Source organism: Nothobranchius furzeri, chromosome 10, assembly GCF_043380555.1.
Source record: "Nothobranchius furzeri strain GRZ-AD chromosome 10, NfurGRZ-RIMD1, whole genome shotgun sequence".
Taxonomy (NCBI): domain Eukaryota; kingdom Metazoa; phylum Chordata; class Actinopteri; order Cyprinodontiformes; family Nothobranchiidae; genus Nothobranchius; species Nothobranchius furzeri.
Genome location: NC_091750.1, coordinates 74,384,589 through 74,528,767, shown reverse-complemented (window position 1 = coordinate 74,528,767; position 144,179 = coordinate 74,384,589). Strand labels below are relative to the sequence as shown.

The following is a 144,179-nucleotide window of genomic DNA, read 5'->3' as shown; positions in this document are numbered from 1 at the left end:
TGCTTCGTGCAACATAATTCTGGGTGCCATTTAAAAACCATAAGTGATAATGACTCCATTCCTTTTTGTGGTTGTAGGGGCTGTTGATTGGAGTACACTAAAACAAACCTGATCTCTCTAGGACATTCAGAAGCCAAGTTATAAGCCCACAAATGTGTAACTGGACTACTTCTTTAAATTGACATCAGATCCGGTGACCTTTGGGACATGGTTTGACCCCCTTAGGAAAGTGCTATCATCATGAAACTTTCAGATCACTTACAACTCAATAGATTCTATCTTTCTGTAACGTTTCAGCCTGATTGGACATTGTTTTCACACAAATGAACCCAGAATGATGTGAAATTGTGCTTCGTGCAACATAATTTTGGGTGCCATTTACAAACCATAAGTGATAATGACTCCATTCCTTTTTGTGGTTGTAGGGGCTGTTGATTGTAGTACACTAAAACAAACCTGATCCCTCTAGGACATTCAGAAGCCAAGTTATAAGCCCACAAATGTGTAACTGGACTACTTCTTTAAATTGACACCAGATCCGGTGACCTTTGGGACATGGTTTGACCCCCTTAGGAAAGTGCTATCATCATGAAACTTTCAGATCACTTACAACTCAATAGATTCTATCTTCCTGTAACGTTTCAGCCTGATTGGACATTGTTTTCACACAAATGAACCCAGAATGATGTGAAATTGTGCTTCGTGCAACATAATTCTGGGTGCCATTTAAAAAACATAAGTGCTAATGACTCCATTCCTTTTTGGGGTAATGGGGGCTGTTAACTGGAGTACTCTAAAACAAACCTGACCTCTCTAGGATATTCAAAAGCCAAGTTATAAGCCCACAAAGGTGCAACTGGACTACTTTTTTAAAGTGACACCAGGCCCGGTGACCTTTGGGACATGGTTTGACCCCCTATAGGAATGTGCGGTCATCATGAAACGTTCAGATCACTTACAACTCAATAGATTCTACCTTCTTGTAACGTTTCAGCCTGATTGGACCTTGTTTTCACATAAATGGACCCAGAATGATGTGAAATTGTGCTTCGTGCAACATAATTCTGGGTGCCATTTACAAACCATAAGTGCTAATGACTCCATTCCTATTTGTGGTTTTAGGGGCTGTTCATTGGAGTACACTAAAACAAACCTGACCTCTCTGGGACATTCAGAAGCCAAGTTATAAGCCCACAAAGGTGTAACTGGACTACTTCTTTAAAGTGACACCAGGCCCGGTGACCTTTGGGACATAGTTTGACCCCCTATAGGAATGTGCGATCATCATGAAACGTTCAGATCACTTACAACTCAATAGATTCTACCTTCCTGTAACGTTTCAGCCATATTGGACCTTGTTTTCACACAAATGAACCCAGAATGATGTGAAATTGTGCTTCGTGCAACATAATTCTGGGTGCCATTTAAAAACCATAAGTGCTAATGACTCCATTCCTTTTTGGGGTAATGGGGTCTGTTAATTGGAGTACTCTAAAACTAACCTGACCTCTCTAGGATATTCAGAAGCCAAGTTATAAGCCCACAAAGGTGTAATTGGACTACTTCTTTAAAGTGACACCAGGTTCAGTGACCTTTGGGACATGGTTTGACCCCCTATAGGAATGTGCGATCATCATGAAACGTTCAGATCACTTACAACTCAATAGATTCTGCCTTCTTGTAACCTTTCAGCCTGATTGGACCTTGTTTTCACACAAATGGACCCAGAATGATGTGAAATTGTGCTTCGTGCAACATAATTCTGGGTGCCATTTAAAAACCATAAGTGCTAATGACTCCATTCCTTTTTGTGGTTGTAGGGGCTGTTGATTGGAGTAAACTAAAACAAACCTGACCTCTCTAGGAAATTCAGAAGCCAAGTTATAAGCCCACAAAGGTGTAACTGGACTACTTCTTTAAAGTGACAACAGGCCCGGTAACCTTTGGGACATGGTTTGACCCCCTATGGGAATTTGCGATCATCATGAAACGTTCATATCACTTACAACTCAATAGATTCTACCTTCTTGTAACGTTTCAGCCTGATTGGACCTTGTTTTCACACAAATGGACCCAGAATGATGTGACATTGTGCTTCGTGCAACATAATTTTGGGTGCCATTTACAAACCATAAGTGATAATGACTCCATTCCTTTTTGTGGAAGTAGGGGCTGTTGAATGGAGTACACTAAAACAAACCTGATCTCTCTAGGACATTCAGAAGCCAAGTTATAAGCCCACAAATGTGTAACTGGACTACTTCTTTAAATTGACACCAGATCCGGTGACCTTTGGGACATGGTTTGACCCCCTTAGGAAAGTGCTATCATCATGAAACATTGAGATCACTTACAACTCAATAGATTCTACCTTCCTGTAATGTTTCAGCCTGATTGGACCTTGTTTTCACACAAATGAACCCAGAATGATGTGAAATTGTGCTTCGTGCAACATAATTCTGGGTGCCATTTACAAACCATAAGTGCTAATGACTCCATTCCTTTTTGTGGTTGTAGGGGCTGTTGATTGGAGTACACTAAAACAAACCTGATCTCTCTAGGACATTCAGAAGCCAAGTTATAAGCCCACAAATGTGTAACTGGACTACTTCTTTAAATTGACACCAGATCCGGTGACCTTTGGGACATGGTTTGACCCCCTTAGGAAAGTGCGATCATCATGAAACGTTCAGATCACTTACAACTCAATAGATTCTACCTTCCTGTAACGTTTCAGCCTGATCGGACCTTGTTTTCACACAAATGAACCCAGAATGATGTGAAATTGTGCTTCGTGCAACATAATTCTGGGTGCCATTTAAAAACCATAAGTGCTAATGACTCCATTCCTTTTTGTGGTTGTAGGGGCTGTTGATTGGAGTACACTAAAACAAACCTGACCTCTCTAGGATATTCAAAAGCCAAGTTATAAGCCCACAAATGTGTAACTTGACTACTTCTTTAAAGTGACACCAGGCCCGGTGACCTTTGGGACATGGTTTGACCCCCTATAGGAATGTGCGATCATCATGAAACGTTCAGATCACTTACAACTCAATAGATTCTACCTTCTTGTAACGTTTCAGCTCATTGGACCTTGTTTTCACACAAATTAACCCAGAATGATGTGAAATTGTGCTTCGTGCAACATAATTCTGGGTGCCATTTAAAAACCATAAGTGCTAATGACTCCATTGCTTTTTGGGGTAATAGGGGCTGTTAATTGGAGTACTCTAAAACAAACCTGACCTCTCTAGGATATTCAGAAGCCAAGTTATAAGCCCACAAATGTGTAACTGGACTACTTCTTTAAAGTGACACCAGGCCCGGTGACCTTTGGGACATGGTTTGACCCCCTATAGGAATGTGCGATCATCATGAAACGTTCAGATCACTTACAACTCAATAGATTCTACCTTCCTGTAACGTTTCTGCCTGATTGGACCTTGTTTTCACACAAATGAACCCAGAATGATGTGAAATTGTGCTTCGTGCAACATAATTCTGGGTGCCATTTAAAAACCATAAGTGCTAATGACTCCATTCCTTTTTGGGGTAATGGTGGCTGTTAATTGGAGTACTCTAAAACTAACCTGACCTCTCTAGGATATTCAGAAGCCAAGTTATAAGCCCACAAAGGTGTAATTGGACTACTTCTTTAAAGTGACACCAGGTTCAGTGACCTTTGGGACATAATTTGACCCACTATAGGAATGTGCAATCATCTTTAAAGGTTCAGATCACTTACAACTCAATAGATTCTGCCTTCTAGTAACCTTTCAGCCTGATTGGACCTTGTTTTCACACAAATGGACCCAGAATGATGTGAAATTGTGCTTCGTGCAACATAATTCTGGGTGCCATTTAAAAACCATAAGTGCTAATGACTCCATTCCTTTTTGTGGTTGTAGGGGCTGTTGATTGGAGTAAACTAAAACAAACCTGACCTCTCTAGGAAATTCAGAAGCCAAGTTATAAGCCCACAAAGGTGGAACTGGACTACTTCTTTAAAGTGACACCAGGCCCGGTAACCTTTGGGACATGGTTTGACCCCCTATAGGAATGTGCGATCATCATGAAACGTTCAGATCACTTACAACTCAATAGATTCTACCTTCCTGTAACGTTTCTGCCTGATTGGACCTTGTTTTCACACAAATGAACCCAGAATGATGTGAAATTGTGCTTCGTGCAACATAATTCTGGGTGCCATTTAAAAACCATAAGTGCTAATGACTCCATTCCTTTTTGGGGTAATGGGGGCTGTTCATTGGAGTACTCTAAAACTAACCTGACCTCTCTAGGATATTCAGAAGCCAAGTTATAAGCCCACAAAGGTGTAATTGGACTACTTCTTTAAAGTGACACCAGGTTCAGTGACCTTTGGGACATGGTTTGACCCCCTATAGGAATGTGCGATCATCATGAAACGTTCAGATCACTTACAACTCAAAAGATTCTACCTTCTTGTAACTTTTCAGCCTGACTGGACCTTGTCTTCACACAAATTGACCCAGAATGAAGTGAAACTGTGCTTCGTGCAACATAATTCTGGGTGCCATTTACAAACCATAAGTGCTAATGACTCCATTCCTATTTGTGGTTGTAGGGGCTGTTGATTGGAGTACACTAAAACAAACCTGATCGCTCTAGGACATTCAGAAGCCAAGTTATAAGCCCACAAATGTGTAACTGGACTACTTCTTTAAATTGACACCAGATCCGGTGACCTTTGGGACATGGTTTGACCCCCTTAGGAAAGTGCTATCATCATGAAACTTTCAGATCACTTACAACTCAATAGATTCTATCTTCCTGTAACGTTTCAGCCTGATTGGACATTGTTTTCACACAAATGAACCCAGAATGATGTGAAATTGTGCTTCGTGCAACATAATTCTGGGTGCCATTTACAAACCATAAGTGCTAATGACTCCATTCCTTTTTGTGGTTGTAGGGGCTGTTGATTGGAGTACACTAAAACAAACCTGATCTCTCTAGGACATTCAGAAGCCAAGTTATAAGCCCACAAATGTGTAACTGGACTACTTTAAATTGACATCAGATCCGGTGACCTTTGGGACATGGTTTGACCGCCTTAGGACAGTGCTATCATCATGAAACTTTCAGATCACTTACAACTCAATAGATTCTATCTTCTTGTAACATTTCAGCCTGATTGGACATTGTTTTCACACAAATGAACCCAGAATGATGTGAAATTGTGCTTCGTGCAACATAATTCTGGGTGCCATTTAAAAACCATAAGTGCTAATGACTCCATTCTTTTTCGTGGTTGTAGGGGCTATTGATTGGAGTACACTAAAACAAACCTGACCTCTGTAGGTTATTCAAAAGCCAAGTTATAAGCCCACAAAGGTGTAACTTGACTACTTCTTTAAAGTGACACCAGGCCCGGTGACCTTTGGGACATGTTTTGACCCCCTATAGGAATGTGCGATCATCATGAAACGTTCAGATCACTTACAACTTAATAGATTCTACCTTCTTGTAACTTTTCAGCCTGATTGGACCTTGTTTTCACACAAATGGACCCAGAATGATGTGAAATTGTGCTTCGTGCAACATAATTCTGGGTGCCATTTAAAAACCATAAGTGATAATGACTCCATTCCTTTTTGTGGTTGTAGGGGCTGTTGATTGGAGTACACTAAAACAAACCTGATCTCTCTAGGACATTCAGAAGCCAAGTTATAAGCCCACAAATGTGTAACTGGACTACTTCTTTAAATTGACATCAGATCCGGTGACCTTTGGGACATGGTTTGACCCCCTTAGGAAAGTGCTATCATCATGAAACTTTCAGATCACTTACAACTCAATAGATTCTATCTTTCTGTAACGTTTCAGCCTGATTGGACATTGTTTTCACACAAATGAACCCAGAATGATGTGAAATTGTGCTTCGTGCAACATAATTTTGGGTGCCATTTACAAACCATAAGTGATAATGACTCCAATCCTTTTTGTGGTTGTAGGGGCTGTTGATTGTAGTACACTAAAACAAACCTGATCTCTCTAGGACATTCAGAAGCCAAGTTATAAGCCCACAAATGTGTAACTGGACTACTTCTTTAAATTGACATCAGATCCGGTGACCTTTGGGACATGTTTGACCCCCTTAGGAAAGTGCTATCATCATGAAACTTTCAGATCACTTACAACTCAATAGATTCTATCTTTCTGTAACGTTTCAGCCTGATTGGACATTGTTTTCACACAAATGAACCCAGAATGATGTGAAATTGTGCTTCGTGCAACATAATTCTGGGTGCCATTTAAAAACCATAAGTGCTAATGACTCCATTCCTTTTTGTGGTTGTAGGGGCTGTTGATTGGAGTACACTAAAACAAACCTGACCTCTCTAGGATATTCAAAAGCCAAGTTATAAGCCCACAAAGGTGTAACTTGACTACTTCATTAAAGTGACACCAGGCCCGGTGACCTTTGGGACATGGTTTGACCCCCTATAGGAATGTGCGATCATCATGAAACGTTCAGATCACTTACAACTCAATAGATTCTATCTTTCTGTAACGTTTCAGCCTGATTGGACATTGTTTTCACACAAATGAACCCAGAATGATGTGAAATTGTGCTTCGTGCAACATAATTCTGGGTGCCATTTAAAAACCATAAGTTCTAATGACTCCATTCCTTTTTGGGGTAATGGGGGCTGTTAATTGGAGTACTTTAAAACAAACCTGACCTCTCTAGGATATTCAAAAGCCAAGTTATAAGCCCACAAAGGTGCAACTGGACTACTTCTTTAAAGTGACACCAGGCCCGGTGACCTTTGGGACATGGTTTGACCCCCTATAGGAATGTGCGATCATCATGAAATATTCAAATCACTTACAATTCAATAGATTCTACCTTCTTGTAACGTTTCAGCCTGATTGGACATTGTTTTCACACAAAAGAACCCAGAATGATGTGAAATTGTGTTTCGTGCAACATAATTCTGGGTGCCATTTAAAAACCATAAGTGCTAATGACTCCATTCCTTTTTGGGGTAATGGGGGCTGTTAATTGGAGTACTCTAAAACAAACCTGACCTCTCTAGGATATTCAAAAGCCAAGTTATAAGCCCACAAAGGTGCAACTGGAATACTTCTTTAAAGTGACACCAGGCCCGGTGACCTTTGGGACATGGTTTGACCCCCTATAGGAATGTGCGATCATCATGAAACGTTCAGATCACTTACAACTCAAAAGATTCTACCTTCTTGTAACGTTTCAGCCTGATTGGACATTGTTTTCACACAAAAGAACCCAGAATGATGTGAAATTGTGTTTCGTGCAACATAATTCTGGGTGCCATTTACAAACCATAAGTGCTAATGACTCCATTCCTATTTGTGGTTGTAGGGGCTGTTGATTGGAGTACACTAAAACAAACCTGATCACTCTAGGACATTCAGAAGCCAAGTTATAAGCCCACAAATGTGTAACTGGACTACTTCTTTAAATTGACACCAGATCCGGTGACCTTTGGGACATGGTTTGACCCCCTTAGGAAAGTGCTATCATCATGAAACTTTCAGATCACTTACAACTCAATAGCTTCTATCTTCCTGTAACGTTTCAGCCTGATTGGACATTGTTTTCACACAAATGAACCCAGAATGATGTGAAATTGTGCTTCGTGCAACATAATTCTGGGTGCCATTTAAAAAACATAAGTGCTAATGACTCCATTCCTTTTTGGGGTAATGGGGGCTGTTAACTGGAGTACTCTAAAACAAACCTGACCTCTCTAGGATATTCAAAAGCCAAGTTATAAGCCCACAAAGGTGCAACTGGACTACTTCTTTAAAGTGACACCAGGCCCGGTGACCTTTGGGACATGGTTTGACCCCCTATAGGAATGTGCGGTCATCATGAAACGTTCAGATCACTTACAACTCAATAGATTCTACCTTCTTGTAACGTTTCAGCCTGATTGGACCTTGTTTTCACATAAATGGACCCAGAATGATGTGAAATTGTGCTTCGTGCAACATAATTCTGGGTGCCATTTACAAACCATGAGTGCTAATGACTCCATTCCTATTTGTGGTTTTAGGGGCTGTTCATTGGAGTACACTAAAACAAACCTGACCTCTCTGGGACATTCAGAAGCCAAGTTATAAGCCCACAAAGGTGTAACTGGACTACTTCTTTAAAGTGACACCAGGCCCGGTGACCTTTGGGACATAGTTTGACCCCCTATAGGAATGTGCGATCATCATGAAACGTTCAGATCACTTACAACTCAATAGATTCTACCTTCCTGTAACGTTTCAGCCATATTGGACCTTGTTTTCACACAAATGAACCCAGAATGATGTGAAATTGTGCTTCGTGCAACATAATTCTGGGTGCCATTTAAAAACCATAAGTGCTAATGACTCCATTCCTTTTTGGGGTAATGGGGTCTGTTAATTGGAGTACTCTAAAACTAACCTGACCTCTCTAGGATATTCAGAAGCCAAGTTATAAGCCCACAAAGGTGTAATTGGACTACTTCTTTAAAGTGACACCAGGTTCAGTGACCTTTGGGACATGGTTTGACCCCCTATAGGAATGTGCGATCATCATGAAACGTTCAGATCACTTACAACTCAATAGATTCTGCCTTCTTGTAACCTTTCAGCCTGATTGGACCTTGTTTTCACACAAATGGACCCAGAATGATGTGAAATTGTGCTTCGTGCAACATAATTCTGGGTGCCATTTAAAAACCATAAGTGCTAATGACTCCATTCCTTTTTGTGGTTGTAGGGGCTGTTGATTGGAGTAAACTAAAACAAACCTGACCTCTCTAGGAAATTCAGAAGCCAAGTTATAAGCCCACAAAGGTGTAACTGGACTACTTCTTTAAAGTGACAACAGGCCCGGTAACCTTTGGGACATGGTTTGACCCCCTATGGGAATTTGCGATCATCATGAAACGTTCATATCACTTACAACTCAATAGATTCTACCTTCTTGTAACGTTTCAGCCTGATTGGACCTTGTTTTCACACAAATGGACCCAGAATGATGTGACATTGTGCTTCGTGCAACATAATTTTGGGTGCCATTTACAAACCATAAGTGATAATGACTCCATTCCTTTTTGTGGAAGTAGGGGCTGTAAAATGGAGTACACTAAAACAAACCTGATCTCTCTAGGACATTCAGAAGCCAAGTTATAAGCCCACAAATGTGTAACTGGACTACTTCTTTAAATTGACACCAGATCCGGTGACCTTTGGGACATGGTTTGACCCCCTTAGGAAAGTGCTATCATCATGAAACATTGAGATCACTTACAACTCAATAGATTCTACCTTCCTGTAATGTTTCAGCCTGATTGGACCTTGTTTTCACACAAATGAACCCAGAATGATGTGAAATTGTGCTTCGTGCAACATAATTCTGGGTGCCATTTACAAACCATAAGTGCTAATGACTCCATTCCTTTTTGTGGTTGTAGGGGCTGTTGATTGGAGTACACTAAAACAAACCTGATCTCTCTAGGACATTCAGAAGCCAAGTTATAAGCCCACAAATGTGTAACTGGACTACTTCTTTAAATTGACACCAGATCCGGTGACTTTTGGGACATGGTTTGACCCCCTTAGGAAAGTGCGATCATCATGAAACGTTCAGATCACTTACAACTCAATAGATTCTACCTTCCTGTAACGTTTCAGCCTGATCGGACCTTGTTTTCACACAAATGAACCCAGAATGATGTGAAATTGTGCTTCGTGCAACATAATTCTGGGTGCCATTTAAAAACCATAAGTGCTAATGACTCCATTCCGTTTTGTGGTTGTAGGGGCTGTTGATTGGAGTACACTAAAACAAACCTGACCTCTCTAGGATATTCAAAAGCCAAGTTATAAGCCCACAAATGTGTAACTTGACTACTTCTTTAAAGTGACACCAGGCCCGGTGACCTTTGGGACATGGTTTGACCCCCTATAGGAATGTGCGATCATCATGAAACGTTCAGATCACTTACAACTCAATAGATTCTACCTTCTTGTAACGTTTCAGCTCATTGGACCTTGTTTTCACACAAATTAACCCAGAATGATGTGAAATTGTGCTTCGTGCAACATAATTCTGGGTGCCATTTAAAAACCATAAGTGCTAATGACTCCATTGCTTTTTGGGGTAATAGGGGCTGTTAATTGGAGTACTCTAAAACAAACCTGACCTCTCTAGGATATTCAGAAGCCAAGTTATAAGCCCACAAATGTGTAACTGGACTACTTCTTTAAAGTGACACCAGGCCCGGTGACCTTTGGGACATGGTTTGACCCCCTATAGGAATGTGCGATCATCATGAAACGTTCAGATCACTTACAACTCAATAGATTCTACCTTCCTGTAACGTTTCTGCCTGATTGGACCTTGTTTTCACACAAATGAACCCAGAATGATGTGAAATTGTGCTTCGTGCAACATAATTCTGGGTGCCATTTAAAAACCATAAGTGCTAATGACTCCATTCCTTTTTGGGGTAATGGGGGCTGTTAATTGGAGTACTCTAAAACTAACCTGACCTCTCTAGGATATTCAGAAGCCAAGTTATAAGCCCACAAAGGTGTAATTGGACTACTTCTTTAAAGTGACACCAGGTTCAGTGACCTTTGGGACATGGTTTGACCCCCTATAGGAATGTGCGATCATCATGAAACGTTCAGATCACTTACAACTCAAAAGATTCTACCTTCTTGTAACTTTTCAGCCTGACTGGACCTTGTCTTCACACAAATTGACCCAGAATGAAGTGAAACTGTGCTTCGTGCAACATAATTCTGGGTGCCATTTACAAACCATAAGTGCTAATGACTCCATTCCTATTTGTGGTTGTAGGGGCTGTTGATTGGAGTACACTAAAACAAACCTGATCGCTCTAGGACATTCAGAAGCCAAGTTATAAGCCCACAAATGTGTAACTGGACTACTTCTTTAAATTGACACCAGATCCGGTGACCTTTGGGACATGGTTTGACCCCCTTAGGAAAGTGCTATCATCATGAAACTTTCAGATCACTTACAACTCAATAGATTCTATCTTCCTGTAACGTTTCAGCCTGATTGGACATTGTTTTCACACAAATGAACCCAGAATGATGTGAAATTGTGCTTCGTGCAACATAATTCTGGGTGCCATTTAAAAAACATAAGTGCTAATGACTCCATTCCTTTTTGGGGTAATGGGGGCTGTTAACTGGAGTACTCTAAAACAAACCTGACCTCTCTAGGATATTCAAAAGCCAAGTTATAAGCCCACAAAGGTGCAACTGGACTACTTCTTTAAAGTGACACCAGGCCCGGTGACCTTTGGGACATGGTTTGACCCCCTATAGGAATGTGCGGTCATCATGAAACGTTCAGATCACTTACAACTCAATAGATTCTACCTTCTTGTAACGTTTCAGCCTGATTGGACCTTGTTTTCACATAAATGGACCCAGAATGATGTGAAATTGTGCTTCGTGCAACATAATTCTGGGTGCCATTTACAAACCATAAGTGCTAATGACTCCATTCCTATTTGTGGTTTTAGGGGCTGTTCATTGGAGTACACTAAAACAAACCTGACCTCTCTGGGACATTCAGAAGCCAAGTTATAAGCCCACAAAGGTGTAACTGGACTACTTCTTTAAAGTGACACCAGGCCCGGTGACCTTTGGGACATAGTTTGACCCCCTATAGGAATGTGCGATCATCATGAAACGTTCAGATCACTTACAACTCAATAGATTCTACCTTCCTGTAACTTTTCAGCCATATTGGACCTTGTTTTCACACAAATGAACCCAGAATGATGTGAAATTGTGCTTCGTGCAACATAATTCTGGGTGCCATTTACAAACCATAAGTGCTAATGACTCCATTCCTTTTTGTGGTTGTAGGGGCTGTTGATTGGAGTACACTAAAACAAACCTGATCTCTCTAGGACATTCAGAAGCCAAGTTATAAGCCCACAAATGTGTAACTGGACTACTTCTTTAAATTGACACCAGATCCGGTGACCTTTGGGACATGGTTTGACCCCCTTAGGAAAGTGCGATCATCATGAAACGTTCAGATCACTTACAACTCAATAGATTCTACCTTCCTGTAACGTTTCAGCCTGATCGGACCTTGTTTTCACACAAATGAACCCAGAATGATGTGAAATTGTGCTTCGTGCAACATAATTCTGGGTGCCATTTAAAAACCATAAGTGCTAATGACTCCATTCCTTTTTGTGGTTGTAGGGGCTGTTGATTGGAGTACACTAAAACAAACCTGACCTCTCTAGGATATTCAAAAGCCAAGTTATAAGCCCACAAATGTGTAACTTGACTACTTCTTTAAAGTGACACCAGGCCCGGTGACCTTTGGGACATGGTTTGACCCCCTATAGGAATGTGCGATCATCATGAAACGTTCAGATCACTTACAACTCAATAGATTCTACCTTCTTGTAACGTTTCAGCTCATTGGACCTTGTTTTCACACAAATTAACCCAGAATGATGTGAAATTGTGCTTCGTGCAACATAATTCTGGGTGCCATTTAAAAACCATAAGTGCTAATGACTCCATTGCTTTTTGGGGTAATAGGGGCTGTTAATTGGAGTACTCTAAAACAAACCTGACCTCTCTAGGATATTCAGAAGCCAAGTTATAAGCCCACAAATGTGTAACTGGACTACTTCTTTAAAGTGACACCAGGCCCGGTGACCTTTGGGACATGGTTTGACCCCCTATAGGAATGTGCGATCATCATGAAACGTTCAGATCACTTACAACTCAATAGATTCTACCTTCCTGTAACGTTTCTGCCTGATTGGACCTTGTTTTCACACAAATGAACCCAGAATGATGTGAAATTGTGCTTCGTGCAACATAATTCTGGGTGCCATTTAAAAACCATAAGTGCTAATGACTCCATTCCTTTTTGGGGTAATGGGGGCTGTTAATTGGAGTACTCTAAAACTAACCTGACCTCTCTAGGATATTCAGAAGCCAAGTTATAAGCCCACAAAGGTGTAATTGGACTACTTCTTTAAAGTGACACCAGGTTCAGTGACCTTTGGGACATGGTTTGACCTACTATAGGAATGTGCAATCATCTTTAAAGGTTCAGATCACTTACAACTCAATAGATTCTGCCTTCTTGTAACCTTTCAGCCTGATTGGACCTTGTTTTCACACAAATGGACCCAGAATGATGTGAAATTGTGCTTCGTGCAACATAATTCTGGGTGCCATTTAAAAACCATAAGTGCTAATGACTCCATTCCTTTTTGTGGTTGTAGGGGCTGTTGATTGGAGTAAACTAAAACAAACCTGACCTCTCTAGGAAATTCAGAAGCCAAGTTATAAGCCCACAAAGGTGTAACTGGACTACTTCTTTAAAGTGACACCAGGCCCGGTAACCTTTGGGACATGGTTTGACCCCCTATGGGAATTTGCGATCATCATGAAACGTTCATATCACTTACAACTCAATAGATTCTACCTTCTTGTAACGTTTCAGCCTGATTGGACCTTGTTTTCACACAAATGGACCCAGAATGATGTGACATTGTGCTTCGTGCAACATAATTTTGGGTGCCATTTACAAACCATAAGTGATAATGACTCCATTCCTTTTTGTGGATGTAGGGGCTGTTGAATGGAGTACATTAAAACAAACCTGATCTATCTAGGACATTCAGAAGCCAAGTTATAAGCCCACAAATGTGTAACTGGACTACTTCTTTAAATTGACACCAGATCCGGTGACCTTTGGGACATGGTTTGACCCCCTTAGGAAAGTGCTATCATCATGAAACATTGAGATCACTTACAACTCAATAGATTCCACCTTCCTGTAACGTTTCAGCCTGATTGGACCTTGTTTTCACACAAATGAACCCAGAATGATGTGAAATTGTGCTTCGTGCAACATAATTCTGGTTGCCATTTACAAACCATAAGTGCTAATGACTCCATTCCTTTTTGTGGTTGTAGGGGCTGTTGATTGGAGTACACTAAAACAAACCTGATCTCTCTAGGACATTCAGAAGCCAAGTTATAAGCCCACAAATGTGTAACTGGACTTCTTCTTTAAATTGACACCAGATCCGGTGACCTTTGGGACATGGTTTGACCCCCTTAGGAAAGTGCCATCATCATGAAACGTTCAGATCACTTACAACTCAATAGATTCTACCTTCCTGTAATGTTTCAGCCTGATCGGACCTTGTTTTCACACAAATGAACCCAGAATGATGTGAAATTGTGCTTCGTGCAACATAATTCTGGGTGCCATTTAAAAACCATAAGTGCTAATGACTCCATTCCTTTTTGTGGTTGTAGGGGCTGTTGATTGGAGTACACTAAAACAAACCTGACCTCTCTAGGATATTCAAAAGCCAAGTTATAAGCCCACAAAGGTGTAACTTGACTACTTCTTTAAAGTGACACCAGGCCCGGTGACCTTTGGGACATGGTTTGACCCCCTATAGGAATGTGCGATCATCATGAAACGTTCAGATCACTTACAACTCAATAGATTCTACCTTCTTGTAACGTTTCAGCTCATTGGACCTTGTTTTCACACAAATGAACCCAGAATGATGTGAAATTGTGCTTCGTGCAACATAATTCTGGGTGCCATTTACAAATCATAAGTGCTAATGACTCCATTCTTTTTTGTGGTTGTAGGGGCTGTTGATTGGAGTACACTAAAACAAACCTGACCTCTCTAGGACATTCAGAAGCCAAGTTATAAGCCTACAAAGGTGTAACTGGCCTACTTCTTTAAAGTGACACCAGGCCCGGTGACCTTTGGGGCATGGTTTGACCCCCTATAGGAATGTGCGATCATCATGAAACGTTCAGATCACTTACAACTCAATAGATTCTACCTTCCTGTAACATTTCAGCCTGATTGGACCTTGTTTTCACACAAATGAAACCAGAATGATGTGAAATTGTGCTTCGTGCAACATAATTCTGGGTGCCATTTAAAAACCATAAGTGCTAATGACTCCATTCCTTTTTGTGGTTGTAGGGGCTATTGATTGGAGTACACTAAAACAAACCTGACCTCTCTAGGTTATTCAAAAGCCAAGTTTTAAGCCCACAAAGGTGTAACTTGACTACTTCTTTAAAGTGACACCAGGCCCGGTGACCTTTGGGACATGGTTTGACCCCCTATAGGAATGTGCGATCATCATGAAACGTTCAGATCACTTACAACTCAATAGATTCTACCTTCCTGTAACGTTTCAGCCTGATTGGACCTTGTTTTCACACAAATGAAACCAGAATGATGTGAAATTGTGCTTCGTGCAACATAATTCTGGGTGCCATTTAAAAACCATAAGTGATAATGACTCCATTCCTTTTTGTGGTTGTAGGGGCTATTGATTGGAGTACACTAAAACAAACCTGACCTCTCTAGGTTATTCAAAAGCCAAGTTATAAGCCCACAAAGGTGTAACTTGACTACTTCTTTAAAGTGACACCAGGCCCGGTGACCTTTGGGACATGTTTTTACCCCCTATCGGAATGTGCGATCATCATGAAACGTTCAGATCACTTACAACTCAATAGATTCTACCTTCTTGTAACTTTTCAGCCTGATTGGACCTTGTTTTCACACAAATGGACCCAGAATGATGTGAAATTGTGCTTCGTGCAACATAATTCTGGGTGCCATTTAAAAACCATAAGTGCTAATGACTCCATTCCTTTTTGTGGTTGTAGGGGCTGTTGATTGGAGTACACTAAAACAAACCTGATCTCTCTAGGACATTCAGAAGCCAAGTTATAAGCCCACAAATGTGTAACTGGACTACTTTAAATTGACATCAGATCCGGTGACCTTTGGGACATGGTTTGACCGCCTTAGGACAGTGCTATCATCATGAAACTTTCAGATCACTTACAACTCAATAGATTCTATCTTCTTGTAACATTTCAGCCTGATTGGACATTGTTTTCACACAAATGAACCCAGAATGATGTGAAATTGTGCTTCGTGCAACATAATTCTGGGTGCCATTTAAAAACCATAAGTGCTAATGACTCCATTCTTTTTTGTGGTTGTAGGGGCTATTGATTGGAGTACACTAAAACAAACCTGACCTCTGTAGGTTATTCAAAAGCCAAGTTATAAGCCCACAAAGGTGTAACTTGACTACTTCTTTAAAGTGACACCAGGCCCGGTGACCTTTGGGACATGTTTTGACCCCCTATAGGAATGTGCGATCATCATGAAACGTTCAGATCACTTACAACTTAATAGATTCTACCTTCTTGTAACTTTTCAGCCTGATTGGACCTTGTTTTCACACAAATGGACCCAGAATGATGTGAAATTGTGCATCGTGCAACATAATTCTGGGTGCCATTTAAAAACCATAAGTGATAATGACTCCATTCCTTTTTGTGGTTGTAGGGGCTGTTGATTGGAGTACACTAAAACAAACCTGATCTCTCTAGGACATTCAGAAGCCAAGTTATAAGCCCACAAATGTGTAACTGGACTACTTCTTTAAATTGACATCAGATCCGGTGACCTTTGGGACATGGTTTGACCCCCTTAGGAAAGTGCTATCATCATGAAACTTTCAGATCACTTACAACTCAATAGATTCTATCTTTCTGTAACGTTTCAGCCTGATTGGACATTGTTTTCACACAAATGAACCCAGAATGATGTGAAATTGTGCTTCGTGCAACATAATTTTGGGTGCCATTTACAAACCATAAGTGATAATGACTCCATTCCTTTTTGTGGTTGTAGGGGCTGTTGATTGGAGTACACTAAAACAAACCTGATCTCTCTAGGACATTCAGAAGCCAAGTTATAAGCCCACAAATGTGTAACTGGACTACTTCTTTAAATTGACATCAGATCCGGTGACCTTTGGGACATGGTTTGACCCCCTTAGGAAAGTGCTATCATCATGAAACTTTCAGATCACTTACAACTCAATAGATTCTATCTTTCTGTAACGTTTCAGCCTGATTGGACATTGTTTTCACACAAATGAACCCAGAATGATGTGAAATTGTGCTTCGTGCAACATAATTCTGGGTGCCATTTAAAAACCATAAGTGCTAATGACTCCATTCCTTTTTGTGGTTGTAGGGGCTGTTGATTGGAGTACACTAAAACAAACCTGACCTCTCTAGGATATTCAAAAGCCAAGTTATAAGCCCACAAAGGTGTAACTTGACTACTTCTTTAAAGTGACACCAGGCCCGGTGACCTTTGGGACATGGTTTGACCCCCTATAGTAATGTGCGATCATCATGAAACGTTCAGATCACTTACAACTCAATAGATTCTATCTTTCTGTAACGTTTCAGCCTGATTGGACATTGTTTTCACACAAATGAACCCAGAATGATGTGAAATTGTGCTTCGTGCAACATAATTCTGGGTGCCATTTAAAAACCATAAGTTCTAATGACTCCATTCCTTTTTGGGGTAATGGGGGCTGTTAATTGGAGTACTTTAAAACAAACCTGACCTCTCTAGGATATTCAAAAGCCAAGTTATAAGCCCACAAAGGTGCAACTGGACTACTTCTTTAAAGTGACACCAGGCCCGGTGACCTTTGGGACATGGTTTGACCCCCTATAGGAATGTGCGATCATCATGAAACGTTCAGATCACTTACAACTCAATATATTCTACCTTCTTGTAACGTTTCAGCCTGATTGGACCTTGTTTTCACACAAATGGACCCAGAATGATGTGAAATTGTGCTTCGTGCAACATAATTCTGGGTGCCATTTACAAACCATAAGTGCTAATGACTCCATTCCTATTTGTGGTTGTAGGGGCTGTTGATTGGAGTACACAAAAACAAACCTGATCGCTCTAGGACATTCAGAAGCCAAGTTATAAGCCCACAAATGTGTAACTGGACTACTTCTTTAAATTGACACCAGATCCGGTGACCTTTGGGACACTGTTTGACCCCCTTAGGAAAGTGCTATCATCATGAAACGTTCAGATCACTTACAACTCAATAGATTCTACCTTCTTGTAACGTTTCAGCCTGATTGGACATTGTTTTCACACAAATGAACCCAGAATGATGTGAAATTGTGCTTCGTGCAACATAATTCTGGGTGCCATTTAAAAACCATAAGTGCTAATGACTCCATTCCTTTTTGGGGTAATGGGGGCTGTTAATTGGAGTACTCTAAAACAAACCTGACCTCTCTAGGATATTCAAAAGCCAAGTTATAAGCCCACAAATGTGCAACTGGACTACTTCTTTAAAGTGACACCAGGCCCGGTGACCTTTGGGACATGGTTTGACCCCTTATAGGAATGTGCGATCATCATGAAACATTCAGATCACTTACAACTCAATAGATTCTACCTTCTTGTAACGTTTCAGCCTGATTGGACATTGTTTTCACACAAATGGACCCAGAATGATGTGAAATTGTGCTTCGTGCAACATAATTCTGGGTGCCATTTACAAACCATAAGTGCTAATGACTCAATTCCTATTTGTGGTTGTAGGGGCTGTTGATTGGAGTACACTAAAACAAACCTGACCTCTCTGGGACATTCAGAAGCCAAGTTATAAGCCCACAAATGTGTAACTGGACTACTTCTTTAAAGTGACACCAGGCCCAGTTACCTTTGGGACATGGTTTGACTCCCTATAGGAATGGGCGATCATCATGAAATGTTCAGATCATTTACAACTCAATAGATTCTACCTTCCTGTAACGTTTCAGCCTGATTGGACATTGTTTTCACACAAAAGAACCCAGAATGATGTGAAATTGTGCTTCGTGCAACATAATTCTGGGTGCCATTTAAAAACCATAAGTGCTAATGACTCCATTCCTTTTTGTGGTTGTAGGGGCTGTTGATTGGAGTACACTAAAACAAACCTGACCTCTGTAGGTTATTCAAAAGCCAAGTTATAAGCCCACAAAGGTGTAACTTGACTACTTCTTTAAAGTGACACCAGGCCCGGTGACCTTTGGGACATATTTTGACCCCCTATAGGAATGTGCGATCATCATGAAACGTTCAGATCACTTACAACTTAATAGATTCTACCTTCTTGTAACTTTTCAGCCTGATTGGACCTTGTTTTCACACAAATGGACCCAGAATGATGTGAAATTGTGCTTCATGCAACATAATTCTGGGTGCCATTTAAAAACCTTAAGTGATAATGACTCCATTCCTTTTTGTGGTTGTAGGGGCTGTTGATTGGAGTACACTAAAACAAACCTGATCTCTCTAGGACATTCAGAAGCCAAGTTATAAGCCCACAAATGTGTAACTGGACTACTTCTTTAAATTGACATCAGATCCGGTGACCTTTGGGACATGGTTTGACCCCCTTAGGAAAGTGCTATCATCATGAAACTTTCAGATCACTTACAACTCAATAGATTCTATCTTCCTGTACCGTTTCAGCCTGACTGGACATTGTTTTCACACAAATGAACCCAGAATGATGTGAAATTGTGCTTCGTGCAACATAATTCTGGGTGCCATTTAAAAACCATAAGTGCTGATGACTCCATTCCTTTTTGGGGTAATGGCGGCTGTTAATTGGAGTACTCTAAAACAAACCTGACCTCTCTAGGATATTCAAAAGCCAAGTTAAAGCCCACAAAGGTGCAACTGGACTACTTCTTTAAAGTGACACCAGGCCCGGTGACCTTTGGGACATGGTTTGACCCCCTATAGGAATGTGCGATCATCATGAAACGTTCAGATCACTTACAACTCAATAGATTCTACCTTCCTGTAACGTTTCAGCCTGATTGGACCTTGTTTTCACACAAATGAACCCAGAATGATGTCAAATTGTGCTTCGTGCAACATAATTCTGGGTGCCATTTAAAAACCATAAGTGCTAATGACTCCATTCCTTTTTGTGGTTGTAGGGGCTGTTGATTGGAGTACACTAAAACAAACCTGATCTCTCTAGGACATTCAGAAGCCAAGTTATAAGCCCACAAATGTGTAACTGGACTATTTCTTTAAATTGACATCAAATCAGGTGACCTTTGGGACATGGTTTGACCCCCTTAGGAAAGTGCTATCATCATGAAACTTTCAGATCACTTACAACTCAATAGATTCTATCTTCCTGTATCGTTTCAGCCTGATTGGACCTTGTTTTCACACAAATGGACCCAGAATGATGTGAAATTGTGCTTCATGCAACATAATTCTGGGTGCCATTTAAAAACCTTAAGTGATAATGACTCCATTCCTTTTTGTGGTTGTAGGGGCTGTTGATTGGAGTACACTAAAACAAACCTGATCTCTCTAGGACATTCAGAAGCCAAGTTATAAGCCCACAAATGTGTAACTGGACTACTTCTTTAAATTGACATCAGATCCGGGTGACCTTTGGGACATGGTTTGACACCCTTAGGAAAGTGCTATCATCATGAAACTTTCAGATCACTTACAACTCAATAGATTCTATCTTCCTGTACCGTTTCAGCCTGACTGGACATTGTTTTCACACAAATGAACCCAGAATGATGTGAAATTGTGCTTCGTGCAACATAATTCTGGGTGCCATTTAAAAACCATAAGTGCTGATGACTCAATTCCTTTTTGGGGTAATGGGGGCTGTTAATTGGAGTACTCTAAAACAAACCTGACCTCTCTAGGATATTCAAAAGCCAAGTTAAAGCCCACAAAGGTGCAACTGGACTACTTCTTTAAAGTGACACCAGGCCCGGTGACCTTTGGGACATGGTTTGACCCCCTATAGGAATGTGCGATCATCATGAAACGTTCAGATCACTTACAACTCAATAGATTCTACCTTCCTGTAACGTTTCAGCCTGATTGGACCTTGTTTTCACACAAATGAACCCAGAATGATGTCAAATTGTGCTTCGTGCAACATAATTCTGGGTGCCATTTAAAAACCATAAGTGCTAATGACTCCATTCCTTTTTGTGGTTGTAGGGGCTGTTGATTGGAGTACACTAAAACAAACCTGATCTCTCTAGGACATTCAGAAGCCAAGTTATAAGCCCACAAATGTGTAACTGGACTATTTCTTTAAATTGACATCAAATCAGGTGACCTTTGGGACATGGTTTGACCCCCTTAGGAAAGTGCTATCATCATGAAACTTTCAGATCACTTACAACTCAATAGATTCTATCTTCCTGTAACGTTTCAGCCTGATTGGACATTGTTTTCACACAAATGAACCCAGAATGATGTGAAATTGTGCTTCGTGCAACATAATTCTGGGTGCCATTTAAAAACCATAATTGCTAATGACTCCATTCCTTTTGGGGCTAATGGGGGCTGTTAATTGGAGTACTCTAAAACAAACCTGACCTCTCTAGGATATTCAAAAGCCAAGTTATAAGCCCACACAGGTGCAACTGGACTACTTCTTTAAAGTGACACCAGGCCCGGTGACCTTTGGGACATGGTTTGACCCCTTATAGGAATGTGCGATCATCATGAAACGTTCAGATCACTTACAACTCAATAGATTCTACCTTCTTGTAACGTTTCAGCTTGATTGGACCTTGTTTTCACACAAATGGACCCAGAATGATGTGAAATTGTGCTTCGTGCAACATAATTCTGGGTGCCATTTACAAACCATAAGTGCTAATGACTCCATTCCTATTTGTGGTTGTAGGGGCTGTTGATTGGAGTACACTAAAATAAACCTGACCTCTCTGGGACATTCAGAAGCCAAGTTATAAGCCCACAAAGGTGTAACTGGACTACTTCTTTAAAGTGACACCAGGCCCGGTGACCTTTGGGACATGGTTTGACCCCCTATAGGAATGTGCGATCATCATGAAATATTCAAATCACTTACAATTCAATAGATTCTACCTTCTTGTAACGTTTCAGCCTGATTGGACATTGTTTTCACACAAAAGAACCCAGAATGATGTGAAATTGTGTTTCGTGCAACATAATTCTGGGTGCCATTTAAAAACCATAAGTGCTAATGACTCCATTCCTTTTTGGGGTAATGGGGGCTGTTAATTGGAGTACTCTAAAACAAACCTGACCTCTCTAGGATATTCAAAAGCCAAGTTATAAGCCCACAAAGGTGCAACTGGAATACTTCTTTAAAGTGACACCAGGCCCGGTGACCTTTGGGACATGGTTTGACCCCCTATAGGAATGTGCGATCATCATGAAACGTTCAGATCACTTACAACTCAAAAGATTCTACCTTCTTGTAACTTTTCAGCCTGACTGGACCTTGTCTTCACACAAATTGACCCAGAATGAAGTGAAACTGTGCTTCGTGCAACATAATTCTGGGTGCCATTTACAAACCATAAGTGCTAATGACTCCATTCCTATTTGTGGTTGTAGGGGCTGTTGATTGGAGTACACTAAAACAAACCTGATCGCTCTAGGACATTCAGAGGCCAAGTTATAAGCCCACAAATGTGTAACTGGACTACTTCTTTAAAATGACACCAGATCCGGTGACCTTTGGGACATGGTTTGACCCCCTTAGGAAAGTGCTATCATCATGAAACTTTCAGATCACTTACAACTCAATAGATTCTATCTTCCTGTAACGTTTCAGCCTGATTGGACATTGTTTTCACACAAATGAACCCAGAATGATGTGAAATTGTGCTTTGTGCAACATAATTCTGGCTGCCATTTAAAAAACATAAGTGCTAATGACTCCATTCCTTTTTGGGGTAATGGGGGCTGTTAACTGGAGTACTCTAAAACAAACCTGACCTCTCTAGGATATTCAAAAGCCAAGTTATAAGCCCACAAAGGTGCAACTGGACTACTTCTTTAAAGTGACACCAGGCCCGGTGACCTTTGGGACATGGTTTGACCCCCTATAGGAATGTGCGGTCATCATGAAACGTTCAGATCACTTACAACTCAATAGATTCTACCTTCTTGTAACGTTTCAGCCTGATTGGACCTTGTTTTCACATAAATGGACCCAGAATGATGTGAAATTGTGCTTCGTGCAACATAATTCTGGGTGCCATTTACAAACCATAAGTGCTAATGACTCCATTCCTATTTGTGGTTTTAGGGGCTGTTCATTGGAGTACACTAAAACAAACCTGACCTCTCTGGGACATTCAGAAGCCAAGTTATAAGCCCACAAAGGTGTAACTGGACTACTTCTTTAAAGTGACACCAGGCCCGATGACCTTTGGGACATAGTTTGACCCCCTATAGGAATGTGCGATCATCATGAAACGTTCAGATCACTTACAACTCAATAGATTCTACCTTCCTGTAACGTTTCAGCCATATTGGACCTTGTTTTCACACAAATGAACCCAGAATGATGTGAAATTGTGCTTCGTGCAACATAATTCTGGGTGCCATTTAAAAACCATAAGTGCTAATGACTCCATTCCTTTTTGTGGTTGTAGGGGTTGTTGATTGGAGTACACTAAAACAAACCTGATCTCTCTAGGACATTCAGAAGCCAAGTTATAAGCCCACAAATGTGTAAGTGGACTACTTCTTTAAATTGACACCAGATCCGGTGACCTTTGGAACATGGTTTGACCCCCTTAGGAAAGTGCTATCATCATGAAACGTTCAGATCACTTACAATTCAATAGATTCTACGTTCCTGTAACGTTTCAGCCTGATTGGACCTTGTTTTCACACAAATGAACCCAGAATGATGTGAAATTGTGCTTCGTGCAACATAATTCTGGGTGCCATTTAAAAACCATAAGTGCTAATGACTCCATTCCTTTTTGTGGTTGTAGGGGCTGTTGATTGGAGTACACTAAAACAAACCTCATCTCTCTAGGACATTCAGAAGCCAAGTTGTAAGCCCACAAATGTGTAACTGGACTACTTCTTTAAATTGACATCAGATCAGGTGACCTTTGGGACATGGTTTGACCCCCTTAGGAAACTGCTATCATCATGAAACTTTCAGATCACTTACAACTCAATAGATTCTATCTTCCTGTAACGTTTCAGCCTGATTGGACATTGTTTTCACACAAATGAACCCAGAATGATGTGAAATTGTGCTTCGTGCAACATAATTCTGGGTGCCATTTAAAAACCATAAGTGCTAATGACTCCATTCCTTTTTGGGGTAATGGGGGCTGTTAATTGGAGTACTCTAAAACAAACCTGACCTCTCTAGGATATTCAAAAGCCAAGTTATAAGCCCACAAAGGTGCAACTGGACTACTTCTTTAAAGTGACACCAGGCCCGGTGACCTTTGGGACATGGTTTGATCCCCTATAGGAATGTGCGATCATCATGAAACGTTCAGATCACTTACAACTGAATAGATTCTACCTTCTTGTAGCGTTTCAGCCTGAATGGACCTTGTTTTCACACAAATGGACCTAGAATGATGTGAAATTGTGCTTCGTGCAACATAATTCTGGGTGCCATTTACAAACCATAAGTGCTAATGACTCCATTCCTTTTTGTGGTTGTAGGGGCTGTTGATTGGAGTACATTAAAACAAACCTGATCTCTCTAGGACATTCAGAAGCCAAGTTATAAGCCCACAAATGTGTAACTGGACTACTCTTTTAAATTGACACCAGATCCGGTGACCTTTGGGACATGGTTTGACCCCCTTAGGAAAGTGCGATCATCATGAAACGTTCAGATCACTTACAACTCAATAGATTCTACCTTCCTGTAACGTTTCAGCCTGATTGGACCTTGTTTTCACACAAATGAACCCAGAATGATGTGAAATTGTGCTTCGTGCAACATAATTCTGGGTGCCATTTAAAAACCATAAGTGCTAATGACTCCATTCCTTTTTGGGGTAATGGGGGCTGTTAATTGGAGTACTCTAAAACAAACCTGACCTCTCTAGGATATTCAGAAGCCAAGTTATCAGCCCACAAAGGTGTAACTGGACTACTTCTTTAAAGTGACACCAGGCTCGGTGACCTTTGGGACATGGTTTGACCCCCTATAGGAATGTGCGATCATCATGAAACGTTCAGATCACTTACAACTCAATAGATTCTACCTTCTTGTAAACTTTCAGCCTGATTGGACCTTGTTTTCACACAAATGGACCCAGAATGATGCAAAATTGTGCTTCATGCAACATAATTCTGGTTGCCATTTAAAAACCATAAGTGAAAATGACTCCATTCCTTTTTGGGGTAATGGGGGCTGTTAATTGGAGTACTCTAAAACATACCTGACCTCTCTAGGATATTTAGAAGCCAAGTTATAAGCCCACAAAGGTGTAACTGGACTATTTCTTTAAAGTGACACCAGGCCCGGTGACCTTTGGGACATGGTTTGACCCCTTATAGGAATGTGCGATCATCATGAAACGTTCAGATCACTTACAACTCAATAGATTCTACCTTCTTGTAACGTTTCAGCCTGATTGGACCTTGTTTTCACACAAATGGACCCAGAATGATGTGAAATTGTGCTTCGTGCAACATAATTCTGGGTGCCATTTACAAACCATAAGTGTTAATGACTCCATTCCTTTTTGTGGTTGTAGGGTCTGTTGATTGGAGTACACTAAAACAAACCTGATCTCTCTAGGACATTCAGAAGCCAAGTTATAAGCCCACAAATGTGTAACTGGACTACTTCTTTAAATTGACACCAGATCCAGTGACCTTTGGGACATGGTTTGACCCCCTTAGGAAAGTGCTATCTTCATGAAACGTTCAGATCACTTACAACTCAATAGATTCTACCCTTCTGTAACGTTTCTGCCTGATTGGACCTTGTTTTCACACAAATGAACCCAGAATGATGTGAAATTGTGCTTCGTGCAACATAATTCTGGGTGCCATTTAAAAACCATAAGTGCTAATGACTCCATTCCTTTTTGGGGTAATAGGGGCTGTTAATTGGAGTACTCTAAAACAAACCTGACCTCTCTAGGATATTCAGAAGCCAAGTTATAAGCCCACAAAATGTGTAACTGGACTACTTCTTTAAAGTGACACCAGGCCCGGTGACCTTTGGGACATGGTTTGACCCCCTATAGGAATGTGCGATCATCATGAAACGTTCAGATCACTTACAACTCAATAGATTCTACCTTCTTGTAACGTTTCAGCCTGATTGGACCTTGTTTTCACACAAATGAACCCAGAATGATGTGAAATTGTGCTTCGTGCAACATAATTCTGGGTGCCATTTAAAAACCGTAAGTGCTAATGACTCCATTCCTTTTTGTGGTTGTAGGGGCTGTTGATTGGAGTACACTAAAACAAACCTGATCTCTCTAGGACATTCAGAAGCCAAGTTATAAGCCCACAAATGTGTAACTGGACTACTTCTTTAAATTGACACCAGATCCGGTGACCTTTGGGACATGGATTGACCCCCTTAGGAAAGTGCTTACAACTCAATAGATTCTGCCTTCCTGTAACGTTTCAGCCTGATTGGACCTTGTTTTCACACAAATGAACCCAGAATGATGTGAAATTGTGCTTCGTGCAACATAATTCTGGGTGCTATTTAAAAACCATAAGTGCTAATGACTCCATTCCTTTTTGTGGTTGTAGGGGCTGTTGATTGGAGTACACTAAAACAAACCTGACCTCTCTAGGATATTCAAAAGCCAAGTTATAAGCCCACTAGGGATGGGTACCTTTCACATTTGAATCGATCCGGTACCGATACCCGGTACTTACGAATCGATACCGGTACCTAACGATACCAATTTTCGATACTTTTTTGTGTTTAATAATTAAAAACTATTTTTCACTCAAATATTTATTTTCAATATATAACATTATGTTACAGAATTATAACAATATAGCATAAAACTCTACATTCTTACATATGTTTAACAAACTAGAATATTCCTCTCTGGACAACTTGTATAATAGAGGGGTATACAAATGGAAAAAACTGAAGTAAACATCTTTGCTTTGAACTACTTGAACATGACCTACTTAACAGTGTGTATATTCAGTCCTTTAGCCATTCTTTTTAAGGAAAACTAACATGTCCACTTTCTCAGGCAAGAGTCGAGCCCGCTCAACACTGACTGTATCCCCTGCTGTGGAGAAAACTCGCTCTGAAGGAGTGGAAGAGGCTTGAACACAAAGATATTTTTTGGCCAAGCTGGCCAACATAGGAATCTGGTCTCTCTTTTGCCACCACCACAAGAGGGGGTGCACAGAGCTGAGGACTGCTGGAAATCTCTGATACATGAGCACCTCGTTCCTGGCCTTTTCGGCTAATGAAGGTGCTTGGATGTCTATCTCTCTCTGGAGTAACACTTCCTGGTCCTCATCCTGAAATAGCTCCCCAAGGGCTGACAGCTTTTTCTTTCTTTTCTCAGGAGCTTCTGGCATTTCTTCTCCCTCAGATACTTCCTCCCCTTCCTGCTGCTCCTTTCCTCTTTTCCCCTCCTGCTGGGTCACCTCTCCAATCTTTAAATAAAGCATACACAGAACAAATAATTAAAAAATGTAATTATATGATCATACTGAAACAGAGTGCATATGCCCAGCTGTGGTCCACATTACAATTATGATTAACAAACCTTGTCTCCAGCGAACAGGGCTACAGCTTCATTTTCTAGGCGGGTCCAAACAGCCTCATCCTGAATCTTGCCTTTAAAACGAGGATCTAGAGCAGTAGCCTCCTCAAGGAACAGTCGTAGCTCTTTGTTTCCTCCTAGCAACATTGAACAAGAGCAGTTGGACAATACATTTTAAGTATTTCATTACACCATTTATTTAATTATTAATTTAAAGAATCAAATGAACTACATACTGTGTAACGAAGGGAGAGGTCTGCCCAGACCTTCTCCTTGATGGCTTTCTTGAAAGCAGAATCTTCATCATTCACCTCAAACTTGGCCCTGAGTTTGTCGAGGATGGGGAGGATCTGCCCCGCAGTGGCACTCCTATCAGCTGAAACTGCAAGTGTGGATGTGTAAAGGACCCTCATGGTGTCCACAAAGTCCTCACACTTGCTCATGTCAACATCTGACACTCTCAGCAATCTGGAAATAATATCTCAAAATTATTCAGAATGTTTTTTGTCAGCAAAAGAGAATTCACTCCATCAGAAGTTTTTGAAACTCAAGTTTTTATTACCTGTCTCTGTCCATAGCCTTCTTGATTCTTGGGTCCCTTGAAGCAGCCTGGATGGCGGGGTACTGTTCGATAAACCTCTCCACCATCAGAAAGAGGCTGTTCCATCTGGTTCTCACATCAAGGATGAGGGAATGCTCATCTAGGCCTTCAATAAAACAGAGAACAATTGTCTAAATTTAAAATTCTTAATATTAATGATGTAGAACGTGGCAGAAATGTTTAAAATCAGTAGCAGCTCTCAAATATACAAATAACATCCTGTGTATGTTTAATAACCTCTGACCTACCTAGAAGTTTCTGCTTCTCTTTCAGTACAGGCTTGGCAAGACTATTTCTTCTTAGCCATAACACAACAGGTCTTATCCTCCCTGACCAGTTGGCAATGCTTGTCAAACTGTACAGCTTTTGGGCTGCTATGTTGAGGGTATGAGCAAAGCAACCCATCTTCATGACCTTCATTTTTTGGATGGCTACATCCATGTTGGCAGCGTTATCAACTGCTACCACCTTAGACTTCACCTCAAATTCATCTAGGATGCTGTCAATTTCCTCTGCAACAGCAGATCCTGTTTGAGAGACATATACTGCTCTTGTATGTAGGACCTTTTCTCTCAGCTCTGCATCCACTACATAATGAACAGTAACTGTGATGTAGTGATCTTGAGCCACACTGCTCCAAGCATCAGCGGTGACTGCAACATGGTCCACTGCTTTCAGCTCCTGCTTCACATTAACTTTCTCAACATTATACCATGCTGGTATCAATGTGTTGCAAAGCTCCTGTCTGTTGGGGGGGGGGGTTGTACTTTGGATTGAGGGCCCTTGTCATCTCCCTATTACACACAACAACAACACACAAAGATAAATAATCTGTTTTATCTCCATCTCAGTCCATTACACTCACACTGTCACATAATATCAGCAATAATATACCTAAACCAGGACGAGCCCACAGTTGTAAAAGGCAAAATTCCTTTCACAACAAAAGCAGTTACAGCTCTGTGACACTCATCTGTTCTCTGGCGGGTAAAGGCTGTCTCCTTAGCTTTTGTGAAGGGAGTCACCATTGCAGCTTTAACTCTTACTGCTGGTCCTGCACATAAAAAACATTAATGTTACAGAAATACGGGGAAATTAGCTGACAGCAATGTTAATGGAAGCTAAAATGGCAAGCTAACGTTATAATTACACAGTTTATTTACCTGCTGCAGCTGATGAAGACGATGATGCCTCACTTGAATCGTTGTCGCTGTTGTCACCACCCGCTGCTGAAGCCGTTTCACCAGTGTCGCTCGCTGGGGAAGGTGCAGATGTGACGTCGATGTGTGCAGGCCTAGCTAAGCTATCAAATGTTGTGCATTCTTCGGCATTGAGGAAGATTTTGTGTTTCACAAGGTGCTTCTTCAAATTCGACGTGTTACCACCGGTTGCTTTGTAGTTCATATCACACAAGTTGCAGCGGGCATAATCTCCATTGTCGCCGCATTTATTGAAGTAAAGCCAGACTTTGGAGCGCTTTCTATCCGCCATGGTGTTCGCTCACTAGCTCGCCTCGCTCTGTCTGGAAGGCTCGCTCACACAGCGTCTGACGTCATTACGCACTCGCGCATGAAGCTCCTTCTGCCGTCTCAATCAGGAAAGGTACCGAAACAAGGCACCGTTTCATGTCACGTGAATCGGTCCTCGGTCGGTATGATGGAATTCGGTCGGTTCTGCAAAAAGTACCGAATACGGTACCCATCCCTAAAGCCCACAAAGGTGTAACTTGACTACTTCTTTAAAGTGACACCAGGCCCGGTGACCTTTGGGACATGGTTTGACCCCCTATAGGAATGTGCGATCATCATGAAACGTTCAGATCACTTACAACTCAATAGATTCTACCTTCTTGTAATGTTTCAGCCTGATTGGACCTTGTTTTCACACAAATGGACCTAGAATGATGTGAAATTGTGCTTTGTGCAACATAATTCTGGGTGCCATTTAAAAACCATAAGTGCTAATGACTCCATTCCTTTTTGTGGTTGTAGGGGCTGTTGATTGGAGTACACTAAAACAAACCTGACCTCTCTAGGATATTCAAAAGCCAAGTTATAAGCCCACAAAGGTGTAACTTGACTACTTCTTTAAAGTGACACCAGGCCCGGTGACCTTTGGGACATGGTTTGACCCCCTATAGGAATGTGCGATCATCATGAAACGTTCAGATCACTTACAACTCAATAGATTCTACCTTCCTGTAACGTTTCAGCCTGATTGGACCTTATTTTCACACAAATGAACCCAGAATGATGTGAAATTGTGCTTCGAGCAACATAATTCTGGGTGCCATTTAAAAACCATAAGTGCTAATGACTCCATTCCTTTTTGTGGTTGTAGGGGCTGTTGATTGGAGTACACTAAAACAAACCTGACCTCTCTAGGACATTCAGAAGCCAAGTTATAAGCCCACAAAGGTGTAACTGGACTACTTCTTTAAATTGACACCAGATCCGGTGACCTTTGGGACATGGTTTGACCCCCTTAGGAAAGTGCTATCATCATGAAACGTTCAGATCACTTACAACTCAATAGATTCTACCTTCCTGTAATGTTTCAGCCTGATTGGACCTTGTTTTCACACAAATGAACCCAGAATGATGTGAAATTGTGCTTCGTGCAACATAATTCTGGGTGCCATTTACAAACCATAAGTGCTAATGACTCCATTCTTTTTTGTGGTTGTAGGGGCTGTTGATTGGAGTACACTAAAACAAACCTGACCTCTCTAGGATATTCAAAAGCCAAGTTATAAGCCCACAAAGGTGTAACTGGACTACTTCTTTAAATTGACAGCAGATCCGGTGACCTTTGGGACATGGTTTGACCCCCTTAGGAAAGTGCTATCATCATGAAACGTTCAGATCACTTACAACTCAATAGATTCTACCTTCCTGTAACGTTTCAGCCTGATTGGACCTTATTTTCACACAAATGAACCCAGAATGATGTGAAATTGTGCTTCGTGCAACATAATTCTGGGTGACATTTAAAAACCATAAGTGCTAATGACTCCATTCCTTTTTGTGGTTGTAGGGGCTGTTGATTGGAGTACACTAAAACAAACCTGACCTCTCTAGGACATTCAGAAGCCAAGTTATAAGCCCACAAAGGAGTAACTGGACTACTTCTTTAAATTGACACCAGATCCGGTGACCTTTGGGACATGGTTTGACCCCCTTAGGAAAGTGCTATCATCATGAAACGTTCAGATCACTTACAACTCAATAGATTCTACCTTCCTGTAACGTTTCAGTCTGATTGGACCTTGTTTTCACACAAATGAACCCAGAATGATGTGAAATTGTGCTTCGTGCAACATAATTCTGGGTGCCATTTACAAACCATAAGTGCTAATGACTCCATTCTTTTTTGTGGTTGTAGGGGCTGTTGATTGGAGTACACTAAAACAAACCTGACCTCTCTAGGATATTCAAAAGCCAAGTTATAAGCCCACAAAGGTGTAACTTGACTACTTCTTTAAAGTGACACCAGGCCCGGTGACCTTTGGAACATGGTTTGACCCCTTATAGGAATGTGCGATCATCATGAAACGTTCAGATCACTTACAGCTCAATAGATTCTACCTTCTTGTAACGTTTCAGCCTGATTGGACCTTGTTTTCACACAAATGGACCCAGAATGATGTGAAATTGTGCGTCGTGCAACATAATTCTGGGTGCCATTTAAAAACCATAAGTGCTAATGACTCCATTCCTTTTTGTGGTTGTACGGGCTGTTGACTGGAGTACACTAAAACAAACCTGACCTCTCTAGGATATTCAAAAGCCAAGTTATAAGCCCACAAAGGTGTATTTTGACTACTTCTTTAAAGTGACACCAGGCCCGGTGACCTTTGGGACATGGTTTGACCCCCTATAGGAATGTGCGATCATCATGAAACGTTCAGATCACTTACAACTCAATAGATTCTACCTTCTTGTAACGTTTCAGCCTGATTGGACCTTGTTTTCACACAAATGGACCCAGAATGATGTGAAATTGTGCTTTGTGCAACATAATTCTGGGTGCCATTTAAAAACCATAAGTGCTCATGACTCCATTCCTTTTTGTGGTTGTAGGGGCTGTTGATTGGAGTACACTAAAACAAACCTGACCTCTCTAGGACATTCAGAAGCCAAGTTATAAGCCCACAAAGGTGTAACTGGACTACTTCTTTAAATTGACACCAGATCCGGTGACCTTTGGGACATGGTTTGACCCCCTTAGGAAAGTGCTATCATCATGAAACGTTCAGATCACTTACAACTCAATAGATTCTACCTTCCTTTAACGTTTCAGCCTGATTGGACCTTGTTTTCACACAAATGAACCCAGAATGATGTGAAATTGTGCTTCGTGCAACATAATTCTGGGTGCCTATTAAAAACCATAAGTGATAATGACTCCATTCCTTTTTGGGGTAATAGGGGCTGTTAATTGGAGTACTTTAAAAGTCTTTTAAAACCTAAAAACAAAAATTGAAGTAGAAACTAGAAGCTTATGTCATTGAAAGCTTTTATTTTTTCTGCCGTCAAAACCCGGAAATGTGAAAGGCTGTTTTCGGTTCTGGTTGCTGTGGCATCCACCAATATCATATACTAACTAGGGGTGTGTCCAAGCCATCGACATATATACTGGACAACTCATTTCCATGGGCTCCAATAACACGTTTTTGTACTATATTGGGAGGTGGTCACCACCGCCATTTTGACCGTGTCACAGGTTCCGTCAAGCCCAGACAATTCCACAAAAGGGAAGAGAGGTGGAGCTGAGGGTGTTGCTGTAAGGCTGGGATCAACTGAAGACACCCGGTCGAACTAGCTACAAGCTAACCTGAAGCTAACCCAAAGCTAACGCGGAGGTGGGAGCTAAGCTAACGAAGTTAGCAACCTAGCTAACACCAGAGCTTCTGAGTCAGAGATACGCCGGGCTGACCGCTGGGTAAAACCGGGTGGAACACAGAGGTTTCCCGAAAGCTGCTGAAAGCTGGCAGCCGCACAGCAGACAGAAGCCGCGGTCAGACAGAGATGCGCCGAGCTGCGGGGAGGGGAGAACGGGTGGAAAACATCGGTCTCCCGAGAGCTCCACAAGCCGATAGTCGGAACCCAGCTCCACCAACATGTTATATTTCAACCCATTTTCTAAAGTGCAGCATTATGTTAGATGCACTGGGTTTTACCCTATTACATTTAAATTTCATGGTTTAAACAGTACATGTTAAAATCTAAGCTCAGCTCAGCAGTGGCCTAAAATAAATAAATATTATTTTACTTACCGAAAAAAATGAAGTGGAGACTCCTTGGACGCTCTATTAGTGCAATTAAGGACACGGCAAGTCATTTTGTCCAACAATCGCACAAAAAATATCCAAAAAAGAATACACAAACACAGAGACTCAAAATCCCGGAGCAGTTTCCAGGCCAGACCGAGGCTCTACTGAGGCCTTTTCACGGAGCTAGCTCTGTGGTCACGTGGGTCTGATGCTCATTAATTATACAGAATTTTAGGCTTTTAATACACTTAAACAGAAGTGTGAGAAAAAAATTCACCCCTCCTCAGAGTTGTCATGAGTATAAACTAGATAATGTAAACAAAAAACATGTTTTGGTACCAGGCTGTAAACATGTTTTTTTCTGCTGTGAAATTGGTATTTTTAACATGGGAGTCAATGAGGATTTGCTCGCTTCTGACACCAGCCCCTAGTGGATGAGGGTGGAACTGCAATTTTTGGTACTTCCGGGTTGGCCTCAATTTTTGAGCAGCATTGTGGGGGCTTGGTCCAAGCCCCCACAATGCGGGTGAAAAATTGAAGCAAATGCAGAAATGAAATAAGAATATAGTATCTGTTTTTCTTGATTTGTGTGGGACTTATGAAATCACCCATTGTTTCCCCTATGGCCTCTCTTTGGGACATTTCAGGCTGTGGTGCTTATGCAACTGGTTGTTCCAGTACTGCCCTGGACATGGGGGGGTTGTGGCGTGTTGAGAAGCAGCACCCGACGAGCCGGCTTCTGCAGCTAGAGCCTTAGCACTGTTGCTCGGTTTAGAAACCAGAAACCTGCGCATGTCGACTTGGTTCACTTCAAAAACAAATGAAAGAAGAAAACGAGGCAAACTAAAACCTTGAGAAAGAGTCTCCAAATAATTCCAGTGACCGACAGAAGAAGAAAACTTCAACCAGTGGCTGAGCTCAGATAACGACGGTGCGTCTCTGTGAAGTGCTGCTGGCTGTCTGGGAGTGTGTGAAGTGAGTGAGACACAGTGTTGCCAGATCCAAAATCCCACAATATCGTACAGAGAGGCCTAAATTATCGTTTTTCAGTACAAATTATCGTACATTATAAATTTGATAATAACGTTCTATAAACGACTTCTCACTCCAATATAATATAACAAAGAAGGTGTTTTATATTGCCCTGTTTAATTAAACATCTGTAAGACCAGTAATATAATGCCTATAAACGTGCAGAGTGTGTCGGCACCACGCCGACCTCCACGCATTGACACAATATACACATTTGCACAGTCCTATTTATGTCATTTCTACATAGGTTAAACGCACGTGACAAAACATCACAGCAGTGGAAAAACTGACCCAATAAATGACAAAGAAGCCTACTCACCTAGTTGCTGATCTCGATTTCCTCATCTGATTCACTGTCTGTCGCAGCAGAACGCCTTTAATCACCTGTACTAAGTGGTCTGTGCTTCTCATTGCAATGTTGTGCTCGGCTAAAAAGCCACATAGCTTGATTTCAGCATTTTTCACATCATTTTCAAAGTTCTCTTTTTCATTAGTTTGCTGGAAACATATAAGTATAGATGTCTGGTTTGGCGCAATGCATTTTACCCTTTCTTTGTGTTTATCTCCCTTTGCATGATTCTAGAGAACGGTGATTTCTGATACCAACTGGATGTTGCAGCGACGACAGAAAACCTTGGTTTCCTTCTCCTTAACAGGTGCAAGCCATCCTTTGAAAATAGGGTCCAACTCCCACGCAGGACGATAAACTTGTGTCCGGTGTTGCTTTGCTTTACCTTCATACGTCCCTTCTCTGTTTTTTCTTTTAAGATTAGAAGCCATTGTCTCGTCGCTCTGTCCTCCTAGCTTAGACTTAATTCGGCGCGCTCGCGGGCAAACAGCAAAAACTGGCGGGCCACTGCCACATTATGTAACCTTACAGTTTCTCGTGAGAGTAGGCCCTATCGATGTGATTGGGCTATTTATTGTACAGATCCAGAGTCAGTTTTTGTAATACACACAATAGCATAAACCTGTAAGCACTGAGGTGAAATCTGACTTCAGAACAGTTTAAAATTATGTAAATGACTTGGGAATGCCACAGCAAAAGACGGTGTTACTAGGTGCAATGTGAAATTATGGTACATTTGAGGATTTTTGAAACTATTGATCGTACATCATACAGAGCCCAAAATTATGGTACAAATACAATAATTATCGTACATCTGGCGAGACAACAGATGACAGAGAACGAAGTGCAGTGGCTGGCCACACCCTCCATATGCATCTACCAATCAGCAGCTACTTTGAATGAGGGAGAAAGAGAGAGAGAGAGAGAGAGAGAGAGAGAGAGAGAGAGAGAGAGAGAGAGAGAGAGAGAGAGACAGAGAGAGAGAGAGAGAGAGAGAGAGAGAGAGAGAGAGAGAGAGAGCACTCTGACCCTTTTTCATCAGATCTTTTCAAATTTGGGATTTCTACTAGTGATGGGAATTTCGGCTCTTTTTAGAGAGCCGGTTCTTTTGGCTCCCAAGTGGCTCCTCAGATTTTCTGTTGTGTAGAGTACATTTATAACCATTGTAATGCTAAACTATATGTAAAATTATTTACTAATGTAAATAATGCAATATATCAAATATTTATCATTTCTATGGATTTAATAATTGAACACTTTAAGAAATCTCCACTTCCGACTGCTGTCGCTCATTTTCTCACCTTCTTCGTCGCACTCTCCTCCCTCTTGCTCGCCTTTTTTCTCCTCCTCATTCCCTCTCATCTACCTCCGCCCGCATGTGCTCTGCTGTGTCTGAGTCTGATATTTTTGAACTGAATTGAATTGATCCTCCCTCTTCCCCTCCCCTACTGCTCTGTGTGTGGACAGTCGGGACATGCAGTTACACATGTTGACCATTCGCCTGTAGCTTTCACCAAAGCAAGAGGGGAGGGGACAGCTCCCAATGACGAGCCGGCTCCCGTCGTTCACTTCAAAGAGCCGGTTTGTTCGCCATCGACACATCACTAATTTCTACATGTCATCGCATTTGGGGGGACAGTCACTATTTTTAGGGGGGGGGGGCATTGCCCCTCCTTGCCCATGCCTACATCCGGGCCTGCTGGGATCACCTTTCGTTCGTAAGATTTAACAATAACAAACATTCAACTGTGTTAGGCTGAGAAGTCTCTGTCATCTGCTTTGCTTTTGAACAATTATTCAGATAGTGTAAAAAAATGCTCAGTGGCGTCAGCTCTGAGGAAGATCGCAGACACGATCAAAACTGTCAGCAAGGTAAAAAACCTTCCCTGTGTTTCAAAAAGAACCTAAAAATGCAGTCAGAAGAAAAACACAAAAGATGTTTGTAGTCTTTAGAAAAACTGCTGGCTTATCAAATCCCCCTGATAAATAAATATAATGAATAAATTCTACACTTACTAATCATGATTACTTGTTTGCCTTTAGGTAGTCAAAGTATAGTTTGTATCTGATGATGTCTCACCTGACATCATGTTGTTCTATAGGCCTATGTACAGTATAAAGACAACCACACTGTCCAGTTACATTGGTAATTGTAATTTCAGGATTTGTTATGCGGCGAGCCATGACCAAGCTGTCCTGTGATGTCTGCCGTGCCAGCCTGGTGATGGATGCTGCATCTGCCTGTGATGACCAGAGCTACCATTTGCTGACTCTGAAGAACAACGAGGGTCTTGTGGTCCCATCTGAAGGTACTGTGAGGGTCATCAGAGCAGCAGAGTGGGCAATTCTCCAGGCATCAGTGGGCAGACGGTCACAGCCCATCAAACCACTGGAGGTCGTCTACATTGTGCGCAAGAGGATCGGGTCAGAGGACGTCTTTTTGCTTGGGGAGCACATCAGTGAGACACAGTGCGGAATTGAGTCTCACTCCCATACACTGTTGACATCTATTGTCTCCCTGTTCTTTAAGCTGAGGATGCACCACATTGCAAGATTAGCAACTCTTAGCTTTCAGTGTGACAGCGTGAGACAGAAGCTCACAAAAGCTGTCCTTTTCTCAGGTCCGTAGGAAATCACAATGTGCTTTAGCATCTGTCTGTAGATCTGTGATTTTCAACATAAAAACATGTATAATCTGTAATAAATATGTTTTTCATAACTGTCAGTCTGTCATTCATTTACTCTTTCATTTTTGAAGTATTTATTTAACCATTTAATTTAACTCACAATTATCCCAGTTTTCTCTTTTCAAACTTTCATTTTAAATGGGTTGCAGGCTGAAAGTGGAAATAAATATAAATTATTATAATAACTTGCCAAAGCAAGTATATATCATATTACTTGAAAATATTAAAGTCAAAGTAAATAAAATATATTCTATATATCTTCATTTGTCTTATTATAAAATATTTTCTCAGTCTTTGAGGTCCTAGAGTTCTTTTGTTTTTTGGACTGGGTGTTTTTACTTTAAATGTTTTTTTGCTGCTTCTGTGTATTTTTTGTTTGTTTTACTAGTTTCTGTAAATTAAATCAGGTATCTGAGTTTTTATTTATAAGTTGATACGGTAAGTTATAAGGTATCTTAAAACTTATATTTATAAGTTGACCTCAGTTTACAAACTACAGCTATCAGAAGCAGATTTTGTTGACATTAAAACGGTCTAATTGACAGGATAGGGGAAAACGGCTGGAAAGTGGAGTGAAATAAGGGGAGTTTCCTGCTAAAACTGATATATTTCATAGCCACGTCTCTAATTTTTCTAAAAAATCAAACCGTATGAAAATCGGTTGAAAACTGAGAAAGTGAGTTTAAATAGTGCATGCACCACTAAACACCAGTGTTAGAGGGCAGTTGTCTGAAGTAAGATGGCCGCCGCGTCCATTGACGAACAGCGCGGGCGAGGCATCTAGTAAATATATGACATCTATGGTGGCGTCGCCGCTATTCTGCCAGGAGGGCGCGGCCAAGAGAGGCGGGGCCAGGTGTGTACCTACTTCGGTGTTGTGTAGGGGAGTTCGGTTTGATTCCGCTAAGCGGACCGGGGGCAGAACCGAGCCAAACCGTCCTGGATCCGCTGGCTGTCCGCCTGGAGGGAAGCACAGACCCTGTTCTGTTCGGACCCCCTACCTGTATGGGACACGATGAGATGTTTCCACCTGAACAATGAGACCTGTGTCAACGGTAAGCGGAACCCTGAACACACCTGTTCCAGAACGCCTGAACCACGGCGCAGCATCGAGTCGTTTGTGAAAATTAAACAACAAATAAGTTAAAGTTGGTTTAACTTAAACTTTAGGGCCCGGAACTAGTCCGGTTCGGATGGGTTCCGGTCAGGTTTTAGAGAGTGGAGGTGAAGACAGGTTGTTTCTCTGCGCTGGTTCTGGTCGGGTTTGAACACCTTTTAAGCTTCATAAGGATTAAAGTTAATGAGATTTTAAGAATAAATGTATTATTGGTTTTGCTTTTACCTTTTATCTTTAGAAGGAGAAGTTTGAACTTCTGCTTTTAAATGTGACACACACACACACACACACACACACACACACACACACACACACACACACACACACACACACACACACACACACACACACACACACACACACACACACACACACACAGAGAGAGGTGTTTGCTGTGTAAATATTAGTTCATGTTGCTTTTCTGGTTAAACCAGAATTTTTGAGCTCACAACTGGATGAGGATCTCCAGAAACGCAAAAAGCAAACAGAAATGTTTGTTTACACGTGTCGATTATAAACCTCCAAATTCCCCATGGATAAAAGGGGTTTCTGTGAATAAAGATGAATTTTGGGGTATTCAGACTAATCAGTATTGAAATAAAATCGAATCTGTGATGCTCTGATTTACCTTTACTAATCCTTAATACAGTTGTAGCAACTTTGGTATTTTAAACTAACCATTAACTCATTCGCTGCCAGCGTTTCCTGATCGATAAAGCCCTTCGCTGCCAGCGTTTTTACAGTTTTTTTTAAGAGTGACAGAACGTTGCGCGCGCTAGGATGATGTCGACGCCAAAACAACCAAAACAAAGCGGAGACCCACCTCTTATATCGGGAAGAATCCGCACGCTTCGAGCGTTATCCATTCTTTCATAATCTGTTGTTGAATTGTGATCGGCAGAAGCTTTTCCGGTTCGTGCCTCACTTTTTTTTACAGCAGCGGCCCAAAACAATCTCCTAACACATGGATTTTATGCTTCCTGATCACGTGACGTGTGACGTATACGGATGAAGATCGGCTTTAGTGCTGAGATGTTTGTTCTCTCTGTGCGGGGGCTCGTTCCGACGCCCACACAGTAAATACATGCAAATGACGACTTTAGTCGTCATTGGCAGTAAATGAGTTGAGGGTTAACATGGTAATAGGACGCTCAAATTTTAATTATTAAACGTCCAAGTGAAACACACCGAAAGACGTAGAAATCATGGCCAGAAAAGACGTCTGTTCAGCTTTCATTTTGGAACAATTTCCAACCATGACGGGACGTCTCAGGCGGTGATCAAAAGCATAAACGTTAGCTGGGATCATTTCTCTACGGGGCAGTAATGCCGGTGCTTCATGCTGTTTGGAACCTAGCCTTGTTTCAGCGATGCATGATTTATGGAGTGTAATGAATTTTGCACGGGCAAGTTTAAGGCGGTTCTGGAGGTAAAGGTTCTACCTGGTACTAGCTAGGTGTACCCAATCAAGTGGCCAGTGAGTGTATATGATAAAACAATGAAAAGCAGAGGTTACCACAGTGCTACAGCACCCGGCACGCCCAGCACGATTTCTAGGTAACAAATAAAGGTCTATTTTTTTTACCCAGAATGAACAAACAGGTTTCCTGATGATGATCTCAGTGGTCCGGTTGTTAAAGTCCTCCACCTGCTCCGTCTGCCGCTCTGAGCTCCTCCCTCCCTCCACCTGCTGCATGGTGCTACATGTCCTCTCTGACCGGCTTGTTTGCTTGGTCCAACTCCCTAAACTAACTAGAAGACATCTGGCCCGGCCTGGAATCGACCCGTGTCCGCTGCATGGAAGTCAGGTGCCTGACTAGAGTGTCCTAGGCTCCTCCCACGACCCAGAGGCGGGTTTTTAAAGAGCTCCTGCCACAATGTAGAAACTACATCCTAGAAAACGGCACAGGTTTTGTGATTTTGGCTAAAAACGGCAGAATCATGGTTTAAAGACTACTGAGAACTAATCAAAATAGCAAAAAAATATTATTAGAGTGGGTCTTTAATGGAAAATAAAGGTATTCATGAGAATCTAGTCACTTATTGCAATTAATGCAATCATGAGAAATTTAATATAAAAATAGATGGGTGTGAAAATGAATCAAATGTTAATATTAAAATGTTAAGACTATTTTTTTTCCTATATTAGAAATGTTGCAGATGTTTATAAAAACCATTCATCTGATAATAATCTCAACAGTTTTCTGCTGGTTTAGTTTCTAATCCCGGGTTTAGAACCATTGACTGTTCTTAGGAGCAAACATCACCCATGGTTGTCTGAGGCTTCAGTTGCAGTCTCCGCCATCTTGGCCATGTCGCATGTCTTCACAATCCCAGACAACACTAAAATGGACAAAGAGGTGGAGCTGAAAGCAGATTTTTGAGGGTCTCTCCTGCCACAGCTCACCGCTGCAAGCTAACTGAAGCTAACAGATGTTTGCAGGTGCTTTTAGCTAGGGATGCACCGATGGATCGGCATTTGATCGTAATCGGCCGATAGCGCCCCTATCGGTTTTGATCGGAATTTTCAAAATAGATCAAAGCAAACCGATCAGGTAGGGTTGTCACTGTAACCAGTGTAGCGCTAAACCCCGGTAAAAAAAAAAAGTTGACAATAATAACCGTCTTGTTTTTAAAAAACTATATTATCTTGGTGGGTTTACCGTGGCTGCGGTGTAGGCGCGGTGACCCTTACCAGCCACCGTATCATCTGCAGAAGTTGCCGGCGGCACATTCACGCTTTGTTTACAACAAAACTTTCTTGAAGCTAAAGCTGAAATAATGGTCAAAGGAGGAGACGGCAGCGCTCAGGAGGACATTTATTATCCCTCAAAGAAGACAAAGTCGGAAGTACGGGCATATTTTAGATATTTGAAGAATGCCGAGGGAGTTTATAGAAGACGGGCGGCTATCCTGTTTGCAGCACGAGCAGAAAAAGTGTCTGTGAAAGGCAGCAACGCTTCTTATCTCATGACACATCTGTGTGACCATCACCCACAACTCTACAGTCAACGCAAGGCAAGTTAACGTTAGCGTTTTAGCTAAAATGCGTGATCCTAGGATTTGGGTTGAGGGAGAATGCAATGAGTCGCTATATAAAGCAGCCGCAGCGCCGCTACCTGCATATAAACCATGTCGCGGACACCCCCATGTTGAAATGACGCTATGCATTACGGGGCTCCCAGGGGCAAATAAGAGTTGGTCTCTCTCCGAGAATAATTATGAATTTAACAATGATTACTGCCTGATGACATTTCCCCACATCTGCAAAGCTCCCTGGAAGGACACAAACCGAGGACAATATTTTCCTGAAATACGGATTGCTCAAGTAAGGGTAAAAAAAAAGTATCTGATTAGAAGGCTACTTGAGTACTGAGTATCATCTGATCTAATATTTTTTAAATGATGACATCAAACAGACATAAAATACGAAGTTATGGGCAAATATTGGTATTTTAAAGACTAAAGGGGAAAAATGTAAACAAATAAACAACATAATTACAAAATAACACATTTTAGGCAAAATTTAGACACAAACTGAAGACAATATTTTCCTGATATACAGTGTTTATTTAATTGTGTGAAAATGTAGCACGTTTAAAAAAAATACCGCGATAATACCGAAAACCGTGGTAATTTTGGTCACAATAACCGTGAAGTTAAATTTTCACACTGTGACAACCCTAATACAGGCCATTTTAGATTAGGTTACATTTCCTTTATTCCCAGATTATGTAGTTTGTAGCACTCATTATAATGTTGTAGAAAATTTCTGGCCAATCCACGTGATCGGTATCGGTGATCGGTATCGGTGATCAGCATTCTTTGATATCGGTATCGGTGATCGGCAGCAAAAAACCTGATCGGTGCATCCCTACTTTTAGCCAGAAAAATGCAGTTGAGCTACCATCAGCGCACCGAGCTATGGAGTTTCTGTGGTCTCCCTCGGTGAGCTCTACAGGCGACAAACGCAGCACAGCCTCAGACCGCAGTGATGGAAGCCAGGCGCCTGAGCCACGTGAGCTCTGCTCTTCCACAGTAGCAGGGCCCGGCGGCGGCAAAGCTTCCGCGTCAGAGCCCAACCGCAGCGGCAACCCAGGGAGCTGGCATCCAGCCTAAAATGTTTTTTCATCCAGACTATAAACATGTTCATTTCTGCTGTGAACATGGCATTTTCATCATGAGTCAACAGGAACCTGCTCCTTTCTGGGGCCAACCCCTAGTGGGTGAGAGGGGAACTGCAACTTTTGTCACTTCCGGCTTGGCTTCAGAATTCAGGCTAGCCCTGGTTTCCAACTCTTCTGAAGACAGACAGCGACTCCTAAAACGTGAACTTGTACTGCTGCTGTGGAGTCGTGACTTTGAACCAACAGGAACATAAAAAGGGATTCTGCTATCAGGAAGCTTTACTGAAACCTTTCAGGTGTGTTTCTGATTCGTTGGGTTTTAACGTTCTTCAGGATCAATGGTGCGGTTGTGGTGCGGCTCTCAGACGGACGTCTGTTTGATCTCTACGGATCTGATCGACACACAACTGAATAACACTCTTCAGACACCAGGTACACACACACACACACACACACACACACACACACACACACACACACACACACACACACACACACACACACACACACACACACACACACACACACACACATATGCATGCTCTTTATGTTTCCCTATGTATCTCATGCTGTGAGATCGTTTGCTTCTGTCTGGCTGAACCAGAAACCTGATGCCCAGGCTGGCTGTGTTTAAAGCTGCTGGTTGATCAGGTGTCACCTGAGCTCTGATGCAGGACACGACCCTGAGAAGTCTGAGCACTGACGTGTGAATCTGATCAATGCGACCTCTGCTGGGTTTGAACAGCTGAGCTGAAAACGCAGCAGCTGATTTTGTTCCTCTAACACGGTCAAACGTTTAGGAGTTTGTCTTTTAAATAAAATCTGTAAACTTGTAACAACATACCCAGCTCATCTTTAGAGGATCCGATTAAATTAACCATAATAGGGGGCAGAGTTAGTGGGTAAACAGACCTATCAGACTCTGGGTCTGACTCTACACCTGGACAGGTCTCCATTCCATCACAAGGGCACACCCAGGTACAATTTAAGGTCTTCAGTTAACCTGACAAGCATGTTTTTGATCTGAGAGGAAATCGGAGAAAACCCACGCATTCATGAGGAGAACAGGCTAACTACATGCAGAAATGCTGCAGCTGGAATCCAAACCTGCAACCTTCTGGCTGCGAGGCATCCATGCTGCCAGCTGCTCCACCATTCAGCATTTTCCTCTGAGGGTTTCATTTAAGAGCCCTCGCTGTAGACATGTGGTCTTTATTTTGGTAATTCAGTGCATCTTATTTAAAACATAGAAGTTCTGCTTCAACCTATCATTATTACGCCCTCTTCAGGTTAAAACTCTTCACTACATTGGATTTGATCAGCCATTGCTAATGGCTAAGACGTACCCAGTGACGTTGCAGGTACCGTGTTACGCGGTATGTGTGCGCTTTTTTCTCCAATGGAGAAACTCCAAGTGGGGTTGGTGATGCTCTCAAAGCCGCTCGCTCAGTCTGCCAGTGGACACCTCCTTTTGGAGCACTTTTCAAACAAGAAGTGTAGGTGAACGGAGGCCCAACCCCAACACTCGCCCTGCTCCCTGCGGTTTTCGGCAAAGTGCACTTGGAGAAAGTGCGCTGTAAGACTCTGAGTGCGTGTCACACAAGTGTGCAAATAATTGCCGAGTTGAGACAGGGAGCATTGCGTCATCAACTGCAAAGCATGTCGGTCACTGTAATAATAATAATAAAAAACGTTATTAACAACTTTCAAACAAACAACCAAACAATCATTTGAAATAAATTTACATTCATCGCTGCTTCGTCTAAAAGTTTCAGAGCATCAACCATTCATCCTAAAATGAAATGAAAAGGCCTTTTCTCCTGCAGTGATGGCTTGTGGGTAATATCCTTCACCCAAGTCCACTTCGATGCTGACTTGGGTGAAGTGTGGGCGCAAAAGGGGCGTGATCAACTTCCACACCTGAGAATCGGGACACCCTACTCACTCGCACCCCTGGTCGGGATCGCACAATTGAAGGGTTAAACCATCAATCCTGCTCAATGGTCAACTTTCCTCACGGGGTCACCCGTGAAGACAGTGGGAGGGTTAATGTCGGTACGGCAGAAACTCGAGGGATTTCATAAACTCAAGAGTCGAGTGAGGAGCACAGTGGAGAAACTGCTTCGTGACTGAGACTCTTTCGGTGTGCCCTGGCGTACAGCAATTGTCGCAAGTAAATATTTCTTCTGCCATTGCGTGCTGCCGATGCTTGCAGTGTGCAGTAGGGGTAAGAATAGCCTTCCTTTAAAGGGGCCTGAGTCAAGCTATTATACAATGTCCAGAGCAACTATAGCCACAATATATGATACAGTATTACCATTGGCACCATTACAGTAAGAACGTGTAGTTTTTTACCATTAATCTCTGGAAATATCTATTGAAATGTTGTTGAAAATGATGAACACACCACTCAAATCAAGTGGTGAATTAGGGGTGGGGGTGTGAGCCCAGACAGTATTCATGGCAGCCTGGTGATCCTACCAAAACAGTGGTTTGACCCACGGTAACACGTCGGGTCCGGGCACAAGCTTGTAATGATTCTGCGCATCTTCACGTTTTTCCGAATGTCTCCCTCCAGCTGGTGAGACTACTGCTGATATGAATCATGTCTGCTACCAATTCAGCATTTACTGGACATTCATCCACATTCTCAACAAACTGCAACAACTTTATTTCAAGATGTCCTCTAATTATATCTTTGTCAACTATTTCGTAGTTCTGAAAGACGTTACTCTTGTGAGTCGACAGCTGCAACGCTGTTTAGGGAGGGTTATGGTGGCTTTTATCTTGTAAATCTGATTGGCTATGCTACACACACACACACACACACACACACACAAAGAAGTGTATCCGTTTGTTTATATTGGAGCCATGAATGGCTTTAAAGTGGGCAATTTTCAAATAAAAGATGTGTAAAATTAGACTACACGTGGAGAAAATATCAAGTATTTTTGTGGCATCGCCACATTACATCAGTGTTAAAATAAAAGAAAATATTTAATATTAGTTGCACAGAGGATATGAGAAAATGGTCTAAACAATTACCAGAGTATAACTGTTAAACTGTGTCACTGTGATTTTCTTTTCCACTGTACATAATTGGGTGAGTCTGGGTCGTTCATTTATTTATCAGCGTATTTGTGTTGTTTACCACACCCGAGCTATTAAGAGAGGGCTGCGTCAGGTGTGGAGAGAGAAAAAAAAAATCTGAGCACGGATGGGTGTGGTGCAGGTGTCAGCGTGGATCTGCTGCAGCCTGATTAGTTATCAAACTAAAGGTCTACCATGTAACTGAGTGGAGAACTCGGTAGGTCGATAGTTGAATGTTAAAAAATAATAACAATATATAAGATTAGGGTTTTAAGCCAGAAAGAAACTCCCGACGATCCCGCACTGGAGCGTGCCTGGATATCTGCGCTCTCCAGCTGAATGAGAGGAACCAACCCAGATCAACTGCCTCACCGCGGAGCCAGATCGGTGGATATACTGGGTCACTGACTGCTGAACCCGGTGAGAGACCTTTTTTTATTTTGTGGTATACCACTTATTTTCTATTTTTTGCTAGCGACCGCATTCCCCCCCCCCCCCCCCCCTTTTTTTTTCTTTGGACTGCTTCGGTTGCATTCGGGTTGGTGCGTTGCGCACCAATCACAGACTTTCTAAGGGCATTATGGTGGCGCTGTAGATGGACAATTAGGGGGTTAATTTCCAGGGAGATATACACCAAAGCCATGTATGAATGCCGTGTGATTCAAGTTGAATAACAATAGAACCATACGTGGGAGATCTCAAGTGGTTGGTGTTCCGTGTCTTATTTGGCAGGGAAGGTGGTATTGAAGCCCTTTGGTTGCCAAGAGAGGGTGATCCTATTTTTAAATATGTTGGGTTCAAAGGTTGTTCTTTCAGAGTACCCTCGTATGTGAATTAGCAGTTCCTCTCCTGGACTAAAGTTAGGGGGGTGATTGTTATATTTTGAATTTAATAAGTTAAAGTCAAGTCAATGTCCAAGTCACTGGTTTACAAGTCCAAATTCAAGTCAAAGTGTAAAGTCACCAGATTAATGACTGAAGTCAAAGTCATGTGACTAAAGTCCACACCCCTGTCTGAATCTGAAGATCTGCAAATTAGGTTTTACTCTGAAACCTTAAGCAAAAAGCCATTCTTACGCATCCTGAAGATAGTCTTGCCAGAAAGCCATTGTCTGACTCTGTTGTTGGAATGTGTTGCTCCCTTGTTCAGACCATTTAGTCTGAGTTTCTCCACATTAGTTGCCGTCACATCCTTTTCTGCCTTTGTGAAAAGCCTCTTCATTTGCACGGGGTATGTCTGGAGTGCATCAAGTACACCAAGAGCCTGTAAACCAAAACATCTAAATTGTAACAGTATTATACGGAACCTGGGACAGAAAATATAGTTTTTCATGTTCAGTTTAACTGAGGTTACACAATGATTTCCATACAACACCAGAGCTGTAATCATAAGACACAATGCTCTTTCAAGGAGTCATGATTTCTGTACAAAGTCTGAATATGATGCCCATAAATAGACCAACACAGACCTTTATATATTTCGCATACATGACTTATGATATGACCAACTTTTCTGCATACCTTACAAAAGTATTAATACAACTTTAACCTTTTACAATTTTGAAAAAATATAAACATTTACACATTTTGGGGTTATTAAGTAATTTATCAACACAAAGTTGTTCAAAATTATTTAAATAAAATTATACATCTTTTAAAGTTTTAGTTAGAAAAAACATAAACTTATGTGATGGATTTTCTTTAAGTAGTATTATTGTGGTTACACTTTTTATTGCAAGTACAGAGGAAAGTGTTTTGTGATGTATTTTCCATCTTTGCATTCATATAGGATGAATTTTTTGTATACAGTGATCCCTCGTTTATCGCGGTAGATGCGTTCCAGACCTGGCCGCGATAGGTGAAAATCCGCGAAGTAGGGACACCATATTTACAGTACAGTACTATATTGAATTATCGTATGATCACATTCTCTTTTTGTGGGTAAAACTCAAGAAAAAAATTTTTTTGTTGTTTTTTTTATAGTTTTATTACAAAAAGTGCATTTTATGATGAAATTGATGAAAAAAACAGGAATTTCTTGATATTTCACATAGAAAAATACCGCAAATCGGTGAACAATACAGCAAATCGGCGAATTTCCCTTGAATAAGGCTCCAAAGAAAAAATCCGCAAAGTCGTGAATCCGCGATAAACAAATCGCGAAGTAGGGATCACCTGTAGAACGGCTCAAGATCAGATCACAAAGTCCAAAAAACATGAGTCTTAGGTTAATTTGTTACTTTCATTTGCCTGTGAGAGTGAGTGTGTGGTAGGGATGCACGTTTTCAAAAATTTCTTTTACCTGTTGTTGAAGCCCTTGTTGAAGCCCTTAATGGTTAAAGTGAGTAAAGTACTGTCACAGCCTACACACACACACACACACACACACACACACACACACACACACACACACACACACACACACACACACACACACACACACACACACACACTGTGATAGAGTGGGAACTCTGGAAGTTATTTGCTGATCTGACAGTATCTTCAAGATAAGGGCTCCGGTCAGAGAGCAGGGCACGGAGAGACAGTTTTACGTATTTAATGACAGTTGAAGTATGGACATCTGTACATTTCTGTGGTTCCGTGTGGTCTGGAAAATAAATACAAAGAATGATGTAAAAGGACTGTACAAATGGTGAAATAAATATGCAAACATTAAAGACTATGCAAAAACAAATATATTCCCAAATGACGCACATTCAAGGGTTACACAGAGTAAATATTGTGACTTCCAGCCTCAGAGGCACTGACAAATTATATGGTCTCCAGGGACCTCTGGTGGTCAAACCAAGGTACTGCTGTTGCAAGTACCACACTACTAAACCATGCTGCCAATTAGCCTGGCATTATACCACACCTCAACTGAACTGACGTCATGGATGGATACACATGGAGTAAATGGAATAAAACTCAAATAAACCAGTATTTAGCACACATAACACAAATTAAGAGAAGTGAAATGAGGACTACAAGCGAGAATAGCAACTGATACCAATTAAACTGTAGGAACTCCCTCTAAATAATCCAAACAATATGTCCAGACAGACATAAAGGAAACTGAATGAACTTATAGGTTATTTATGTATCCATAGAGGTGCTACGGTTGGCCAAACTTACATATCAGTCATGAACGCACACGAGGCTGTCTGCCATCACCAACAGCTTGGACAAAATGGTAGAAACGGCTTTACAGGAAGTGACTATCTAGAGGAAGTGATGTCACAAACTGGACCACCAAAATAAGAGTGGGGTAACTTTACAAATGGATCTTGTAAAACTGCCATAACTATAACCCTTTCTGACATAGCCGCCCCCGAATTTAGGTATAAATTCGAAAACTAGAGGAAAGTCTTATCAGGTGTTCAGCCAGAGTCATCTTCATCTTCCCAAGCTGGCAGTCGCACCAGGCGCACAACTGGTCGAAGATAAGTCTGTCCCTTTATCCTCACTTCAGCTGCCCTGACTCGACCGTCTGAGCCTGGACATGTCTTGACAATCCTCCCGATCGGCCACTGGGCCCTGGGCAGTTGTGAATCGACCACCATCACAACCTGTCCAGCTGCAAGATTCTCTGTATTCTTGTGCCACTTGTGTCGCTTCTGTAGGTTAGGAAGATGGTAGCGAATAAAGTTGGACCAGAAGTGGTCTGCCAGGACCTGGCTGTGTCGCCATCGCCGTCTGCCCAGGAGTTCACTGGAAGCGTAAATGGCTTGTGGAAGCGATGCATCACGACGTCCCATGAGTAGTAAGTTCGGGGTGACTGGGTCCGGATCAGCAGCATCCGAGGAAATATATCCCAGTGGCTTCGCATTGAGAATTCCCTCCACCTCAATCAAAACCGTCTGCAGAACAGATTCTGTGACAGTTTGGTCCTGCAGTACCACTCGAAGGGCTGCCTTCACTGACTTGATCTCCCGTTCCCATGTCCCCCCAAAATGAGGGGAACCTGGCGGGTTGAATCGGAACTCTATTTTCTGTCCAGCCAGCTGCTTTTGGATAGGAGCTTCTAAAGTTTGGAAGCTGGTCTGTAGTTCAGCCGCTCCACCTCGGAAATTGGTCCCTCTGTCGGCCAGGATTTCAAAGGGTTTGCCACGTCGAGCGATGAAGCGACGTAATCCCATCAGAAAAGCATCAGTGTCAATGCTCTCCAGCAGGTCGAGGTGCACACAACTCGTTGTCATGCATTTAAAGATGATCCCCCATTGCTTCTCTGTGCGTCGACCCACCTTGATATTGTAAGGGCCGAAGCAGTCCACTCCGGTAGACCAGAAAGGTGGCTTGTATAGACGGAGTCTTGCTGGGGGAAGGTCTGCCATTTGTGGGACTACAGGACTAGCACGCCACTTTTGACATTCCACACAGCTGTACTGATGCCGTTTGATGGATTCTCTTCCGCGTAGGATCCAGTATCTTCTCCGAATTTCAGCGAACACACGCTCGGGACCCGGATGCAGGAGCTGGTTGTCATATTTCTTGATGAGGAGCCTGGTAACATGATGTTTTGGGTCAAGGATAATTGGATGCATGGAATCTAGATCCAGATCTTCTGCTCTTCGCAGCCTGCCTCCCACTCTTATCAGCCCGACAGCTATATCATACTCAGGAGCAAGCATGATTAGACGGCTTTGTTTGGAGATGGACTTCCCCACAGCAAGGAGTTTCACCTCTTCCTGGAAGGTCTCACTTTGGGATTGTCGTAGGAGATGTAGTTCAGCTTCTTGTACATCTGCAGCTGTCATGGTGGGGCTCACCAGGTCTTTGGCCGCCCCGTGAAGGCTCATATGAGTGGCTCTAACGAGGTCATCCCAGTTGTCGATGTTAGTAACATCCACTTCATGAGAAGGACAGGTAGCTGCTGCACAAAACACTGTCTTGCGTAGCTCATCCTCATCTTCTTCCTGAGCTACTTCCATTTGTAGCTCTGGCCAGGTGTCAATAGGCTGGTGAAGAAATTGTGGACCCTGACTCCACCGGTTGGGCTGACTGAGCTCATGGAGTGTCTTCCCGCGGGTAAGGTCATCTGCTGGATTATCAGAGGTGCTGACATACCGCCAAGTTGACCCTTCGGTAAGTTCTTGAATTTCAGCAACCCTCGTTCCAACAAAAACCTTGTATCGACTTGAGTCTGATTTCAGCCATGTCAACACTGTAGTTGAGTCGGTCCATAGTGTTATCTGCTGGGGAGAGAATGACAGCTCTGTCATTGTGACCTTAGCCAGCTGAGCCCCGGCTAGAGCTGCGCACAATTCAAGGCGTGGCATTGACAGCTGTTTCCGAGGGCAAACACGAGATCTAGCCATCATAAATGCAACGTGAACATTGCCCTGGTTATCGGGAGTTTGAATATACTCGACTGCTCCGTAGGCTCTTTCGGAGGCATCGCAGAAGATGTGCGCTTGTCTGTTAGGAACTTCAGGGGCCAAGGTTGCTGGAACATAGCATCTTGGGATTTCCACTTGTGGGAGGTAGACCAGCTCGCTCTCCCATTGTGTCCATATTTCCAGTAGAGCCTTGGGTCGAATCTGCTCATCCCAGTCGACTCCCACTTTCCACAGGTCCTGGATGAGGATCTTGGCTCGAGTGGTGAATGGGATAAGATACCCCAGTGGGTCATACTGCATGGCCATCACCTTGTAGATGTTTCTCAGGGTCGGCTGAGAATACTCTACCGGTCGGTGTCTGTAGCCGAGGTGATCAGAGAGGCAGTTCCAACGTAGGCCTAAAGCTGGTTCCTCTGGGTCTTGTCGGGATTGGGAAAGCCACAGCTCGGAACTAGCCGCTTTGGCTTCAGCAGGAAGGTGTTCCAAAACAGTTGGATCGTTGCTGGCCCACTGCCTTATATTGAACCCTCCAGCAGAGAGCAGACTGCGCAGTCGGTCAACTAGGGCTTTAGCTTTATCAGCAGTGGTGATGCTTGTTAGACAGTTGTCCACATAAAATGCGCTTTCAACTGTATGCAGGATGTCTTCATGTCCCTTACTGTTGTCCTTCACATGCCTCTGGAGGGCATATGTTGCACAGCAAGGACTGCACGTTGTTCCAAATGGCAGAACCTGCCACTCATATACAGTCGGTTCCTCCTCTCTCTTCATACCTCTCCACAAGAAACGGAGAAGCGGTTTGTCTTCTGGTAGTAAGCGAACTTGGTGGAACATTGCTTTGATGTCACCGCTGACAGCCACACTGTGTTCTCGGAACCGAAGAAGTACGCCGAGAAGTGAAGGACCTAGGGTCGGCCCGGGCAGGAGCTGGCTGTTTAGACAGTGTCCATTGTGTTGGTAGGAACAGTTGTAGACAATTCTTGCCTTTCCATTATGGTGGACAACATGGTGAGGCAGATACCATGACTCCTGGGAGCTGTCTACTGTAGCTGAAGGAAGGGGTTTGGCATAACCTAACTGTTCAAGTTTATGGATTTCTTGACAGTAGGTATCTGCCAGAGCTGGATCTTTAGCTAGACGACGTTCAGTACTACGTAGCTGTGGGAGCAAAGTGTTCTTTGATGCCCAGAGGAGGGGACTATCCTTGCGCCTGAGAAGTGGAGTAGCATATCTAGTCACTCCATCCATTTCCACTTTAGTGGTGCGTTGCTCTAACAGGTCCACAGCCTGTTGATCCTCTTTAGAACGCGTGGCAGTCTTTATGTTCACATAAGGCGAGATGTCAACTTCCCACAGACGTTCTACATGGCGCTGGAGCTCTGAGTTGGGAGACATGGTGAAGTAGCAGTGTGGGTGGTCAGCAGAAACAGGACTGAAGTTGGCTGGGCCTTGTAATGTCCAACCAAGAGGAGTGCACACTGCTAGGGGGCTCCCAGGTGGGCCAGCTATTACTGGTTGCTTAGGGATGAGTAGATGAGGGAAATCAGACCCCATAAGAAGTAAAGGCTGCACTCTGTCCACAAGTGGAAGTGGAAGTCCTCCCAGATGGGAGTACTTTCGCATGAGTGACTTTACAGGGTAGCTGTGTTCTGAGAGACTTAGTTCATCAGCAGTGAAGGCATGGTGAATGCTGTACTTTACTTTGGGAGTGTGAACTGGAGATATTTCAAATGAAACTGTTGCTCCCTGAAGGTGAATCACCTCATGGCGGACAGTGCGCAGGGGAAGGTTTTCAGGCTTTTTAGTCAGATGGAGGCATCGCACTGCTGATGGGAGGATAAGAGTCCTCTCGGACCCGTCATCGAGGATAGCAAAGCCTTCCAGGGAATACTCAGCGTTGTGTAGACATACTTTGACCAACTTGAGCATGACTTTATTTGGGCGATTTGGACGGTCAATGTACACTGTATTGGGAGCAGCGTTGACCATTAACACCTTTTTAGGTTCTTGAGGGCACACGTCATGGAGCACAGTAAGATGTTGTTGCTTACATAATTTACAGGGCTTCTTTAGAGTGCAAACCTCAGGTGCATGATTCCTGCCGCACCGCCAGCAGCTTCTGTGTTTGATCCATGTGGCAATTTCAGCTGCTGAAAGAGCTTTGAATTTAGGACACAGGCTCAGGTAATGTCCTCTGTCGTCACAATAAGGGCAGTAAGGTTTAGGACCTGATTTAGGCTTAGGTGATCTTATATGGCCAGCTGGATCTGGAGGTGTGGCTTTAGCCTGGCTCTCTGTGTTGTAGTACACATTGGATGAAGGACCCTGAGGTTTCTTCTGATTCCTCAGCTTTGGTTGATCTTGACACATGTACGCTGCTCTAGCGGCAATTCGCTTGGCTTGTGATTTCAACTGGAGCCATGTGGAGAAATCTGACAGGGTATAAGTCTTATCAGTCCCAGTTGTCAGAATGCCACGATTCAAGCTATACTCAACAAAGCTGTCTCTGTAGTTAGCGGGCAATTTGTTAAGTAGCCTATCAACATGAGAGCCACATTTGAGTTCGTAGCCATTTTCACCCTCTAGCGATCGGAGCATGCCTACTAAAGCTTGTACTGAAAGGGCAAAATTGTCAAATCCATCTGGATCACCAAACCTAACTGGGGGTAAGTTTAGGATGGCTCCTAGCTCACTTTGCACAAGCTGGCGGGATTGCCCGTATTTATCTTGAAGTGCCTGTAGGGCCGATGTGTATGGTTTCGGGTCATACATAAAGGCTTGTGCTAGCTTGTGAGCACTAGGCAGCTTCAAATGCTGCAACAACACTTGATATTTAAATGGTTCAGTGAGGTGAGCATGTGAGCTTAGCAGGTTATCTAGAGCCATCTTGAGCAGTGCAAAGTCTGCCTCTCTTCCAGATGTGAAGTAGGGTAAAGCAGGCTTAGGAAGTCCATATGAAGTAGCTATTAATAGCTCCATTAGGTCTGTACTAGGTGCAGCGATTGAGCCTGGAGGAGGAGCTGTCTCTTGTGGCAAAGGTGGTATGCTGGGAGGAGAGTGATGCTGCAGGGCTGCATCAGGTTGTACTGGCTGTTGTTGTGAATAAGACCAGGGTACATGCTGATGTGGAGCCTGGTTATAGACTGCTGGTAGCGTGTTTAGGGGAGCAGTGGACTGCACTGTTAAGGCTGGTGGTCCAGCACGAGGTAATATAGCACCAACTGATAGTGTCGTACCAGGCTGAGGGATGGTATGTGCTGTGGTGGGCGGAGCTATCGTGGAGTATGTGAATTGTGGCTGGGTCGGCAGGTTTACCATGGCAGGAGGTTGCGGTTGAAGGACAGGTGAAGCTCTAGTTGTTAATTGGCTTGTTGAGACAGGAGGATTAGGCACTGCTGCTGTAAAGGCTGGTGGAGGGCCAATAACTGTAGGAGCAGAGTGTGCAGGTCCATGTGCACCTTGTGAGGGTGGTGGTACTCCCATGACGTCAGCTGGGGACCCTTTGTTGGATTCATCTCCACTTTGCGGTCTTGAGGCAACAGAGCTGCTCGTTTCCTCCTTCAGGAGGGATGTAATGAGAGTTGCTTTCTCTAACTCTATTTCCTTTTCCTTTAGTTTACGTTGCAGCATTAGCCGTCTGGTAATAGCCTCCTTTGCCTTTAATGCTATTTCTGCCTCTTCATCAAGCTTACGCCTCTGTATTTCTTGTTCTCTTAGGAGTTCCTCTCTTCTTCTGAGGGCTTCCCGAGCTTGCTGGTCCAGATGCTGGTACTGTTCATCCATCAGACTTTCCTCCATTATCTGTCTTTGCACCTCTGCCAACTCCATGCGCTTTATTCTCTCCTCCAACATGGCTGTCTGTATGTCAGATAACCCATCGATGATTGACCTCCTTGTTGACGAACTGGCGCTGCCCTGGGTCTTAGCTTTACTGCGCTGAGAGACAGGTTGGCTTCGATCTGATGATGCTCTCCAACTAGGTAGGCTAGGTATGGCTTCAGTGATGGCAGCTGTCATCATTGCAGGTTGATCTGGAGGATGAGCTTCATGCCCAGCTGGAGCTTGGGCTGCTGGATGATGGAGAAGTTGAGGTTGGTATCCAACTTCATAGTCCTCCAAATATGTTGGTAGTCGTCTCTCCCGCTGGGATCTAGAACGCACTGCTGGGTCAGATGGTTGTCCTAGCTCCTCCATAATATCTCTAGATGACTGTGGATCCGGCTCGAAGGACCATGTGATAGAGTGGGAACTCTGGAAGTTATTTGCTGATCTGACAGTATCTTCAAGATAAGGGCTCCGGTCAGAGAGCAGGGCACGGAGAGACAGTTTTACGTATTTAATGACAGTTGAAGTATGGACATCTGTACATTTCTGTGGTTCCGTGTGGTCTGGAAAATAAATACAAAGAATGATGTAAAAGGACTGTACAAATGGTGAAATAAATATGCAAACATTAAAGACTATGCAAAAACAAATATATTCCCAAATGATGCACATTCAAGGGTTACACAGAGTAAATATTGTGACTTCCAGCCTCAGAGGCACTGACAAATTATATGGTCTCCAGGGACCTCTGGTGGTCAAACCAAGGTACTGCTGTTGCAAGTACCACACTACTAAACCATGCTGCCAATTAGCCTGGCATTATACCACACCTCAACTGAACTGACGTCATGGATGGATACACATGGAGTAAATGGAATAAAACTCAAATAAACCAGTATTTAGCACACATAACACAAATTAAGAGAAGTGAAATGAGGACTACAAGCGAGAATAGCAACTGATACCAATTAAACTGTAGGAACTCCCTCTAAATAATCCAAACAATATGTCCAGACAGACATAAAGGAAACTGAATGAACTTATAGGTTATTTATGTATCCATAGAGGTGCTACGGTTGGCCAAACTTACATATCAGTCATGAACGCACACGAGGCTGTCTGCCATCACCAACAGCTTGGACAAAATGGTAGAAACGGCTTTACAGGAAGTGACTATCTAGAGGAAGTGATGTCACAAACTGGACCACCAAAATAAGAGTGGGGTAACTTTACAAATGGATCTTGTAAAACTGCCATAACTATAACCCTTTCTGACACACACACACACACACACACACACACACACACACACACACACACACACACACCTTTGCTTCACATTGTAAATTAAACAAACTCTTTTTTTTTGCCTAATCTTTTTAATAAAAATCTGTTGCACAACCAAAGTCCCACACTCATTACAACATTCATAAACCAAACAAATGTTCGTGGGATGCGAGCTGGAATGTCTGACAGGACTTGTTTATAAGCGGGCAATCAGGCATCACATACACAGCGCCACTTATTAGCGCATTATGGAGGCCACACTTTTTAAAAAGATTTTTTGTTTCATTACATTGAACTGCATAATTACAATGATGTTTCTTTAAGTTACTAAACAAATGACTCTTAGCACACAGGTCTGAATGGCCCTTAACAGAAAGCCACCCACCCCATACTCCTGGAGCGTCCCCCACAGGGTGCCCCTGGGGACACGGTCATAAGCCTTCTCCAAATCCACAAAACACATGTGGATTGGTTGGGCAAACTCCCATGCCCCCTCCTTCACCCCTTGCAAGGGTATAGAGCTGGTCCACAGTTCCACGGCCAGGACGAAAACCACATTGCTCCTCCTCAATCTGAGATTCAGTTGGAGTAGACCTTTCCAGCGAGGCTGAGGAGTGTGATCCCCCTATAGTTGGAACACACCCTCAGGTCACCCTTCTTAAAGATGGGGACCACCACCCCGGTCTGCCACTCCGCAGGAACTGCCCCCGATGACCACGCAATGTTGCAGAGACGTGTCAACCATGACAGCCCTACAATATCCATAGCCTTGAGATACCCAGGATGAACCTCATCCACCCCCGGGGCTCCGCCGCTGTGTAGTTGTTTGACTACCTCAGCAACTTCTGCCCCCGAGATTGGACAGTCCATCCCCAGGTCTCCCGGCTCTGGTTCCTCCTCGGAATGCGCATAGGTGGGATTGAGGAGCTCCTCAAAGTATTCCTTCCACCGTCCGACTATAGCCCCAGTTGACATCAGCAGCTCCCCATCCCCACTGTAAACAGTGTGAGCGAGTTGCTGCCTTCCTCTCCTGATGCGCCAGACAGTTTGCCAGAACCTCTTTGGAGCCGATCGATAGTCTTTCTCCATGGCCTCACCAAACTCCTCCCAAGGCCGAGATTTTGCCTCGGCAACTGCCACTGCTGAGCCTCGCTCGGCTATCCGGTACCTGTCTGCTGCCTCCGGAGACCCACAGACCAGTCATGCCCTGTAGGCCTCCTTCTTCAGCCTGACAGCTCCCCAAACCTCTGGTGTCCACCAGCAGGTACGGGGGTAGCCACCACGACTGGCACTGGCCACCTTGCGACCACAGCTAGCAACATCCGCCTCAACAATCACAGAGTGGAACAAGGCCCACTCTGAGTCAATGTCCCCCACTGCTCTCGGGACATGGTCAAAGCTCTGCCGGAGGTGGGAGTTGAAGTCCGTCTTGACAGGTTCTTCTGCCAGGCATTCCCAGCAGACCCTCACTATGCGTTTGGGTCTGCCAGGTCTATGCGGCATCTTCCCCTGCCATCTGATCCAACTCACCACCAGGTGGTGATCACTTGACAGCTCCGCTTCTCTCTTCACTCGGGTGTCCAAAACATACGGCTGCAGGTCAGATGATACGACTACAAAGTCTATCATTGACCTGCGACCTAGGCTGCCCTGGTACCAAGTGTACCGATGGGCATCCTTATGTTCGAACATGGTCTTCGTTATGGCCAAACTGCGGCTTGCACAGAAGTCCAATAACGAAACACCACTTGAGTTCAGATCAGGCGGGCCGTTCCTCCCAATCACACCCCTCCCGGTCAAGCTGTCATTGCCCACGTGAGCATTGAAGTCCCCCAGCAGGACAATGGAGTCCCCTGATGGAGCACTATCTAGCACTCATCCCTGGGACTCCCAAAAATTGTTGGTACTCTGAACTGATATTTGGCCCATAAGCACAAACAACAGTCAGAATATAGCATTTCTTTTTATTTAAATAATAAAAAAATTTAGACTAAGGCGGGAAATGTGATCTGGCTATTCTTTTGGTTTTCTCCTTGTTTGGGACCTGCTTACTCCTCACACAGCAGGGGGCATGGCTGTCTACAGAGATCTGACAAGCACTGTGCTTGTCAGCTAGACATTCCTTGTTCACATCCCCCTTTGTACGTTAAAAACACTAAAATACAAATGAATTACTATGTATCTGGCACAGATACCATCTTCCTCCATGCTGTGTATGGTTAATGTGCTTGCACATGTTATAAGGTGTGTCGACCAAAAACACTACTGTAAAACGCCTTACGGTGGTGTAAACGATTATTTAAAAACGATTAACAGTTTACATCATACAGACATATTTTCTTCTATTACCCAGCCCTAGATGCAAGTGTAACCAGAATATGATTAATTTGGAAAAAAACTAGTGTTATTATACAATGGACCTTGTTCATAGCAGCCATATCAACATTTGACATGAAAACAGTGAGGCAGATTTTAATAAAGGTCCATTCATAACGTTAGTCATTATACCTGCAGAAGCATGTCCTTAATCTCCCTCATCTTCAGGCCTGCAGCTCCTCCTTTTGACTGGGTCAAGGCCATCAGTTTTGGGGTGCATTGGTCAAGCCTGGCCAGAAAGGTCGATTCAAGGCAAACTGTTGTTATTCTCTTGAATTCTTCACATATCTGCAGGGTACACCAGAATAAAGTACAAAAAGAGATACGTATAAATAAACAATGCAGAAATTAACATCCAAATGTGTATTTGTACACATTTAAAAGTTTTGGGTCAAAATATATGTATTTCAACATTTTTTATTTACCCGACTTCAATTTATGGATATGTATCCACAATTTAATCAATCCACAACACAAAAATATTGGTTTAATAAACATTTTATCTCACCTGTGCCTTGCTAAAAAGCGCAGGCCAGCGCTTCATGAAGTCGCTGATGGCAGGAGCCTCTTTCACTATTTCCTCCCGACGAAGGCTGAACGTCTTGGCCATTTTCTGAGCTACCACTCTGGAATTGTCCCTTTTCATCACTTCACTCAGTAGCTCAACTCTCTTTTTCCAAACTTTCACTACTTTCACCTTGAGCATGAGGGGGTAGGTAGTTCACTTCAGCCTTCTTTGGTTTCTTGACATTCTTTGCTGGGTATTGGTCAAGTGTCATTTTCCTCTTAAGAGAGTTTACTTCAACTTCAGGGCAGCCGAGACCTCTAAGCTTGCTTCTGAAATTGTTCATCTTATATTTTAGACATTGTGCCCATCCATAGGACCCTTTGAAGGACCCTGGTTCTTTCAGGCAGGGATGCTTTAGAGTCAGGGCCTCTGCAACCTCACTGATCTGCAGACTTGATGGATAAGCAGTATATTTATAAATAGCTTCTGCTAGTTTTCCAAGGATGTCAGGAAGCAGTGGAATGAAATCTTTTGTAGGGAGAAGAGTCCCATCTTTTTGGAAGCGCTCATTGGCTGACTGAATTTTGATCTCTGTGAGGTCAGAAAACCTGGGAATCGGAAACTGAACAGGCCAACGCTGGTAATGGTGCCCTGGACTATCTTCCGATGATGAAAGTATTGTGTCATTACTTGACACAGGTGAGGTGTCAACAAAGTGTTCCTCAGAAGGATGATCAGTCATGTTGGTCACATCAGTTAAGGTCAAGGTAACTGTAGCCTCCTGGTCCTGGAGAAACACAATCTTGATGGTGTCCTTGTCCTTAATGTCCGTGGTAGAAACAAGGGTGAAAAACTCATCACCAAAATCAGCATCTTTATAGTGAAGACGGAAGTCTCTTGCAATGGAAAAGGTATCACGAATGGCTGAATGAAGGTCATCCACTGTCTCAGGGATTCCAGATGGTAGTACAACTTTACGAACATCGTGATCTGCAAAGATCACTCGAAGTTGAGCCGGGTGGGACATTATGTAACCTGTAGACAAAACGTTTGACACGTTTTGGTAATTGTTAGTAACAGCTAAATTGTGAATAATAACATAATAAAGTTTTATCTCCCAAGTATGGAAACCAGGAGCCAATTAACCATATGCCATGGTTGAAAATAGCAAGAAGACTGTGAGATGCGGGTATGTATCATTTCATCTGGAAATCATTTATGGAACATAAATGCTGCGCTTAAGAGTCATAATGGTTGCTCCACCAAAAATGTAAGAAATCATAGGGACCGTGTCTAATAGCTCAGCTGGCTCTATGACTTTCACTGAACCAGTTTTCTCAAGCACATAGCTCCTCAGATGTTCAACTGACCAAGCAGTTAAACCTTTCACTATGAATTTGACGTTGCCTTTCAAAATCAAAATCTGTATCAATTCCCCCAAAACAGGAAGACCACCAGTGGAACCATTAGCCAAGATCATTCCACTGGTGTACTTGGTGCCCCTGTAACACACACTTTTGGCTATTTGGACACATGTCTCACCAGGAAACTTAGCCTGCAGTGCTTCTTGGATATCCACTCTCAGCACATTAACATCCACTGTAGACAGTGTTGTAGCCTGTAGTAACGGTCTGACAGCTCTGGAATCATGTTGGTTATAAGCAAGCAACAACTGATGCTTCATGGTGAGTGACAGCAGAATGTTTTTAAAACAACGAGTATGTCTGACAACACGCTTGAAAAAGCTGTGCTTTGCCTCAAACCGCATTGTCCACAGTGACACTAGAGGACCATAAGCCTTGATAAGTTCTGGATGATGTTCTAGGAAATTGTGTTTTGGAATGAGGCATTGCTCTGGGAAAACCATGAGAAACCTGTGTTTATGCTCCAATATCTTACTGTCCAGGAAGCAAATGGTCTCCTCTGTGTGGACTTGGTTAACAACAAGCACAAGCTCAACAATGTCTCGGAGCACAAGAAGCACTTCCCATGCTGTGTCACCCTCAGGGATTGCCATGAGTGGCAAGAGTCGCAGCAATGCCCAATTCTCGTGGGCATTGCCCCCTACACTTTTCCGTTGGGCAAAGTTCACAGGGACTGGCTGTGGTGCATCGGTTTTGTCTGACCATTTATAGGGGAACTCTTTGATGCATTTGTTCAGCTCTTCAAGAGTGAAGTATTTGTTGTGAATGAATACTCTTAGGCACAGTGCTATTTCTAGGGGCACTATACCTTCAAAGAGATCATGCAACACATCAGGTGGATATCCAGACAAAACATGAAAATATTTCATTTTAGCCGTCAGTGTCTCTTCACTCCATAAACATACATCAAACTGTCATTTTCCTGTAAAGCCTGCACATGCAGTGTGTGTTGTTCCTTCGTTCTGGGTGGGAATGCCTCATTTCTCACTTCACCATTTTGAAATTGTGACTTTTCACCTAGACAAAACCGACAGACGTATAAACTGGAAAAGCTCTCAACAAATCCCCCCATAGAATGGGCACCAAGATTGTCTGCAACAACACTAAACACTGTGCCTTTGACTCTTCTGCCCAGTGCTGGAACATATAGTCCTTCCTCCTCCAACACTACAAGATCTTTGATCAGTGGCTCCAACACAGCACTGTAACCAAATCTCTTTACATCTTCAGCCTTGCACAGCATTGCTAAGAAGATTGAGTTTAGCTCAGATCTGAGCAATGAGGGGACATCAGCTAACACCCAATACACAGATGTTATTTTGTGTTTTTTCCTCGATGTACCAAGAGGATTGCAAATCTCAAAGTCATCCACATAGTGCAATTGTAAGGTCACTTTTTGAGAACAGCTTGTTGGTTTTGTAAAAGGTGACATCATGAAATGACTTGTACACAGTTCTCTGTGCTTCTGCCTCACTCAAGAGCAGGTCTAGTATATCCTTCCTGCTAAGAACCTGAAGTAAAGACTTTAGAATGGGAACATACTGGAAGCTGCTCTGTCCACTAAGAATATACTCAATCGGCTCCACGACAGGAAAGTATTCATTAAAATACTTCTTCTGAAGGCAGAGGAAAGAGGACCACCATCACAAAGGGCAGTGCTAATAGGGTTAGCACTACAGATGTCATTCACCATTTCAGACACAATGGCTTTATCAACATCACAATTGTGTCTCTTCAAGCAGGACTGTAAAATGTCTTTCACGATGGGGGCGGAGGCTGAATGACAAATAAAATGCAACTCCTCTACAAGCTCATCAATGCATTGGTTGGGAACATGAAAATAACTATAATTTCAACATCAAATGAGCCAAGCTTCTTTCAATCAACTTTGGTAGTACTTTAACATCATCATAAACTCCTCAATGTCAGACTGTTCACACTCCTGATTAACTAAATCACTGCACTGATCTGTTTTTGAAGGCTTGTCATACCTCTTTAACACGTCATATTTAAAGTCATCTAATGAGTGGGGAGTATGCTCGCGATTTTTATGCGACACAAATGTCCCATAAATGTTAGTTTTGAAACTACAATTTTTGAAAACACAGGACACAGTTTCTTGCTTTTTTAAATGTTGACGAAGGTGTTCAAAATACTCTTTCAGTGGAGAATGTGCCCACATTACAGAACTGGCAACAGAAGCTGAGTATTTCAGAGGTTTTCACTGTTGTTGAGTGAGTAGAGTGTTTCCTTGATATGTGTGATTTTAGGCTACCCCATGATTTAAATGAACAAAAACAATCTAGGTAAGGGCATGGCAGAGGCAGCACACCAGGGATATGATGTAACCTATAATGTTTCAACAACTTGTCTTTAGTGGAGGTCGCAAATTTACAGATTTTGCAAGGCCAATCCATACTTGATGTTTCTGTCTTACTCCATGTTTGTTCACGCTTACTTCAGAAGGCTGACAACGTTTTAACTTGAACTCCTTGGCACGTGACACCAGGATACCAGGAGAAGATGAAGGTTTGAGTTTTTGTCCTTGCGAGGCACACAGCAAAGTAACTGAATATTTAGGTGAGATTCCCACGTTCTTTAGAAGGCTGACCACATCTCAACTGGAACCCCTAGATCCACAACACCAGGACACTGTAGAACACCAGAAAGTCACACCTGCACAAAAACACACAAGCTGGTATTGTCAATTTCACTTGTGAGTCTTCACTACAGTGAATAAGTTTCACCTGTGTCTTTGTCAATAATTGTTGATGGACTCAGAGAGCTTCTCACCTCAGGGGACAGAGGACGGGATGTCTAGCTTGTCCTGAGAGGCTGACCTATCTCAACTTGAACTCTTGGTCTACAACACCAGGATACCAGTGTTTTGTCCTTTCAAAGTCACTGAAGACCTGAGTAGGAAAATAAATGAAGTCAAATGATTTTAAACTTTAAAAGCCTGGTGGCCCATCAGTAGCCAATATGTGTTTTTATGATATTTAACTTACTGTAATGAGGCATTTGTTTACACTTTTGAAACAACTTTTCCAATTAGTATCTTTTGCACCATTTTTAAATAGTAATATATAACTGTTAGATACATTTAACATTAGTCTTTTAATATATTTTGCTTTTACAGCATTTAAATGAACTGTTACAACCAGGTGGGTGTGTGTGTGTGTGTGTGTGTGTGTGTGTGCGTGCGTGTGCGTGTGTGCATGTGCGTGTGTGTGATGCTAGTAACATTTCTGATTCATAAAATTATAAAGTTGGGGACCTTTTCGGGGACAGCGTGAGCTGGGACCAGTCATGCAAAACAATACCTGAATTTGTTGGGCGCTGGAAAGCCCAACAGCCGTAGAAATCATATATGCATAGATGCAACATGTGGCTTTCCATATAAATCAAATACACGTAGAGGTGACCTTGGACTGGGCCTGTCTGTTGGAGCTGGTGTACCCGCTTATATTGGATGGGTCTCCATTTGCCCCAGTGCATTTTTTTCTACCAGGAATGTGTTCACTAAACTAAAAGCCTTTATCATGTTTTTTTTTTTTAAATAAAATCAAACGTAAGATTCAGCCATTTTCTGACAGTAAGTACGGAAAAACTTTTTCATACACAAGCTAGAAAAGTCAATACTCCCACATGATCTGTTTTCAACAGTACGCTGGTTGGAAGAGTGCTGGACCCATCCAATATGATGGCAAAGCGTGTAGCTCTCCAACAACTGTTGTCTCTATGGGTGTGTCCGAATCCACGGGAAGGATGCTTATGAGTACGGGTCCTCGCCGGTATAGCAAGGCCAGGTCCTTGCTAGACCGCTAAGACCAGAACCCAGCGGCTCTGAATTCGGACAGTCTAGCCTTCACCTCTACGGTGGCCCGTAGGTCCCGTCACAGCCGCGGCGGCAGCTACACGCAAAGGAAAAATGCTAAAGCTAGCGAAAATCGAGCAGGAATATTAAGGAGCTACAGCAGCTTCACGTCCATCAGCAGCGTCTGTTCACAACCGTTTTCAGGTAAAGTAACTTTGTTTATTCTAGAAGCTTTCAGGACTTACATGTTAACTTTAGATGGTTTCATGTATGTTTTAAGCTACAGAATGAACTTGTTAAACGTACACAACACATTTCTACAGAGTATTATCATGTAGGTAATTAATATAAACCAAATGCATTATAAATGTTGAATGCGGCAGGATGTTTTCTAATTTTATTTGGACCATAGAATTTCTTATTTAGCATCAAATGAGGATAAAACGTTTTAAAAAACAGGCTTTTTAATAAAATAGCATTGAAGTGTTTTCAGTGTGCATTTGTTTATTCAACTTAAGCCTAATAATGATTAGATCTGTCTTAAAAATGTAAATTCTCTGTAGTTTTCCCTGCTGCTTTTCTTAAAACTGAACAGAACCAGTGTACTGCAGGTTGTTTTGTTTTACATTTTTCTATAAAAAACCTTTTTTAATCGATTACAGGTCAGCATGCACTGTGCTGCACATCTGCCTCTGTGCTGGTGAAGTTGTGGGTCTGGAGGATGAGCGTGAGGAAGATGTGTGTGGAGGAGGTCAGTGGTGCTCTCTCCTGGAGGAGGTACCAGCACACCACCACTACTGTTAACAGGCAAGTAATTTATGTAGGAACCTCTATTAAAAACAACACTGTGGTTTTATTTGCTGAAGAGTCACAATTGTTATACCAGTGGATCCATAAACCATCTCCTCTCATATTTCTGAATACATCTTATAGATGTAACAGCTGTCGTCTGAGCCAGCCCAGCAGTCCTTGTAGATGGACGATGGAGTGGACAGTGAGAGGAAGGGTCCCAAAGCTCTCTCTGCAGACCGTCCTGTATGATGTTCCTCTGGCCAGAAACGTCCAGCCACGGGTCTGCTCCAGCCCTCCATCCACGTCTGGATCCTCCTGCAGCAGATCCAGCTGCACTGTTAAAGACTTCCTGCTCACTCAGTTTAAATAAATGATCCAGGAAGAGTCACTCAGGTTAATCCTGCTTTAACCGTACATAACTGGTCCATACTGATTTTGATCTGTAAATAAGTGTAACCTATTATAAATAATCTTGTCTCCTTACCATCTTTTCATTTTCTGTTCATGTAACATGTTCAAAAACATCTGTAATAATAAAACTGGTGATAAAATGAATTTGTTTTAATAAATGTGTTCAAATATCAAACAAACAGCTAATTAACATTAACATGATGACAGTAGAAGGCCTTTCTCTCCCAGGATGACCCAACAGGTAAAGCCTCTCCTGACCCTGGACACCTGCTGTCCTACAGAGAAAATCAGAGACCACAGGTGACAAAAAGACAAACACATTTTTACATTTATCCACATGAGAAGATAAAAATTATATTCTTCACCCAAACTATTTTTACTTCATTAAAACATGTCAGCTGTGTAAATCCCTGAATGTAAAACTGTTTTTCACAGCAGAACTACTGTGGTTGTGTGTGTAAACAGCTTCACTCTTCACCTCTAAGCTTAATAAAAACGCTTCTTTGCTCCATTGTCCTTAAAACAAATGACAAGTTTAACTCGCCACATACTCACACATACACACACACACACACCAAAAGGAATAACTGGGACCCGTGAAACAAACTTGTTTTTGCTGATTTCTGCCTAAAATGTAATTTAAAAAAACAAATATACAAACGAAAAATGTCTATTAACAGAACCGCTTTCAGCTTAGTTTTCTACCGCCTGCTGGGATCAAGCTAGTTTACGGTGGGTTTTTCCTATTACACTTTCAAGCTAGTTTTCGGTGGGGCATGTTTTAGCCTTAAATTACATGAAAAAAACAATTTGCGGTATTAGATCTTATATAAAAAACAAACCAAAAATGCCCAAACAAGTATTTTATTTTTTTGACCGCTATTTTTTTTAAACATACATTTTAAGCTGTACTGCTCTTCCACTCCGTCCGCCATTGTTGTGAGTGTCGAGTCCAGCAACCGGCACGCAAAGCATGCTGTGAGGATCCATCAGACCCATCCTCGAAATGTGGGTGGAGCGAGGACGCATTTGAGGACGCGAGAATGAGCATTCTTGGAATTCGGACAGTACTCGTCGCTGCGCTGTGACGTCATGGACCTCAAAATGCGCTCTTACAAGCATCCTTCCTCTGGATTCGGACACACCCTATGAATATATGCTCTCTATGGTTGTAGCTTCACTGCCATATTGGTTGGGTTTGTCATTCTCCAAAACCCAATTGGAGTCAATGTTAAGTCAGAATCTATGGTCCTTTTTATGTAGCCAACTGTTGCAAAAACTGGCATTTTGCTATAAACAGTGGGGTTGTTGACTTTTTTTGCCTTTCTGTGTTTGGAAAAATGTTTTAACATTTTCATTATTTACCATCAAAATGTGACTCTGGTAGTCCTGTCATGCCACTCCTTATATCTCATTTTGTTAAAAAGAACAACAAAGTGTTTTAACTGGAGGAACACATTCCTTCGTAGAAAAAACCTGCACTAGGGGCGAATGGAGACCCATCCAAAATGGCGGTCCACTACCACGCAGCTCAATTTTTTTTCTTCAAACTTTGAGACATATCAATGGTACAAACGGTCCATGTCGCCTCTCCGTATTTCTCTTCAAAACACCGAAAGTCACCAAAAATCACCCTTACCCTACCATAATAATAATTACCCTACCATTGTGCGGCAATGTCCACTTAAGTCTGGCATCTTTCATGGCTCGGTACGAGGTTGAACTCCCGCCCTTAACATTAACAAGATGGTGGCGCTGTTGACGTAAGTGTAGAAGCGAAAAGCGGCATCTAGCGTTAGCATTTTTTAATGGTTATTAACATAAAATTCTTCTCTTTACAAAAAATAATTCCACATTTAGATAATAAAACGTTTCAGTTGCTGCTTAACAGCAAACACATCAGTGATAGCTACTTACCTTGGCTATCATCAACATTATAGCTCACATCCTACAGAAGCCAGCGTTAGCATAGCAGTTAGCACCGTGGCTAACAATATCTGTGATCTTTTAAACATTATAAGACAATTACAATGGTCTATATCAGAGTAACGTTAGTATTAAATGTTCCAAAAAGAGCCCAACGATTTCTACTATCGCGGAATTTGCGGCTCCGTGTATGTTACAGCCAAACTGCTGTGCACACAGATGTGGGTGAAAGCTAACCGGAGCGTCTCGCTTGCTACCGGGAGAGATGATATGTTACATTGTTGCGAGTCCTGGCCGACTTAGAAACAGTGGTCAGAGACAAGGGTCACAGAAGGGTCAAGAGGACAAGGGTTCAGGACTTGCTGGCGGGGACAGAACTAGGCAAAAGGTCAAAAGGCAGGCTGGCTTCTCTGGATCCACCCATGGCCCCTCCTCTGGCTCCTCCTCTGGCGGGAAAAGGAGGACTGGACTGGAGTGAGGACAGTCCATTTGGACCCAGAAGTCCTCAGGAATGCTGAAGGAAGATCTACAATTTGCTACCAACATGAAGATTTATGACCTGTGCTCCCATTCCAGGAGTGCAACATGTAACTTTTGTGCCCTCATGTGAATACTGCATGTAGTGAAAATGATAACAAATGTCTTATGTAGAGCTAAAAAAAGTGTATTTGGTAAATGACCCCTTGACCTAAACTGTCAGGAGAGAATGACTTGTGACTCTTACATTGTTTAGAGCAGTCTCAGGAATGATATAAAAGGATGCAGCTCAGATCGGGCAAAGACCTTTTGAAGGAGACTTGACGCGGAAGATTCTCAGAAGACAGGAGCTGGTGTAAACTGAGTCTTTTATTTAATCATTTTGAACTAATCCCTCCTTGGGGGATAGCGGTTGTTTTTTTTAATATTTACCCATTTTTGTATTCTTTGATTTTGTAATAAACTTTTTGAAAAAAGAAACATAATCCTGATTCTTTCAGGTTTTCTCTAAAGCTTCACGTTTGGAGCCCTGACCATTGTTGCACAGGAGGTAAGCATGTCAATCATAGGTCTCTGAATTGTCAGGACTTACTTTACAGTTTATAATAAAATAATATAAAGAAACCTTAAGATAAGGGGAGTTTCACTCCCCCCCACCTGCGAGTAACGAGTTGTCTTAAGGGCGATAAAACCAAAATATTAGAGGTTATTTTTGGCTCTGATTGCAGGTTGAAAAAGTCTCTACCAGCTGGAGGGTTGGATTAATTAAATAAATTGATAAATTTATGTTAGCCTGATCAACTAGCAAAAATCATTTTATAGTTACCAACCTCCCACATAAGCTGTTAGAGGCGCAATTAATCCGGATAATCCAAACAATTGCTGAGAGGAGTGGCTTGCCTCCAGACTTCTCTCTAGTATCTTAACCAAAAGATAACGAGTTTAAAAGAAGTGGACTACTCTGGTGATACTATTCGTGCAAGTCATTTCACCTTTAAAATAAAAGACACGATTCTAATTAGGAGGTCCAAACCCGGGTCTGATACAATAAAACTCGCCGACATCCCCTAGAACCCTGATAGATGCACTGTCTCATAAGTTCTAACGGAACCGGTAAATGGGACGTGCACGCGACAACATTGTTGTTTTAAATTAGGCTGTCACTAACAAAATCCTGGGTGACTGTGAAATATGTGTAATTCCACATAAATTTACTTACCGTTCGCCACCAACACAGTGCTTGATATCCTGAACATGTTGTTGGGGTTATTAGGAGCGAACAATTCGTAAGCTTTAACTTACTTTTGGATTCTTCAATAAATTCTGTAAATATGGAACTATTTACTGATTTATTAATTAATTAAGATATTCTTAGATATCTTCGGGGCACCACCCTAAAATTAGAAAGGGAAATGAATCCAAAACTCTTATCAGTCTTTCTTGAAGTTCGTAGAATCCTCGGAGCAGAGACTTCTCTTCGACACAACAAAGCTACTGGACACAAAAATCTGAATTTTATAACATTTAATTAACAATTTGTCAAATGAATAAACAGTGGAATAGATGAATAATAACCATGTGATATGATTGAAGATGGATGTGTTTGCATGTGATGGAGGATGTATGAATGGGGTCCTTTGTTCTCACAAAGGAGTAGTGTGTGTGTGTGTGTGTGTGTGTGTGTGTGTGTGTGTGTGTGTGTGTGTATGGATTCAAAATGGAGTCTTGAATACAAGATGGCTGACCCCTTTGTCTGGCTAAAGTGTGGGTGGCAACTTGCACTTTAACTTCCAAAGCACTTAGAATCAGTAGTAACTTAACCTTAAATCACTCAAAACATTTCAAAAGATCATGAAACAACACAAAAGATTAATCACGAATAATATCTTTTAGTTTAACCACGTGGCCAAGCAGAAAACATTTAAAGATACCAAACAATGATCAATAAGCAGTTTATTCTTTCAAAATGACCCGACTGACGTGTTTGGGACGAAAGAGGAAAGCACGAAGCTACTTTTTAAGCAATAGACGCGGTTTATTGCTTATTCGAGACTATAAAGGAAACGGGAGAAGGAAAGAATGAGAGAAAGAGATGAGTTTCTGATCACCAGAACAGTGAAGCATCCCTCACTGTTTTGATTTGACGGTTCTCCGTGTTTCTCCGCAGCTTTCGGCGTCGTCCGTCGGTTTGATGCTTTCTCCGTTGTTTGGCGTTCACGAGTGTTTCTCCACGGGCTGGACAGAGACAGCAAAGTTTCTTTCTGTGCTGAGTTATAACTTACAGCGTGCTTGATGGAGTTGTTGCTTTCCTCCGCAGTTCTGTGTCCTCAAACATCAGCTGGAGGGGAGCAGAAACGAGCAGATCTGATGGGCTTGCAGTTTAGTTTCCAGCAGTTCCGTGGGCTCCACTTGTGCACTTAGAGCTTCCGCGTGCTCAAGGGAGTCGGAGCGTTGACAAGCGTGTCCTTACCGCCAGGTATCCTGGGCAAAAGAACGAGGATTCTTTGTCTCTGCTGAAGATTTATGGTCTTAGTTCGCGGGAAAAGCTCCACGGCTTCCCGCACATGCGCAGAACGTGTTTCTGGTACTAGGCGGTGACGTCATCACAATGCTTCCGTGTGCAAAGCATCATGGGAAATGAAGTTTCTTGGCGCTGATGTGATTATTTGCTTTTCAGAGCAATTTAAGCACAGTCATTTTGGAGAAAATCACTGCATAGTAATTTCCTCATGAGGTCAGACCCTCAACATTCCCCCTTTTGGTTTCGGGGATCGCGCCCAAAGCTCGATCGTCGGAAGCACAGATGGGTTTGTTCCTCATGAACGTAGGTCGACTTGATTGTCGGAAGCACAGGTGGGTTTGTCCCTTAGGACGTTGGTCTCCTTGGACGCCTTTGTCTTTGGTCTTTGTCTTGGATCCTGGCGCCTTTGGTCTTTGTCTTTGTCAGGCACAAAGAGGATAGGAAACGGGATAGTCCCCAACGCGCATAACGAGAAGAAGCCACTCACGCAGGTGGTACGCAATGATGATGTCGTCCATGCGAGAGGTAGTAGTGTAGAAGGAGGAAGGTCGGTGGGCGGTTAACTCCACGAGTGGACACAAAGGCATCTCACCGCCGGCCATACAGTTCAGTTTATGGAGCACGCGGTGATGTACGAGGTCCATAGTTCGCAAACGCGCATTGACCTATGTGGTCCCAAGATTCCCCCCTTTTTGGTCCAAAGGGTGGATCAGGACAGTCTTTGGGCTAAAACAAGGACCATAAAACTAAGAGGTACTACAATGTGCTGGTGCGTCAGACAGAGTCATTGACAGACTGAGCTGGGCCGGCACATAACCACTAGTTAATATGTGACCAAGTAAGAAACAAAAATACAGAAAACCCAAAAAAAAAAACATGTAACATATAACATCCAAGAAAATTCATAGCAACCTTGAGGTCTCATAAAATACATTCTTAGGTCATACATTCAGTGTGTAGCTTATAAAGAATGTGACATACTGCAACACTCAGATAAATATGTGAGGTAGACTAAAATGAGAACTACTCTTAGGTTTACAGAATAACAAAGAAAATGTTGCTCACCCCCTTTAGACAGGTGTGGTACATTCACGCTTGGAGTCTCCCAGAACGCAGTTACGAGGCACACCGTAGGTGAGCAAGTGCATCTTATCTTGGAGTTTCTTAACACGCTTGTAGGCGGAATAAGCAATCACGGCCGTGATGAGCCATTCCATCCCCAGGGCGACCAATGTGCAGATTAAAGTCGTATAATCTGTGTCAATGTAGCGTCTTGGGCGTCAAAGTAAGTTCACGCGGGTTTTGTGTGAACTTAGCAAATTTGGTTCCTTCAATCAGTAATTGTTGGTCAATTTCTAAATCGAAGGCAAAGTTACAACCCTGGAAAGCGTCCATGATCTCAATCTCTGAGTCATGCTGTTCGAGGTTGAGATGATGGAGTGCCAGGTTTCTAGTTCAAAGTGGAAATGCCTACCGTCCTTTCAAATACCAAAGTTCAGCATCGACTTAAACCTATAGATGTGAGGTGTCACAATTATGGGAACATGTAACAGGAAACCGAGTTCTAATGTTCTGCATCAACGTGAATGGGAATTGCACTACCTAGGCTGTATGCTAGGTGGATTTGTGAAAGGTGCACAGTAGAGGGGTAGCAGCTGTCAAGCTAACTTTGAGCAGGTCCAGTGGTACCAAGTACGGGGAAATACGACTTTCAACCAAGCTGTCCAGTGTGGAACTTACTTCCCTGAGCAGGTCCTGCATCAAATCTCTCACCACTCGTGTGTACATAATATCCTGAGGTATGGTTTCAGACAAAGTCTTGATTGCACGTAGAGATTCATTAATCAGAGCAGAATGTAGGTTGACAGTAACATGTGTACCCTGTAAGGTTTTAGTGAGTACATCCTGTTAGAGGTCTAGGAGAAGTTTCTCTTGGTTAGTGAAAGGGACGGCGGGGGGGGGGCTTGTTCTTTGTCGGTTAGTACATGTTAGTGGGTTAAACGTGCACTTTCCCCCCTTTCCATTTCCATGCATAGAACTATGTAGAGACTACGTCTACCTCCTGCGGGGAGTCTGGTCTCTGTACCCGCGGGGACGGTTTGACGTAGGGTTTGATTTGGTTTGCATGCACCCATTTGTAGACAGGCTCCTGTCTTGCTTTGGTGATGCGTAACCTGTATGCAACTGGAGAGAGTTTTGCCACGATCTCAAATGGTCCTGACCAGCAGGGCAGGAACTTCTTAGCTTTGCGTGCCGGTTGGGCGAACCGAAAGTAGAATACTTTGTCACCCACCTCGTATTCGCGGCTGGTTGTCTTTTGGTCGTAGTAGGCTTTAGCGCCTTCTACGTTGGTCTCCAGTTTCTTCTGAGCGTGCGCGAACGTAGCTCTGAGGTGTGTTTCCAAGTCTGCCACATACTGATGAGCGGTATAGGCAGTGGCAACACTGACATCCTCTGGGTGATACAGGAGGTGCAGTGGTAGAGTCATCAGTCTGCCGGTCATCATCTCAAAGGGCGTAACCCCCGTGGATCGCTGTGGAGTGGACCGTATGGCCATCAGGACCAGAGGGAGCTTGACGTCCCAGTCCTTCCCAGTGGAGCAGACGTACTTTTTGAGCATGGAGACGACCGTGCGGTTCATCCGTTCGACCTGTCCGGATGACTGTGGGTGATAGGGGAGGTGGAATCTCACTTCCACTCCCAGAAGTTCAAACAGGGACGTCATTACACTGGATGTGAAATGAGTTCCTCGGTCAGAGTCAATGCAGAGTGGAAGTCCCCATCGACTGAAAACGTGGTTAATCAGCAGTACAGCGGTTGTGACGGCTGTATCGTTTGGCGCTGGAAGGCACTCAACCCACTTTGTGAAACTGCAAGTTACAGTTAGCATATATTTGTTTCCTCTTGCCGATTTGGGAACCGGTCCAACCCAGTCGATCTGCAGGTGGGACCAAGGGAAGGTTATTCCCCTGCGTTGCAGTGGTGCTCTAGCAAGCGGCTGGGAGGGTTGAAACTGGGCACAGATGAGGCAGCCTTGGACATAGCTGTGTACGTCCTTGGACATCGACGGCCAATATGCTACTTCTGTCAGTGACGCGAGGGTAGCTTTTGCTCCGCGGTGACCTCCAACCGGAGTGTCGTGGGCGTAGGCAAGCATCACTCCTCTGTGGTCGAGTGGAACAACCCAGCGCGGCGGGCTGTGATCGTCACGTATGTAAACTAACAAATCGTTTTGTAGTTTCAGATGCGCGAGTTGACGATGCAGGGTTACCAAATCTCGGCTTGCGCCAGTAGGTGGTGACGGTTGTTTAGACATCGGGCCCTTTTGGAGAAGCTCGCGGATGAGCTTCAGGTCAGGATCTTGTTCCTGCATGGTGACTAGGTCCGCGTCATGTGGTTGTCTGCCTAGAAACACGGGTACCCCAATGTTCTGAGGTTCGTCTGCCTGTTTAGCATGGCGACGAGTAATCGCACAGACCTCGTGAACGGCCTTGGGAGGAAGCCACTCGTCTTTGAATTCCCAGCAGGTTCCCTGGTCAGCACCGAGCTTAGCAAGGCGGTCAGCTTCGTCATTACCATCTTTCTCCGGACCTATGGTCCTGGAGTGACCTTTGACCTTTTTCCAGTAGACCATTATGCCTTTCTCAGTGGTGAGCAGATCACACGCTAGAAATAACTCCGAGTGTTTCACATCTCTGTTCCTGGCGTTTTTCATGTGGTTCTCCTTCCACATGGGGAAGTGAGAAATGAAGCTGTGTTTAGCGTAGTTTGAATCTGAGCAAAGGACGATTTGAGTGATGTCCAAGGCTGCCGCCTGCTGGAGGGTTATCAACACTGCAGCAATTTCGGCGTACTGACTAGACTTTTGGCCCAACCGGTAGTGATTTGGTTGCTTAGTGTCACAGTCCACCCAAACGACTCCAACCCCGGCACGGAGCTGGCCTTCGTGAAGGTAGGCGCATCCGTCAGTGTAAACTTTCGGAAGCCCTTGGCAAACATTCTCATCAAAGCAGCGATGATTGGATGCGGTCGGGTAGACTGCGGCAGGTGTGTCCAGGGGGCCCATGACGGAGTCAGAGTCACAGTGCTGGCAGCCTGCTAGCCCTTGTCCTAGCGCTAGCTTGGTGTTCTGACCATACTTGACCTCAATGTTATATCCTTGGAGCACCATCATCCACGTCGCAATGCGGCTGTTTGACACTCTTCCTTCGCGCAGACGCTGGCTGTTTAGGAAGGTAACAGGCTGATGACACGTTTCAATGATCACTTTCTGTCCACCGATGTAACTACGAAAGTGTTCGACGGCCCAGACTGTAGAGAGGAGAGCTCTCTCGCAGTCTGAGAACTGGAGTTCCACCTTGCTCAGAGGCTTGCTGGCGTATGCCACAACTCTCATGTCCTGATCGTGTTTCTGCTTCAAAGCAGCGCTCAGGCAGTGAGAGGAGAAAGTAGCCTCTATGTAGAACTCTTTATCCTTGTCTGGGTAAGCCAGACAGGGTGCGGACGCCAACTTCTGTTTTAGGAACTGGAAGGAGTGTTCTTGGGGTCTGTCCCACACGAAAGGTGTGTCGTTCTGAAGCAGCTCAGTGAGGGGCCTCGCTATTTCAGCGTACTCCTCAATGAACTGCCTGGAGTAGTTGCAGACTCCGAGGAAGCTCCTGAGTTCGGTCAGATTAGCTGGGGCTTTGATGTCCTGAATGGCTCTAATGCGTCCCGCTTGGGGCTCGACTCCATTAGGGCCAACCAGCAGTCCAACATACTCCACTTTGGTTCGACACCACTGTCCCTTGAGAATCGCCAATTTAGCTCCGGCGTCAGCGAGCTGTTGCAGCACGTGACGGAGTTCGGCCAGGTGCTCCTCGAAGGTTCGACTCCTCATCAAGATGTCATCGACATATATGAGGTTCCCTCTGGAAGCAGCATCTGACATGGCTTTGTGGAGGAAGATGTTGAACTCGGCAGGTGAGTTAGAGTAGCCAAAGGGGCAGCGGTTCCAAGTATATTGGCGATTTCCAAAGGAGAAAGCCAGTTTATACTGGTCCGCCGGCTCAACCTTCATGGTCCAGAAGCCGTTGGCTACGTCAACCGTAGAGAAGAAACGAGCATCTCTGACTCTGGCTAGCTCCTGATCTAAATGGATCATAGGCCACCTGGAGAGAGGTACTTGTTTGTTCAGTGCACGATAGTCTATGGTGAGACGCCATTTCCCAGTCGGTTTCAGAACCGGCCAGATGGGAGAGTTGTAAGTGGAGTTACACTCTCTGATGATGTTTTTCTCCTTCAGCTGATCGAGGATCTCCTGGATCGACTCATAAGCAGCGAGGGGAATCTTGTACTGACGTACAAAAATAGGAGGGGCATTCGGGTTCGTTGGAATGCGAACCGTATGCAGGTTTGTGAGTCCACAGTCCAGGGAGTCCCTGGATAAGACGGACTGAAACTCATAGAACAGGCTTCTAAGCTCTGCTCTCTGCTCCTCTGACTCCAGCGCATCCGCTTTGTCAAGCTGCTGGCTGACTTCGGCCTCGAAGCTGTCATAAGGTTCAGAGGAGGAGGGTCTCTGGTGTTCCGGGCTTTCAACCGGTGACTCAGAGGGTTGAGTATTTATTGCAAAAACCATTAGACACTGACCGCCGTCAGTATCTAAGGTTGCACTGCAAATGGGTTCCTCAGGAAGGGCTTCATGCCGCTTGATGGTAATCATTTGTGAAGGGAAAGTACTGAATGTGTCTACACCAACCTGTCTGTCGTTCAAGAACAACGGAAGTTGTCCGATCACGGGGACTGACAGTTCGAAGTCATGGAATGAGCTATCTATCAGCATGCCCAAGGGCTTTCCTGCCGGCATGTGGATAGGACTCCGGGTCGGATTTTCGACCAACAAGTAGGCAGAACGATTGTTCAGCTCCAAGAGTGGCGTGCCACAGACGGCTAAGTTGAGCTCCAAGAAGTGCGGTGATGGCTGGAAGAAGGCCTGTGTGCCTGGCAGCTTCTGATGCTTCATCAGAGTCAGACGAACAGGCACCCCTTTGACCAATGGGGGCAGAACCGTGCTGGCTTCAACCACTGCACGGCAGGCCTGTGGAATGGTCTGACCGGACAGCAAGTGTTCAGGGCCTTCTGAGCGGGGCTCAGAGGATGGTGTGGCCCGGGCCCAAAGGACTTGATTGCAAGTGTCCAGCTGGGCACCGAGTCGGACCAGCAGATCTGCTCCAATGAGTGCAGGTGGATCAAGCTGTGGTATGATGCTGAATGTATGTGTGAGCTGTCTTGCTCCAAGTTGGATAGTCAGAGAGCAGACCTCTGGCGCTTTCAGGAGCCTCTGCGGCCAAGTAGGTGACAAGAGCCGATGGCTACGTGTCACACTGACCAGAAGGGGGTCCTTCTGACGCAGGTGTTCAAACGTCTGCTGGCTGATGGCTGACTTTTCAGACCAAAGAGCAAGGCGAGCATCTGAGATGTGGGTGCAGTTGATGGTAAGACCACCAACTATGTGTGGTGCATATGGCTGCAGGCTGACGTTCTTCAGCGAGCAGAGAAAAGATGAATGTGTGCGGAACGGAGTTCCAGGAGCGGTTTCATGCCTTTGCAGGCGGTCATCGTCTGTGGGAGCCGTAGGGAGGGGCATGACCTTGGAACAAGGGTTTTGCTGCTCACTTATGCTGACTTCAAGAATGGAGGATGGTCGGCTGCTATCCGGGTTCCAGGGCTTAGGTGTGTCCACCTGGGCCCACAGTTGACCCTTCTGGCAGTCGATGAGGGGAGCTAGACGTTCAAGCAGGTCCTGACCAATGAGAAGTGGTTCAGTGTCTAGCTTGCAGACATAAAACGGGTGAACCAGAGTCATGTCTTGGAAGGTGATATCCAGCCACGCCCGGTGAGTGATACACTCCCGGGTCTGGGTGTAGCTGGTGATTTTCAGGTCACAAGGTTCAACCTGGACTGGTTTCCCGAGCGACCGCATGGTGTCAGACACGCGATGGAACAATGTGGAGCACATCAGGGTGATTTCTGAGCCGGTATCCAGCAGAGCATCAACCTGTATGCACCCACCTACGTTGGTGCTACAGTACAAACGGCGAGCATGATCATGGTTTGTTAAGTCACCAAGGAACTTCAGAAATTTAGTATCAGGTTTCTCTGGGGGGTAGATTTCAGGAGACTCCTGTGATCTACCAGTAGTGTTCCCCCAGCTGATCAGGTAGGTCCTGGCCACGCTGGGAGGTTGAGCCACGCCTAGTCATGCGGACGTTGGCTCTGGGTCTGGCTTCTTAGAAGAAGACTTTGGTGCAGGGGTCTCTCCTGCAGATCTCAGCTGTTCCTTCTGTTTAGCTAGGAACTGCTGAAACATCTCCTGGAGGTCGGCTTTGGTCAAGTACTCACCTGCGGACTTGTGTTCGGGACCTACCTGTGGGCGGCGCTCCTTAAACCTTCCACTGTTCCAACCTACCTGCCGTTGGTTTTGGTTGGGCCACTTCCTGTCTGATTGTCCAGACCTAGGCGGCCGATTAGCACCCCCCTTCCCCTGTTGAGGAGATTGGGACTGCTCTCGCGGTTTAACAGGTCTAGGTTTAGCAGATTTTGGCTTAGTGGGTGGAGCTTCTGTGCCTTCAAGCTCCAAACGCGGCTCGGCGTCGGGAGCTAGGTGCATGACGCGGTGATGTGCGTCAGGCTTTTGGGGCTTTCCGCCGGCTTCCCAAGCCTGTTGAGCGTATCTCCTAATCTCCTGAGTTGTCAGTTTTTTTATCCGACAATACATTGAGACTTCGGAGCGAACACACTCGTGCAGGTTGTGAATGAACAGGGATCTGAAGGCAGGGTCTTCCTCGAGCCCAGGGCCGTTTCGACCTTGGAAATAAGCACTTTTGAGTCGGCGTTAATACTCTCTGGGGGGTTCGTTCCTCCCGTGTTTGATGGAGAAGGCCCCCATTGTAGCTGACGCAGAGTCTGCATACGTGGCGTATTCATCTCTCAACGCTCGGCAGAGCGAGGAGTACCGATCTCGAATGTCAGATGGTAGAGTTTCCATGAAACCGTGCACCGTTCTAGATGTGGTTTTCCAAATTAGCTTGAGCTTTTCCCTTGAAGAGGGTGCTGGAAGATCAAGCAGACAACGTTCTATCTCCCTGAGATAATCGTCGACATTGGATTCATTGGTGTTAGGATCAAAGCGTTCTATGTCTTTAGCTAGCGATTCAATTTGACGTACACGGAGCCCTGACTCACGGTACGGCGCGTCATCCTCTGACTCTGACCCACGGTCTGTCTCAGAAGGCGCTGGATATCGCTGGTGTGCTCTGGGCTCCCAATGTTGACTCCTGGGGCCCAAATCGGGGTTCGGCATGTTGTGGCGGGCTGCTGGCACGTCACGTGGGTGTCTTGGGAGGTCCTCCTCCCGGGGCACGTCTGCGTAGTGCAGCCTGCGTCTTTCAACTGGGGCTTCTGCGTAATACGCTCTGTCCGGGTACGGACTGGCGTATGATGCTTGGTCATGCAGCTGGTTATCGGCATGCCGAATACCGGAGTAGCTAGGATGGGTGGATGGTTGAGGTGCAGCTTGGGGTGCATAACCCCAATCGGCACCTTGCACCCTTCGTGGACTGGGGGAGCGGTCTAAATAGAGGTGCCGCTCGGCTGGTCGGCTTCTCACTAATTGAGAAGGCCGTGAAGATGAGGGTGGTGGTCCAACCTGGGGTTCGAGGGCGAACTGCCCTCGGCCCCTAGATGGTCCTGAATGCCCTATAGTGTGTGTAGGGAACGGGGCCGAAGGTTGGAACAGATGAGCTTCATCTCTCCCCTGCGGCGTGCGTCCGTCCAGAGAGTCCTGGTGTTTCCCCCCTTCCCACTGTTTGTTGTCATCAGCAGAAGGGGGCGGGGTCTTCTCCCCATCTTCCCCAGAATCGGTGCGGGTGTCGTCTTCCTCGATCAGCCTTCCATTTCGCTGTTTTTCAGCTAGAATACTCTGGAGGTTCATGATCTCTCTATCATGTTGGAGTCCTCTCTGATAGAGGATCAGGGCTAACTTAGCTAAGTGAACCTGGATTGGTTTTGTACCATCCGGGTTTTCTATTTGATCGATTACAGCTTCTAGCTCGACGCTACGCTGTTCTTCAGTGAAATCCCTAGAAGGGTAGTCGGGTTCTCGAGCAACCGCGACCAGTTTGGACAATATTTGTCCAGAAAGTAGGCCAGGTTCATAGTCGTGGGCTGCAGCGCCACCTGGTTGCTGGGAGTTGGTCAGTTCACTACTCTGTCCCTCCATTTTAACAACCGAACCAAAAATAGCCTAGTAGAGCTTCTGCAGATAGCTCAAGCTGCACCTTTTGGGCAGCAACTGCTAGCTTTGTAGCAGAAAAACACTAAATTAACCTTTGTGCGCACAGGTTTTAGCGTTTTAAGATTGCACGGAATGCCGTGACTGACGCTTAAAATACTATTCCTTTCAGTATTTTAGCAAAAGCTGGTGCGTTGCCGTAGCAACGTCTTACAACACTTGGGTGTTAAATATGCTAGTTATTCCTTCAGAATATTAGCAAACAGGGTGTTATCAGTCTTTGAGTGAAGGTTTCAGTTAGTTATAATAGCCACTGTGAGTTAAAGTCGCTAAATTAGCAGTTAATTTTAGCCTAAAAGGGTTAGTCAGAATTACTTACACGCTGCACCTTTAATGAGGAACTGAATTTTAACCTAAAAGGTTAGCCAGAATTAATTACACGTTGCACCTTTAAGGAAAAACTGAATTTTAACCTAAAAGGTTAGCCAGAATTAATTACACGTTGCACCTTTAAGGAAAAGCTGAATTTTAACCTAAAAGGTTAACCAGAATTAATTTACACGTTGCACCTTTAAAGAAGCACTGAGTTACTGGTGAGAGTTCGATGCAGCTTCCTGCTCAGCGAAATCAGCACCACTCTGTTGCTGGTTCAAGGCTGAACAACGGATTATTTTTAATTCAAGCTCTTTGGATTTATTTGTTTGTTTGTGCCGGATAGAAATCTCTGTGTATCCAAGCCTCACGCGGCCGCACCAATAAAATGTTGGGGTTATTAGGAGCGAACAATTCGTAAGCTTTAACTTACTTTTGGATTCTTCAATAAATTCTGTAAATATGGAACTATTTACTGATTTATTAATTAATTAAGATATTCTTAGATATCTTCGGGGCACCACCCTTTAATTAGAAAGGGAAATGAATCCAAAACTCTTATCAGTAATCTTGAAGTTCGTAGAATCCTCGGAGCAGAGACTTCTCTTCGACACAACAAAGCTACTGGACACAAAAATCTGAATTTTATAACATTTAATTAACAATTTGTCAAATGAATAAACAGTGGAATAGATGAATAATAACCATGTGATATGATTGAAGATGGATGTGTTTGCATGTGATGGAGGATGTATGAATGGGGTCCTTTGTTCTCACAAAGGAGTAGTGTGTGTGTGTGTGTGTGTGTGTATGGATTCAAAATGGAGTCTTGAATACAAGATGGCTGACCCCTTTGTCTGGCTAAAGTGTGGGTGGCAACTTGCACTTTAACTTCCAAAGCACTTAGAATCAGTAGTAACTTAACCTTAAATCACTCAAAACATTTCAAAAGATCATGAAACAACACAAAAGATTAATCACGAATAATATCTTTTAGTTTAACCACGTGGCCAAGCAGAAAACATTTAAAGATACCAAACAATGATCAATAAGAAGTTTATTCTTTCAAAATGACCCGACTGACGTGTTTGGGACGAAAGAGGAAAGCACGAAGCTACTTTTTAAGCAATAGACGCGGTTTATTGCTTATTCGAGACTATAGAGGAAACGGGAGAAGGAAAGAATGAGAGAAAGAGATGAGTTTCTGATCACCAGAACAGTGAAGCGTCCCTCACTGTTTTGATTTGACGGTTTTCCGTGTTTCTCCGCAGCTTTCGGCGTCGTCCGTCGGTTTGATGCTTTCTCCGTTGTTTGGCGTTCACGAGTGTTTCTCCACGGGCTGGACAGAGACAGCAAAGTTTCTTTCTGTGCTGAGTTATAACTTACAGCGTGCTTGATGGAGTTGTTGCTTTCCTCCGCAGTTCTGTGTCCTCAAACATCAGCTGGAGGGGAGCAGAAACGAGCAGATCTGATGGGCTTGCAGTTTAGTTTCCAGCAGTTCCGTGGGCTCCACTTGTGCACTTAGAGCTTCCGCGTGCTCAAGGGAGTCGGAGCGTTGACAAGCGTGTCCTTACCGCCAGGTATCCTGGGCAAAAGAACGAGGATTCTTTGTCTCTGCTGAAGATTTATGGTCTTAGTTCGCGGGAAAAGCTCCACGGCTTCCCGCACATGCGCAGAACGTGTTTCTGGTACTAGGCGGTGACGTCATCACAATGCTTCCGTGTGCAAAGCATCATGGGAAATGAAGTTTCTTGGCGCTGATGTGATTTGTGGCTGTGTCTCAATTCAGGGTCTGCATCCTTCGAAGGACCCAGCCCACCCGGCCGACGTGGGCTGCGTCCTCCGTCGGCCGGGTAGACCGGATGTTAACGGCTGTGAATTTGGACAGGCCTAGCCTTCATGAACTCCCTCGGCGAACGTTCCGTCGCCTAGCAACCGTGGAACCGCTGGGCAGAAGGAACCTTAAATGATGGAGCTCGACGTTTTATTTAGCTTTTTAACCCCCAGAAACCCAAATTTAGAAAACAACTGCAAAATATTTTTTAACCTTTCACATGTTGTTCTAGGAGGCCAGATAAACGGGCCTATTTACACATTTTAACAGCCAATAGTGTTGCAGAACTGAATAGGACCTATTAGCAATGTAAATGTGGTTTTAAAAAGAAAAAAAAATGGGGAAGGTTTATTTTTGTAGACTTAAATCTGATGTTGTAATACTACAACATTGGGTCTCTGGGGGTTAATCATTTCCTTGACTGTTGGAGAGCTAATTCAGAGAAAATACTTTAGACTAGCTGAGCCTGAGCAAAGATGTGATAATAGTTTTTAATACTTTCTAAGGGTCTTACTTTGACCAAAACCGATTTATCACCTTTTAAGACTTTTCAAGACCCAGCGGATACCCTCTAGTAAACAATTCTCATTTGTAAACAAAAATAAAATTCAAGAGTTTAATGCAGAACTGATTTTATTTAGATATTTCTTTTACATGTACATGTTTAATCTTCATTAACCATTTTTTTCTAGCAAAGTAAAAAGCTGTCAAAGTTCTTCCTTCTCTCCTGTGCTCTCTGCTGCTCTGCAGCCTCATGTCCTCCCAGATCAGCTCCAGAAGCTCATCGCTGGCACCTTCCCCTGGATGCCCATTTTCTCCAGAATAGTCTTAACAAACATGTAAGAAAAGAAACAGGAAGAGAAAAGAGGACAACGGGTTATTCCTTTCATGTTTTCGCAGAAAAAAATATACTCAAACGAGTTTTTAAAATATGAGATGTTATTGTACCTCCATGCCACAGCCGCCGAATACTTTGCTCCGGTGATCATGTGGTCCATCTCCGCCCTAAGCTTAATAAATTCCCTGGTTTTCTCTTTTGGTCCTAAAATACAAACTTCTATTAAAATCAGGGGGAAACGTAGCGGGAGAAGTGCGACACCGAGCGCGGCCGAACATACGAGCCGAGACCGCAATACAAGCACTTTTACTGTAACATTTCTAACTAAAATAACGTTCATGTATCACAAAAAGTCCTTAAACTGACAGTTTTCAAGTTTATACTTACATTTATAAGCGCAATCCTCTCCGACAGCTCCCGCTTCACTGTCCGCCATTGTTTTTAAGTTTTTCTGCCGGCCGCCCGCAAGGCATCTTGGGAAATGCTACCTATTGAAGGATACACCCGACCCATCCTTCATTCAGGCGAAAAGAAGGCCGCATTCGTCGACCGCATTTGAAGGAGTCTTCGAATTGGGACAGGCCGAGTCGCGGCGCTGTGACGTAACCGGCCGACGAATCCGGCCGAGGTAGGATGCAGACCCTGAATTGAGACACAGCCATTTGCTTTTCAGAGCAATTTAAGCACAGTCATTTTGGAGAAAATCACTGCATAGTAATTTCCTCATGAGGTCAGACCCTCAACAATGTGCTGTTGAAAATGTCCGCTTGAGCAAAATTGAGGAACTGTGGGAGGTTTACACGTCATCAAGTTTTATTTTACATTGACACAACTTTAAATTATATTGTGTTTTGATTAACTGATCATTTTAAATTCAGACTAATCATAATTATATATTGAGTAAAAAGGCAAAATTTGTGTGTCACCTGAACTCAATATAATACAATTTTTAATTAAGAAGACTAACTGTTTATGAACTTGATTTTTCATTTCACAACAACATATATATTTACGTAATGACTAAAGGTCCCATTAATTACTTTTTAGGGTGTAAAATGGTGGATGAAATGTCACTGAAGGCTTTTACAGCGCAAATCCACCTCTTTTAGTTATGACTCCACTGTGCAAAACTTCTTATCCTCTTCTGTGCATGCAGGTAGCTTTTGGAGAAATTACGTGTTCACATTGGAAATTGTTTAATGTCACATTTCATGTCCAATGTGAACAGCCACACCAAGAAATCACATGTACTTGATAAATTGAAATTGTGCGTGCAGACCTGCAGTGTGAACCTAGTCACATAAAATGGAGTTTCTGCATTAACATTTTATTTTTACAGTTGCTTTTTGTATTCATGCTTTTAGTTTTACCAAAACGTCTCTTCTGGACTTGTTTATCTGCTATAATTATTAAAAATCAAGTACTTTAAGCTATAGCAAACAATCTTTTTCTTCAGAATGGATCACGTAAACCACTGATCCGCATAACTGTCAATCATTCTGGTGAACCATTCATGCAAGGCCATCGCCGTACATCGTTGTATGTTGCTGGGTAGTTTTCACTTCCAGCGCAAAGCGAAGGTTGGGCTCCCCACAAACGCCACCGCCGGTTTTCTGCCCGACAGGTAAACAAAAGTTCAGCAGGCTATTTGGAGAAATTCATTTTAGTTTACTGGTAGAAGAAGAAGTTAGCTGCAAGGCTGGCAGCTACTTCTAACTACGATAACTGGGCATTCTTTCTCATGCACCCTTTTTATTTTTCTAAACGAGGAGAGGTCCATTGCTCAGAAACATTCTTTGCTATACCTTTAACACCCAACACTTTGGAAAACCTTAACAATTTTATTTTTGTACTTATGACTCATATTAGCTTTCTTTAGGCCTGACACTGCAGTGGTTTAAAGTAAAACTAAATAGTTTTTTAAACTTTAATCTACAGCCTAAACATTAATCCCACTGATTGTTGGGTTATAAACTTGACCATTTTAATATTGGTGGACTTAACTTTTTCTGTTTGATCATCAATATAGAGCACAAGAAGAAGAAAAAGATGAAGGCTGCTTTTCTATTGGCATCATGGAAGTAAAAGTAAGAAAGTAATGTCATAGTAGGTGAAGCAAAGAATGAAAACCAGAGTCAACATCAGAACATGCTACATTTGTCTGAGTAAGCTGAAGGATGATATGAAATCAGGGCCAGATGGTGCCCCAGCTTTGTTGCTACTGGACTTGTAAGTTATAATATTGTTAGTAAAACACTGCAGATATTTTTGAATTGTGTTTTATTTAGTAAGCCTTGTCTCATGTTCGTGTTAGCTCGTTGGTAGCGCCAGCTGCTGCTGTATTTTTTTACAATACTTGTAATTCCACTTTCAACCAGTAGGGCAGAGAATCAGGAACATGCTCTTTGCTCCTTTACAAACTGTATTTCTTTCTTTTTAAATAAGGCTACACAGCTGTTACTTTTATTAGTTATATTTTTTTGGGTTAATGAGAAAATGCAACTTTTATGAATTATGCTATAAATAACTTAATCCAAATAAATCATACTCAAAGACATAACCTTTTATTTTGTATCTTCATAAGGAATGTCTTCTGGTTTGACCATTACATTATCTGGACCCATGCTGTCGTTATTTTTTTAAAACACAGAAACAGTTTCGTTACCTGTTTTGTCGCTACGTTTCGTCTGCTGCTGCAGACTTCCTCAGGCTGACGCTGATGGTGGCGTCACTTCCTTCTCGGTTTATCCGCGGGTAGCAGAGGACGTTGTCGCCCTCTGCTACCCGCTCTCCCCTCTCCGACTGCAGTCCCATGCGCGGTCCAACGTGTAAACTCCATCGTCCCTGTTCATGGTCCCACATCCACGTCTCCTTATCTCGATTGCTTCTTTTATCCATCTTTTGTATTTTAGTTGTTCGGTGTTTACGATCCTTGTGTTGTCCCAGTCCATAACATGGTTTTCTCTTATGCAGTGATCTGTTACGGCTGACTTCTTTATTGTACTTTCTGCTTCTTCTTTTGCTGCTCTTGTTTGTTTTCTACTTGCCTCTTTCTCACACTCCTTTCTATGTTCTATTGTTCGTGTGTTGAGTTGGCGTCCAGTTTCTCCTATGTATGTTTTATTGCAGAGTTTGCATGGGATTTCGTAAATGACTCCACATTTAAGTCCAGCTAGTATTTTGTCTTTTGGGTGCACTAGTCTGTTTCTAACTGTTGTGTATGGTTTTGTTGGTGTGTTTATGTTGTGTTTTTTCATTGTTGCTCTTATTTTTTCTGTTATGCCTCTGATGTATGGTAGGGTTATCACTGGTTTTGGTTCTTGTCTTTCTGGGTTTCTGGTTCTTTGCTTTGGTTGTCCTTTTCTTTCTGTTGTTGTTTGTTGTTTTCCTTTTTTTATTCCCCATGTTGGGTATCCGCAGGTCTTTAAACATGTTGTTTGTGTTTGTCCTCTTGTTTACAGTCTCTTTCTTCTGTTATTATGTTTGTTCGGTGATATAGTGTTCTGATTACTGACATTTTGTGTATGGTGGGGTGTTCTGATGTCCATAATAGATATTGGTCTGTGTGTGTTGGTTTCCTGTATGTGTTTATGTTTAGGGTCCCATCGGTCTGCCTGGTGATTTTCATATCCATAAAAGCTATACTGCCTTCTGTTTCTGACTCATATGTGGATTTTATGCTGCCTGTGTCGTCAATGTTATTCAAGTGTTGTGTTAGTGTTTCTGTTTGTCCTTTTGGTATGATATCCAGTATGTCGTCCACGTAGCGTTTCCGTAGTTTTATTTTACAGTTTGGGGGGGCAGTGGCTATGGCTTTTTGTTCCAGGTCTTCCATGAAAAACTCTCACAGGGTGGCTGATAACGGGTTACCCATGGCGAAGCCTTCCAGTTGTTTGTAAATTGTGTTGTCATATGTGAAGTAAGTGGAGTTAGCTACCAGTCCTATCAGTTGTGCTATGTCATCTGCTGTGAGGTTTGTTCTTTTGTGTAAAGTCTTGTCCTGTCTGATTCTGTTAACTACTATGGCTATGATTTTTTTGGGTTGGTGTTTTTGTGAACAGGTATGTGACGTCATGTGAGATGAGTATGTCATTGTCTTCTATTGTAATCTCCTTTAGTTCTTTTGCCAGTTCTATGCTGTTTTTCAGTGTTGATCTCTGTTTCCTAATAACGGGCTGATGATTCTGCTTATATCTCTTGCCATGTTGTATGTTGGTGTACCTATGTTGTCAACTATTGGTCTAAGTGGGGTGTTTTGTTTGTGTATTTTTGGCGTTCCATATATTCTTGGTGTTATGTTTGCCATAGCAATCAGTGTTTGTACATTTTTTCTGTTATTTTGCCTTTTTCTTGTAGTGGCTTCAGTAATTTTTTCATGTTTTTTTAAATGTTTTCTGTTGGGTCTTTTTAAGTGTTTTGTATGTATTTTTGTCCTCTAGCATCTGTTTCATCTGTTGTTTATATTTTTCTCTGTCCATAACTACTGTGGTTCTTCCTTTGTCTGCCAGTAGAATAATTATCTGTTCACTTTTGGATAAAGCTGTCATGGCTGATTGTTCTTCTTTTGTAATAGTGCTGTGTTGAATTTGGCAGTTTTTTAAAATATCCCAACTACATTAATTCTGCGTTCTGCTTTCTTTCCCTCATCTGTGATCTGTTGACATGCTAGTTCTGTTCAGATATTGTCTCATTGCATGTTGACACGACGATTAAAAAGTAAAATTAATTGGTCAAAGTTACGAGATACTGTAGCCTATTTTGAATGTAAACAGCTAGCGAGGGTCTGTCCGTGGCAGGAGAGGCAGTTAGCTACAATGCGAACACAAAAAGTTCCTTTGCTAAATTTAGAAAGTCTACATACTTCTGCTTTGAGCCCGTTTTCTTTTTCTTCCACCTTCCTCTCAGTTAGTAGACGCCATATTGGCAGGTAAAAGAAGCTAAACAAACACGGATCTTAACCATGAACGTGAACGGGATCGGCTTGGATTTTACTTCGTCGGAGTTTACTTCACACTTTAAAACCGAAGAAATCGTTTTATATAGTCAGAAATTAAATAGACTAAACATCTCTGACCCTTACCGTGCCCCTGGGATCGTCTCGTCTCGTCTTCCTCCGCTTATCCGGGTCCGGGTCGCGGGGGCAGCATCCCAACTAGGGAGCTCCAGGCCGTCCTCTCCCCGGCCTTGTCCACCAGCTCCTCCGGCAGGACCCCAAGGCGTTCCCGGACCAGATTGGAGATGTAACCTCTCCAACGTGTCCTGGGTCGACCCGGGGGCCTTCTGCCGGCAGGACATGCCCGAAACACCTCCCCGGGGAGGCGTCCAGGAGGCATCCTGACCAGATGCCCAAACCACCTCAACCGGCTCCTTTCGATCCGGAGGAGCAGCGGTTCTACTCCGAGTCCCTCCCGAATGTCTGAGCTCCTCACCCTATCTCTAAGGCTGAGCCCGGCCACCCTACGGAGGAAACTCATTTCGTCCGCTTGTATCCGCGATCTCGTTCTTTCGGTCATTACCCAAAGCTCATGACCATAGGTGAGGATTGGGACGTAGATCGACCGGTAAATCGAGAGCCTGGCTTTCTGGCTCAGCTCCCTCTTCCCCACGACAGATCGGCTCAGCGTCCGCATCACTGCAGACGCCGAACCAATCCGCCTGTCGATCTCCCGATCCCTCCTACCCTCACTCGTGAACAAGACCCCGAGATACTTAAACTCCTCCACTTGAGGTAGGACCTCTCCCCCGACCCGGAGGTGGCAAGCCACCCTTTTCCGGTCGAGAACCATGGTCTCAGATTTGGAGGTGCTGATCCTCATCCCAGCCGCTTCACATTCGGCCGCGAACCTACCCAGCAAGAGCTGAAGGTCAGAGCTGGATGAAGCTAGGAGGACCACATCATCCGCAAAAAGCAGAGACGAGATTCTCCTGCCACCAAACTCGACACACTCCACACCACGGCTGCGTCTAGAAATTCTGTCCATAAAAGTGATGAACAGAACCGGTGACAAAGGGCAGCCCTGGCGGAGTCCAACCCTCACTGGGAACAGGTCCGACTTACTACCGGCTATGCGGACCAAACTCACGCTCCTCTGGTAAAGGGACTGAATGGCCCTTAACAGAAAGCCACCCACCCCATACTCCTGGAGCGTCCCCCACAGGGTGCCCCTGGGGACACGGTCATAAGCCTTCTCCAAATCCACAAAACACATGTGGATTGGTTGGGCAAACTCAAATGCCTCCTCCATCACCCTTGCAAGGGTATAGAGCTGGTCCACAGTTCCACGGCCAGGACGAAAACCACATTGCTCCTCCTCTATCTGAGATTCAACTATCGATCGGACCCTCCTCTCCAGTACCTTGGAGTAGACCTTTCCAGGGAGGCTGAGGAGTGTGATCCCCCTATAGTTGGAACAGACCCTCAGGTCACCCTTCTTAAAGATGGGGACCACCACCCCGGTCTGCCACTCCCTAGGAACTGCCCCCGATGACCACGCAATGTTGTAGAGACATGTCAACCATGACAGCCCTACAACATCCATAGCCTTGAGATACCCAGGACGAACCTCATCCGCCCCCGGGGCTCCGCCGCTGTGTAGTTGTTTGACTACCTCAGCAACTTCTGCCCCCAAGATCGGACAGTCCATCCCCAGGCCTCCCAGCTCTGGTTCCTCCTCGGAATGCGCATTGGTGGGATTGAGGAGCTCCTCAAAGTATTCCTTCCACCGTCCGACTATAGCCTCAGTTGACGTCAGCAGCTCCCCATCCCCACTGTAAACAGTGTGAGCGAGTTGCTGCCTTCCTCTCCTGAGGCGCCGGACAGTTTGCCAGAACCTCTTTGGAGCCGATCGATAGTCTTTCTCCATGGCCTCACCAAACTCCTCCCACGCCCGAGATTTTGCCTCGGCAACTGCCACTGCTGCACCCCGCTTGTGCCCTGGGATACTTTTTAAAAATGCCAGAAGCTATCGTAGCGGACTTCTTACTGGACCTGGCCGGGGAACCCCTAGGGATTCCCCCGGAGGAGCTGGCTCAGGCGGCTGGGGAGAGGGAAGTCTGGGACTCTCGACTCTACTGCCCCCGCAACCCGACTCCGGATAAGCGGATGAAAATGGATGGATGGACAAATAACAGATTAACACGTAAGTAGTAGGGCTGCAACAAACGATTATTTGGATAATCGATTAATCGGATGGGGTCTCGAAACGATTAATCAATTAATCGGATTACATGGGGACATTTTTAAAAACTGCTAGGGAAACGTTATTTCTCTCCTTCCTTCACTTTATTTAACACAACATTATTAGAAAACAGTTCAATAGCAGAAAAACAACATGCCATCACCTAAATTGTCTTATAAGGTGTATAGACAGAGACCCTAAGCTACATCTGTCTGTGACCTAAAATGCTTGGTCCAAGTTAAACAGCTTAAGGGCAATTCTCATCTGTTTTGTTTAATCTCATCTGTTGACATTTATTTTAAATGTAATTAAACATAGGCTGTGAATTAATCAAAATTGATCACTATTTCCAAAAATGACTGAAAAAATACCAAATAAAACAAAAGTAAATGAATGCCATCCTCCTTGCGATGATGCCCTGGGCAACTGCCATAAAGTCACATCAAGAAATGCTGCTGATCATTCCAATGATCCCAAATAGACTCACATTAGGCCACATGAAAGCAACTGAACCCAAAAAAATATTAACCAGTATATAACTGCACTCTCACACAACACGCCTGCAGCAACAGTTAGGACTCCTCCCTCCCTTTTAAAAGCGTTTTTGCTTCTGAGGACATTGTGGTTGTAAAACCACATGCTAGTAGTCTGGCCCCGGTGTGATCAACCAGTTTCTGCGGGAATGTGACGGCGGAACCAGGGCCAAATTAACACTTTGTTGTACCCTGGGCAACAATATTCAAGGGCTCCATCATCACGACCCAAGGATCACCATAATGTGGTCACATACAGAATATTTTACTGTAATATGCAGTAAATATACTCAATACTTGAATGCCTGACAACACGTAACCCGCCCAGAGTAACCTTTGACCCACCTCGTGTGGACTGACCAATGAGAAGAGGGTCTTAACTTGAGGCCCTCTCTTCATTGGTCAGTCTGCATGAGACTGACTCTCAACTGACGTTCAGTCGTAGGCAGCGAAGCGTCTCTGTGCAGTGCAAAAGCCCGGGTGGACAGTTTGTTTAATGTAGGGTGACCATATTTCCATTTCCAAACAAGAGGACAGGGGATCTGCGCCTATGACATCACACTATGGCAATGCCACACAAACCACGCTGGGACCCATTTTTTGTAAGAACTAAATTAATATCAGATTTTGCCAATAAAAGGGCTCCAAAACAATTCATATGTAAATATTTAGCATATTTATTGCAAAATGTCATTTTTCTGCTTTAGTGCTGCAACAAGGTTTTATTAATAATAAATTATTGTACCTTTTGTTTTACTACAGCATCGGTACGCTTCCTGTGCACACAGGGACGAAATTTTGATTTCAGAAGTGGGGGGGACACAGCAGGCTTGTGCGGATTTTGGGTGGGGGGTGTTATGTAAAGACCCCTTGACACGTCACGTGCCCATCTCAATAATTTTTCCATCCTCTATATATATATATATATATATATATATATATATATATATATATATATATATATATATCAAAGTAAAAAAATGTACAACTCTATTATTATTTTTATCTATTATCATTATTGAAGTGCAGTTTTGGCTGTTGACAATGGATAGGCCATTGTATTTATTGTTTTGGGTCTTTTTTTTATTGTTTTTGGTGCAACATTTTCTAACAGGGAGTGAGATTCCTTTTTTATTTAATTTTTGTTTGTTATTTTTATTCATTTAGAAGTTCTGGTTCTGGACATTTCAATGTTAAATGAAGGTTTCTTTGTTGCATTTTAAAGGGTGTACTTGCATTATTATGATATATTAACATTATATTAGTGGTTATTTTGGTCTAGATAATGTTGACAATATCGTTTATCATCAACAATTTGTTGGACAAAATATCGTCCAGCAAAATGTGTTACTTTCCCAGGCCTAGTCAAAAGTATAAAAATTATTTATACATAAACGGTCCCTCCTGAGATCTGGCCGTTTGTTCATTTGCTGTGTTAGAGGACATGCTGAACTAATGTTTTACACATGATCATCACCCTAACATTTGAGTGTATAAAAACATATTAAATATGTTTTTTCCCTTAAAAGTGTTTAAACAGTTGTTGCATTTCAACACACAAAAAATAAATGGAAAAAATAAGATAAATCTAATGAAAAGTGTACATCTTTGACATTAAGCTTAAAAAAATCTGTTGACGATGATACTGTTCATTTTTCAGAGCTTTTTAATGTGAACATATACATTGCAATAGATAAGTTTACAATAAAGTTAAATGATAAAAGTTTTGAAGTTACACTTCTACTACTACTACTAGTAATAATAATTATGATGATAATAGTAATAATAATAAAATAATAATTATAATAATACGAATAAATTGTGTCAGAGGAGTCAGTTATGTGGAGGAGATGAGTTTGTAAAAGTTAGTTTTGAGTATGTTTGTGAAGGAGGAGGTGAGTCTGAGCTTAATGCAGGGGTGTCACATGTTCCAACTTACGTTTTGACTTTGAAAGAAGTCTCTTATATCCACTTTTCGTTTTCTTGACATGCTGCCTCCTGACTGTGCCTAACTACCAAAGACTCACAAATGAACACTTATTCAAATGTTATGTAATGGAAGCTGAGCTGAGCTCTGATATTACACAGCGTCTAGTTGACGATGTGACTCAGTACCGGTGTTCCCTAGCGGCTCCAAACTAGCAAAACAACGTGAGCACGTTCTGACTGTTTACAACTTGAGTGACAGCAGCAACAGCCAATAATACGTTAGCAAGTATCAGCAGAGCCAATAGATTAGCTTTTGGGCGGGTCTAATAGTAAACCGGTTTCCGTTTCGGTCCTAGTGCTCAACCAAATCCATTTAATGGAGCGTAATATTGTTTTTGGATGGAAAAAAGTGCAGGGGACAAAAACTGCCTTTTGAAAAAGTGGGGGGGACATGTCCCACCCGTCCCCCCCCCCAAATTACGTCCCAGTGTGCACAGATTATTAAGGATGCTTGTTTCAGCTGTGAGATTAGACGATAGGATCAATGATGAAATAAGTTGTCACACACTCCATGGAAACTTTCAGAGAATCCACAAATAGTGGCTTTCAAATGGTTTTGTTACTTTTAGCAAGTTAAGAAAAGAAGCAGATGAGACAGCGTGTCTGATGAGTTAGTTTTTCATCTGATAATATTAGAACATGTCAGTAATGTCTGAGGGGCTTTTATAAACACTGTATAACTAACACTACTGGAGAGGGTATGAATTACACAGAGGCTTCTGGGGAGCCCAGTTTTTGGGTGGTGTGTGTGTGTGTGGGGGGGGGTGGGGGGGGGGGGTGTCATTTTGCCTTGGCCCCCAAAATGTCTTGAAACGGCCCTGGGTGTGTGACTGAGTTTTGAAGGTGATCTGAATTGTATCAGATGTATAAATATTACATGTGTATAACTTATTGTTTTATACAGGTAAAAACGTGTAGTGGAGATAAATATACCTACATTTTACTTTTCAACACTTTGTTTTGTTTTCTTGTTTTTATTGAACTATTTCCTGTCCTGTCTGTCTCTCATCTTCCTGCATCTCCTCTAAACTCTCCAGAAAATCTGCTGCCTGGATTCTTACTTTTTCACCTCATCAGTTCTGAGCAGATCAAAGGGATCTCCTGACCGAAAAGCAGAGAGCGTGTTTCGATGCTGCGTCAGTGAGGTGAAATCACTGCAGCACAGGTGATGAGCTCCGCAGTAGCAGAGCGCTTCAGGCACAGATGAGACAGAAAGTAGAGAACATGTGCGGACATGAACGATCGTGTGCTAATTATAGTTTTTTGGTTGCACCACTTTGAGAATGGACCGTGTGCTGGAAGCAGCAGCCTGGATTGCTGCGCAACAACGCAGCACTGTGCCGCTCTCTGTGCTCTCCGCTCAAAAGAGTCCATAAATGATGTAATGTAGGTAGAAAACTTTTTTCCGGCTCCCCTGGATGTGTAGGATATCCAGCTCCCCCATAATTAGATCCCTGCTCCTGGATGAAAAGCCGGACATTTTCATCAATACAAGAACCCCCGTTGGACACTCTACTTTGCTGGAGTTGCTCCGGGTGAGAGGCGGAGGGCTGGGGTTGGCTTTTTGTTAGCCCCGAGACTCTCTGCCTGTGTGTTGGGGTTTACCCCGGGGGACAAAAGGGTAGCTTCCTTGCGCCTTCGGGTCGGGGAACGGGTCCTGACTGTTGTTTGTGCTTATGGGCCAAATATCAGTTCAGAGTACCCACCCTTTTTGGAGTCCCTGGGACGAGTGCTAGATAGTGCTCCATCAGGGGACTCCATTGTCCTGCTGGGGGACTTCAATGCTCACGTGGGCAATGACAGCTTGACCTGGAGGGGTGTGATTGGGAGGAACGGCCCACCTGATCAGAACTCGAGCGGTGTTTTGTTATTGGACATCTGTGCAAGCCGCAGTTTGGCCATAACGAACACCATGTTCGAACATAAGGATGCCCACCGGTACACTTGGTACCAGGGCAGCCTAGGTCACAGGTCGATGATAGATTTTGTAGTCGTATCATCTGACCTGCGGCCGTATGTTTTGGACACCCGAGTGAAGAGAGGGGCGGAGCTGTCAACTGATCACCACCTGGTGGTGAGTTGGATCAGATGGCAAGGGAACATGCCGCGTAGACCTGGCAGACCCAAACGCATAGTGAGGGTCTGCTGGGAACGCCTGGCAGAAGAACATGTCAAGACGGTCTTCAACTCCCACCTCCGGCAGAGCTTTGACCACGTCCCGAGAGCAGTGGGGGACATTGAGTCCGAGTGGGCCTTGTTCCACTCTGCGATTGTCGAGGCGGCTGTTGCTAGCTGTGGTCGTAAGGTGGCCGGTGCCAGTCGTGGTGGCAACCCCCGTACCCGCTGGTGGACACCAGAGGTTCGGGGAGCCGTCAGGCTGAAGAAGGAGGCCTACAGGGCGTGGCTGGTCTGTGGGTCTCCGGAGGCAGCAGACAGGTACCGGATAGCCAAGCGGGGTGCAGCAGTGGCAGTTGCCGAGGCAAAATCTCGGGCGTGGGAGGAGTTTGGTGAGGCCATGGAGAAAGACTATCGATCGGCTCCAAAGAGGTTCTGGCAAACTGTCCGGCGCCTCAGGAGAGGAAGGCAGCAACTTGCTCACACTGTTTACAGTGGGGATGGGGAGCTGCTGACGTCAACTGAGGCTATAGTCGGACGGTGGAAGGAATACTTTGAGGAGCTCCTCAATCCCACCAATGCGCATTCCGAGGAGGAACCAGAGCTGGGAGGCCTGGGGATGGACTGTCCGATCTTGGGGGCAGAAGTTGCTGAGGTAGTCAAACAACTACACAGCGGCGGAGCCCCGGGGGCGGATGAGGTTCGTCCTGGGTATCTCAAGGCTATGGATGTTGTAGGGCTGTCATGGTTGACACGTCTCTACAACATTGCGTGGTCATCGGGGGCAGTTCCTAGGGAGTGGCAGACCGGGGTGGTGGTCCCCATCTTTAAGAAGGGTGACCTGAGGGTGTGTTCCAACTATAGGGGGATCACACTCCTCAGCCTCCCTGGAAAGGTCTACTCCAAGGTACTGGAGAGGAGGGTCCGATCGATAGTTGAATCTCAGATAGAGGAGGAGCAATGTGGTTTTCGTCCTGGCCGTGGAACTGTGGACCAGCTCTATACCCTTGCAAGGGTGATGGAGGGGGCATGGGAGTTTGCCCAACCAATCCACATGTGCTTTGTGGATTTGGAGAAGGCTTATGACCGTGTCCCCAGGGGCACCCTGTGGGGGACGCTCCAGGAGTATGGGGTGGGTGGCTTTCTGTTAAGGGCCATTCAGTCCCTTTACCAGAGGAGCGTGAGTTTGGTCCGCATAGCCGGTAGTAAGTCGGACCTGTTCCCAGTGAGGGTTGGACTCCGCCAGGGCTGCCCTTTGTCACCGGTTCTGTTCATCACTTTTATGGACAGAATTTCTAGACGCAGCCGTGGTGTGGAGTGTGTCGAGTTTGGTGGCAGGAGAATCTCGTCTCTGCTTTTTGCGGATGATGTGGTTCTCCTAGCTTCATCCAGCTCTGACCTTCAGCTCTTGCTGGGTAGGTTCGCGGCCGAATGTGAAGCGGCTGGGATGAGGATCAGCACCTCCAAATCTGAGACCATGGTTCTCGACCGGAAAAGGGTGGCTTGCCACCTCCGGGTCGGGGGAGAGGTCCTACCTCAAGTGGAGGAGTTTAAGTATCTCGGGGTCTTGTTCACGAGTGAGGGTAGGAGGGATCGGGAGATCGACAGGCGGATTGGTTCGGCGTCTGCAGTGATGCGGACGCTGAGCCGATCTGTCGTGGGGAAGAGGGAGCTGAGCCAGAAAGCCAGGCTCTCGATTTACCGGTCGATCTACGTCCCAATCCTCACCTATGGTCATGAGCTTTGGGTAATGACTGAAAGAACGAGATCGCGGATACAAGCGGCCGAAATGAGTTTCCTCCGTAGGGTGGCCGGGCTCAGCCTTAGAGATAGGGTGAGGAGCTCGGACATTCGGGAGGGACTCGGAGTAGAACCGCTGCTCCTCCGGATCGAAAGGAGCCAGTTGAGGTGGTTTGGGCATCTGGTCAGGATGCCTCCTGGACGCCTCCCCGGGGAGGTGTTTCGGGCATGTCCTGCCGGCAGAAGGCCCCCGGGTCGACCCAGGACACGTTGGAGAGGTTACATCTCCAATCTGGTCCGGGAACGCCTTGGGGTCCTGCCGGAGGAGCTGGTGGACAAGGCCGGGGAGAGGACGGCCTGGAGCTCCCTAATTGGGATGCTGCCCCCGCGACCCGGACCCGGATAAGCGGAGGAAGACGACGACGACGACGACAAGAACCCCCAGTCCGGACGCCCCGGACAGAGAGTGAAAAGTGGACATGTCCGGGGAAAACAGGACGTATGGTCACCATAGTCCTCATAAAGCGGGAGATTACATATACAGTATTTTGCTCGTGCCCTTGCTGCCCTGGGCCCTTTAGAGTTCGTGGGCCCTGGGAAATAGCCCAGTTGTCCATATGGTTAATCCAGCCTTGGCGGGAACGTGCACAGTGTTGGATAAGTCGCCTCTTTTGTGTCTCCTCTGTCTGTGCTGACGGGGCTGAATGCGCTGTGCGTCTCACGGCAGCGATGCACCTTTGGCGTGAAATGCGGACCTTCATGGAGCGCGTGTCCGACGTATCGGGAGTGGCTGCGCTGTGCATGGACTGTGGATGGCTGATGTTGGAGGGACAGATATTTTTTTTTAGAACTCGGAGATTTCGACAAATTAATGACCCGATAAATTACCACTGCGCACTGCCTAGAAAAAAGTATTTAAAAAAGGTATGCCGAGAGGTCACAGAGTTTGAAGTGCATGTTGCTGCAAACCAAACCCACATAAAGCACAGCTTTCAGTTCATATATTTAGACTTTCAGTCCATATATTCAAACTTTGGTCTGTCTGTATGTATGTATGTATGTATGTATATATATATATATATATATATATATATATATATATATATATATATATATATATATATATATATATATAAGGAATAAAGGAATCTGATCTGATCGCTGAAATTAAATCTCAATAAATGTAAATAATCTCACAACATAAATCAAGCAATGATCTGATGGTGACTGAGTTCAACAGGAAGTCTGGATGACATTTTTTTTCAGAGAAACAGTTACAGACCTGGCTCACTCTCAGGTTTGAATCCTCTGGAGAAGTTTCAGGTCCACACATTTGTCTCAGTCACTCGATGTTTAATTTCCAACTCTCTGCATGATTCCTGTTGTGTGAAACATTCAGTGAGCTGTGAATGTTGCCTCCAGGTGTTCAGTCGTCCTACAACGCCTGGCTGGGGCTGAGTCTGGCGCTGCTGTCGGCCTTCCTGATTGGTGGCAGTGTCATTCTGAAGAAGAAGGCTCTCCTTCGATTGGCCAGCAATGGACACACCAGAGCAGGTGGGAGCGATAGGTGTTGTAGGTAAAGAAGTTCAAATGTCCGACAGCTTCAAGTTGGAACATAAATCAAAGTAAAAGTTGGTTAAACTGGTCAGATCTTAAAACGGTACCAGATCTGCTCGCAGCGTATGTCTACCGATGACATCACAATACAGCAACACCACTCGGACAAACCTCATCACATAACCAGCGAAGCACTAACATTTGTACCAGACTGCCAACATCACTGCTCCCAGAACATTTCATGTATATTTGTTTTGGCATGTTTGTATTTATACGGTTTCTGCTGTTTCCTACGTCATTTGTTCTTGTGTTGATGCTAGTTGTTAATTAAAGTTAATTTAAAGAGCAAGTCAGCCCCTACCCGAGTCTTAAGCCTAGGGCACTCCGGAGACGGACGCGCTGCAGATCTGGTACCCGGACACTTTGGCTGCACCTGCTAGAGCCTAAATGTTGTTGTTGAAGGATTTTAACCCAGAGGAGGTGGGAGTCTTCGGATCACCGTGCTTCTGTCAGGGTGTAATTTAGGAGATGTGTAACAAGGTTCTGTTTTTGTGTTTTACAGGAGATGGGGGCCATGGATACCTGAAGGATGGTCTTTGGTGGGGTGGCCTGCTCACCAGTAAGCCCAGTTTAGAGATAAAAGCTCCAGAATTATCCTGCTTTATTCAGAACAAGCCAGCTACGTTATTTAAGTTTAATGTAGTAGAAAATCTGGGTGAAAATATGTCTTTGATATGTAACACACTGACCAGAACAGAACCACAATCCTTGCTGCCATCATCGGCTCCTCTCTAAGCCCGAATCACACTGCGGTTTTCGGCCGTTGAACAGGATTGTTCATGTCACACTTGTGAGAACTCCAGGAAGGTGGCTCACTGTACGGCGCCAGATTTCAGTAAGTCAGACTGCACGACTTCTCGCTCCAGCAGGGCACGCTGCATCAGGAGCGCACCTCCCAAAGCATTCGTCACCAAAAAAAGCTGTTCCTCATCCAGAGAATATTTTTACTCAGTCAGTAATGATGTCTGTGGAGAATCGGCTTAATCACATAACTGCTGTTAGAGCCTATAAAGACACCTGTGACTAGGGATGGGGACCGAGTTCGGTACTTTTTAAGACACCGACCGAATTCCATAGAACCGACTGAGTACCGATTCACGTCATATAAAATTGTGCCTTGTAGTACGCCGCTGCAAGAGCGTAACATCGTCAGTCACTGTGGGCGAGCTGTAAACAAAGCAGAGAGGAAATGTGTTTGGGTCCGCTTCACTAAGTGGGATGGGTAACTGGGTGATGATGAAACCAGCAACAACAATCTAACTGAGACATCATCATCGTAATCTGCTCCGGTAGGTAAATCAAATGTCTAAGATAACGTTAGCTTGATAGTTTAGTTTTTGTTTACATAGCTAATGCTCGCTTTCTCCTCAGAAAATCCAACTTCCGAGTAGAAACAACAAACAGTTTGAAAAAGAACGGCAAAAGGAATAGAGAAACACAACAAATGTAGTTCACAGCAGAGATGTTTGCTTCAGTGTAATTAGCAGTTTATAAAACTACAAGGACCCACCATCTTGTTTATAAAACTACAAGGACCACCATCACACAGTTTATAAAACTACAAGGATCCAGCATCTTACAGTTTATAAAACTACAAGGACCAACCATCACAGAGGGTGTGTCCGAATCCACGGGAAGGATGCTTGTAAGAGTGCATTTTGAGGTCGATGACGTCAGTGCAGCGACGAGTACTGTCCGAATTCCAAGAATACTCATTCTTGCAGTCTCAAATGCGTCCTCGCTCCGCCCATATTTTGAGGACGGGTCTGTTGTATCCTCACAGAACAAGGCTATCCCAGCATGCTTTGCACGCCAGCTGTGGATTTTAAACAGGAAGAGAAAATGGGGAGAGCAACGAAGTTTTAAACGTAAGTTTGTTAAAAACTAGCTGTAGAAACCTAAAAAGCTTAAAGCAGTTCAGTTTATAGACATTTTTCGTTTGTATATTTGTTTTTAAAATTACATTTTAGGCAGAAATCAGCCAGAACGAGTTTGTTTCGTGGGTCCCAGTTATTCCTGTGTGTGTGTGTGTGTGTGTGTGTGTGTGTGTGTGTGTGTGTGTGTGTGTGTGTGTGTGTGTGTGTGTGTGTGTGTGTCGAATTAAACTTGTCATTTGTTTTAAAGACAACAGAGTGAAGAAGCGTTTTTATTAAGCTTAGAGGTGAAGAGTGAAGCCATTTACACACAACCACAGAAGTTCTTCTGTGTTCTGCTGTGAAAAGTAGTTTTACATTCGGGGATTTACACAGCTGACACGTTATAATGAAGTAAAAATTGTTTGTGTGAAGAATATAATTTTTATCTTATGTGGATAAATGTAAAAATGTGTTTATTGCCTTTTTGTCACCTGTGGTCTCTAAATTTTCTCTGTAGGACTGCAGGTGTCCAGGGTCAGGAGAGGCTTTACCTGGTGGTCCTCCTGGGAGAGAGGCCTTCTACTGTCATCATGTTAATGTTATTTAGCTGTTTGATATTTGAACACATTTATTAAAACAAATTCTAACTGATAACTCTTTCTGGTCATTGGTTTTATCACCAGTTTTATTATTACAGATGTTTTTTGAACATGTTACATGAACAGAAAATGAAAAGATGGTAAGGAGACAAGATTATTTATAATACGTTACACTTATTTACAGATCAAAACCAGCATGGACCAGTTATGTGCGGTTAAAGCAGGATCAACCTGAGTGACTCTTCCTGGATCATTTATTTAAACTGAGTGAGCAGGAAGTCTTTAACAGTGCAGCTGAATCTGCTGCAGGAGGATCCAGACGTGGATGGAGGGCTGGAGCAGACCCGTGGCTGGACGTTTCTGGTCAGAGGAACATCATACAGGACGGTCTGCAGAGAGAGCTGAAAACGGTTGTGAACAAACGCTGCTGATGGACGTGAAGCTGCTGTAGCTCCTTAATGTTCCTGCTTGATTTTCGCTAGCTTTAGCATTTTTCCTTTGCGTGTAGCTGCCGCCACGGCTGTGATGGGACCTACGGGCCACCGTAGAGGTGAAGGCTAGTCTGTCCGAATTCAGAGCCGCTGGGTTCTGGTCTTAGCGGTCTAGCAAGGACCCGGCCTTGCTAGACCGGCGAAGACTCGTACTCATAAGCATCCTACCCGTGGATTCGGACACACCCACATTTTATAAAACTACAAGGATCCACCATTTTACAGTTGGTCCAGAGGAGAAAGGAGAGAAGGAGTACATGGAGCTGATTTAGTTTGTGAAACACCACAATATTAAAGTACAAATTGTTGTATGGTGTCTAAGTTTGTTTAGTTTCATGGTCTCCTCATCAGAGTTATTCCAGAGGGATTAGAAGAGGATTAGGAGTCCATGGAGCTTGGTTTGTTTTGCCTAATTTAGAAACAGTTGTTAAAGTTTTTCATGTTGAAGAATTTTGTAAAAGTATCAAAAATTTTTACCGTTAAGTACCTGTATCGATTCATAGGTACCGGGAATTGGTACCGTATCGATTCAGATGTCAAAGGTACCCATCCCTACCTGTGACCAACTAGAATCTGATATTATAACGTGGCTGGTGTGGTGTTATTAGAGGATTTGGCAGAGCGTGAACTCCAGAGGGGGTGTGTCTCAGTGAGCCCACTGAAAAGCAGCCTGGCAAGTCATCCTATATATGTGAGTATATAGTAAGGCCACGATCGATTAGCCTGGCCTGCCAGACTCGCCCTCTGTCACCACAGTAGTCTGGTAGCTCACAGGCAGAGAGGTATGAGGGGCGGGACTAGCCAGCTCAAAAATCACCAATCAGAAATGTGACTGTACCGCTGTCAGAGCTGTCATTTTTTAGCTGTAGTCAAAAATGGCATCTGACGATGGCGCAGATTTAAGTCACAGACTTTTACGTGCTTCTTTTGCTCCGCCCACATGTTTGGAGAGTTCCGTGTTCCTCAGAAGTGAGTGTGAAAGAAAACCCCACTATTAAACACTCACTTATAGTTTATAAGCAAAAGCTTCTTTAGAGGTGACTCGCTCTTTTAAACAAGAATCTGACCTGAGATCAGTCTGAGCTTCTTCCTTACCAGCATATTTAATAATTGTACTCCCATCATACTTTGACACATATTTGTTTATAGAATAGACAATGAAGAGCTCTCTGGTTGTGATCCGGTCGACAAACACCTCTCTGTTGTGTCCTGTTAATCAGGAACTCTAAAGTCCACCCAAGTAAGTTGTTGCTCAAATCAAACGGTTCTGCAAGCCTTTCTGTCAGCATATGGGCCTGAATGGTATTGAAAATCGATGCAAAATCCACATAAATAAGTTGGACATGTGACCTTTAAGTCTAGGCATTTGAAAGGCACATCCAACAATGTGCCTGTTGCATCCTCTATTCCCCTGTTGGGCCGACAAGCGAACTGAAGAGGATCCAGTATAAATAATCTGCTGGATCTCAGCTCTTTCTCCTGTCTGCAGTGGGAGCCGGGGAAGTGTGTAACTTTGCTGCCTACATGTTTGCTTCGGCCACCCTGGTGACTCCGCTGGGTGCTTTGAGCGTCCTCATCAGGTAAGTACCTCAAGTCAGAGGTCACACAAACCGAACCGGCTGACGGGAACCGTAACGTCAGAAATCTGATCAGACATGTTTTGTGTCTTAGTGCAGTTCTTTCCTCCTACCTGTTGGGGGAGGTGTTGAACATGGTGGGGAAGCTTGGCTGTTTCCTGTGCATACTGGGAAGCATTCTGTTGGTGATTCACGCACCACAGGAACAGGAAGTCACATCACTACAGGAGATGACTGGCAAGCTGCTGGAGCCTGGTGAGAGGGCATGCTGGGAGAAGGTGCTGAAGCTTTGTTTGTTTGTCCCTTGACCTCTCTCTCTCTCTGTTTTCATGTGTTGTTTGGAAGAAAAAGTTTAAAGGGATAAAACAAAAAACTATTTGACCTGTGTCTACGAAGCGAGCTCATCTCAAAAGTCAGGCTCATGCTTAAAATCCCGTTTCAGTTTCTCCAAATTTGGTTCAATGAATGAGGCTCACCTGAAGCCCCGCCCATTCACTATGGTGACCCCTGCTCCAAGGCATGCTTAGGCTAGGTGAATATGAGAGGACAAGATATGTGATGTCACACATTACGGTCCTTCTTCTGTGATGGATGTTGGCGGTTTTCAGGGACTTCAGGGTCACGTGACTGACACGGACTCCTGGCGTTGCCATGGAAACATGTAATTGCTGAGCGTTGTAACAAATCTATTGAGCTTTAAACAAGCAGCTGATGATCCCTGATTTAGTTCTGATATCTTGTTGTCCTCGTAGGCGTGAAGTCATGATTCTTGCTCTGTCTGTTAGAAGAACAAGGCTCTTTCCTTTCCTCCCATTCTCGTTTATCTAGCATCGATTGGTCTGCCTGTGAGCCTCGCCTTTGGAACTGACAAATTCTGGAGTGAACTGGTACACTAATTCATTCAAGGCCTTTTCTAAAGAGTCGATTTTCTGAGCTCACTTAGTGGAACAGCCCTCTGTCCTGCATGTTTTCATTGTTTCTCTGCTCCAACACACCTGATTTCGCTCAGCCTTTAAGAGGCAAGGCTTCAGCAGAGCTTTGTGAGCTGCTGAACAGGTGATTCAACCATTAGATCAGGTGTGTTGGAGCAGAGAACGAAAACCTGCAGGGTAGGAACCCTCCAGGAGCAGGACTCCCCACCCATCGTGTGTGTGTGTGTGTGTGTGTGTGTGTGTGTGTGTGTGTGTGTGTGTGTGTGTGTGTGTGTGTGTGTGTGTGTGTGTGTGTGTGTGTGTGTGTGTGTGTGGTTTAGGGTTCCTGGTCTACGCTGTGGCAGTGTTGCTTCTGTGTGTGGTGCTCGTTTTGTATTTCTGTCCTCGCTCTGGTCGCACCAACATCCTGATCTACATCAGCATCTGCTCTCTGCTGGGAGCCTTCACCGTCTCGTCAGTGAAGGGCCTCGCCATCGCCATCAACACAAGTGAGCTGCCACCATCAGTCACGGGCTTCACACTTCCTCCATCAATAAAGACCCGTTTAGTGTCCGAAGAGTTGGATTGTGGGTGATGTAAGAATCTCTGTTTCCTCAGTGGTTTATGATGTTTCCGTTCTGGCTCATCCTCTCTCCTGGATCCTGCTCCTCACCCTCATCGTCTCCATAGTAACACAGGTAGGCTTAAGTTCTCACCTAGTCTGATGGGGTTCCTGTCATTTACACATGATAATAATAATAATGATATTAATAATAATAATAATAAAATGTCCTCAAGGGCCATAAAACAAAATACAGCCCTTAAATAAAACTTAAAAATGTTTTTCACAACTGTAACTCATTTACAATGCATCAAGTGGCTGGTTTCAGTTTTAGGCTCCGCCTCCTCCATGTAAATGGATGAAACACATTGGAACTGCTGTTGGACAGAAATGAGAGCAGAAAGTAATAGATTCAATTTTGTATCTGTCTACCTCCCTGTCTGCCTGCCTCCTTCCCTCCCTGTCTGTCTGTCTGTCTGTCTTCCTCCCTCCCTGTCTGTCTGCCTCCTTCCCTCCCTGTCTGTCTGTCTGTCTGTCTTCCTCCCTGCCTGTCTGTCTGCCTGCCTGCAGGTGAACTACCTGAACAAGTCTCTGGACACCTTCAACACCCTGCTGGTGTACCCCATCTACTACGTCCTCTTCACCTCAGTGGTTCTGTCCACCTCCATCATCCTCTTTCAGGAGTGGAGAGGCATGTCGGCCGTGGACATCATCACCACGCTGAGCGCCTTCCTGGTCATTGTGGTGGGCGTGGCCATGCTGCACCTGTTCAAGGACCTGCAGGTGCGCGTTCCCTCCGCCGTAATGTCACTTAGCAGATAAACAAAACTTACTCTAATAAAGATTACATTTTATGCAGCCTCACTGAGAATCCACCGTTTGATGTTTGCAATCCAGATTACGTTGAGTCAGGTGACCAATCAGCTGTCTCAGCCAGTGGAGAGGGAGGGGCTTACAGACAAGGTCACAGCCAGTGGAGGAGGAAGAGGGAGGAATATGAAGGAGGATAAATATGGACTGATGAACAACGAAGTGATACAGAGCCTTCCTCCGATGAGGGAGGAGGGGCCCAGAGTCTTCATCATCAGCTGAGGAGGAGGAGGAGGACTGTTACTTTAATCTTCAGCACTTTGTCAAACGTTCAGATCTGTATCAGTTATTTTCCAAATGGTAGTGATGGGATTTATGGCTCTTTCATGGGAGCCGTTCATTAGTCGGTCGTTTATCTCAAAGAGCCGTTCAAAAGACTGGCTCCTTTGAACGAAGTGAAGCCAAGAGAACGGGGCGGGGTGGGAGGAGGGGTATTAAGCGCAACGTGTTTCTGTGGTGTCCGTTAGGGTTCCTCCTACGTATGTCACAGCGGTGGGTGGGGTTTGAGCGGGTGCTCTTAACCAACTTCCGGGGCGGCTTGTTCCCGGAAGACGAGATGAATGGCTCTCTACGGGGACTCGGCTCTCATCGTTTACTTTGAAAACCCGTTCAAAATATTCAATTCGTTCGTGAACGTCACATCACTACCAAATGGAACAAAAACTTGATTTTATTTGATAAAACATCAAATTTTTCTTTATTTCAAGATCACATTTAAATTAAAAAAACAGTAAAACTGATTTAACCCTTTAAGCGCCAAAGTCGTAGCCTAGTGAACTAGACCAAATTCTTGCATTGCAAAGTTTGGTCTAGGAACGCTCCACTGGAACCTCTGCAGCCCCAACAGCATTCTGGCTGGCCAATCACAGCTCTCTAGAGGTATTTCAAACACATAAAGAGCTGTGATTGGTCCATAATGGTGGGCCAATCATCAGGGGCGGATTTAGCAATTTGGGGGCCCAAGGCGAACACAGACATGGGGCCCCTTACACTAAATTTTCGACAGTCTTACCTTTAACTGGATTTGCGAAACTTTCCCCTCTTCTGACATGAGTTATTTTCCCTTTTTATTAGTCCTCCTCTTTTTTCCTGTATTTCCTTCCCTTTGAGCGCCTTCAATATTTGCTCTGCTTTCTTCTTCCTGTCAGCGCTCCTGTGCTTTAGCCTTAGTTATTTTTTTTTTCTATTTTCCATTTTGGTCTATGTTTTCCTACCTTTAAACATTTTCCATTGTCTTTTCTTTCTGCTTCCTTTTGATGTTTACATCGAGAAACGACTTCAGAAGTGAAAATAAAAGCTTTTATGAAGCACACAGCTTCTTTCTCTTATTGGAGCCACTAGGATAACTCCATTTCATGCTTAATGTTTTGACTATCGCTTGGAGTTTGTTACGAACGCTCCCGCCTCTCTTCTTATTCTTATTTGTGGTCTTATTGGCAAACAACAATTTGGTGCATTACCGCCACCAACTGGATTGGAGTGGAATGACTACCAATCACTTCCAGTTTGTGCATCGCCGTCTTACTAACCCTCTTATGACCATAATTAAAACAGGGCCGCCTGGTATGTTTAGCCGCCTGGCTAAAGACCAATCTTACGGCTGTAAAATTGTAATAAAAAGTGCAAAGTGTGTGTAACTCTTCTCCTTTTTTCAGAACAACCTCAGCTTTCAGTGTATGGTTTGTATTTCCAAACCAGTATAACATTTCACGAAAAGAAACGTGAAGCCACTTCTCCTCCAGCTTCACTGGCTGCCAGTCAACTTCAGGGTTCATTTCATAATCCTGGTTCTGGTCTATAGGGCCTTACATGGACAAGCACCATCTTACATTGGTGATCTTCTCAGTCCCTACACCCCCAGCAGGTCCCTGAGGTCCAGTGACCAAAGCCTACTGGTTGTGCAGCACCAGGCTAAAGACCAAAGGTGACAGATCATCTGCTGCTGTGGCCCCCAGACTCTGGAACTCTCTCCCCCTGAGCCTGAGATCAGTGGACTCAGTGGACTCCTTTAAAAAGCAGCTCAAGACTCACTTGTTCAAGCTGGCTTTTGAATGACCTTCTTCACCACTCTCTCTTTATTCTGCTCTCCCCACCTATAGAGCTCCGGGAGTTGACGTCACTTCTCCCGGCATGCAACAGTTCAAATCGAAACGGCGCCATATTGGCATGCAGAAGCCGGCAGCTGGACTATTTGTTATTGTCAGAAAACTCAATCAAACGGGAAATATGGTAGATTCCTGTTGTGCCCCAGGATGCAGAACAGACGCGGACGACATAAGGAATGAGCCATCTACAGGATTCCCCAAGATCCGGAGCGCCGCAAACGTTGGATGATTGTAATAAAACGCGCTAGTGACCGGGCTAAAATGAAGCTGTGGGATCCCGAGAGTAAAGGTTTTCGCCTATGCAGCGACCACTTCATATCAGGTACTTAAACCAACGTTTCCTCAACTGTGTGTGGTATTTATTTTAAATGTTTTTATTATGATTCTTAGTGGGCTTCCTAAACTTATTTTGGCGTGACTTTTTCTGTCTTATTACTCATAGCGGCAAGTAAACATCACGTAAAACGTTGCCGTGAGTTCTGCGTGCTGCCGTTTACGTGTTTTATGATCACAGCAATTAACGGCTAAGATGTATTTAATTTTTAAGCTATGGTTGATCAATTGTCAGATCACACATAAAAAGCACTTTGGATTGCTATTATCGGTCTCACCGAGACTGCTTACGTGTAAATCTGTTATTTGTCCGTCCATCCATCCATTTTCATCCGCGTATCCGGAGTCGGGTTGCGGGGGCAGTAGCGTGACTTCCCTCTCCCCAGCCGCCGGAGCCAGCTCCTCCGGGTAAATCCCAAGGGGTTCCCCGGTCAGATCCGGTGTTGTGCCGGTAAGAAGTCCGCTCCGACAGCTTCTGGCGTTTTTAAAAAGTATCCCAGGGGCACGGTAAGGGTCGGAGATGTTTAGTCTATTTAATTTCTGACTATATAAAACGATTTCTTCTGTTTTAAAGTGTGAAGTAAACTCCGACGAAGTAAAATCCAAGCGGATCCTGTTCATGTGCATGGTTACATCCGTGTTTGTTTACCTTTTTTGCATGCCAAAATGGCGTCCACTAACTGAGAGTCACGTGGGGTCCGGAGCTCTATTCCACCTTCCTCAGGATCCACTGATTTCCCTCTTTCCTATTCACTCTCTCTCTTTCTTAACATTTTTTCTTTTAAATCCCAATTACCTATTTTTGCTCATTTTACATATATTTTTAAACATTTTCTAAATGCGTTTTATATTTATATTTTTGTTTTTGTGAAGCGCCTCGTGATTTTTATCTTGAGGTGCTATAGAAATGATATTTTCTTCTTCATCTTCTTCTATTTAGAATTTATTTCTATTACAGTCTTTAAAAACTCAGCTTAAAAGTGAAAAAAGCAAAAAACGGATTTGATTTTTTTACAGTTATTACTGAACAGGAACTTCAAAATTACTGGGCAAACAATTTAAACTTTGAACTGAAATGCATCTATTCTTAAAAAAGTTTGAACCTTGGTGTCTTGTAGCAGTTTTTAAGACTTTATTTTTGTAAACTTTCAGACGTTTTTATTTGATGGTAGACCTTTAAGCAGTTACTCTCCAGCTGCAGGCAGAGTCCTGCACACCTCACACCGCCATGGGGTGCTTCTCTTGCACAACGTGCACTGCTGTACCAAAAACTTTTGTTTTAGCAAAAATAATTATTTATGGTAAAAGGATAAATAATGCTGGAATGAAGCTGAATCTTACAGTTAGCAAATAGTTGAGGGTTGTTCAAATAAAAAAATAAAGACTGAACAAATGTTCATATCCTGGTTCACCGGAGATCTGTCCTTCTGGGTCACTGTCTTCAGATATAAGCCTTCTGGGAGACCTAATAAATCGTGTTGATTTTCTTTGAGGCATTTCCATAATTTCATGTTGGTTTTTATGCTTTTTAGCTTCCCTGTCCCGTTATCCGCTTTCACCGCGGCGCTGCGCTCCGTTTCAATCAGGCTGTACAGCAGGATTTCCCCGTAGCGATATTATATGAGGCCAGAACAGTCTCAATAAGAATTAAGTCACACAACGTTTTCCACAAATGCACACGTTCTTTCGGAAATCCACATTCTGTGTTTCACAAATATAATTCGGAGGAACACAAATGCACACGCACATTCGGAAATTCACACTCTTTGACTCATAAAAATAATGTGAAAAAATAAGTCACGCAACATTTTACACAAATGCACACGCTAATTCTGAAGTTCACACTCTGTGGTTCACAAATATAATTTGTAAGAACACTTGTAATATAAACTCAGATCATACGAATTGCTGAATGTGCATTTACGAACAGCTTCTCATTTGTAAACCTTTCTGCGTTTGTGAGAGAAATCGGTGTGCTGAATTTTGAGACTCTCCTAGCGTCGCAGGTCAACAAACGTCACCATTGGCTAATTAACCTGTCAATCAAATATATGCTTCTGCCAGGGCTGTTCGCTTTCAGCCAATCATATGGCTCCTTATGTTACAGAACAGATCTGCTGTGCGCATAAGTCAGACACAATTTCCTACATGTGTAGCTCGGGGGTGACGATGGATGAAGATATCGCGTTAGCGTTCACACTTGTTTAATTTTCAGTTTTAATTCTGGTGCCTGTTAGCAGCTGAAACACATCCTCACGTGCTTGTGGATATCATATGTCGAATATGAAAACATGACTGTAATAATAAGTAAAGGTTATCAGCTGTAGCTTCAGTGTGCTCATAGGAAACGTGACAAAAGAACACAAAACACATTTCTCTTTATGGCCTATATAGTTGTCATCATTAACGTTACATGATTTACAGAATACATGTGACCAACTATCATTTCATGTTCTACCACCGGATGTTTGGATCAAAATATGAACCGATCAGATCTTAGATCAGGTGAGAGCCAGGCGTTTCCCGTCATGCCCAAGGTTTTGCAGCCAAGGGAGAACGACTGCAGCGCCTTGCTCCAAAATCTGCGGCCGCCTTGATCTCAAATGGTTATCGTTGCCTACGTATGCATGATGTCAGAGCAAGTCGGCGTCAAGTCGGACACAAATCTAACCGGTTACATTACATTACCAACGCTCCACCCTATGGGTGGCCTCTTAATAATCTTATTCAGAAAAATTATGCATTTTTACTAAGTGAAAGCAAACCCCGTTAGGGGCAGAGACCTCTTGAAGCTCATATTAAACATTGTCTGCAGAGAAGGTAAGAGAAGCTAGTAAATCATCAGGCCTATTCCATGGGAGTGACTCTGAAAAGGAGCAAAAGCTCCAGCTCTTTATCTTGGCAGGTATCTCTATTCTCCTGAGTTCAGGCTTTTGGTTACATCAGTTACTTTTCCTTTTAATGAGCTGCATATATTTCTAACACAGCCTTCAGTGACATCAAGAAAAAAAACTTTTTAATTGTAAAAGACATTATTCTCACTCTGAGAATAAATGAACAAACTGTGTGTGGGTATGTGTGTCCAGTTGCAATTTAACACAGACTCAGTAGCATAGATAATCTTCTCACAACACCTAATCATCCCTTGATCAAAAAAACTGTAGATAGAATCTTGTCATGTTATTCCATTTAATAAGTAGACGGACGGAGGTATAGTACAAGTTTTCAAGTGTAATGAAGATGATCGCAGGGTAACACAGTTCCCCTTAAATGTTGAGCAAAAGTTATGAAACGAGACAAAATTCAAACGATAACATGTAAAAAGAGATGGATCTCCTGATAAGTAGGTGCTTCACCTTTAAATGTTTTTATTAGAGCTGGATACACAGGAAGATGTATGTTACTAAACCAACACTAGCAATGATAGAACATCTACATTTTGAAGAATTGTAGCATAGATGAAGTGGACAGCAGCCTTTTCAAATACATTCCTGGTCTAAAATAAATCAGGCTGATAAAGCCTTTAAGGGAATACACAACTATAAATGAATTTAGAAATCTATTTTGGGGTCTATCCTTTAGCATTTCATATTTACAAAGGTTAATCCCTTGAATAACAATATAGAGTATATTAACCTTAAAAGGGACCACTCCTTCACTTTTTAACTTTCTTCCTTCCTGTCTCATTAATTGTTTTCTTTCTTCCTAACTCCCTACCTTCTCTCTCCTTCCTTCTTCACACATGTAATTATCTAGCCTCAAGTAAGTTCTCAACATACTGGACAGTGTGAAGATATATGTCCACAGAGAGACATAATAAGATACCTTTCGTCAAACATTTTGACAGGTCTATTGTTCTTTGACCTTTTTGACCTTTCAGTCCTATTGTTCATTTTGACCCTTGACCTTGCCCCCCTTCCCTATCATCAATCAATTGGACAGGTGTATTGTTCAATGACCCCCTGACCTTGCCCCCCCTTCCCTATCATTAATCAAATGGACATGTGTATTGTTGATCGTCCAGATGGCCTAGACCCCCCACGCCGCATCATCAATGGCATATTGTTGAACGTCCAGATGTCCATGATCCCCCACGTCATAGGCTAATGTGTGTAATGGCGCGTGAAATTTCTTATTGTGTTACCCCAGTGGTTCCCACAGCCCCCTCCCTTCTGAGTGTATTCCTATAGTGTTACCCCTTTGCATAACTCTTTAAAAGCTCAGATCGTGTCCGAATGCTGAAAAGCCGACCTCTAAGAAAAAATGATGAACCACGAGGAGCTGAATGAAGCACCAAGCCACAAGGAAGAGGTGTCTACTACATCCGACGCTTCAACTTCAACTCAAAAAGTGAAAGAAGAGAGCGTGGATACGCCGCTGTCAAAAACCATGCTTTGTGAAAAATCCATCGCTATCCATCAGATGCCAGCTGGAATTGGTGCTCCCCGCAAATCTACATTCTACATCTGCAGAGTGCAGGTTCCTCCTTTCGGCGGTAAAGAGATCTTGGAGCAAATATGGCAGTTGGAACCTTACGGCTATACCGGTAGTTTTGGGTACCGGTTCAGCTATGACACTAAGGAACTGTGTCTAATCCAAGATGTGGCTGAGGGGGAACCTCTTAAATCCTATTTATCAAACTCACCAGCGGTTCTCTCCTACAACGACTGGGCTGTGCTCAGGCTGGCTGTTCCACGCAAGGTGTACAGAGATGATGGTGAGAGACCTCGTCCGCCTGTCAATCGCAGCGGGCCGCAAGCTCTTCCAACGTTGGATGAAATCCAGAACGCTGTGACAGCATTCAGCGCTTCATGGGAAGGGGAAGAGGATGCGGATGGAGAGTGGATGTTCAAGGCCTCGGTCCGTGTGAGAGGATTTGAGCTCTTTTTTGTGCTGGAAAATGTGCATTCTGTATGCGGAATTTACCGCCTTCTACAGGTTGTACCTTTCGAAGCCTGGTGTGAAAAAATAAATGAAGTGGAGGATCGTATTACTTCACTTTTTCGTACCAGCCGCTGTTGGAACGACATTCTGACAGTGCGAAAAAAGCTGGAGTTCTAAGACCTGCCTTAGGAGGAGTAGGAGGTCGCATCATACCACGCCCCCCACCCAGCACTAGTTATAAAGAGCTTACAGTTAGAAACCATTTCATCCAGACGATCTAAGGCATCAGCATGACGGGGTTCTACAATCAGACGACCCTTGAAGACCTATGGAGCCCACCACCGAGCTGGGTACTAACGGATTCATCACCACCGAGCTACAACACCAGTCCGAGGTCCAGATCGCTACCATCACCACCACCGCCGAGATACAACGGCAGTCCGAGGCCCGCATCGGCACCACCGTGTTTTCCAGAGGATAACCTACCACGACTCCCCACCATCATGGAGGTTCCGGAGAACGTACCATTCAGGCCCTGGGTCGACGGGACTGATCCACCTTTGGTGACATCAAACCCTGAGCCGCCGCCAGGTCATGAGGAGGAGGAGGATGTGCAACCCTTCGACATCCAGAGCACCGATGAGGAGCCTCACCGTCTGCCTGACTGGGTGTTTTCAGAAGACAAAGTAGACCGTGTGAAAATGGGTCTTCTTCACTTGGTCAACATGGCGATCAAAGCTCACTTACCAACCATCTGCCACAGATGCAAGATCGATCACCCCAGTCAACGGCATCACGAATGTCTTTACGTAGCTGAAAATGCATTATTTTACGATTTTCACTTTACGGACATTATTCGCAGGGTTTTAACACCTAAACTGATTCCGGCTCTTCAAAGTTTTTCTCAGTCTGCACGGCTTCCAGCCTCTGGACACTGAGATTCTGTTCACCATGGCTGTGACGCAGCTGCACGGATTCAGGGCTGTGATGCCCATTCACAAAGACATTTTTCCGGTGTACGATCGCCTGTCCAAAGCTGACCTGGACGCGCTGTCCGGGGTGGTGATGGAGTGAGCGAGCTGCGGAGGGTCTCTTCTACAACTTTATTATTATATTTGATGACAGTATGATTAGATTTTAGTTCTGACTAGTGTTTAGATTATATTTGATGACAGTATGATTAGACTGTGTGATTTTATTCCATTATATTTGACGACTGTTTTTAGTTCTGACTAGTGTTTAGATTATATTTGACGGTTGTTTTTTACAGTATGATTAGATTTCTGACTAGTGTTTAGATTATATTTGACGACAGTATGATTAGACTGTGTGATTTTATTCATTATATTTGATGGCTGTTGTTTTTTACAGTATGATTAGATTTTATTTCTGACGTTAGCGTCAATACATTTTAGTTCTGATTAGATTGTGTGATTTTATTCATTATATTTGATGGCTGTTGTTTTTACAGTATGATTGGATTTTATTTCTGACGGTAGCGTCAATAGATTTTAGTTCTGATTAGATTGTGTGATTTTATTCATTATATTTGATGGCTGTGTGTACAATTTATGAAATAAAAAGAACTAATGAAAACAAATATGCATCATTTTTGCCAACCATTCATCAGAGATGGAGGAGGTAATGAAAAAGGTTTATTTAACACCAGAACATCAGGGTAGTTACGGTGGTGTGGAAAGGTTTAGAACCGGTTTACAACAAGATATTGGGGAGAAAGTTTCATCGGATAAGGCTCGCGATTTTCTCTCAGAACAAGACGCCTATACACTTCACAAACCTGCAAGAGTTCATTTTCCGAGAAATAAGGTTTTTGTCTCAGGGCCGCTAAAACAGTTTCAAGCTGACTTATGCGACATGCAGGCCTTGTCAAAATCAAACGACGGCTTTAATTACCTATTAACCGTCATAGATGTATTTTCAAAGAAAGCCTATGTACAAGCCCTGAAAAACAAATCGGGGAAAGATGTTACAGAAGCTTTTGCTTCAGTTTTGAAAGACAGCGGTGTCCCTAAAAAATTGCAAACGGATTCCGATAAAGAATTTTTTAATAAGAAATTTGAAGCCCTCATGAAGAAACACGAAATTGTGCATTTTGCCACAGCCAGCAGCGTAAAGGCCAGCGTTGTGGAGAGATTTAACAGGACTCTAAAAGGTAGAATGTGGAGATATTTCACAGCCAAAAACACCCATCGCTACATAGATGTGATTCAAGATTTGGTGAAAGGTTATAATCATAGCTACCACACTTCTATCAAAATGGCCCCCTTTGAAGTTAACACGGAAAATCAATGGCAAGTGTTTCACAACCTTTACGGGACCACCGCACCGAAGCCTACAAAGAAAATGAAGTTTAACAGGGGTGACGTTGTGAGAATTTCCAAACTCAGAGGTGTTTTTGATAAAAAATATGAGCTGAAAATATATGTATCTACCTTATAAGCTTCTTTTATATTTACCTTATAAGCTCATTTGTATTACTCTATGCTATGGACACTTGCTCAGATACTCAAGGCCTCTACACAAAGATTTACAGCAGCATGTTCTGTTCTGCAACCTTGAAGGGAGTGAGCACATTCCAGCTCCTCTCACTTTCCTCTCGGTACCGGTGAAATGTATCTTCATGTATCAGGATGTTCCTAGTAATCTCAAGGATGCATGTTCTAGTGATGTATTAAACTGTCCACTAACAAGGCTGTTATTTTTTACCTGTCATGACCAATGACGTATGTACATGGCAAACTGCGTATGTAACATTCCTGTAATCTTCAATAAAAATCAGCCGTTTTCAGCAGAACGGGGAGAGTCTGTCCGAAGCAACTGTCAGGAGCAGATCGCGGGACCTGCTGGAAAGTTGCAAAGGCTCTCCCCCTCTCGAGCGGTGAAACAGTGACTGGACTTCTCTGATCATTTGTCTCCTCATTCTACCAACTCAAAAGGTGTTTAACTCCATCTTCTCCGTACCTGTGCTTGGTCTAACAGAAGAAAGACCAACAAATTTGGCGTCACGAACAGGATTTTTTCTTTTTGAAGAAAAAGGAGTTTTTGGAGGACGATTTGACCAACCGACCCAGTGAACGATCTTGGCACAAAAACACCGCGGTGAAACACAGGTAAGCAGAACCTTCTTTGTAAAATCTGCTCATTGGATTTATCCAAAGTCTTTGTGTCCAGAATCATAGTAGCTGTGGTCCTAAAATAATAGTTGGAGAAGAAAGTGGAGACAAGTGCAGAAAAATAAGAGATTTTTTGTAATGGTTTAATGGTAAAATAAGATAAGGATTTTTTACAATGGTTTAATGATAAATGAGATAAGGAAATAGTACAGAAGAAGGGTTGGAGGCCCAGGGTTATTAGAGAAGCCCTAAATTCCATTTTCCAGGTCGTGGCTGACCAAACTATTTACTGACGAGTGAATAGAAATATAACGAGGTTATATAACGCTTGGCTAGGATTCCATAGGGGGTGGGAACCCTAAAAGTCCACAGGTCGAGGACCTGGTTCGGGTTAAGGCCCTGGGAGGCTAAAGAGAGCTCCCTAAATTTTATAGCACAGGTCGAGGACCTGGTTCGGGTTAAGACCCTGGGAGGCTAGAGAGAGAGCTCCCTAAATTCTAAAGGTCGAGGACCTTTGCATGAGATGAGAAAATGTTCTAAGGTAACTGTTTTTGCATGAAACGAGCAATATTTTAAATATGACAAGCAGCCCAGTTGAAGCCACGAGAAATAAGGTTTTATTGAGAAAGTCAGCAGAAAAGGCGATGAAGGAAAAAGGAGTAGATGTTAACAGCAGAGGTAACTGGAGCAAGATTTGGGAAGTGAAGGCTGCAGAAGCGAGAGAAAAAGGCACAGCTGTAGAGAAGCTTCACTGTGTGTGTAAGCTGAGTTCAGCCTGTGTGTGTGAGGTGCAGCAAGAGGCTGCTTACGGCTCTGGATTGAAAGTGCAGCACTAGGAGAGTGCAGAATGCAGAGCCGAGTTTTGGGAGCTCCGTGTGTGTGGGTGGACAGCGCTGGATGTGTGTGTGAAGGCCTGATGCGGTACCAGAAAATAAATAAATAAGATAAATAAGAGCTTTAAAAAGTTGCAACTCGTATATGTAAATTACACTGCAGTGCTAAAATTAATGTTTGGAGCTACGCAAAATTCAAATTCTGCAACCCTGTTCTGATCAGTCTTTGAACAGAACACCATAAGTTAATAAATAAAAAGTTTTTAAAGTAACATATGTATATGTATGTGTTTATGTATGTATATACATATGTAGTGTTGGTCTTTCTTCTGTTAGACCAAGCACGGGTACGGAGAAGATGGAGTTAAACACCTTTTGAGTTGGTAGAATGAGGAGACAAATGATCAGAGGAGTCCAGTCACTGTTTCACCGCTCGAGAGGGGGAGAGCCTTTGCAACATACAGCAGGTCCCGCGATCTGCTCCTGTCAGTTGCTTCGGACAGACTCTCCGCCGTTCTACTGAAAACGGCTGATTTTTATTGAAGATTACAGGAATGTTACATACGCAGTTTGCCATGTACATACGTCATTGGTCATGACAAGTGAAAATAACAGCCTTGTTAGTGGACAGTTAATTCATCACGAGAACATGCTTCCTTGAGATTACTAGGAACATCCTGATACATGAAGATACATTTCACCGGTGCCGAGAGAAAAGTGAGAGGAGCTGGAACGTGCTCACTCCCTTCAAGGTTGCAGAACAGAACATGCTGCTGTAAATCTTTGTGTAGAGGCCTTGAGTATCTGAGCAAGTGTACATATCATAGAGTAATACAAATGAGCTTAAAAGGTAAATATATAAAAGAAGCTTATAAGGTAAATACATATATTTTCAATCCCCCTTTTGAACTCTTTTAAGAGTTCAACAAAGATGTAGGAAATCAAAACAACACCAAATTTCATCAAAAAGAATCTAATAAGCAAAGTTTTAAAATACCAATACAAACAATCAATCAGATTAAAATACCAATACAAACAATCAATCAGACTACAGCTTCTCATATTTCTAGCAGTAAACTAATACAAAAAACATGATCATATTCTTAACTGAACATGTTACAACATGAATGGATCGCATGCACACCCGTATGAGGGCGAAAAACCCTAATTATCGTACGTCAAATAGGGAAAATTCCCCCATGTCCCCCCATTTTGGGGCGAATGCCTTTTGGCACAGAGTGGGCATGCCTAGGACATCAATGATCAAAAAAAATAAAAAATAAAAACAACACAATCAAAAAACTCATAGAAATGAACAGTTGAAGGGATTGTTACATAAATCACTGAACATTCTCACACTCTAACAACATCTTCTTCATCATGAGAGTCATCACTATCATCAGAGGGTTCCCCTCCCAAATAGATGTTAGGATTGGCTAGTAACAAAGGCATCTGGATAATTGGGTCAGCAGGTGGAGGAGAGATGGCAATAGTTATCAATCTCTGGACTAGTTTTTAGAAATGCAATGAGCGCAAACATATATCTAATACTAAACAGGTAAATGAATAATAATAAAATGAGTAGTGGGTATAAAATATAACCCTTGTAAAGTAAATGAGGGTGTAAAATAGAACCCTGATAAAATAAATGGAGGGTGTAAAATATAACCCTTGTAGAATGTTCATAGGGTGGTTACTTCTTCCCCCTGTTGAGGTCCCTTCACTGGCTCCAGGCAGCTGCAGGGGGTGATGATGTCAAGATTCTCGTCCTGCAGGATGTGATGGTAGCTTGGCACGCTACCTCGTCCCGCAGAATTGGTAGCTTGGCACGCTACTGTAGTCAGCTACTTCTCTTCCTGGTTTTTGGGTTCTTTTTTTTTTTTCGGTCAGGCAGATGTCAGCTTCTTCTCTTCCAGGTTAGGCTCCTCCCTCTGTGACAGGTTCTCTTGGACCTCGGTCAGGGCACGGTGTGGCTCCTCCGCTGCAGCACACTGGGTCCAATGGTACCAGGAGTCTCCTTTGCCGTCCAGCCGGACAGCGTGTGACGTCCTCTCTGTGATCCTGTAGGGTCCGGTCCACCTCGGTTCCGTCCACTTCCTTTTGGTGACTTTCAGCAGGACCCAGTCTGTCCCAGGTTGTGGAGATGGGGCATCTGTGGTGGCACGGTCAGCCTTAACCTGTAACGAGAACTGAGAGACAAGACTATGCAACAGGTTATAATATGACCTTGAGTCGAGAGAGTCAGTCAGGTCAGCAGTCAGAGGTACTTTTGTGGCAGGTCCTGGGAACGGCCGTCCAGTCTGTAGTTCAAAGGGAGTGAACCTTGTGGTTTTGTTAACTGAGCTCCGTGTGGACATCAGAGCAAGGGGCAAAGCATCTTACCAAGTTAATTTGGTCTGTGCAAAGATTTTAGCCAATTTGACCTTTAGCGTTTGATTCATCCTTTCCACCTTTCCCTGGGACTGAGGATGATACACTGAACCAAACTTGTGTTTCAGTCCCAGCATGGTTTCAACCTCTTGTAGATCTTTGTTCTTAAAATGTGTCCCATTGTCCGATCTAATTTTTTCCGGGAACCCGTGTTGGGGAATGTAATGATTGATCAGACATTTGATGACTGTTTTGCTGTCTTCTTTTTTCGCAGGCCAAGCCTCCGGCCATCCAGTGTAGGCATCTACACACACTAGGAGATACATGTAGCCTTTTACCCTGTCAATCATATCTGTGAAATCTATGATTATCTCTTTTCCAGGGCATGTTGGTATTGGAAATTGACCTTGGATTGGTTTCAGGGTAGGTTTAATGCCAAACTGAGTACACTCTGTACAAGTTTTAACCAAATATCTGGCCATGTCTGTTAGGTATGGATGCCACCAGGGGGACAAATTTCTCATCATCTGTGCTACACCAACATGTCCAACACCATGTGCTTCTTCCATTGCTGTTTGTCTGATGCCAGGTGGTAGTATGGGCCTACCATCTGGACTTCTCCAAACATCTGTGTTAGTGGCACCTCTTGCCAACCATAAAGTTTTTTCCTGTGCTGAAGCTTGATCTTGCATGTCTTTCAGTGTTTCTTTTGTGATGGAGATTCTAGGATCAATGCTTTTTTCAACAGTTACTGTTTCAACCACTAGGTTATATACAGGAAGATATTCAGCTGTTATCTTGGCAGCCCTATCTGCCTCCTGATTTCCCTTAGATACAAAGTCAGAGCCCTGACTATGTCCTTTGCATTTTATCACCGCCACTTCTGCTGGAAGGAATAAAGCTTCTGCTAGTTCCCTCATCTCAGACTCATGTTTTATGGGTTTCACCCCGGCAGTCACAAAGCCAGCTCTCAACCACTGTTTCAATTCAACATGCACGGCTCCTACAGCATAAGCTGAGTCACTGTAAATATTTACTTTCTTCCCTGTGCTCATTTTGAGAGCGGCAATAATAGCTAACACTTCTGCTCTCTGTGCTGACTGTTGTCCTTTCAGCTTTTCCGCTCCTGCAGTGAACCACTTGCCTGTAGGGAGTTGCTCTACTACTGCCCATGCAGCTTTTAATCCATCATTGTCATCTCTGTAGCAACAGCCATCTGTGAACCAGTTCTTATCAGGATTTTGTAGTGGGATTGCACTTAAATCTGGTCTGACTTTTTCTTCTATTGCTGTTCTTTGTTCGCACGAATGAGGTTCCCCATTACCCATGTGGTCTGCCATGTTTTTCCCTTCATGTGTGTAGGTGATGTGTGGGGCCTCTAGGATCTTACAGATTTTTCTTTGTCTTAGTGGGGTCATGGTGAAAGCTTGTGATGTAATGTAAGCTACTACGCTATGTGTTGTTAGTACTTTCAGAGGATAGCCCATTACAATATGTGCTGTTTTTTGTAAAATTTTGGCAAGACCTGCTACATGTTGTGTGCAGGGTGGGTGTCTTTTTTCCATGTTATCTAGCATGACACTTATGTACATCAAGACTTGTCTCTGACCTCCCCCTTTTTTCTGGAACAGAACTCCATTTACATGAGTTTCTGATCCAGAAACATCAAGGAAAAACGTAGAGTTGTAGTCTGCAGTAGCTAAATCACTAGCAGTGGAGAGTTGTTGTTTGAGTTTTATGAAAGCTTCTTCTGCTGGAATAGTCCAGTTCAGGTGAGCTGTGAGTTGACGCATCCCAAAAGTTGCTATGAGAGCACGTAGTGGGGCAGTGAGAACAACATAGTTAGGGATGAAGTGTCTACTGTAGCCTGTCAGGCCTAGGAAAGATAACATGTCTTTGACTATTTCAGGTTTAGAGTGATGGAGAATGGAGTTTCTGTGATCTGGTGACAATGACACACCAACTTGTGACACCATTCTTCCCAAAAATGACACTTGTTTCCTGGCTATTTGAAGTTTGGACCGGCTGACCTTAAATCCAAGCTTGGCCAAATGAGCTGGTAATGTTTGAGTAGCTTGCAGACAGGAGCCTGCAGAGGGCGCTGACAGAAGCAAATCATCAACATACTGCACTAAAACACAGTCATCAGGTAGGGGGCATGTGTCTAGGAGCTGACGCAGACATTGGTTGAACAAACCAGGTGACAGGGTGAACCCTTGTGGCAAACGCGTGTATCTGAATTGCTGTCCTCTGAATGTGAAAGAGAAAATGTCCCTCAGAGACTCATGAAGTGGAAGACAAAAGAATGCATTTGCCAAATCTATGCAGGTAAACCATGCATGTGAAGGTGGTAAGTTTGTCAGAGCCACATATGGGTTAGGGACGGGAAGTGAATCTGTGTTAAGTAGGGCGTTTATACGATGCAGGTCATGAACCATTCGATATTTACCAGTATTTTTCTTTTCTACAGGTAAAATCTGAGTGTTCCATTCTGACATGGATGGCTCCAACACCCCTGCCTGCAACAGGCCATTGATGGTGTCTGCTATCCCCTCTTCAGCATATGGTTTGTGTGGGTATTGTGGAACCCACAGGGGAGCATGATCTTTTAGGTGAAAGGTCACAGGTGGGATGGACACTAACCCAACATCAGTGGGGCCTGTTGACCACAGGGAGGTGGGAAGCGAGTCTAACATTATCAGAGCATCAGGGTGATTGGTTCGTTCACGGCCATGAGATCTGCTAATTGTTTCCTGTTGTAAATGTGCCGAATTAGTACAAACCGCAGTGATTTTAAATGTCTGTGTTGAGTCTGAATACGACACTTGTGGAAGAGGAGTTGAACGCCAATCAGTGGTTGCTAGGGAACGTTTAACCATTCCACCTAGTTCTTTTGCCTGATGGGCTGGATGTAAAGCAAGAGAGATATGAGGTACTGCCTCATCTCCCATCATGTACCATGCCAATTGTTCCTGGGTTAGGTTGGCTGCAGCAGCCACACCTTCTGGTGCAGCATAAATATCTGTTGTTTGTACACACCATTGCTGTCCCTCTAAATGATTTTGAAAGGCTTCCTTGTACCAAACTGAATCATGTCTGTCATAGAATAATGTTAGGTGAGGAGGGTCAGGGGGAGAAACATAAGGATGGACCTGAGTCAGCCAGGGTTTCCACTGCTGGTACAGAGTCATTAAGCCAGGAGTGTCCTTGGTTTCAGTGTCCAACAGAGCCCAATAAATCTCAGCACAGTCTGATATGTCAGGCAGTTTTTGGGCCAAGTACATGCCATCACTGGCTTCTCCGGTGCAGGGCAAAATAGTCCCTTCTGGCAGAGTGACAGTAAGTCCCGTAGGACCACACAAAATGGTGGCTCCTAATTTGATGAGGAGATCTCTTCCTAGTAAGTTGACTGGAACTGTTGGTGAACAGACGAAGCTGTGCAGTACTGTCTGGTTTCCCACCGTAGTTGGGAGTGGCAGGGAGAAAGGCAGAGTTTGTTGTTCCCCAGAGAAGCCCGTAACTGAGATAGTGCGCGTAGATGTCTTAGAGGGCGGTACAGTTTGCATGGTGGAGCAGGTGGCACCAGTGTCAACCAAAAATGGTTGATGTTGTCCATCTACAGTTATTGACAGCAGGGGGTCTGCCGTGGCTCCCTGACCGTCGGAGTTTCTCTGTGGGGCGTCCTATTGTCTTGGACCACCCTCCCACTGTTCCCAGCCCATCATTGGCATCTGGGTGTGGGGTCCGGTAGGCCCTCCTTGTCCTGAAAAGGTGCCTCTGCCTCGACCTTCCTTTTGTGGGCTGTATGGCAAAGGGCAGTTCCTGTACCAATGTCCTGGTTGACCACAGTTGTAGCAAATGTCTTGTGCACGTGGTCCCCCTTTGCCGCCTACTGGCCTCCACTGTCCCCTTCCCCTGAAACCGCCTCTGGATCGACCAGCAAAAGGTTGTCGCTGGGCAGCATATGGGTTGGGTGTGTTTACATATGGCCCTGAATATTGTGGCTGTGGCTGCCCTGAATATGGTGACTGCGGCTGCCAAGCTATAGGTGAAACCTGATCAGGAAGTGTCTGCTGTGGTGGGGGTGTGGCTGTGGACGCAACCATTTGTTTCTTAACCTTGTCCCCCTTTTCACCTAAAGTCTTTTTTGCAGCTTGTAATTGGACCCTGAGCAATTGTTTTTGTAAATCTTCTAAGTTATCAGAGTCTTTTTCTTCCTTTACCTGCATTTTATTAAGGTTAAAAATAAGGTGTTTTTTCCACCTGCTAAGATCACAATCCTGCAAATCAGGGTTGTCCTCCATTTTCTGAGTCACTGAGTCAGGGACTCCTTTCAGGACTGCACTTTTAAACCACATACTGCTCGTGCCCCGTTTGGATGGGTGTTGGCCAGTTTGGGCCACCCAGGTGTCAATGGCTTGGTTCAGGTAAATTGAAGGATTTTGTCCCATTTAAATTTGCACATTGAGCTGCTATCTTTCAGCGGAAACATCTTTCTGACAGCTGGGCCTAATTGGGCTATCACTCTACCGAGAGGTACAGAATTGGAATCACGAGTTGTGCCAGCATCCTTCTCTAAGGCCTCCGCCTGTGAGCGTGACGTGCATCTAGGGATTACTGCTCTGAAGTCTCCCAATGCAAGATCCTGTCCAGCAGTGAGGGTGTCAAAGTCTGAGAGCCAAGTGTTTCCACCCTCCTGTATGTCTGGTAATTTATCTATTAAAGCCTGAATGTCCCCAAGGGAATACGGCTGATAGACTTTCTGGGCGTTGGGTTTATTCTGCACCAGGGGTAATTGGTAAGTGGGTGGTCCCATGGACCTAGTGTGTCTTCTTTCTGGCTCTGGGGATGGAGGGTGGGAAAGCAAATCCCCTTCTCCCCCAAACTCTTCCTTAGTGGGCGGCTCTGGCCATTCCTCCTCTAGGAGAGATTTATGACTCTGACTGGCTGCTGGAGGGGGATCAGATGATTCATGCCCCACCAGAACCATCTTAACCACTACACTTTTATTAGGGTCTTCCTGCTCTTCACCTTTTAACTGGGAGGATGCAAAAATTGGTGTTTGCTTTTGATCTGGTGCTTTAGGCCATACTGGTGGGCAGTTTGCCCAAGGCGCTGGAGGGGGAGCAGGGGAGCTCATACCCGTGCTGTAGTCAGGTGCGACCAGGCCCTGACTGAAGTAGGGAGTGGTGAACTGTTTTTGTGAGTTATCTATTTCCTGTCGTTTAGCTCTTAATTCGAACGGTGAAGCTGGGTTGTTCGCCGTCGGACTGCTGTTTAATGTTTCATTTCTTATCAGAAAAGGATTATGTGTCTCAGGGGCTGTGGGACTGACTTTAACGTCTGATCCTGAGGTCATAGTTACACTTGACCACTCACTCATTATCAAGTGGGACTTCAGGCTGAATGTCCAATGTACCGCTTGTAACTTTAATTAATGGATACATTCCAGCTGTCGGAGCAGTAGAAGAGTAAGGAGGTGGAGATTTATTATCCTTTTTTACTCTCTTCATATTAGGTCTGGCGGTGTTCCATAACATTATCCACTGCATGTATTTACTCACACGAGCTGCCTGCTTATCAACCTGACTTTTTACTTTCTTCCTTGTCAACATTCCAGCTTCCCTCAGAGTCTCTGCAGCTTCTTGCCTCTTATCTCTCGCTTCTGCAGCCTTTACTTCCCAAATCCTGCTCCAATTACCTCTGCTGTTAACATCTACTCCTTTTTCCTTCATCGCCTTTTCTGCTGACTTTCTCAATAAAACCTTATTTCTCGTGGCTTCAACTGGGCTGCTTGTGAAACTTATTACAGTCTCCATGCAAGCTAATTGCTCTCCCAGTGTACTCAGAATGTCATTAGGTCCCCATCCATCATCCTCCGTTCCACAATCATGATCTTTTTCCATCATTCTGTTAGTATGTTGCTGATTTTGGTGACAATTTGGACTGACGAGGGTTTCAGCCCATAGGGGGCTCTAACTCACCAGTATTAATTAGTGAGACAGCGACTATGACCTCTGTGGTATTTCCTTCTTCAACCTGTGTCTCAGGTGAGGAAATCTTGCCTAGAGCATCCACAAAGGCGCGCTGTATTTCTCTCACTTACACATACAATTTGTTAGTACAGTTCATTCATTCATTACCCATCTTTAACTGCGGTGGGTGTGTGGTGATCACCGCTTATTCAACTAATCCCTATTAGTTGTGATATGAAAAATCTATGTGTTTTCACACTTATCCTTACTATCTGCACTGTGAGTGCAGATAATATGTTTGCTAAGCCTAAAGAGACTTATTCACTCTCATTTGGAGTTTATTCTGTCTCTTTTATTATGTAATTCAAGTTAATCAGTCAGCTCCATCTGTTTTACCGACAAAGCTGATTGAGACTTGACATTCATACAGCGTGTTCTCTAACTATAGAGTGTGTTTTGTGTCAAAAGAAAACAACAGTTTCACAACAACATTGCTCATTTCACGCAGAAACAGCCAAAAACATTGCTCATTTTACGCAGAAACAGCCAAAAGCACGCAGAAACAGCCAAAAGCACTGCTCACTTCACGCAGAAACAGCCAAAAACATTGCTTATTTTATGCAAAAACAGTTAAAAACATTTCTCATTTTATGCAAAAACAGTTACCTTAGAACATTTTTCTCATCTCATGCAAAGGTCCTCGACCTTTCGAATTTAGGGAGCTCTCTTTAGCCTCCCAGGCCCTTAACCCATACCAGGTCCTCGACCTGTACTTTAAAATTTAGGCAGCTCTCTTTAGCCTCCCAGGGCCTTAACCTGAACCAGGTCCACGACCTGTGGACTTTTAGGGTTCCCACCCCCTATGGAATCCTAGCCAAGCGTTATATAACCTTGTTATATATTCTATTCGCTCGTCAGCAAATAGTGTGGTCAGCCACGACCTGGAAAATGGAACTTTAGGGCTCTTCTAATAACCCTGGGCCTCCATCCCTCTTCTGTACTATTTCCTTATCTCATTTATCATTAAACCATTGTAAAAATCCTCATTTTATTTTACCATTAAACCATTACAAAAAATCTCTTATTTTTCTGCACTTGTCTCCACTTTCTTCTCCAACTATTATTTTAGGACCACAGCTACTATGATTCTGGACACAAAGGCTTTGGATAAATCCAATAGGCAGATTTTAGATAAAAGGCTCTGCTTACCTTATTTCCACCACGGTGTTTTGTGCCAAGATCGTTCACTGGGTCGGTTGGTCGAATCGTCCTCCAAAAACTCCTTTTTCTTCAAAAAGAAAAAATCCTGTTCGTGACGCCAAATTTTGTTGGTCTTTCTTCTGTTAGACCAAGCACGGGTACGGAGAAGATGGAGTTAAACACCTTTTGAGTTGGTAGAATGAGGAGACAAATGATCAGAGGAGTCCAGTCACTGTTTCACCGCTCGAGAGGGGGAGAGCCTTTGCAACATACAGCAGGTCCCGCGATCTGCTCCTGTCAGTTGCTTCGGACAGACTCTCCGCCGTTCTACTGAAAACGGCTGATTTTTATTGAAGATTACAGGAATGTTACATACGCAGTTTGCCATGTACATACGTCATTGGTCATGACAAGTGAAAATAACAGCCTTGTTAGTGGACAGTTAATTCATCACGAGAACATGCATCCTTGAGATTACTAGGAACATCCTGATACATGAAGATACATTTCACCGGTGCCGAGAGAAAAGTGAGAGGAGCTGGAACGTGCTCACTCCCTTCAAGGTTGCAGAACAGAACATGCTGCTGTAAATCTTTGTGTAGAGGCCTTGAGTATCTGAGCAAGTGTACATATCATAGAGTAATACAAATGAGCTTAAAAGGTAAATATATAAAAGAAGCTTATAAGGTAAATACATATATTTTCAGTAGTGTACAAGCGTGATAATCATTTGTGTGCGGGGCAGCATGTGAGGGACCCCGATCTGGGGGTTAAGTGGCCTGGAGATAAGAAAAGGGGAAAAACCAACAAGAAACGCAAGTAAGGTTGTAAATGACAGCTTTATTTTAGAAATATATAGATATACATATACATAAAGTCAGACAGCTGCTAAACAGTAAAATCAAAACAGATCTGCAGAAAATAAATATATAAACTGTTTCTCAGAGCGCTCTCAAAAAATTGCAATTGGATTTGCTCTAATGTTACATAAGGCCTGCTTAAAAGCATAGTAAGCATTAAATTCTGAAAATAACCAGTGCAGTGTTAAATAAATTCTGTGCTTAAAATATTATATATATAGAGAGAGAAAGAGAATAAATAAGTGACGGACTGACTTACTTTAAAAAAAATAAAATAAAAAAAGACTGTGACAAACAAAGAATGTCGTCTGTGCCTTGTGAATGAGTGGATGTGTGTCTTCTTGCATGAGAAGTAAATGCTGCTTTCGCTGGATCTTCTCCTGAATGACGCAGTTTTTAATAGAAGGAGCAGCTGCTTGAGAAACAGGGTGCGGTCCATGTTTTTGCTAGACAGTTATTTAGTTCAAGAGACTGTGGAAACAATAGAAAAAGAATTTATCGTTAGTGTGATGACAAGAAAATCCTTTAAAATACAAAAGTTGTATGGTTGTGGTTATAAAGGAAGTATTTTGACTGATTATGGGCCGTGAAGTCAGCTGGACTCTCTCGCTCTCTCTGTTTTTCTGTGTAACATGCAGTTTTAAGCAATTTGTGACTTTAGAAAGGATATTTTTCGGTGTTTTGGACGTACCTTAAGGCTTCTGGTTAGGGTATTCAGGAGATCCTTCCTCTCGGACAGATCTAGTGAGAATGACTGGAGTTTCAGCCTGGGGACCTGACTCCACCCACTTTTACACACAAGAATCCCATAGTCTAAAAATAGCACAGGGTGCTGCGAAAAGCAGCTCTGAACTTCTCAGGATCGTCTTTATGAAAACCATAAAATTAACAAATAATCAGTCAAGAAATAAAATATTTGTTAAATCTTGCTATAAAACAAAATCCAATAATTGTCTTGCCTCAACTTTAAGAACCATTAACGTTAATGGCTGGATTTTGAGACGCTGAATAATGAAAGAACAGATAAACTAAGTATTATTTCCTGTAACCCGGCTAGAAACTGTACCAGGCTGTTTTGAGTTAAAACTGGTAGTTATTTTCCCAAAATAAAATAGATAAATAAAAAATGAAAGGAGGGATCTTGCTTTCGGGATAGATTGTGCCTAATGTTTAAAACCTGTGTAGAACTGATTTGATGATTCAGAACAAATTGTGCATAGGAAGTAGTTCAGATTTATTTTTGAGTCAATAAAGTCGACTAATTATTAGAAACCATCGTTGATTTTGATTTGTAAAAGAGAAAGTTCTGTCATTTCAACCCAATTAACATATTTAAGGAAAACGTTTGCTGTGCATTGTGGCGGGCATGAACTTTACTGGGTGGGCCTGTCACAACCAGCTGCAAAGAATGTTTGGGTCTGACTTCTATACATAGAGAACCTGGAAGCCCTCACCAAAAGCTGTGACTTATAACATTAAGACGGGGAGCACTACAAGATGGACAAAGAGGCAGAAACTTATTTGCCCTGCTGCTGATGAAACAAAGTACAAAAGCGGAGGAGCATGTGTGCTAACATGTATACTTTAATCAATGACGGTGTTCATCCTGGACTTACAAAGAGAGGCTCAAAAGAGACTGTTTCCTATCGTTACACCCAGTAAAAGAGTGCTTGCTGCAGTCAGGTAATGAACAAGGCTTTTTGGCAACAACCAGTTGAATTGATGAAATGTCAGAACTGTGGAAAATTTACTAAACTACTGTAGTACATAGTTAACTGAGAAGGTTAGCCTAAAAAAAAAAAAAAGATAATAATAATAACAATAAATAAATAAATGATAGGATTAGTAACCTGGATTTCAGCCCAACTCACCATTAAACATGCGCAAATTTCCGGACAGTTTATAGTAACGTTCCATCCCATTCCATTCATTGCATAAAAATAAACATTAAAATGAATAATTTGGCATTCAGCTGACTGAATGATTCATGGAACATCTCATCCGAGACAACAGTGTTGTTTCAGCTCCGTTGAGTTTCCCAACAGATCTAGCCAAACCTAGCTGATCCTATATTTTTCTATCAGCTGTAAGTTCTAACGTAGAAAATAATGTTACAAAATATTGAATAATTGTTCCTCTCATTCGACAAAAATTATGTTCACATTTTTTATCTTGTGAAATCTTTAACATAACATTTTTAATTGGTCTTTTTGACGACAATTGGCTAAAAAGTCTTTAAGTTTATCATCACAGGATGGCATGATGAATAAATAAATAAAATAAATAAATAGATAAAAATAAGAGAGAAAAAGCAAAATTAATTAAAGCTGCAAGCAGCGTCGTTCGGCCCTCGCAGTGAAGCTGCTCTTGCTCCGTCCATACCCCCTTCGCTCCATCCCCGGCGCTCTCCAAACCCAGCTCCGCGCCCCTTCCTGGCCGGCAGCCTGGGACACCAGGGCACGTCCGCGGAACAGAAATGTCCACCAGAACAGAATTCGCCGTGGCATCAAAGCCCCTCCCTTTCTGAAAAGCTATCAGATCTGAATGGTCATTACAGCATCATGAAGACAGTGCATGACCTTAGTGTCATCTTGACTAAATTAGAGGGGACAAATATGGGCAGTTCACCATAAAACAATAGACTTCCTGTAGTCAGGGGGCGGGGCTTAGGTGATATCAGCTGTCCACATTGTCACTGTCTTCAGATGTGGTCAGTGATCACACAGACAAAGTATGAAATTGATCTGATCATGCACATGGGAGTTGTTAAGTCAAATAAGGTAATGGCGACTGGTCAAAGTTTGAGGCTTAGCCACGCCCACACCTTTATACTTATTTAAAATCCGACGGTTGAATTTTTTCCTCTATGTCTTAAGAGTATATAGCAGAAGTTTGAAGGTGATCGGTGGAAAGGGCGAGGAGATATCATTCTCCTAATAACTTGTGCGAAAACCACTAAATTGAGTACTTGGACCAAAATGGCCGACCTCCTGTGCGACATTGCGCTTGGCTCCAAGAGACTTTTTTGTAGGTCCTGATACACTACATTAGTGTGCCAAATTTTGTGAACCTCAGTCAAAGCATGGCTTGGGGCTGACTGTTTTAATGGTCCTAGGGGGCGCTGTTTCAGAAAATAGGCCACGCCCACAAACTTCAGCTGTCCAATTCTATTAGGGGTCAGAGTAGGATCACTCATCAGAACTTGTGTGGCGATGTCACAATGACTGAAGAAATGAGAGACAAACGTATTTCCATGGTGTGATGGCGAATTTTGCCATGCTCCAAAAGCCCCGCCTTTATTCGAAACCTGCCAGTACTATAGACCAAGTGACCTCAACTTGTCTGCTGCTATTTGCCAGTGATTGCTGGTGATTGGTTAAAAGGAGTCCAATAGGGAGCTGTGAAAAAAAGTGTGGCGTGGCGACAGGTCAAAGTTTGAGGCTTAGCCATGCCCACATCTTTATACTTATTTAAAATCCGACGGTTGAATTTTTTCATCTATGTCTTAAGAGTGTATAGCAGATGTTTGAAGGTGATTGTTGAAAAGGGTGATGGAGAATCCTTATCCAAACAATGTGTGCGAAAACCACTAAATCGAGTACTTGGACCAAAATGGCCGACTTCCTGTGCGACTTTGCTCCTGGCTCCAAGAGACTTTTTTGTAGGGCCTGAGACACCACATTAGTGTACCAATTTTCGTACTCCTCAGTCAAAGCATGGCTTGTGGCTGGCAGTTTTATTGGCCCTAGGCGGTGCTATTTCCGGAATTAGGCCACGCCCACAAATTACAGCTGTCCAGTTCTATTGGGGGTCAGACTAGGATCCCTCACCAGACATTTTGTGGCAATGGCACGATAATTGAAGAAATGAGAGGCAAACTTACTGCCATGGCGTGATGGCGAATTTCGCCATGCTCCCAAAGCCCCGCCTTTATTCGAAACCTGCCAGGACTAAAGACCAAGTGACCTCAACTTGTCTGCTGCTATTTGCCAGTGATTGCCGGTGATTGGTTAAAAGGAGTCCAATAGGGAGCTGTGAAAAAAAGAGTGGCGTGGCATCAGGTCAAAGTTTGAGGCTTAGCCACGCCCACACCTTTATACTCATTTAAAATCTGACGGTTGAATTTTTTCCTTTATGTCTTAAGAGTGTATAGCAGAAGTTTGAAGGCGATTGGTGAAAAGGGCGATGGAGCATCACTCTCCAAACAACGTGTGCGAAAACCACTAAATCGAGTACTTGGACAAAAATAGCCGACTTCCTGTGCGACTTTGCACTTGGCTCCAAGAGACTTTTTTGTAGGTCCTGAGACACCACATTAGGAAACCAAATTTCGTACTCCTCAGTCAAAGCATGGCTTGGGGCTGACAGTTTTAATGGTCCTAGGGGGCGCTATTTCAGAAAATAGGCCACGCCCACCGGATGTTCACATCACATTTTGTGGGGGGCCGAACTAGGATCACTCCCAAGAGGTTTTGTGGCGATATCTCTAGAAATGACGAAATGGGAGGCAAACGTAAGGCCACATCGGTACGCCTGACTTCGCCACGCCGCCACAGCCCCGCCTTCTGCAGAAAACTCCCATAAAGTGACGCCAAGCAACCCCAACTTGTCTTCAGTTACCTGCTACAAATTTGGGGTGATTAGTTGAAAGGGCGAATTTTGGAAAATTTCCCAGTAAAACTTGACCTTTTAAGGCCTGAGGGGGCGGGGCTTATGTGACATCATCAATCGACCTTTCATTTGTCTTCGGGGGGCGATGCCGATTGTCCATAGATAATTACTTTAACTGTTATTCTTTCATTTATGAAATTAAAGCAATTTTAATTTTTTTGGCGAGTGCTTGAACTTTGAGGCCTGGCCCCACCCCTTCAGTATTTACAAAAAGTCAATTTTATTTGCTCATTTGATTCATCCATCGCTTCTATTCGATCACACACTATTTTTGAGACAATCGTGCGTAAAATGACCAAACTGTTCAACCAAATGTAGACCCTAGAAATGGCCAAAACGGGGTCAAAATGGCCACATTAGTCCAAAATGGCCGACTTCCTGTTTGATATTGACCATGGGTGCAAGAGGCTTTTCTGTGCGTATTGTTGAGTTCTACAAGTGTACCAAATTTCATAACTCTACTATGAAAAAAGGTCAAAGCGGAGGGGTATTTTTAATTTTCCAGGGGGCGCTGTCGAAACATTTTTTTACCAAATTTCACTTTGCCAGTGAAATACGTAAATTTCACGCACTTTCTATATTGGGCCAGAATTTGGTGAGTTTTTGGATATGCTAAGACCCCCTAAAGGCCACCCAAAGACGCGGAAGAAAAAGAAAAAATAATTAAAGCTGCAAGCAGCGTCGTTCGGCCCTCGCAGCTCCGCGCCGCTCCGGCCTGGCCGGCAGCCAGGGGCACCAGGGCACGTCCCCGGAACAGAAACGTCGACCACCCCGACACATGAAACCGCTAACGGTCACCTCGTCTGCACCTCACCCTGACTCAGCATCCCCTCTGAGCCCACCATTATATTACACGTCTCACCACTAGGGCATACCCCATCTTTGCCACACTGGTGGTGTGATGACAGTGACCAACTTTAATGCTATTTTGACCATGTTTTTTAAAGTTACCGAAGGTTAAAGTTAACTAGGCGGCGCTGTGACCAACTACAGAAAAGTCCCATTGAGGTCAGCTTTGGTGACATTATATAACATTCACCAACCGTTTGTGCCTCACTGGCTAAAGGGCATGACTGTTCATTGCCATGTTCAGTCTCGGGCAAATTGGAGGCTGTTTGTGGAAGTTACAGTCAAACGTAAGGTCATGGCGTCATGGCAGCATTCGCCATTGCATCAAAGCCCCTCCCTTTCTGGAAATCTTTCAAGTCTGAATGGTAATTACAACATTATGAAGACAGTGTATGACCTTAGTGTCATGTTCACTAAGTTACAGGTGACAAATATGGGCATTTCACCATAAAACAATAGACTTCCTGTTGTCAGGGGGCGGGGCTTAGGTGATGTCAGCTGTCCACAATAATGTTGCCTTGAGATGTGGTCAGTGATCACACAGACAAAGTTTGAAATAGATCTGATTGTGCACATGGGAGTTATTAAGTCAAGTAATGTAATGGCAAAAGGTCAAACTTTGAGGCTTAGCCACGCCCACATCTTTATACTTATTTAAAATCCGACGGTTGAATTTTTTCCTCTATGTCTTAAGAGTATATAGCAGAAATTTGAAGGTGATTGGTGAAAAGGGCGATGGAGCATCACTCTCCAAACAACGTGTGCGAAAACCACTAAATCGAGTACTTGGACCAAAATGGCCGACTTCCTGTGCGACTTTGCACTTGGCTCCAGGAGACTTTTTTGTAGGTCCTGAGACACCACATTAGTGTACCAAATTTCGTAATCCTCAGTCAAAGCATGGCTTGGGGCTGACAGTTTTAATGGTCCTAGGGGGCGCTAATTCAAAAAATAGGCCACGCCCACAAACTTAAGCTGACCATTTCTATTGGGGGTCAGACTAGGATCACTCACAACAAATTTCGAGGTGATATCACGATAAATGAAGAAATGAGAGGCAAACGTATTTCCATGGCGTGATGGCGAATTTCACCATGCTCCCAAAGCCCCGCCTTTTTTCAAAACCTTCCAGTACTGAAGACCAAGTGACCTCAACTTGTCTGCTGCCTTTTACCAGAGATTCCTGGTGATTGGGTAAAAGGAGTCCAATAGGGAGCTGTGAAAAAAAGAGTGGCGTGGCGAAAGGTCAAAGTTTGAGGCTTAGCCACGCCCACACCTTTAAACTTATTTAAAATCCGACGGTTGAATTTTTTCCTCTATGTCTTAAGAGTATATAGCAGAAGTTTGAAAGCGATTGGTGAAAAGGGCGACGGAGCATCACTCTCCAAACAACGTGTGTGAAAACCACTAAATCGCGCACTTGGACCAAAATGGCCGACTTCCTGTGCGACTTTGCACTTGGCTCCAAGAGACTTTTTTGTAGGTCCTGAGACACCACATTAGTGTACCAAATTTCGTAATCCTCAGTCAAAGCATGGCTTGGGGCTGACAGTTTTAATGGTCCTAGGGGGCGCCATTTCCGAAAATAGGCCACGCCCACAAATTTTAGCTCTCCATTTCTATTGCAGGTCAGACTAGGATCACTCACAACAAATGTCGAGGTGATATCTCGATAACTGAAGAAATGAGAGGCAAACGTATTTCCATGGCGTGATGGCGATTTTCGCCATGCTCCCAAAGCCCCGCCTTTTTTCGAAACCTGCCAGTACTGGAGACCAAGTAACCTCAAGTTGTCTACTGCTGTTTGCCAGAGATTCCTGCTGATTGGGTAAAAGGAGTCCAGTAGGGAGCTGTGAAAAAATGAGTGGCATGGCAAAAGGTCAAAGTTTGAGGCTTAGCCACGCCCACAACTTTCAACTTTTGAAAAATCCGACGGTTGAACTTTTTCCCCTATGTCTTAAGAGTATAAAGCAGAAGTTTGAAGGAGATTGGTGAAAAGGGCGACGGAGCATCACTCTCCAAACAACGTGTGCGAAAACCACTAAATCGCGTACTTGGACCAAAATGGCCGACTTCCTGTGCGACTTTGCACTTGGCTCCAAGAGACTTTTTTGTAGGTCCTGAGACACCGCATTAGTGTACCAAATTTCGTAATCCTCAGTCAAAGCATGGCTTGGGGCTGACAGTTTTAATGGTCCTAGGGGGCGCTATTTCAGAAAATAGGCCACGCCCACCGGATGTTCACATCAGATATTTTGTGGGGGAGGACTAGGATCACTCACAAGAAGTTTCGTGGCAATATCTTTAGAAGTGACGAAATGGGAGGCAAACGTAAGGCCACGGCAGTACGCCTGACTTCGCCGCGCCGCCACAGCCCCGCCCTCTGCCGAAAACTCCCATGAAGTGACACAAAGCAACCCCCACTTGTCTTGAGTTACCAGCTACAAATTTGTGGTGATTGAGTGAAATGGGGCCATTTGGGACCTTTCACAGTAAAACTTGACCTTTTTGGTCCTGAGGGGGCGGGGCTTGTGTGATGTCATCATCCGACTATTCAACTTACTTTGTGGGTGGATGACAAATGACCACAGAAAGTTTGGTAACTCTACTCCATTCAGTTATGAAGTTATAGCAATTTAAATTTTTTTGGCGAGTAGTCAAACTTCGAGGCCTTGCCCCACCCCTTCAACATATACGAAAAGTCAGAATCCTTGTCTCATTTTGTACGCCCATCCCTTCTGAGCAATTTTACACAATTTTTGAGTTGATCGTGCGAAAAATGATCGAGCAATCCAATCAGAAACGGACCCTAAAAACGGCAAAAACGGCAAAAAATCGCCATTTCAACCCAAAATGGCCGACTTCCTGTTTGATATTGACCATGCTTGCAAGAGACTTTTCTGTGCGGACTGTTGAGTACTACAAGTGTACCAAATTTCATAACTGTACGATAAACTAAGCTTTATGGAGAGGGTTTTTTTTCACTTTCTAGGGGGCGCTGTTCAGCCATTTTCTTTGCGATTTTTTTGGGACCTTTAAAATATCAAAATTTTCACCAGGCCTGACAAGTGTGCAAAATATTGTGAGTTTTGGGGTATGTTAAGGTCTCCAAAAAGCCGTTCAAAGCGGACACGGAATAATAAAAAATTAAAGCTGCAAGCAGCGTCGTTCGGCCCTCGCAGCTCCGCGCCGCTCCGGCCTGGCCGGCAGCCCGGGGCACCAGGGCACGTCTGCAGAACACAAACGTCGACCACCCCAACACCAGAAACTGCTAACGGCCACCTTTTCCGCACCTCACCCTGACTCAGCATCCCCTTTGAGCCCACCATTATATTTTATGTCTCACCACTAGGGAATCCTCTATCTTTACCACACTGGTGGTGTGATGACAGTGACCAACTTTAATGCTATTCTGACCATGTTTTTTAAAGTTATCGAAGGATAACGTTATCTAGGTGGCTCTGTGACCAACTACAGAAAAGTCCCATTGAGGTCAGCTCTGGTGACATTATATAACATTCACCAACCGTTTGTGCCTCATTGGCTAAAGGGCATGATTGTTCATTGCCATATTCAGTTTCGGGCAAATCGGAGGCCGTTTGTGGAAGTTACAGTCAAATGTAAGGTCATGGCGTCTCGCCAGCATTCACCATGGCATCAAAGCCCCCCCCTTTCTGGAAAGCTATCAGAACTGAATGGTCATTAAAACATCATGAAGACACTGTATGACCTGAGTGTCATTTTCACTAAATTAGAGGGGACAAATATGGGCATTTCACCATAAAACAATAGACTTCCTGTTGTCAGGGGGCGGGGCTTAGGTGATGTAAGCTGTCCACATTGTCGTTGTCTTGAGATGTGGTCAGTGATCACACAGACAAAGTTTGAATTAGATCTGATCATGCACATGGGAGTTATTAAGTCAAGTAATGTCATGGCGAAAGGTCAAAGTTTGAGGCTTAGCCACGCCCACACCTTTATACTTATTTAAAATCCGACGGTTGAATTTTTTCCCCTTTGACTTAAAAGTACATAGCATAAGTTTGAAGGTGATCGGTGTAAAGGGTGACGGGCCATCAATGTCCAAACAACGTGTGCGAAAACCACTAAATCGAGTACTTGGACCAAAATGGCCGACCTCCTGTGCGAAATTGCGCTTGGCTCCAAGAGACTTTTTTGTAGGTCCACAGACCCTACATGAGTGTACCAATTTTCGTAATCCTCAGTCAAACCTTGTCTTGGGGCTGACAGTTTTAATGGTCCTAGGGGGCGCCATTTCAGAATATAGGCCACGCCCACAAATCTCAGCTGCCCAATTCTATTGGGGGTCAGACTAGGATCACTCACCAGACATTTTGTGGCGATGTCACGATAATTGAAGAAATGAGAGGCAAACGTATTGCCATGGCGTGATGGCGAATTTCGCCATGCTCCCAAAGCCCCGCCTTTTTTCAAAACCTGCCAGTACTGTAGACCAAGTGACCTCAACTTGTCAGCTGCTATTTGCCAGAGATTGCTGGTGATTGGGTAAAAGGAGTCCAATAGGGAGCTGTGAAAAAAAGAGTGGCGTGGCGACAGGTCAAAGTTTGAGGCTTAGCCACGCCCACACCTTTATACTTATTTAAAATCCGACGGTTGAATTTTTTACTTTATGTCTTAAGAGTATATAGCAGAAGTTTGAAGACGATTGGTGAAAAGGGCGATGGAGCATCACTGTCCAAACAAGGTGTGCGAAAACCACTAATTCGAGTACTTGGACCAAAATGGCCGACTTCCTGTGCGACTTTGTGCTTGGCTCCAAGAGACTTTTTTGTAGGTCCTGAGACACCACATTAGTGTTCCAAATTTTGTCATCCTCAGTCAAAGCATGGCTTGGGGCTGACAGTTTTAATGGCTCTAGGGGGCGCTATTTAAGAAAATAGGCCACGCCCACAAACTTCATCTATCTATTTCTCTTGGGGGTCAGACTAGAATCACTCACCCGAAGTTTCGTAGCGATATCACGATAACTGAAGAAATGAGAGGCAAACGTATTTCCACGGCGTGATGGCGATTTTCGCCATGCTCCCAAAGCCCCGCCTTTTCTCGAAACATGCCAGTACTAGAGACCAAGTAACCTCAACTTGTCTACTGCTGTTTGCCACAGAATCCTGGTGATTGGGTAAAAGGAGTCCAGTAGGGAGCTGTGAAAAAAAGAGTGGCGTGACGACAGGTCAAAGTTTGAGGCTTAGCCACGCCCACACCTTTCAACTTTTGAAAAATCCGACGGTTGAATTTTTTCCCCTATGTCTTAAGAGGATATAGCAGAAGTTTGAAGGAGATTGGTGAAAAGGGCGACGGAGCATCACTCTACAAACAACGTGTGCGAAAACCACTAAATCGCGTCCTTGATCCAAAATGGCCGACTTCCTGTGCAACTTTGCACTTGGCTCCAAGAGACTTTTTTGTAGGTCCTGAGACACCACATTATTGTACCAAATTTCGTAATCCTCAGTCAAAGCATGGCTTGGGGCTGACAGTTTTAATGGTCCTAGGGGGCGCTATTTCAGAAAATAGGCCACGCCCACCGGTTGTTCACATCAGATTTTTTGAGGGGCCAGACTAGGATCACTCACAAGAAGTTTCGCGACGATATCTTAAGAAATGACTAAATGGGAGGCAAACGTAAGGCCACGGCGGTACGCCTTACTTCGCCGCGCTGCCACAGCCCCGCCCTCTGCCGAAAACTCCCATGAAGTGACGCCAAGCAACCCTTACTTGTCTTTAGTTACCAGCTACAAATTTGTGGTGATTAAGTGAAATGGGGCAATTTGGGACCTTTCACAGTAAAACTTGACCTTTTTGGTCCTGAGGGGGCGGGACTTGTGTGATGTCATCATCCGACCATTCAGTTTACTTTGTGGGTGGATGACGAATGACCACAGAAAGTTTGGTAACTCTATTCCATTCATTTATGAAGTTATAGCAATTTAAAATTTTTTGGCGAGTAGTCAAACTTCGAGGCCTGGCCCCGCCCCTTCAGTATTTACGAAAAGTCAATTTTATTGTCTCATTTTGTTCGCCCATCCCTTCTGAGCAATTTTACACAATTTGTGAGACAATCATGCGAAAAATGATCGAGCAATCCAATCAGGAACGGACCCTAAAAACGGCAAAAACTGCAAAAAATCGCCATTTCAACCCAAAATGGCCGACTTCCTGTTTGATATTGACCATGGTTGCAAGAGACTTTTCTGTGCGGACTGTTGAGTACTACAAGTGTACCAAATTTCATAACTGTACGATAAACTAAGCTTTATGGAGAGGGTTTTTTTTCACTTTCTAGGGGGCGCTGTTCAGCCATTTTCTTTGTGATTTTTTTGGGACCTTTAAAATATCAAATTTTTCACCAGGCCTGACAAGTTTGCAAAATATTGTGAGTTTTGGGGTATGTTAAGGTCCCCAAAAAGCCGTTCAAAGCGGGCTAAGAATAACAAAAAAGAAAGAATAATCAGAGCAAAAACAAGAGGCCTTCGCAGCGCTTTCGCTGCTCGGGCCTAATAATTAAAGCTGCAAGCAGCGTCGTTCGGCCCTCGCAGCTCTGCGCCGCTCCGGCCTGGCCAGCAGCCCGGGGCACCAGGGCACGTCTGGCAGAACAGAATCGTCAACCACCCCGACGCCAGAATCCGCAAATGGCCTCCTAGTCCGCACCTCACCCTGACTCAGCATCCCCTCTGAGCTCACCATTAAATTGAATTGTAAGGTTACGGCGTTACGCCAGAATTCGCCATGGCATAAAAGCCCCTCCCTTTCTGGAAAGCTATCAGATCTGAATGGTCATTACAACATCATGAAGACAGTGTATGACCTTAGTGTCATGTTCACTAAATTAGAGGGGACAAATATGGGTATTTCAGCATAAAAAATAGACTTCCTGTAGTCAGGGGGCGGGGCTTAGGTGATGTCAGCTGTCCACATTGTCATTTTTTACAGATATGGTCAATGATCACACAGACAAAGTTTGAAAAAGATCTGATCATGCACATGGGAGTTATTAAGTCAAGTAAAGTAATGGCGAAAGGTCAAAGTTTGAGGCTTAGCCACGCCCACACCTTTCAACTTTTGAAAAATCCGACGGTTGAATTTTTTCCCCTACGTCGTAAGAGTATACAGCAGAAGTTTGAAAGTGATTGGTGAAAAGGGCGACGGAGCATCACTCTCCAAACAACGTGTGCGAAAACCACTAAATCGCGTACTTGGACCAAAATGGCCGACTTCCTGTGCGACTTTGTCCTTGGCTCCAAGAGACTTTTTTGTAGGTCCTGAGACACCACATTAGTGTACCAAATTTCGTAATCCTCAGTCAAAGCATGGCTTGGGGCTATTAGTTTAAATGGTCCTAGGGGGCGCTATTTAAGAGAATAGGCCACGCCCACAAACTTCAGCTGTCTATTTCTCTTGGGGGTCAGACTAGGATCTCTCACCAGAAGTTTCGTAGCGATATCACGATAACTGAAGAAATGAGAGGCAAACGTATTTCCATGGCGTGATGGCGATTTTCGCCATGCTCCCAAAGCCCCGCCTTTTTTCAAAACCTGCCAGTACTGGAGACTAAGTAACCTCAAGTTGTCTACTGCTGTTTCCCACAGAATCCTGGTGATTGGGTAAAAGGAGTCCAGTAGGGAGCTGTGAAAAAAAGAGTGGCGTGGCGACAGGTCAAAGTTTGAGGCTTAGCCACGCCCACACCTTTCAACTTTTGAAAAATCCGACGGTTGAATTTTTTCCCCTATGTCTTAAGAGTATATAGCAGAAGTTTGAAGGAGATTGGTGAAAAGGGCGACGGAGCATCACTCTCCAAACAACGTGTGCGAAAACCACTAAATCGCGTACTTGGACCAAAATGGCCGACTTCCTGTGCGACTTTGCACTTGGCTCCAAGAGACTTTTTTGTAGGTCCTGAGACACCACATTAGTGTACCAAATTTCGCAATCCTCAGTCAAAGCTTGGCTTGGGGCTATTAGTTTAAATGGTCCTAGGGGGCGCTATTTAAGAGAATAGGCCACGCCCACAAACTTCAGCTGTCTATTTCTCTTGGGGGTCAGACTAGGATCACTCACCAGAAGTGTCGGAGCGATATCACGATAACTGAAGAAATGAGAGGCAAACGTATTTCCATGGCGTGATGGCGATTTTCGCCATGCTCCCAAAGCCCCGCCTTTTTTCAAAACCTGCCAGTACTGGAGACCAAGTAACCTCAAGTTGTCTACTGCTGTTTCCCACAGAATCCTGGTGATTGGGTAAAAGGAGTCCAGTAGGGAGCTGTGAAAAAAAGAGTGGCGTGGCGACAGGTCAAAGTTTGAGGCTTAGCCACGCCCACACCTTTCAACTTTTGAAAAATCCGACGGTTGAATTTTTTTCCCTATGTCTTTCGAGTACATAGCAGAAGTTTGAAGGAGAATGGTGAAAAGGGCGACGGAGCATCACTCTCCAAACAACGTGTGCGAAAACCACTAAATCGCGTACTTGGACCAAAATGGCCGACTTCCTGTGCGACTTTGCACTAGGCTCCAAGAGACTTTTTTGTAGGTCCTGAGACACCACATTAGTGTACCAAATTTCGTAATCCTCAGTCAAAGCTTGGCTTGGGGCTGACAGTTTTAATGGTCCTAGGGGGCGCTATTTCAGAAAATAGGCCACGCCCACCGGATGTTGACATCAGATTGTTTGAGGGGCCAGACTAGGATTACTCACAAAAAGTTTCTTGACGATATCTTTAGAAATGACGAAATGGGAGGCAAACGTAAGGCCACGGCGGTACGTCTGACTTCGCCGCGCCGCCACAGCCCCGCCCTCTGCCGAAAACTCCCATAAAGTGACGCCAAGCAACCCCCACTTGTCTTGAGTTACCAGCTACAAATTTGTGGTGATTAAGTGAAATGGGGCAATTTGGGACCTTTCACAGTAAAACTTGACCTTTTTGGTCCTGAGCGGGCGGGGCTTGTGTGATGTCATCATCCAACCATTCATATTACTTTGTGGGTGGATGATGAATGACCACAGAAAGTTTGGTAACTTTATTCTATTCAGTTATGAAGTTATAGCAATTAAAAAAAAATGGCGAGTAGTCAAATTTCAAGGCCTGGCCCCGCCCCTTCAACATATACGAAAACTCAGAATCCTCATCTCATTTTGTTTGCCCATCCCTTCTGAGCATTTTTACACAATTTTTGAGACGATCGTGCGAAAAATGATCGAGCAATCCAATCAGAAACGGACCCTAAAAACTGCAAAAACGGCTAAAAATCGCCATTTCAACCCAAAATGGCCGACTTCCTGTTTGATATTGACCATGCTTGCAAGAGACTTTTCTGTGCGGACTGTTGAGTACTACAAGTGTACCAAATTTCATAACTGTACGATAAACTAAGCTTTATGGAGAGGGGTTTTTTTCACATTGTAGGGGGCGCTGTTCAGCCATTTTCTTTGCGATTTTTTTGGGACCTTTAAAATATCAAATTTTTCACCAGGCCTGACAAGTTTGCAAAATATTGTGAGTTTTTGGGTATGTTAAGGTCCCCAAAAAGCCATTCAAAGGGGGCACGGAATAACAAAAAAAGAAAGAATTAAAGCTGCAAGCAGCGTCGTTCGGCCCTCGCAGCTCCGCGCCGCTCCGGCCTGGCCGGCAGCCCGGGGCACCAGGGCACGTCTGGCAGAACAGAAACGTCAACCACCCCGACACCAGAAACCGCAAATGGCCTCCTCGTCCGTACCTCACCCTGACTCAGCATCCCCTCTGAGCTCACCATTAAATTGAATTGTAAGGTTACGGCGTTACGCCAGAATTCGCCATGGCATCAAAGCCCCTCCCTATCTGGAAAGCTATCAGATCTGAATGGTCATTACAGCATCATGAAGACCGTGCATGACCTTAGTGTCATGTTGACTAAATTAGAGGGGACAAATATGGGCATTTCAGCATAAAACAATAGACTTCCTGTATTCAGGCGGCGGGGCTTAGGTGATGTCAGCTGTCCACATTGTCATTGTTTAAAGATATGGTCAATGATCACACAGACAAAGTTCGAAAAAGATCTGATCATGCACATGGCAGTTATTAAGTCAAGTAAAGTAATGGCGAAAGGTCAAAGTTTGAGACTTAGCCACGCCCACACCTTTCAACTTTTGAAAAATCCGACGGTTGAATTTTTTCTCCTATGTCTTAAGAGTAAATAGCAGAAGTTTGAAGGCGATTGGTGAAAAGGGCAACGGAGCATCACTCTCCAAACAACGTGTGCCAAAACAACTAAATCGCGTACTTGGACCAAAATGCCCGACTTCCTGTGCGACTTTGCACTTGGCTCCAAGAGACTTTTTTGTAGGTCCGGAGACACCTCATTAGTGTACCAAATTTCGTAATCCTCAGTCAAAGAATGGCTAGGGGCTGACAGTTTTAATGGTCCTAGGGGGCGCTATTTCAGAAAAATGGCCACGCCCACAAATTTTAGCTGTCCATTTCTATTGGGGGTCAGACTAGGATCACTCACAACAAATTTCGAGGTGATATCTCGATAACTTAAGAAATGAGAGGCAAACGTATTTCCATGGCGTGATGGCGATTTTCGCCATGCTCCCAAAGCCCCGCCTTTTTTCAAAACCTTCCAGTACTGAAGACAAAGTAACCTCAACTTGTCTACTGCTGTTTGCCACAGAATCCTGGTGTTTGGGTAAAAGGAGTCCAGTAGGGAGCTGTGAAAAAAAGAGTGGCGTGGCGACAGGTCAAAGTTTGAGGCTTAGCCACGCCCACATCTTTCAACTTTTGAAAAATCCGACGGTTGAATTTTTTCCCCTATGTCTTAAGAGTATATAGCAGAAGTTTGAAGGAGATTGGTGAAAAGGGCGACGGAGCATCACTCTCCAAACAACGTGTGCGAAAACCACTAAATCGCGCACTTGGACCAAAATGGCCGACTTCCTGTGCGACTTTGCGCTTGGCTCCAAGAGACTTTTTTGTAGGTCCTGAGACACCACATTAGTGTACCAAATTTCGTAATCCTCAGTCAAAGCATAGCTTGGGGCTATTAGTTTAAATGGTCCTAGGGGGCGCTATTTAAGAAAATAGGCCACGCCCACTAAATTCAGATATCTATGTCGCTTGGGGGTCAGACTAGGATCACGCACCAGAAGTTTCGTAGCAATATCACGATAACTGAAGAAATGAGAGGCAAACATACTTCCACGGCGTGATGGCGATTTTCGCCATGCTCCTGAAGCCCCGCCTTTTTTTGAAACCTGCCAGTACTGGATACCAAGTGACCTCAAGTTGTCTACTGCTGTTTGCCAGAGATTCCTGCTGATTGGGTAAAAGGAGTCCAGTAGGGAGCTGTGAAAAAATGAGTGGCGTGGCGACAGGTCAAAGTTTGAGGCTTAGCCACGCCCACACCGTTAAACTTTTGAAAAATCCGACGGTTGAATTTTTTCCTCTTTGTCTTAAGAGTATATAGCAGACGTTTCAAGGAGATTGGTGAAAAGGGCGACGGAGCATCACTCTCCAAACAAGGTGTGCGAAAACCAGTAAATCGCGTACTTGTACCAAAATGGCCGACTTCCTGTGCGACTTTGCACTTGGGTCCAAGAGACTTTTTTGTAGGTCCTGAGACACCACATTAGTGTACCAAATTTCGTAATCTTCAGTCAAAGCATGGCTTGGGGCTGACAGTTTTAATGGTCCTAGGGGGCGCTATTTCAGAAAATAGGCCACGCCCACCGGATGTTCACATCAGATCTTTTGGGGGGCCAGACTAGGATCACTCACAAGAAGTTTCGTGATGATATCTTTAGAAATGACGAAATGGGAGGCAAACGTAAGGCCACGGCGGTACGCCTGACTTCGCCGCGCCGCCACAGCCCCGCCCTCTGCCGAAAACTCACATAATGTGACACCAAGCAACCCCCACTTGTCTTGAGTTACCAGCTACAAATTTGTGGTGATTTAGTGAAATGGGGCAATTTGGGACCTTTCACAGTAAAACTTAACCTTTTTGGTCCTGAGGGGGCGGGGCTTGTGTGATGTCATCATGCGACCATTCAATTTACTTTGTGAGGTGATGACGAATGACCACAGAAAGTT

General features: G+C 43.7%; 2 protein-coding genes and 1 long non-coding RNA gene across 3 annotated transcripts; 1 reads left to right on the top strand and 2 right to left on the bottom strand.

The window, feature by feature from the left end:
- Positions 1-26,239: 26,239 nt before the first annotated feature.
- On the bottom strand, positions 26,240-29,614 carry LOC139072070 (E3 SUMO-protein ligase ZBED1-like). The gene is made up of 7 exons (XM_070555260.1): positions 29,287-29,614; positions 29,018-29,177; positions 28,372-28,868; positions 28,085-28,229; positions 27,767-27,990; positions 27,526-27,659; positions 26,240-27,412 (listed from the first exon to the last, which is right to left on the bottom strand). Exons 1-7 carry the CDS (start codon positions 29,612-29,614, stop codon positions 26,954-26,956), a joined length of 1,947 nt encoding a protein of 648 aa, XP_070411361.1. The 3' UTR covers positions 26,240-26,953.
- An 8,714-nt stretch (positions 29,615-38,328) lies between these two features.
- nipal4 (NIPA like domain containing 4) lies at positions 38,329-105,279 on the top strand. The gene is made up of 10 exons (XM_054737187.2): positions 38,329-38,521; positions 43,044-43,142; positions 97,798-97,929; positions 98,495-98,551; positions 102,428-102,518; positions 102,610-102,770; positions 103,768-103,935; positions 104,045-104,124; positions 104,559-104,771; positions 104,886-105,279. Exons 1-10 carry the CDS (start codon positions 38,482-38,484, stop codon positions 105,078-105,080), a joined length of 1,236 nt encoding a protein of 411 aa, XP_054593162.2. The 5' UTR covers positions 38,329-38,481; the 3' UTR covers positions 105,081-105,279.
- Positions 82,598-83,327, bottom strand: LOC139072332 (uncharacterized). Its single transcript, XR_011521851.1, has 3 exons — positions 83,208-83,327; positions 82,931-83,024; positions 82,598-82,809 (listed from the first exon to the last, which is right to left on the bottom strand). It is a non-coding gene; the product is annotated as an uncharacterized lncRNA (long non-coding RNA).
- Positions 105,280-144,179: the final 38,900 nt, after the last annotated feature.

Coding starts and splice junctions, on each gene's coding strand:
- LOC139072070 (XM_070555260.1), bottom strand. CDS start 29,614: ATGGCGGATAGAAAGCGCTCCAAAGTCTGGCTTTACTTCAATAAATGC. Junction 29,178..29,286: donor GTCTTCATCAGCTGCAGCAG/GTAAATAAACTG, acceptor TTTTATGTGCAG/GACCAGCAGTAAGAGTTAAA. Junction 27,991..28,084: donor AAGGCTATGGACAGAGACAG/GTAATAAAAACT, acceptor TATTATTTCCAG/ATTGCTGAGAGTGTCAGATG.
- nipal4 (XM_054737187.2), top strand. CDS start 38,482: ATGAGATGTTTCCACCTGAACAATGAGACCTGTGTCAACG. Junction 102,519..102,609: donor GCTTTGAGCGTCCTCATCAG/GTAAGTACCTCA, acceptor TTTGTGTCTTAG/TGCAGTTCTTTCCTCCTACC. Junction 104,125..104,558: donor TCGTCTCCATAGTAACACAG/GTAGGCTTAAGT, acceptor GCCTGCCTGCAG/GTGAACTACCTGAACAAGTC.